This window comes from Aplidium turbinatum, chromosome 11 (assembly GCF_918807975.1).
Source record: "Aplidium turbinatum chromosome 11, kaAplTurb1.1, whole genome shotgun sequence".
Classification (NCBI taxonomy): Eukaryota; Metazoa; Chordata; class Ascidiacea; order Aplousobranchia; family Polyclinidae; genus Aplidium; species Aplidium turbinatum.
In genome coordinates this window covers 19,198,647-19,321,385 of record NC_137482.1, presented here as the reverse complement: position 1 = coordinate 19,321,385, position 122,739 = coordinate 19,198,647, and the positions used below count along the sequence as shown (strand labels likewise).

General features: G+C 37.5%; 2 protein-coding genes and 3 pseudogenes across 2 annotated transcripts; 4 read left to right on the top strand and 1 right to left on the bottom strand.

Annotated features, from left to right (window-relative positions):
* The first annotated feature begins 19,348 nt into the window (after positions 1-19,348).
* On the top strand, positions 19,349-20,323 carry LOC145780298 (guanine nucleotide-binding protein G(i) subunit alpha pseudogene; annotated as a pseudogene).
* Positions 20,324-38,303: 17,980 nt separating this feature from the next.
* On the top strand, positions 38,304-41,364 carry LOC145779259 (guanine nucleotide-binding protein G(i) subunit alpha pseudogene; annotated as a pseudogene).
* Positions 41,365-56,090: 14,726 nt separating this feature from the next.
* LOC145780297 (protein FAM200A-like) lies at positions 56,091-57,668 on the top strand. Its single transcript, XM_082591999.1, has one exon. It carries the CDS (start codon positions 56,091-56,093, stop codon positions 57,666-57,668), a length of 1,578 nt encoding a protein of 525 aa, XP_082448125.1.
* A 2,878-nt stretch (positions 57,669-60,546) lies between these two features.
* On the top strand, positions 60,547-77,984 carry LOC145780296 (TATA element modulatory factor-like). Its single transcript, XM_082591998.1, has 24 exons — positions 60,547-60,847; positions 61,144-61,324; positions 61,778-62,073; positions 62,724-62,800; positions 63,545-63,644; positions 63,872-64,008; positions 65,576-65,645; positions 66,192-66,542; positions 66,761-66,813; positions 67,133-67,272; positions 67,569-67,668; positions 67,791-67,929; positions 68,595-68,737; positions 69,064-69,230; positions 69,294-69,450; positions 69,960-70,052; positions 70,514-70,670; positions 71,200-71,392; positions 71,664-71,829; positions 73,978-74,082; positions 74,239-74,388; positions 74,630-74,755; positions 75,610-75,720; positions 76,091-77,984. Exons 1-24 carry the CDS (start codon positions 60,718-60,720, stop codon positions 76,115-76,117), a joined length of 3,369 nt encoding a protein of 1,122 aa, XP_082448124.1. The 5' UTR covers positions 60,547-60,717; the 3' UTR covers positions 76,118-77,984.
* LOC145779632 (uncharacterized) lies at positions 72,639-73,453 on the bottom strand (annotated as a pseudogene).
* Positions 77,985-122,739: the final 44,755 nt, after the last annotated feature.

Below are 122,739 nucleotides of genomic sequence, written 5' to 3'. Positions count from 1 at the left end.
TATTTTTTGCCCCAACAATGATAGTTGTAGCAAGATCCCGATACCAATTGAGCAATTGTGTTCAAACTGGAAAATGGTGTTTTCGTGTTTAAATTTTACAACAATTTACTACCAGATTGCTTTTCCAACCGTTTTAAATATGTCAAAGAGGTTCACAGCCTGTGTACAAAAAACCATGATAATGATTCTCTAAACATTCCTTACTTCTCAAAAACGCTTGTAACTCAGCATCCAATAGAATTCACAGGTGCAAAAGCATGGAACGAATTTCCTTCTTCAATTAGAAAGAGTGATACAAAGTCATTTTTTGTCCACAAACTAAAGCAATGTTCATTTAAGCAAACAAAACGGATCGGATACACAATAGAAAGACAACGTAGAAAGGCTGTTTTTGCATTCTTATGAAGATTCCAGTTGCAATCCGAAATACTTTACAAAAGATTAGACCTACCTAACAATAATGTTGACTGCTTGTGCTGTACTTTTATGTTTGTAGATATTAACAGCAAACGCAACACTCCATAACTAACACGACACCAAAGGAGATGAGAGCTGCATCAACACCATCAGGACATCATCATCTACCAGCTCATCCATTCCATCACCCACCAGGACAAGAAACAATAACTTAAACTGGATCTCAAACCTCAATCGTTGTAGGCTACTGTGTGGTGTGCAGTTTGACCATAGGAAGAGCTCAACATCTGCTCTCCTGGGCCATATCGAAACGGGCTTTTGCCTGAGGATGGGTTTCTTTTATGTCCGGTTTTCTTTCTCCATCTTATTATTATTATGATTAATGCTGAGTGCTCATCCACATCAATATTGGAACTGACAAATTCAATCCACAACACTTTTCATTAGGATGTCATTCATTACTACATTTGTGCTTGTTTATGTTTTATTGTTTACTGTTTGTTTTTTGGGTTTTGTGGCCGTGCTAACTAGACATAGCCTACTACATGATTTTCTATTCAGGCACGTTTTAAACATTTCAAGGTTTTGCCATCTTTTCCCATTCATTAACGTGCTGGTAGGCCTATAGGCTATCGACAATTGTAGTTAGTAGTATCTTTTTGGTGTCGGATGCGTTAATGACAAAAAATAAAATGATTTACTGATATTCATGTTATGAGCAAAATGTTCTCATCTATTACTTCAGATTTCCTATTTTGCACCAACCTTTAAGAAAAAGCAATTTTTTTATTTCAAAGTTCTAAAAGTCCACATTTTTAACTGCTCAAAATCTTTATTTTTTGTCCTGAAAACACCAGGAATGGCATTTTAGAGCATATAAAAGTGCAAAATTTTCTGGGGGGGGCATGCCCCCATACCCCCCTAGGAGGCTCGCGCCTTCGGCGCTCGTCTGTTCCTGTTGCATTGTGATGTCATACTTGCCATCTCAATTTGCAGCACCCCCACCACCAAAGGCCACGAGCCGCCACTGCTAATAAGCCAAGTTTTAAGACAAAAACTGGTTGGTTTTATTTATTATTTTGCACTGTATTCAAGTTTAAGTAACGATTGCGCAACTTGCCCCGATTGCGCAACTTGGCTATCTTCGCTTGTTTCCTTTTCAATTTGACAAGCTTTCTACAGCAGACAAGTCAAAACTGATCAAGTTAGTGTCCTACATCGTGTCTGTTTACGTTCCTTCATTTATAATGATTCATTTAAAACCAAAGACATGTGATGGACCATTCACTACTTTGTTTCAGCGAGATTTGCTTCTAGCATACCGGGACATTGAAGAAGAAGAAGTGGTTGATGTAGTTTACAGATATTTCGTGGAGCATGGTTCTCAGTAGCTGTCTCCAGAAAACGTAACTTTGAGTCTTTTTTCTGAATCTCCACCGTTTCTTCTTGAAATTGTGAAAACCCCTACTTTGCTTCCAGCAACTGTTGATATTCGAAATCTGTTGAAGAGCCGAGCAGCAAGATTGAAGAACTTTTTCACGGTCCAAAGTCAATTTGCAACATGCGTCATGTGCGCCCATGTACCTCCATCTTTCTGGAGGTCGATTGATAACAATAATCGTTCCACTGAGCGACAAATCGGAAAGCTCAAAAATGTTATAGGAGAGCAAATTAGTGATGAAAGCAACCGCCGTGCCGATTTGCGACTTCGTGCATTTTTGTGCAACATGGAATGATAGTGCTTATTATAGTAGCGTTGTTTGCTGTTAATTATTTTGTTATTGATTGAGTTTCGCTTTTAGCAGCATGATCGTTCCTTACTTCACAGTGTAGATTCTAACGATCTGTTTAAGCCTGATGCTGTGAGTTCATTGTGGTAATATCGAATTACACGAGCTTTCGGAACACAGTTCCCTAGTCATGTGCTATGACAAATGTCTGTCATGACTGTAACAGATATAATCGATGCTGCCTCCAGCGGCAAGTGTACGTCATATCCGCATCATGTTAACTTCAGTTCAGTTCAGTTGTTTTTTATTTCTGACCATTATATCAAAACAATACACGTCAACATAGCAAAGGTCGAGAAAAAGGTAGAAGCGACAAAACGCGAACGTTAAAAACGTGCTTGTGACCGAAGTAAGTTATTGAGCTGAAAAAAAAAAATTTGGCACGGTCGCAACACCTTCAGAAAAATTTAAGATATAAGAAAATAAAAAAAAAAGAAAATGTTAATAAACAAAAAAAAAAAAAATAAATTTAGGCTATAGCTTTATTAGCCCACATAGCTTTAGCTGATATATTTAAGATTTGTATGGACAGTTGCTATGAAGATCGGCCATGGTGCGTTATCAAGAGTGCTGATGGTCTTAAGGGGAACACGTCTTGATGCGTTTAGCTCAAGTAGTATCATGAAGAAGTAAGAAGTAGATTGTACTAATAGTTTTCTTGTTCTGTATTCATCGCAATCAACCAATAAAGACTAGACAAGCCATCCGTTGTCATACACAAGAGAAACTATCACATGGTGTCAGAACTGAGATTCCAAGTACTTGCCTAGATGACAGACTTTAAGCAGCCTCAGCCCATGAACTTTGCTAGCAGCAATCTAGCACAAGCATGGAAAAGTGGGAACTTGGCTTTTCTACTTATTATACAGCGGCAGAACTGTCGAAAAAATCCAATGCAACTCAAGTGGCAATTCTACTTCACTGTGCTGGGATGGAAGCACAGGAGATATTCCAGGACTTTGTATTTGTTAATGATCAAAGTGCAGACAATTATAAACATGTCTTGCAGAAATTTAGGCTTTACTGTGAACCTAAGAAAAATGAAATATTCCAAACTTATAAGTTTTGGAAAAGAGACCAAATGCCAGGTGAATCTATTGACAAATGGGTTCATGAGCTACGACTACTGGCAGATGGATGTAACTTTAGCAATGCAAATGAAAAAGAAAGGAACCTGAGAGACAAGATTGTTTGTGGAGTTCATGATATCAGAATCAGAGAAAGATTATTGCAAATGCAAGATTTGACCCTTGCCATGGTCATGGACACATGCCATGCTGCAGAAGCCAGTAAAGAGCAGATCAGAGTTATGAATGAATCTGCATCACAATCAGTGAGTGTAATTCATAAGACTGGTAAAGTAAAATCAAAATCTAAAAGTACATGCAAGTACTGTGGCACCACACATGCTCCACGTCAGTGTCCAGCATATGGAAAGACATGCAATAAATGTGGTGTACGCAACCATTTTGCAAATGCCTGTCGCAGCACCACAGGAACCTTGAAGAAAAGAATAAATGAACTTGAACCAAGGTCATCATCACAGATCACTGAAGGTGAAGAAAGCTTCCTGAAGATTTCCTCAATCAATTCGCAGGACGACAGCGGTAAAGAATACCAAACAAAAATGAGAAAGAAAATGACAATCATTGACGATAAGTTGCAAAAATTTTCAATTGTATTTAAATTAGATACTGGTGCTGAAGCTAATGTCATTCCTTGTCGTTATTTTAAGCAAATGAAGCAAAAGCTAAATGCATGTAACACTACGCTATGTGGTTTTGGAAATACGAAAGTAAAACCAATAGGGACAAGTGTTATCAAATGTGTTAACGAGGATAATATTTCATATGATATAAGATTTTACGTTGTAGATCTACCGTGCATGCCCATATTAGGTGAATATGCATGTGCTATGTTGAATCTTGTGAAGCGTGTAGATACCTGTGCAAACAAATCAACTCTCACATTGCATGATGTTAAGAGTGATTATGCTGATATTTTTACTGGCACTGGTACATATGAGAAAGAATATCACATAAAGCTCAAATCTGATGCTACAGGTGTAGTTCAACATCCTCGTAAAATTCCCTATGCAATACGCCCTGTGTTAAGAGAAACCTTAAACAACCTAGAATCCCAAAGCATAATAGCCAGTGTTGATAAACCAACTGACTGGGTTAGCAACCTTGTCATTGTAGAAAAAAAGAATAAATCACTGCGCATTTGTCTTGATCCTAAGCCCTTAAATGAAGTGATAATGCGTGAGCGATATAACATACCCACTCCTGCTGATGTTCAGTCTCAGCTATCAGGAAAAAAGTTATTCACTGTCATTGACATGAAGGATGGGTATTGGCATGTTAAGCTTTCTGATGAATCATCATACTTGACAACTTTTCACACCCCTTGGGGACGTAAAAGATTCTTGCGAATGCCATTTGGTATCTCATCAGCCAGCGAGATCATGCAGAAAAGAAATGAAGAAACCTTTGGAGATCTTCAAGGTGTATATGTCATAGCAGATGACATCATCATTGCAGCAGACAATGAAGTTCAACATAATGATACCCTCCTGAAAGTGCTAAGAAAAGCTAGGGAGAAAGGAGTAAAGATCAATGAAGACAAAATTCAATTCAAAGTGACCACTGTACAATACATGGGAAACATAGTTACTGAAAACGGTCTCAAGCCCGATGACAGCAAGATCAAAGCCATTGTCGAAATGCCCAAACCCTCAGACATTCAGTCTCTACAAAGGTTTTTGGGCATGACAAAGTACTTGTCACAATACATTCCAAATGAATCAACAATCACAGCTCCTCTGCGTGAACTATTGAAGAAAGGAGTTCCATGGGATTGGACAAACAAACATGATGATGCTTTGTCTAAACTGAAAGATCTACTATCCAGAAAACCTGTTTTATCATTTTTTGATGTAAAGAAACCTGTAATCATACAGTCAGATGCTTCGCAATGTGGTCTTGGAGCCTGTCTGATGCAAGAAGGCAAACCAATTGCTTATGCCTCTCGATCAATGACACCGGCAGAAGTAAACTATGCCCAGATTGAGAAAGAAATGCTCTCAATTGTCTTCGCGACAAAGAAATTCCACCAATATGTATATGGTAAAGAAGCTATCTCTGTGGAGTCCGATCACAAACCCATTGAGTCTATAATGAAGAAGCCGCTATGCAAAGCACCGCCGCGACTCCAACGCTTGATGCTTCAACTTCAACCATACGATCTGAAGATTAAATATGTTCCAGGAAAGCTCATGTATATGGCTGACACTTTGTCACGTGCATATCTTGAAGTTGAGTCAGATAATTCGTTAAACGATGAATTGGAACATGTGATTCATTCACTTATACAAAATCTTCCGGTTACAATACCAAAGTTCAAAGAAATCCAGCAGGCAACAGCCAATGACAATGTAATGCAAAGAGTTAAAGCCTACTGCAAAACTGGATGGCCAAAAGCGAGAAAAGATGTCCCGATAGAAGCTCGTAGCTATTGGAACAGACGCGATGATTTGTATGAAGCCGAAGGTGTACTATTTTTAGAGGATAGGATTGTAATGCCCCAAGCACTCAGACCTCAAATGCTCCGGCTCATTCATGAAAGCCACCTTGGCATGGAGAAGTGCAAGTCTCGTGCGAGAGAGTTACTTTATTGGCCACGCATGTCATTCGATATTGAAGAAGTTGTTGCTAGCTGTGATATTTGTAATAAATACCAAAATAACAATCAAAGAGAACCCCTCATACCACATGATATCCCTGATGGTAGGTTTTCAAAAATCGGTGTTGATATTATGACTCTTAGAGGTATTGATTACCTTGTTGCTGTTGATTACTATTCAAAATACCCAGAAATTGTGCAGCTTTATGATAAAACTGCTAAAACTGTTGTCACTGAACTTAAACAAATTTTTGCACGTCATGGCATCCCGAGTGAAATTGTTTCTGACAATATGCCCTTTTGCAGTAAAGATTTCTTAGAATTCACAACTGAGTGGTGTATTAAAACTACCACTTCAAGCCCTACATATAGTCAGAGCAATGGGCAAGCTGAAAGAATGGTTCAAACCCTAAAAAAGCTCTTTAAAAAAGCTTATGATGATCAAAATGATCCGTACATTGCTTTGCTTGAGTATCGCAATTCACCTGTTTCTGGATTACAGTATTCTCCTGCTCAAATGCTTATGAGTAGACGATTAAGAACCAAGTTGCCTGTTGTGACGAATCTGCTTGTGCCACAAGTTGTTGATGCCTACAGGGACTTGTGTGACAGACAAAGTCGTCAAAAACGTTATTATGATCGCGGCACCAAGCCTTTATCTTCGTTAAAAAAGGGAGATGTTGTGAATTATCGAAGTAAAAACAAGCAATGGAACAAAGCCATTGTAGCTAACAAAAAACATGAGCCTCGTTCATATGTCATCAAAACTGCTCATGGTCATGTCAGACGTAATCGCCGTCACTTGTATAAAACATGCAATGCTTCCCCGTGTTTCGAATATGATTATGACTACCTACCGGACGCAATGCCTTTTCAATATACAAGTAACCACAATGTTCGTCCACCGCAAAGCAATAGCAACATAGATGCTTCACCTGCAGAAACATTGTCTGATGCTAATGCTCACATTCGTACATCAAGATTTGGGAGACCCATAATTCCTCCCGTAAGATATGGTCACTAAATTGTATTTTATTTCAATTCAATATGTTGAAGTGCCGAGTAGTCAATGTGTGTTACGGTGCATTGAGCATGTGTCGATTATCATTGTTTTAGGACTTGCGACTTCACCACCGTTCAGATGCATCCGTACATTTATTATCCATTTGATATGATTGGTCAATGTGTATCTCAATTGATTTATTTTATGCATGATGCTTAAGAAGAAGAGGGATGTAACAGATATAATCGATGCTGCCTCCAGCGGCAAGTGTACGTCATATCCGCATCATGTTAACTCAAGTAGTTGTATCATGAAGAAGTAAGAAGTAGATTGTACTAATAGTTTTCTTGTTCTGTATTCATCGCAATCAACCAATAAAGACTAGACAAGCCATCCGTTGTCATACACAAGAGAAACTATCACAATGACTATTTTGCAGTCACGACTATGACTGTCGTCATAGCACATGACTAGGGAACTGTGTTCTGAAAGCTCGTGTAATTCGATATTATCACAATGAACTCACAGCATCAGGCTTAAACAGATCGTTAGAATCTACACTGTGAAGTTATGTTGTTATTAGAACAATCAGTTAATATAAGCAATAGCATGAGAAAAATGAGAACGTCGAGAAATGTGAGCCGGTTTTGCAGAACCTCTTTCAGATATAGGCCTACTGCAAGATTAACTGTAGACATCATTAGCAAGTTTAACAGTATTGATTTCTTACTAGTATCAATTTATCTCAGCAAATTCTCAGGTTTGCATTACGTATACAATTGCAAGTTTGCTACACAATAGTTACCTCGAGACCATTAAAGAAGGCGTTGCGACCGTGCCACATTTTAAACTTATTGTTCTGCTTTGGTATCATGCACGTTATAGCGTTCGCGTTTTGTCGCTTCTACCTTTTTCTAGACCTCTGCTATGTTTGACATATATTGTTTTTCTTTCGTTGTGATGGTCAGAAATAAAAACAAACTGAACTGAAAGAAATATTACGAAAAAGTACTTATTTAGAAACAAAACAAGTAGACTAGGCTACAGTGCATTATTAGTTGTAAAAAACGTTTTTTTCGATATAATTTGTTTTGCGAGGAAGATACAGCAATAAAGTCTCTTAGGAAGGTATAGGGAATTGGCCCTTCTACGCATTTTGACACCAATTTTGTCTCTCTATCATGTTCCGTTACCGAGTTACGGGAAATCCCCCATTTTTAGCCCCTCACGAGTTTCGACCACGCGGTGCCAATCTAAATGACGTCATAATGGAATAAAAATTACATTTTTTAAATCAGTGTCCAAAATCCCATCATACGCAAACCCGAACGTTTTTAATTTCGAAAGTGTGGAAAAAATGAAACACCCTATACTAGGTAGGCTATATCTTTCCAAGCTGGTAATCATTGGTTTTCGTGATACGTCACGAATTGGTGAATAGAATATAGATGCCAGTATGCATTTGACGTCATAGTTTTAAAATCGGATTTTAATTGCGTCCTCTTTAACAAATATAATCAAGAAATAAACTTATCAAGCCTTTCTTACTCGTTGAAGGCTAACTTAAATACTTTGATGACTCAACTGAAGAATAGCCTATAAATAGGCAGTTTAACACCGAAAATTCCAAGCACAAAATTCCCTGTTGGAAATTACCCAACTGTATGGAAAGACAATTATGTAAGGTATAAGAGCATTCAATTTTCAAAAAAGTATTCAAATAAAAAGTTTCCATCAAGCATAGCCTACACAAAGAAAAATAAATAAGAAAAAGTACAATGAAGATGTGCTTCTCCGACCACAACAGAATCACGAATGCTGTGAAAACAAATTTAATCAGCACTGCCGTGGCCTTAGTGTTTGACTTATTGCATCATAAGTGGTACAGTATATTTTTACGATGATAGTCTAACGATACTTTGAAAATGAGGAGTTAGCTTTTTATTTAAAATTTTAATACCGGCACCTTTGAACCTTTGCTGGTTTGTTCGATGGTGAGGGATTGAATTGAAAACCATGAATGGTCGGTAGCTTTTCATTAGGCTTATTGTTGGTTAGCCGACTTTGCTATTCGCAAAACTTCCCCATGCTAGGCTACCACAATTGTAGGCCTAATGTTTTTTTTTTGTTTTTTCAAATACGTTGTGCTTGCGTGGTTGCAGTATCGCTTTTCGGAAAAAAAAAACATTAACCTGCTTTCGGAACGAAGGTCGAGTGTTTATTGTTGATCAAAGGGTAAATAGTCTAGTGATTAGCCAATAGACGGACATGTCGGACACAAAATTTTTTTAAGTTTTAAGTAGTCTCCTAAATATGAAAAACTATAAGCTGTATTCAGTGGTGATTTGAGATATTTCTCAGAATTTCGTGATGCAAAGTTTTTCTTTTGTCAACGCAGCTTTCACTTGTATTGCATAAAATAAAAAAATATTTTTTAAATGATTTAGGAAGGGTAAACAGCAGTATCGCTGACAGGGATTCCAGGGGGTACTTTTGAACCCAAACCCAGGAGGATATTAGGGACCTTTAAATTCTCCAAGAGGTCCGGAATATTGAAGAAACTACCGTGTTGTCTTTGAATATAGTGCGTCTTTCTCAGAAGGTTCTTAATTTGTAGAACGAGAATCTCATTGGCACCGAGACCCGAATTATCCTCTCAACGGTTCTGTGGACAAACTGCTATTTTTAGAACATTGGGCTCCCTAAAACGTACCCAACTGTACAGTAGGTTGATTATTTTATAGATATAGGCCGCTTGAGCATAGCCTACAAGGTTCTTGCAGTTGAACGAAGCTTCTAATATGGGGGAAATGTTGGACCTATGAGCCACTTTTTGATTTTTTTTTTGCCATATTTTCTTTATCTTTGAAGCGTCAACGCTCTAAACTTGCAGGAACATTCCTTGATCATTGAGGTCTACAATGATTAAGTTTGAAGTGTAGCTGAATTCTGACTAGGAAACTGTTGCGTCGTAAATGAACCTTTCCGAAGTGGTTCATAGGTCAAACAGTGTGTGGTCCTATGAACCACCATGACAAGACCTGCGAGCCACCCTGCTGACCTATGAACCACTATACAAGAAACAAGCAGAAACCACATATAAGAAAACATTCAAACACAGCACGAAATGAAGGTGTTTGAAAAAAAAAAATACAGAACAGCAAAACGTTTTACCGTAAAACCAGATGAATAAGTTCATTAATCTTGTTTTTTTCGTTCGGTTCCAAGCTTGTCCGCTTAGCTTCTTTTACATATTTTGACAAAGTTGTTCTGTCCACATTGTTTTGTTTGGCTGCAGTGCGAACAGATAAGTTGTTGTGCAAGACATGCTGCACGGCCATTTGCATTTCAACATCAGTGAAAGACCCACTTGTCTTAACAACTTTATTTGACATATTTTTCGATTCGAGTATAGTCTACAACGTAAATTCTACACATGAATAGATTATGTTATGCCTTAATTTGACAGCCCAGCATGTTGTTTTTACTTTAATTCATCACCTATTATTCATTGTAATCATATTGCCAAAATGGATGTAGCATATAAACAGAATATATGCTGCACCTATCTGCTATGAACCATGGCTCACAGGTCATTGTTCAGAGTGGCTCATAGGTCAGTTACCCTAATGCAAGCACATTTTTGGATCTGAACAAAAAAGTTGAGACAGTGACCTGCTCTATGCTAGCTAAAATATAGCACAAATCTAACTTGCTTTAAATGGTACCTCCTGCAAATTTAATTGAATTATACTTAATCCATCAAAATAAAACATTTACCTGCCACAAATCTTACTTATAATAGTATAAAATACTATGTGATGCCTAAAACTGACTAGTCTTTCACCACGTTTATGAAGCTTTCTGAGAAACGTTCTTTGTCTCGAAGTCACGTGACAGTGAGGAATGTGGGCGCTAAAAACTTCTAGAAAAAAAAATAGCGGGGGTGGCTCATAGGATAACTATGGTCATAGGTCCAACATCTCCCCTGCTTTAATTGCCGAGATGTAGGCTAATCAAGCCTGAGGGCGAAGCTTCTAACCTTTAGCTCTTTTAAAAATCATTACAAAATTAAAAAACGTGTTTATTTAAATAAGATACTGAAGAAGCCGCTTTTATGATGGTGAAAGCTTTATAATACACGATACAAGTTTCCCAACCTGACTGATTTTATTTAACTTACCTATTTTATTATATAGCTGGCCTCATTTTTTGTTGCCATCATGTAAATTGATTGCTCCAATTTCGCTCACATTATAAGTTAATGGTCAGGTAAAGGACATTCTTGGACTGTATAGCTAAGCTTAGTGCCGTTGACTGCGAAGTCTACAATAGGCCTATCATATTTTCATCGCCTAAAAGCTAAAACGACGACATTTAGAATATGACGCCACACTTTGAACATTAAAACGAAGATACGTTTTGCAAACAAGTAAAATGCAAGTAAAAGTTTACGTTTAAAGAATCTTTTTGGGTAAATAGCCTATAGGTCTATGCAGCAAAAGTTAAAGCAAAAACAAACGCAATAAAAAAAAACAAGAACAAATTATTATTTCTCAGATTTGGATATTGGATAGGAGATTGCAGTTTCTTAAACAAGGGGTGTCCAAACTCTTTCCCAAGCGGGACAGCTTTGATAATGCAAAAGTGCCCGCGGGCCAACAGATAATTCTTTGGCCTCTGATAATCTTGTTTTGCGTAAAGAAAAATGCATATGAAGTACCTAATGTTGTGTTATTTAATGTCATTTTAATGCAACAAAGCAATATGCAGGTTTAAGTATTTTGTAAAACGCATCAAAATCAATCAGGCAACCAATAATACTTTATAGGATACTGCACGAGATAGAGAACGCTGGAAAAAATACGAACTGGGCATCTCGTTTATCAAAGGTCGCGTCTGCTATGATGCTGTAGTGGGCTAGCAGTAAAACATATCACGGGATATGATAAGTTGGGCTGTCTAAGCTATCTGCTTTTCCCAGTGATGTACGCGCATACAAAAAATATTGACGCCGTCAGCGTAAACGCAAACGTTCAAAAAACCATACGCCGTATGCGTCAACGTAACTTGTAAAAAAGTTGGCGGTGTCAGCGTCAGCGCATACATTAGCGTAAACTCATTTTGTTTGCTAGGTGCCAAACATTCACACGGTATAAACCACTCGAAACAAACAAGTTTATTTTGAATTTCCACGAAGAAACACAAGCATCTGAAAGTGTTCATCTGACATTTTGCTGCGTTTTGGTTTCAATATGTCTTTGCCTATTGAGAACATTCTTTTAACTTATTCAAAATTTGGAAAATTTTATTAAAAAAGAATGCAAACAACAGCTAAGACATTAAAAAGTATGCGTTGACGCTATGCGCTAAAAATCCGCGAAAACTTTACAGCGTAGCCTCAAGCGACAACTATCCAAAAAAATGTGGCCGCAAGCGTTAACGTAAACAAAAAGTCTACGCCGCAAGTCTACGGCGTAGAATTTGCGGCGTATACGTACATCTCTGGCTTTTCCATCATAAAGTAATTCCCAGGTCGCAGACAAGCATAAAAAATCAGGAGGCCGGAGTCGCTCAGTTTTGATAAGCGATTCTTGTTCAAGTTTATAACCGAGAACGTCTATTTACAAGAATATGTTGAATCGAACAAGCTCAACTTTTCTTTGCAAACTTTATTTGTATACAAATAACCATATTTCTATTTTTGTATTTTATTCTATTTTTGTATTAATCTTACAATTTTTTTCCCATTTTTGTAAAAAAAAAATTCGCTCGCTCAACCACATTTCGTTCATCTCCGTGATATTGAGCTAGCATAGTTGGGGATTGAGGGGCGCCACTCGGCAATCGACGGCATACTTTTGTGTGTCTTGCCAAAGACACAATCACATGTTCTTGAGCGGTGTCTAGCCGCGCCAATCAAACCGACCATGGATAGATCCGACAAAACAAACTAATCAAATAGAACTTTTTTTGACAATATAAAATTTTTTCCAGAGAAACGAAGATATTCGTTTGGGGATTGGCAACTGAACAAATTTAAAATAAGCTTAGTTTATGTCGTTTTACTTAATCTATAAGCTAACTTTCAATAGAAACTAAAATGAAAAGTTTTTGTTTAAAGTTAAATTTAAAACTATTTAATTGGGAAAAACTTTTCTCTCTCTCTCTTCGAATTGTTTGCCACATATGAGTCCTGTTGTAGGCAAACGATGCACTTTTCATTTTTTATTGCTTTGAATATTTACAGATATGGAAGCCTGCATTGACGCTCTTTTGGAACACAAAAAATATTTTTTGTTTGAAAGAATACCAGAAATTGAATAAACAAAAGCAAAGATATTCTGCAGGCAGCCTTATACGTACAAGAACAAACGATTGTGTAAAGTTAACAGTAAAATATTTGTTTTGTCAATTGTCATCACAATGGGTAGAGCGTTCTCTACTGAAGATGACTGGTCACAGCGGTAAACCATAATCTCTTCGTGGGAAAATTGTAACGTAAGATTCCCAAATCCGTTCGTCTGCATGCAATGACCCAAAAATAAACACACTTTCGAAACGTCTATTCAAACAGTGTATTCCAGTAAAATTAGCCCGAGGCTATCGAAAATAGGTGTAACGCCTACACCTCTAAAAAAAACTGTCACTACAATACAGATTAATTGGATAAAAGACGGAACCTTTGTCCAGCTAGCAAGCACTAAGCCAACAGTTAAATGAGCGGCCAACTTTCAAGCAATCATTTTACGAATGAATCAGAAAAGATATCAATATCTCAAATTCACGTAGAAAGTAACTGTGACGCAATAGTGAAATCAATTGTCACGCAATTCAAAACAGGTGTCCAAAGCTAGTGAACCAATGCATTCATGTTTAAACAGGCCCAAACAAGTCCTAACAAGTTTGACACAAGTCTATGAACGATGGTGCAATTTTGGCACATTTTCTAGCAACTTCCATGACGTAATATTCAGTAGACTTGAACGGTTTTATATGACGTTTGATTTGTACAGAGATTGGCCGTAACATAGCGGCCCCTAGTTATGACAGTCTAACATGGCATAACTAAAAAAGAATTGAAGGACAATCGTGAGCCAATGAATAAAACACACGATACACAAATTTTTTGAATCACTCACGTTTAAGTTAATACGCAAATACAAAGGGCATGCAAAGAATGAACAGCAATAAGAATAAACACGACGATACATGAAATTGGTACCATAGGTACACGCTAAATGACGCTATATACAATAGTTGCGATAATAACCGACTGTTCCGGGCTCAGACAAGTATCGGCCGCCGCAGACAAACCAGGCTCAAACCCTAACACTTAGGTGTTCTTTACGGGGGCGAGGCACAAAATATCCCTCAACACGTAGTCTACTTTCACTTTCCCCGTACTCTCATCATAGTTGCAGACGGCAACTTTGGCTCTACGAACCACAGGCTTCCCTTTCCTAATTTGTGGAACTACCTCATGCACCCTCCCAAGTTGATACTTCCCACGTTTACCAATGTCTTGGAGAGAACCTACCACTACAAGTTGACCAGGCTCCAAATTCTCGGCCATTTTTAGCCATTTTTTCCGGCCCTGAAGACCTGGCAAGTAAAAATCGATCCATTTATTCCAAAACTGCTGAGAAAGTGACAAATTGAACCGATAATCCCTTCTTAATTGGTCACGATCATGTGGTTGCCCAACAGCACAGTATGGGTCTAAGTATGGGGTCAAAAGTGAGGCAGGGGTGATGACAGTAAAATCCCTAGGGTCGTCACTCAAAGGTACCAAAGGGCGTTCGTTCACGATCCGAACGGCACTACTGGTGTACGTAAGCAGTTCAATGAAATTGGGCTTACGAATCGAAGAGTCCAAAATGTGAAAAAAGTATTTGGTCATATCGGCCACGAAACCAAGTCTACTCAGCCGAAATCTAGCCAAGAGATCTGCCAGAGGGTTTAACAAGTCAGGACCCGAAAACATTACATCATTAACACAAGTTCCTCGAAATTCAGACTTGCCATCGTAAACAATGCGCTTTTTTAATTGTGACGTCACAAAGTATGGTAAATACCATTCAAATCCCTTGACATTTCCTGCTTCACCCGCGCGCTCAATATAGCCATTAGATTTAAGATCTTTCATGGTGTCAGTAAGGAAATCACGAAGTTCAGGTTGTTTTAAAGCTTTCTTTCTTAAAGCAGCAGCTCTATCTGACGCCAACACAAAATTGTTAGGTAGATCAATATCTTCCTTCAACGGAACAGGTATCTCAAATCGACCATCTTTCAACTCAATATTCGGTTCGACAAGTTCTCTAGCCAAAATATCATTGCGAGACAATTCACAGGTTTCATTTTGCAAAGTCAAATCCTGAATGACTTTATTCAGGTCTGCTATTTCCATATCGCGAGACTCAATTTTACGCTGAAAGCCAGAGATGACATCCGACTCTGAAGACGTCTGCACTCTGCACACTTTAGCAACGCTTTCAACTAAGGGTGACTTACCACCACAAGCCAACCAACCGAGAGGAGTGAGTAAAGCATGCGGTTCACTACGATTTTCACCAACACGTTCTTCTTTTGCCCACATCAAATAAGCGTTGTCATTGCCAATCAGTACATCTACAGTACTACAATCATTCAAATGAAACATATTCACGTCATGAAAATGACGGAAACTACTTAAATCCTGCTTATGTGGTAAAGTCTTAACATCGTCAGCCCAAGCTGGGTTAACCACCGAGGTTATATCACAAAACAGTTCATCAGTCTCTAACGACTGGATGTTGAGTTTAACAAGGTCAGCACAAGTAGGTTTCTGACCAGCCAGAGTATCCATTTTAAACGACGCTTTATCATACGGTTTAAGACCAAGTTCGCACACCAAGTCACTCGAAACAAAGGTCAACTGCGAACCAGGATCATGCTGACAATACACCAACTTCGATTTGCCAGTCATTGGATTCAAAACACGAGCAGCAGTAACGCGGTTAAAGGCTGCTTTAACATTTCCAATCTTAACATTACGCACAGGAACTCTGGCACCAGCCTCATCTTTACCGACCAAATCCAGAGAATCACGTGACGTCACATAAAAATCATGCAGAAGAAAATAGTGTTTCCTATCGTTGGTGGGTCCACACTTACGACAGTTATTTGCATGATTACAGTCTCTAACCATATGCTGGCGCAAACAATTCAAGCATTTGCCAGCTTTCACAATGACATCTCTCCGATCTTTAGGTGTCAAGCGCAAAAATTCTTTACAATTAGACAAAAAATGATATTCAACTTGACCACGTGACGAACAACAAAAACATGCCGGTAGGTCTTTACGTCTAGCCTCACCACCGCGCGGTGCGCCAACAGCAGTCGAGTACTGCGAACTTCCTGACATGACAATATCATGGGGTTTTACAGACGTCTGCCTAACCGGACATGAAGGCAATTTTCCTTTGCCAAACTTTTTAAATTGCTGCGACTCCCCAGAATCGCCCATTAGCATAATGCTAAAATCAGTCGACTTGCGCGTTTCCTCCCGTACTACAAATTCAAACAAACTCTGAAAAGTAGGTTCCTCAGTGCTACCATACTGATCACCTAAAAAGTCAAGATAACGCTGCTTAGCGTCAAACGGGAGTCGCTTAGCCAAATCCAAAACAAAACGTCCTTCTAATTTATCACGCTGACCATAAGCTTTCGCGTAAAGCAAACACTGCGACAATTCATCTTTAAACTCTTTCAAATCACTGGAAGAGATAGAAGTCAATTTGCTACCATAGCGATACTTTCTAATTTCTGGTTCTGCAAAAAGACCTCCACGAACCCCAAAACGCTGGGACAAGCGAGCTAACGACATTTCTATCCTGTCTTCCTCTGACAAGCCAGGAGTGTCGGAAACCAAATTAGCAATCGTTTGTGCAGCTGTTCTAACACAAGCTGCTTGCAACAAAGTCAAACGAGTTCCCTTGAAGGGCGAAGCTGCCATCAAGGCCATAACACGATTTTTAAAGAAGACAAATGGCATATTATTACCATCGTAACCAATCAAGGCCGCCTTATCGAAGAACGTCCTACTATTTTGGTATTCAAAAAAGCAATCCTGCTGTTGAGAACTCGATTTAGCGGGAGAAGACAAGCTATATCCCTTAAGGGGCTGAGTGGGCTCAGTCACATGCACAGCCCGATCACGATCCTCAAACACGTTAAAATCAGGAGACACGATACGCCTCTCACAACCACCCAAATTACGTGTAGCTGGGCGATCAGCAACTAGCGGCGCAGAAAACTTTGAAGGGGGCAAAGCATTACTGCTAATGGCGGCCCCGTGACCTGTACGCTCTGGGGGAGGAGTTCGGTTGTAATTTGCAGACCTTGGCTCTACAGCCTTGGGAAGACCCTTAGCCGCGGCCCCGAGACCTCCTGAAACAGCTGGAAAACATGTGGATTGTACAGGTCCACTTACAGATTGAACAGGCGTCTGGAAAAGGTTAGGTAAATTAAACTGCGATTGATGTTCACTTCTGGAATGCCTAGAAGAGCCCTTCCTAGAGCTACGCCGGGAGCCCAACTCAGAACGGTATTCAGCTAAAACTACCTCTTTACGTTGTTCGGCCCTCAACTGAGCGTCTTTGAGTGCGAACTCAGCAGCTCTAGCTTCAGCTTTCGCGGCGGCCTCAGCAGCTCTCGCGGCAGCCTCTGCTCGTTCGGCCTCAGCTCTCGCGGCAGCCTCTGCTCGTTCGATCTCAGCTCTCGCGGCAGCCTCTGCTCGTATGGCCTCAGCTCGTATGGCCTCAGCTCTTGCGATGGCCTCAGCAGCTCTAGCTTCGGCCTCAGCTTGGATCTGGAGCTCCTCTCGTCTTAACTGTAGGTTAATTTGTGCAACTATCCGTGACGAGCTCTCAGACATCCTAGTGCTTACATTTGAGGCGCTATCCTCAGGATGTATGTCAGCATCCAACCTATCTGAGAACTCACTTTCTTTTTGTTCGAAGTTATTTTTTAACGAGTTAAATTCGGGATCTACCCTATCACGAAGTTCTGCCAAGATTGCAGAGTTAACAATTTTACTCAAAAGAGCATGGAAATGCCTTAATTCCTCTTCTAAAGTAGATAAGTTAGATCGAAAAATTAACAGTTCCTGCTTATCACTCAAAGAACCTAGGGCTACAGAAAGTTTCCCGATTTGAGTCAAAATATCCCGTCTAAGATGCCGGGCCTCTCGAACTGACTTAGCCTCATCGTTAATGGGTCCCTCCCCAGAATGGCCTGCCCGACCGCAAAGAACATCATCAGGCTTAAACTCAGTCGAGTCGACGGCGGTCGAGTCCCTGTCGCCACCGAGTGTAGACATATTAAATGTTAGGGCTAAATTTAACAATTAAAAAAAAAATTAAAAAATTAAGTTACACAAACACACAAATTAAGTTATAAAAAACTTAACTGTAAAGACCGTAAAAATACAAAAAAGAATTTAAATGCACGATACCGTAGCTGTACGAGTATGAAGTCCTAAAGTCCACAAAACTTGTTTGGATTCTTCCACTTGAATCTTCAAGCACAGATGGATTGCCTTTAATCTTCTTTCTTGCCAATGAATGTCAAAGTTATTTTTCTTCTGTACCAAACTGAGAAGAAATGTCTTTACTTTTTAGCTTAAAGTTCTTCAGTTGCCTACCGAGAAGAAATGTCTTTAATTTTCTTTGCTTCTTTAGACTACCAACCACTAAGATCTTCTTTTATTATTTCTTTGCTTCTAAGTGCTTCTTAGCCTACCAACTAACAAACTTCGTCTTTTATTTTTTATGGTCACAGCGGTAAACCATAATCTCTTCGTGGGAAAATTGTAACGTAAGATTCCCAAATCCGTTCGTCTGCATGCAATGACCCAAAAATAAACACACTTTCGAAACGTCTATTCAAACAGTGTATTCCAGTAAAATTAGCCCGAGGCTATCGAAAATAGGTGTAACGCCTACACCTCTAAAAAAAACTGTCACTACAATACAGATTAATTGGATAAAAGACGGAACCTTTGTCCAGCTAGCAAGCACTAAGCCAACAGTTAAATGAGCGGCCAACTTTCAAGCAATCATTTTACGAATGAATCAGAAAAGATATCAATATCTCAAATTCACGTAGAAAGTAACTGTGACGCAATAGTGAAATCAATTGTCACGCAATTCAAAACAGGTGTCCAAAGCTAGTGAACCAATGCATTCATGTTTAAACAGGCCCAAACAAGTCCTAACAAGTTTGACACAAGTCTATGAACGATGGTGCAATTTTGGCACATTTTCTAGCAACTTCCATGACGTAATATTCAGTAGACTTGAACGGTTTTATATGACGTTTGATTTGTACAGAGATTGGCCGTAACAATGACATCGCGACCAACTCTATGACAAAAAAGATAAACCGATTGCCAAGCAATGATAAAAAAAGAAGCGACAAAATAGCAAAACTGGTTTTACTTGGAATTGGGGAATCTGGAAAGAGCACAATAGCTAAGCAGATGAAAATTTTATTTAAAGATGGATATTCTGATGAAGAAAAAAGTCTGTTTAAGCCTGTTGTATTTGCCAACGTTATTCAGTCAATGGCAGCTATTGTGAAGGCTATGCCAAGTCTTCAAATTAATTTCTCAAACTCTGAAAGACAGAATGACGCCAAATTAGTGTCAGAAAACAAATACATGGAAGATTATGAGTTGAATGGAAAAATTGGAGAGGCGGTTATTCGCCTCTGGGCAGATTCTGGTGTTCAAGAAAGTTTTCAGCATTCCAGAGAATATCAATTGAACGACTCGGCGCAGTATTATCTTGATTCGTTGGACAGGCTTTGTATGCAAGACTACTTGCCCACGGAACAAGACGTTTTGAGAACCAGAGTAAAAACTACTGGCATCACTGAAACAAAGTTTAACTACAAAAATTTAGAATTCAAATTAATTGATGTTGGAGGTGCTAGATCAGAAAGGAAAAAATGGATTCATTGTTTTGAAGATGTCACTGCCATTATCTTTTGCGCTGCGTTATCATCTTATGACTTATTACTCGCTGAAGATGAAGAAACCAATAGGATGCACGAGAGTCTGAGACTGTTTGATTCGATTTGTAACAACAAATTTTTTAACAGTGTCCCGATTATCTTACTTTTAAGCAAAAGTGACCAGTTGAAGGACAAAGTTTTGAAATCTCCTTTGTCGCTTTGCTTTCCAGACTATACTGGCGAAAACTCTTATGATCAAGTTGCCAGTTTCATTCAGCAGAAGTTTGTCAATTTAACAAAAATGTCCGACAAAAACATTTCTACTTATATTGTATCAGCCACAGATACAACTAATTTTCAATCGGTGATGAACGCCGTGTTTAACATCAATCTTAAAAAACGCTTTGCTGACTTAGGATTAATCAAGTAGATGAATAAAACGCGAAACAACGTCAACCAAGTATTATCTCCTAATTGGTAGCCTATACCTGCAGCGGATAATGGCAGGCTTACGTTGTGCCGGGTTAGGGTTAAAGTATTTTTCTTGCATTTGTGTATTTCATGAATTTGCAATCAATTGACCACGTTTTCACTTCTCAAACCAGATAATAATTAAAATCACTCGTGCCCTAGCCAGTTTAACTAATCGCAATGTAGTTAAGCTAGTAAAGCGAGCAAAAACTTGGAAGAATGAGGAAAAAACTGAACATTTGCTTGTTTTGTTTGGGTTTGGGGGAACTGTCTCATAATTAAATTCAGACTGCTAGACGTAGACACATTAACAAGTCTGCGCGTTGTGTCGAGGGTAAATTCACATTATGGCTATAATAGATATCCAGTATTAGGGATAAAAACCGCAGACCAGACTTTTTCCGCTGTAGCACTTGCAAATTATAACTTGAGGCTACCTATGCAAGTAGGCCAATTAATGTAACTATAAAGAGCCGTATTTGGCACGGGGAAACTGCTCTTGAAATAAAAAAATAAATAAAAAATAAAAAAAAACTTGGTCCACTTTATTGTTGATGCTTTTTGTTACAAAATATGCCGCTTGCATCAAAAACTAGGCTGTAGAGTCTTATAATGTGCCCATCTCATATGTGATTTATAAACTAGACTAGATTACTATGAGTCTTTTTGGGCTGATTCATCATCGGCTCATGAATTATGCACTGCCTTGTTGATGAATTCATCATATTTCTTAGATACCGTACATAGAAATGAGTGTTTAGAGTTATTCAGAATTAAATAAAGTTTATATAATAGATTGAGTTTTGCTTTTTAAAGCATGATTAATGTTTTCTTCACAAATGAAGATACAAACGACTTGTGCTAGCCTGATGCTGCGGGTTTGCTGTTGTAGTAGGTGTGGTAGTACTGCTACTACCACAGAGAAGCCACAGCATCAGACTAAAACAGGTTATTTGTATCTACAGTACATTTGTAAAGTAAATTAGCTTGTTTTTTGAAGTTATTTTTGTTGGTGACTTGTGACTTTTGGAAATTTCAATTAACGTTTTTTTATTCTTTTGATTGTTATAGTTTTTTTGGTCAGTATAGCCTACAATCGATATAATGTTGGTAGCTATATCGCAAAATAAAAAAAAAAAACTATAGCCTGCATAGTGCATATACATTACTCAATCAAAGCTTGAGTACTTCCGTTCAATTTGCGATGTTGATTTTGAAGATCAATACCAGCAATGTGTAATCATTGCAACTTACTTTATGACTTCTATTGCTATGTAATATGGACATACCCAGGGTTGGAAGTTGTTAGTCAAAAAGCAGTGACTATTTCACTATTCGATAGTGCCCAAAAAAGCAATGACTTTCTGCTATCGATATTTAAAAAGAAGCATTGAATAGCAATTAGGCCTACTAAAAATTGACTGGCTAAAAAACAAGCCCAAAAACAAATAACCCGCAAACTAAACAAAAAAATACGAAAACTCACAAAAACAAACCCAAACTTGTCGGAAAACCGCAAGGTTAGCAACATTGTTAACAATTCTCACTGGCATGGTTTTTCCGTACTGTGTTGCAGCAAAATTTTCCTTAATCTTTTAAGGTTCGAAAACCGGAAGGGGACTAGGTCGAATAGTAATCCGAAAACTAAATCTCGTAAATTCGTTTTGACGACAAAGTAAGTGAACAACAAAAAATGATTCAGCAGTTCTCCTAAATATCGATTAGTGAAAAACGAATAATGATTTTGTTGCTTGCATGAAAAAGCAGCGAATAACGCGCATTCGATATTTACTTTTAGAAGGAATAAAAGGAATGGGTATAAGCATTCGATATTCAGAAAGCAACGAATAACGCTATCGAATCGTGACAACTAGTCATTACTTCCAACCCTGGACATACCAGATAAAAACCAGTCCTGTTTTCACATGAAAAAAAAAAAACGAAAACCTGGCTAGCAGTTTTAAGAGAAACATTAAACCACAGTGGAAAAGTAGAAAAGCGAAAGAAGAACGTTTAGTTACAAATGCTGCTGAACCTGCTGTTTCCAAGTTTGTGGCCTATTTACAATCACGTTGGAGTACACGGTCGATTTGTTGTACAGCACTCGCACAATTTGGATTTGTTTTGATCAAATAAAAATAAAATAAACATAGAAAAAGTCCGTTGGTTGTCGAAAAAAACTTTACTATACGGGAGCTAGTCAAACAGAAAAGAGGCTAAGCGATCAAGAGCTACCAAAGATAAAATAACTTTGCTTAATAACTTTGCTAAATAAGTAAGAGAAAATTTTTCGAAAAACGGCTTTTAAGGTTTTATGTGTTTGCTTTTGCAGAGTAACCTTTTTTATTTTATGTATACGGTATTGGAGATTAAATTCCTGATGAGGATACACGTACGTGTCGAAAACGTTTGAGTTAGCCTATTATTTTATATATTTTGTTTTGTGTGTAATACATTATGTTAAATCCGCTATGATTACTTTGTTTTGCTTGTCTATGGTTCAAAAAAGCAAACTCTCTACCAAAACTCAGGGATATCTATAACTACGGGATTGGAAACTCTTTTCAGTGCTATACCGCAGTAGGGTCAACGTATTACTATGACTACAGAAGAATTATTAAAATAAAACACTGTTTGTATCAACTAGAGAATGTACAAAACTCAATTTCGCAATAACAATGTAAAATGTACACTCACATCAAAATCTATTTGATGTATAAAAGTTTAAAACCACGAATCCAAAAAATCAAAAAATAAATGAATGCAAAGAATCCAAAAATTTCCTGTTGTTCTTTAGCATTTTGCGTAGGCTATTGCAAACCGGATCAGAAGTAAACAAGGATTGATTGATTGAATCTTTATCCTCGGACTGGGAAAGCTTCTTGCAGAGCTTAATCCTGGTAGTTTCGCATACTTGTAGAGGCTTTGAATCACTGACGTAGGCCCGGTCACCGAGATTGACAGAGTGAAGTTTCCGATTGTTGAAGTCTTGTTGCCGGGGAATTATTCCAACCATTAGATGCCGCTGAATGGAGAGCAATCCTTACCGTGCGTTGCTCAAGTAATCATTGAAATGTGTTGTTGTAGGCTTTTATGATAAACTTATTCACATCCCAACCTAGTACGAAATCAATACGTTTAAGATGTCATAAGAACTAAAACTAATACATAGGTTTTGAAATTATTTAACAGCAAACGAAATACAACAGGATTGCACAAATGGAACACAAACACATTAAACAGTACTTTACAGTTTACGGCAGATGCATTGATTGTTACGCTTTTCCTTGTCTGTTCACTACTTGCTATGTTTTAAGGTCAACATATGTAAACCTTTATCACAGCAACGAAAAGGAACAATGACCCTGCTAGTGTATAAAAGTGTTTTCAGATCCAGAGAGTTTCCAATCCTGTAGTTACAGATATCCCTGCCAAAACTTTATTAAACTTTTTTAATGGACTGCAGTAGCAAACATAAAACTTCATAAGGACATGGTTACGGTGACATACATTAAATCAGTGTAAAAATGGCAGATTTTGCTGTCTGGAAAAGTGCAGTATTCGGGGTGGTAATCTAGCTATAGATTATATCATAACTTTTGTGTTTGTCTTTCGTTAAAATTGAAGTTCTCAGAGTTTATACTCAAATAAGAATCGCATAAACTTTGCTTCAGAAAACTTCTCCAATAACTTATTAAAAATAAATGCAGAGTGAAACTGTTCACCAGACATTAATTATAAAATAACTTCTTGCGTTCTTCTCGTAACTGCAGACTGAAGGCTACTTCCTGCAAATTTCTTCATTTCGCCAATGCCTTTTTGTGTTGTGTCATTTTGTTGAAAAACAGGTAGTCTTGACATGCTTCATCCCCTTGATAAAGTCAGTTTTGCTGACTAACAAAAACGTCCGAAAAAAGCAACTGTAGTTACCCTTTTTAGCATCTTGTGGTAGCCCAGTCTGCAGTCATCTAAAGAAACCAAGAAATTATTGATAATCTTTTGATATAGTTTTCTCTTCGTGAATTACGAATTGCTGGTCCAATGGGATCTGTAGATTGCAGATGATTTGCCCATATTGACTAAAGTGTATGCTACACTATGTCTCCTTATCATACTATAGCTTGCTTTGAAATTCCTGTTCCATAATTTATCATATTACATGTTTAGACATTTCCGTTTACAAGTGGACATGTACACAAATGAAGTCAAGTAGCGGTGGATCTCAAAATAAAGATTTGTTCATTAAAAGCAGCGGTGTTGAAGTTTCATCACAATTCTTCAAGATTTTTATAAATAAACACCTTGTCTTCTTTATTGTTTCAACGTCCAAGAAAAAATAAATATTGCAAACGAGTAAAGCCAATTGCTGCTTTGCGTTTCCAAAACTACTTACCCTTTTTACCCTCAAAATGATTGAAAATGAGGGCCAAGATTATGTTGACGTTGTCAAGCCTTGTGCAAGGTTAAGATAATGAAAATGGAACTTGTACTGTAGATATGAGCTGAATAAAGTATGGTCTACAGCAACACAAGTGTGCAACAATTGTTTTCAGTAATAATTCAAGCTTCGTTTGTAAAATTGCAAGTGTATTGTGGTCATAATGAATTGTTAGAATTAATCTGAAAAAATCAAAGAGAACCAAGAAATTACAAACTCAATTCTTAATAAGCTTTTTTTTGCTTTCGCGCTTTCGTGGTGATCACACACTTTTTATTTCACTGTTGGCTGTTGCCATCTATTAAATTAACTATTTCAAATGGCTAAGTCGAGACAGCCTTGACCATCACCCATGCAGTAGCAGAACGAGAAATAGAAATTGGGGGCACCGAACTAGTTCAAAAAAAAATGTTGTAAGAAAAAATGGATAGTATACAAATTGACGTAAGAGGAGACATAAAATAGATTTGGATCGGGGGCTTTCTCCCAGACAGATATGACAAATTTTTACTTTATTTTGATCGTTTCTCGACTGTACTGATGCTCTTTGTTTAAGGCGCAAACTTTAATTGCATTTAAGTAGGTCTATAATTCAACAGATCACAGATAGCCTACTTTCTTTAAAAGGTAAATTGAAAACCTTAGTCTTAAGTTTGAAGTATTACAAGTGCAAAGAAATCAAATCAATTTGTGCCAAGACCATAAAGATCTTCGCAGAAGCACGCAGGCTTCATGCCTATTTTAGTACAGTTGGAAACGCTCATCATCATCATCGGCCATGCCTGAATGAGGTGTCGGCTATCGTGAGTCTCCACAACGATCGATTGTCCATAGTTCTTATTATGTTTTCAAAATTGTGGTATGTTTTCAAAATTTTGTTTTCAAACGTTATTGTAATTTAATTTCGTCTCCAATTTCTGTTGGTCTCCACTACTTCGAATTTATGTTTAATGTTAGAAGTTTTTACGTTATTTAACGGGGAAAGTATCCGCTCACACATGTTTGACCAATCTTTAAAATAATTCAACCTTCAACCGCACTGCAGTACAGTAGCGCACCCAGCATGGGGCTAAGGGGGCTCAAGCCCCCCCCCAAACCCGCCACCAAAAATAAAGTTTTTGTATGTTCTCCGTTTATACCTTTTGCTTACAGGTTAGATATGAATAAGACACAACATTACAACAGGGCTGAGCATTATAACAATATATTTTATATATTTACAAATAGTGTTGACAGTACAACGTTTTCGGCTTAACTTAAGCCCTCATCAGGAACCTGAAAATATTTATAAAAATGCAATGAGTTTCAACTTCTTGAAAGTAAAATTACATTAGAAAAAGGCAACTACGTAAATAACTACAAAAAAATTTGCACCACAGGGAACGTGATACATCAAGTAAATGTTGAGGAGAATGGACGCAGCTCCAGCAAATAATTGTTTGTTTAAATTTGGGTTGTAGCGTTTGATTAACACTGCTTCCTGAAATTTGGTATCAAATCGGGATTTGCCTTTGTGTAAATTTTAAATGAGTCAGCAGAGAATTTTCGATCTGTGCAAAGAGAACACTCCATGATATGGTCTTTGATGGTACTTTTCTTTAACTCCCTAAAGTTCAGATGCTCCCGTACTCTCGTGGTCAAATGTCTGGTGGACATACCAATGTACCATACGTCAATGCCGAATCACACGGACATGTAAAACTGTGTACGACACTTGAGCAGAGAGACGAAGGCGCCTGGGACTTTAGTTGAAAATACGAACTAATTTTGAATGTTTTGTAAGTAGGAAAAACGTCCAGATCAAATTTACTGTTTACAAAATTAGTGTTTTGTTTCAAGCTGTTTTCGTGCTGGTTGTTGTTTTTGCACTTACTGGTGTTGGCAAACAAAAAGCTAATTCTATTTTGTCATACATAACAAAAAAAAATCGAGATCTATAGACGATTGCGAGAGTAGACGTAGGGATGAGGATGCTGATGGTGCTATAGTAGCATGCATGTGAGTGTCTTTAAATATTAATCAAAGGAATGGGCATTGGCCGGTGGCGTAGCCAAGGGGGAGTTGGGAGTTTTAAACCCCCCCTTTGGCACGCGTGTGACGTCACGATATTGAGAATGATGTTTTCAGTCGCTTTACTTCCCTAAAACAAAGTTTGCCTAATTTTAAACGAAACTGCATTAAAAGAGCGAGTTTTGCCAATACCAAACATTCAAATATCTCAGCCAGGAATTAGCAACAAGAAAACATAGAGACTAAGCTTTATTTCCGAAAAATGCCAAAGAAAACATGATCTTATCCTTTTGCTATGCCACCGGACAGCACCATTTTACAGGAATGATTCATACCCACATTTTAGTGGAAAATGCTCTCAGAATGCACCAAATTTAAAGTAATTTTTCAAAAATTGTTGGGAGAGGCCCCCCAGACCCCCGTCGTTGGGTGTCGTTTTAGGCCAGGGGTCACCAAACTACGGCCCGCGAACTGATTTCATCCGGCCCGCCACGTGCTGTGGAAATAACAGCTGCACTACAACTGTTGCAAGGAAAAAATTCGTCACAACTGTTAAGGAAAAAATGTCACCACAAATGAGGACAGCCTAGGCCAAATTTGGAAAGATGTAATGTTTTTTCAAGAGCACGATGCCTTGTGGTGTATCACAGCAGGGGATAACTTTTCCAGCAACCTTTCGATTTTCATCACAACTTTGCTATTCCACCGCTGACTTTGTTATTTATTGTGCTCAATTCAAGTCAATGGGGATTCTAAATAGTTGTATATCTTTTCGCAATTTGCATCCGGCCCGCAGCTGTTAATCTCGCAGCAATCCGGCCCTCAGAGAAAAAAGTTTGGTGACCCCTGTTTTAGGCAAACACGCCGTCTGGCTTTGCCCGCCGACCGTTAAACCCCCCCCCCCCCCTTTCAAAATTCCTGGCTAGGCCACTGGCATTGGCCTATAATAATTGTTACTGTCACTGTTATCGCAAATCACTCGGCCGACATTTTTGAATTAGCCCCCCCCCTAATTTTTTTTCTGGGTGCGCTACTGCCTGTGGGTTGTGGGCCGTGAGTGCCTTTAAGTATTAGTCAAAGGGATGGGCATTAGCCTACTGTCACTATGGTCGCAAATCACTCGGCCGACATTTCTGAATTAGCCCCCCCCTAAATTTTATTCTGGGTGCGCTACTGCTGCAGTATATAACTTTGTAAATTTTATTTTGTGTGGTGTTCGCTCTGAGGATGCGCACTGTCATGGTGTGCGAAACGTCAGTAAAGCAATAAATCAACCTGTTTGTTGTTGCTTTTACTTTCAGTTTCATCTGATGAACGTTGAAACTAGTGCTAAAAATGATAATTGTCCTGATGAACACCCAAGCTTTTCAATATAGCCTACAACCTATTCTGACAGTTTTTATGCTCTTTGTGATTTTAATCAAGAAAAAACTCACACAAACGCTTAAAACAATGCATGCCGTCAAATATTTCACTTTATTCATTGCGGAAAATTTTATCGTTTGAAGTTGATTATTAATATTAATGAATAAGAATGATACCTTTTTTATACTATAAAGTGCCACATCCATAGTGCAAACTATGCTCTGAAGCACTGTACATGATGTGAGAAAATAATTAATTTTGTCATAATGTTAAGTGAAACAGAATGTTTCTAAGCGAGTTGAATTTATTAAAAATATTTTAGTTTCCTTTATAAGTTTGTACAAACGGGCTGTCAGCATCAACATGAGATGAACTTTTGCAACAAAGCGTATTTTGTTTTCCATCTGTTTGATAAAAATTGTAAGCAGATTAATCTTTTTTATTTCTATACCAGCAAAACGTTGAAGCGTCAAAAAACTATAAGCAAGATTATTAGGATTTTAATTATTGATTATTTGCGTCATATTTCACAGATACCTGGACTGAAGAGTTTTATTTGTCGTTTAACATTGTCGTACGTTTAAACATTGTCATATAAACAAATAAAAAACTATCATGTTGGTAAACAGACTTAAACGAAAGGCTAATGAGATTTGAGATTGAGAGATGTCCCTCTTTGCCATTGCAAAATAATTCCTGATTAGACTATCCGAACAGCAAAATCCGTCATTTTTAAGTTGATTGTAAAAAAATGAATGTAAAAATGACGGATTTTATTGTCTGGGTTATGATCCAGCTAGCAAACCCATCTTTTTACGTCGATTCAACGTCTGCAAACGTTAAATAAATATAAAAACAACGGATGTAGTTAGTTGGGGTTTCTCAAAAAGCATGTTGCTATCCCCAACCAATGATGGGATTACGCTGGAATTGGTATGACCAGTAAATCAATCAAAAAAGATTTGCAGACTGCAGAATTTGGCGGATTTAACAATGCAAGTTGATTTTTTGTTTGAAAAATTTTATGTTGCTCATTTTGACGTTTGTATTATTGGCATAACATAGCTTTGAAAATATTCTCACGTAGGCAAAAATAGTACTTTCTGTTTTGATTAAACTTCCGAAGATGTTTTTTGCAACAATGCCCTGTAGGTCTAGGTAAAACTAGGCAAATTTCTGTTTTAAACCTTGCAGATTCTTGAAGCTATGTTATAACAACAAACCAAATACCAAATGAAAATCAACGTCATTACCTATCGATTCGTTTGCAGGTATTGAAATGTTTAATCTATTCTATAATAACAAGGTTTTTTATTTTTAATTCTTACCTACCTTCTGGTTCTTGCGTGCGTCACATAAATAAACGACGCGGAAAAAGAAAAAAATATATGGCTGCTAAAAGGTAGAGCTTTCCCGGCATTGAAAAGCTAGCTTTACAGTAGCGACTGTAGGTTGAAGCTAGATATAATTAAGTCAAGTTTTTGATTTTATCAAGTAAATAAAATCCACCAAATTTGGAAACTTGTATAATTTATTGATAAAGCTTTCGCTCAGGCAAATCTTTCTTGGGAGTTTCGAATTTGATCCGTTTGAGGATCAAGCGTAAAGGAATCAAAAAAGAACAGTCAACGCGGTAAATGGCAAGGTGCATCAAGTAATCTGTCTTTTACAGTCACTGATTTTCAATGCCATTGTTCATTCAAAAGCTCTTTTGTACAAATTCTGCTTCTAGAGGAAAAAGTAGATTTTCCTGCCTTGAAAGCACAGTTTTATTGCTAGCTCAAACGTGTTATTTTTTATGTGGCTGATGTAAGCAGTGCATGGAATTATTGCTATACATGCGGAACCAGCGTTCGATGCTCATCAATAGGCTAGGGCGAGTAAGAAGCAAACTTGATTTCTTGGTGACATTTGGTAAACAGAAATGCTATCAAGCTTAACATAATGGCGCATTTTAGGATCAGCCTATCTCACTGTCAATCAAAGTGGTAGGCTATACCTGTACGCATCTATCCTTGTTATCACATTCAGGAAGAACGCAGTGGACAGTAAAGTAGAGAAAGTAAGGCGGTTACTTTAAAAATACTTTGTTTCTACACAAAACTTTCTGATCAAATTTTGTAGGATCAGGTGACTGTGTTATTGGGCTCGTATTTAGGCTACTGCCAGCGTTGAAATTACAAAAGTAAACGGAGTACACAAATATTCACAGGTTCGAAGAGTGTTGTATCAATTTTGTGTTCAGCAAACATTAAGTTCTGCTTGTTTTCTTTTTTTTTCTCATTTTTTTGTTTTAAACATTACCCATGGCTGTCATGACGTGGCCCAATCAGCAATTAGTTCTTTTTACAAAGTACTTGATTTGATGGCTGCACAAGCCTAACCATTGTTTTCCAAACATTGATTTTTTTAATTATTAGTTCTCCTTTTTGCGATTATTGAGCGACAGTATATTGTATTTCAGCTGCAGTGGATTCTAGATATTTTTTCATTTTTTTCAGCAATTACCGAATTTGGTAAACTCAGGAGCAAAACGGTTGAAACGCCTGGTTCATCTAATCAAAAAATAAAGATTGTCCAAAATAAGTAAAGATCAAGAGCCCATAATGTAGAATGTAGATACCAAACTCATGCTCAGCAAACGTTTCAAAAATTATATTGTCTTCATCTTCAGTGGTATAAATTTCATTTACATTATGTGGTCTTAATTATTGTTTTTTTATTAGTAAACTCAAACTTGATAAATTCGTTTTTAGAACGTGAGGTATAGAAACACGACGAAGTTCTTCAAGTTCAATACGCAGCCGAACAAAAAAAAACAAAAAAACATGCAAGATGCAACCAGAACTTTATGCTGTTGCAACGGTAGCCGAAATCGATTTCATCCATTTGGGGAAGAGAATTCTCCAATTGCTAAGTTTACGTCACAGCTTGGTTGAACAGCCATTGAACGTGCTTAAAACAAACAACCCTTCGATGTCATCGCTGAGAAGTGCTTGATGTGTTTGTTCCATTTTTTCTCTTATAACATCAAGTAAAGGTTCACAGACGTTGCATAAAGCTACGTAGCTTTTGCTTATTTCAGTAATGGGTCTGGAAGTTTTTAGAATTATTGTTGTTATTGCAATTCATTTTGCTACGATGAGTCTGAACAAAATTATCCAGCTATTGTTTCTAGCAGCTCTACAAAAGTTCGATTCTGCGAAAGATAACCAAAATTCACTTAGTTTACAAATGGTAAATCGGGTTTGAAGTTCAGCAGGCGTCGCCCTAAGAAGGGCCATAGGCATTTCTCTCTAGAGCAGCATTATCTTCATACAGAGCCTACTGTTTTTAGTAGAATAGCGTTAGTAGCCTACTGTTTTTAGTCATCACTGCGTTATCAATTAAACAGAGCGGTAACCTTGTTGTATTTTTAACTCTGATTCTTGCTACTTTATTCATTTCGTCAGAATGTTTTTATGTTGTGCCATTTGTTGCTGAACAAGTTGTGTTTACTTGTTGTATTTTTAACTCTGATTCTTGCTACTTTATTCATTTCGTCAGTATGTTTTTATGTTGTGCCATTTGTTGCTGAACAAGTTGTGTTTACTTGTTTCAGCCCCTTGATAAAGTTGAACGTGCTGACTGACGAAACGTGAGTAATAAAAGCTAGGTATCATCCTTAACATCAGGGGGTAACCAAGTAGCCTATAGTCACCAGAAGAACGCCAGTCACTTTATTTATCAAATGCCTGGTGAACAGTTTCACTCTGTTTTTTACAACAATTACAGTAAGTTAGTTGATTTTGTATTGGAACTCCATCATCATAAAAAAGTCTGCGTAGGCTAAGCCGCTGTACCATGACTAGATGCAAATGCGTTCTTTGTATGCAAGATAAAAAACTTCAACGCTCGTTTCTGAGCACAATTTGCAAAACAACCATCAGGATATTTTTGACATAAGTTAGTTATCTCATGCAAAAACTGAAAACATTTTTGTGGGCGTATTTTTTTCACTTTCCTCGTTTTGAGTAAAAATAAGTAAAGCCGTGCAAGATACAACTCTTTTGTAGCGATGGTATCAAAACCGAAAAAGCAATTCCTTATTATAGGTTTTTTGTAGGTTTCTGAAAATCCTTATTATTGAGTTTCTGAAAATCTTGGAAACACAGTATTTGTTTTCTTCTATCGAGTTTTTTTACTTTTGGCGGCAGTCCACACCTTGGTAGCTCGAGGGTTTTGTGAACTTCAAACTTTTTTTTTGAGATGTCCCAGACAACAAAATCCGTCATTTTTACATTGAATCAAAGTCTGCTGATGTTGATTCAATGTAAAAATTTGCTGTCTAGAGTGTGTGTCATCACGTTAATTGACTTAACGAAAAAATCAATTATGTTGCTGATATTCAGGTAGAAAGTGATGTTAGATAAAAACTCTTCGTAATCGCATTAAGCACTGAAATTCCCCACGTGGGGTGATAAGCTGGTTGCACTCAGATAGTCCTTTGTCTGTTTCCATATTTTTTCCAATCTAGTTAAATAACTTTTATTCCTCTGTTCAAATGAGAGAAAGAGATATTATGATGTAAATACGTTATTTTATTTTTCGTAGTTTGTGATTTGAACGAACATAGTAGTAGCCACTTCCAAGAGAGGAAAGTACAAACTCAAAATAAAAACATTAAATGTACCGATGTACACAGTGGAACACCCAAAACTTCTCTTTGGGTGGCAACAATGGCACAAGCTTCACATTCTGACAGGAGGCTACGGCTTCTATTCAAAATCACTCAAAACCAGATATTGAATTATTAAACAGAATTCCAAGAAAAACCGCTTAAAGATTAATGTGTGGCCGTCAAGCAACTTTTGGCTCCTGGCCTACGTCTGGGTGATGAATTAGATCTAGAGCGCTTTTTGTTTAGCTCCCAGAAACCGTGAACAAAAGGACAAAGGTAATTAGAGAAGTATTGTATAAGTAAGTGGAAATTAGCTCACAATGAGCCATTGTACTTTGTCTTTAGCGAATATACAGTAGTTGTGTTGTATTTAGGCTACTACACTGTAAGGAATTGTTGTAGTTTTAAGAGTATTAACTTCATTTACAAAAGTATTTTCTTGATAAAGCTTTATTTAGGCTGTTTGAAACGTAAATATCTTAAAAATATAAATTAACTTTTCAAACATTTTTGTCTCGTTTTGAAAGAAGAAATAAAAAATAGAGAAGAATTTTGTTTTAAACAAACAAAATCTTGTCAAAGATCCTTTGAACAATTCAACGTTCAAGGTATCCCAGAAAAGATGAGACAAACGAAGTGCTTTGTTTGATTAAGCTTGTGTTCTTCAAAAAGCGTTAAAAATCGACTAAACAACGTCTTTCTAAAAGAAAAAGTAAGCTACAGTTTCATTATAACTCGGACTATGGCAGCCTAGGTGAAAAGTTTCTGACACAATAGTGCGCTGTTTGATATATGGATATTTTTTATAGCCGGATAATAGGTTTTAATATGGTCGACAAATGAAAGTAGGTCTGCTATATTTGTAAGCTAAGCCCTTCACAACTCACGTCGATTGTATCGGCAACCTGTGTTGATTCAATGGCCAGATATAGAACTACCGACAAGCGAATGACTTTAATAGAAAATTGACACGAAACGTCAAGAGCCTACGGCAACAATTCTTCTTTTGTAGGTGCTTCGCTGACCGAGCCATCCATGCTCTATTGAAGAATATTGTTGTTAGTGGCGTACCCAGCTATTGACAGGCGAGTGGGGTAACTATGTAAAATAGGCTGATGTTAGTCTTCAAATCCGTTTTATGAAACAGGCAAAAAGGAACAGTTTAAGGTTATTGAATAATAAATCAAACTATTGATATGAATTTATTGAAGAGTTATTTGATATTTAGTCAATTTACGCCTAATGATGAAATTACCTCAAGTTAAAAGCCTATATCATCAAAGCAGTTTTCAAAGAAGAAAAGTACTTATACAGAAGTAGACACAATAATCCCTTGTATGTTGTAGTTTAGCAAGTCAAAGTGAAATTTAGTAACAACGAGAAAATAATGATATTTTGTTGTAGGCTGAAAATTGTTGTAACCTACAGCGAAACATTGTAGGCTAATGTTGTAGGCTGCCCGACTTTCAAACATGCTTTAAACCAGGGCTACTCAACTGGCGGACCGCAGTCCGAATCCGGACCTTCTGGGTGTTGAAGGTGGACCTCGGGCTTCTGGAAGAATAACCTCATTGCCACATTTTAGGGCCTTATTAAACATATTTCCATTAGGGAAAGCAATTTTTTGTGATTATCCAAGGAGCTGGAGGCTTAGCCCCCAGACCCCCCAACGCTTTGCCGTCTTCTCTGATGTGCGATCCACGCAGCTACAGTACAAAGAAACACAATACATTTTTTCTTTTTTATTTCTTTGTTTGTGTCAAACAAAAATCCAAGTCGTGTTACATACTACCTGAAAAGTGTTTCGGTGCTCGTAGGCCTACTGGTTGTTTAATTTTCGTGGTTGCATGTGAAATATTCACCGGACCGCAAAAATATTCAACTTGTCAAAATGGACCTTTTCTAACGGTAGTTGAGTAGCCCTGCTTTAAACCCTTCCCAAGTGCCGGATGACAGTGATCAAAGCTTGCATTGTTTCGAGTTAGGCTTATATACTGTACTTTTCATTTTTCTGCCAAAACCATCAAAACAAAGCAGCGTATGGTTTTGTTCGAGCTACTACAAGCTTTTTAGGCAGCCTACAAAGTTTGTTATAATGATTCAGTTTGTTACTTACACATTGATACAGGGCAATCATTTGTTGCTGTTTGCGAATACGATACTTTTCACGTAATTTTTTTTACTTTTGCTTACATAATTAAAATACTACAGTAGCCTATGTATTAAAATACTACGACCAGTTGAAAGCACCTGACTTGATGACAAAATGGTCTTTAGCTGCTCCTGGCTAATCAGATTGAATTGTTCAGCACTGTTCAAGCGTCTCTTTGCTTTTCTGAAGTGTATGTTGTTGTGATGTAAGCTTATTGTGTAGGTCTACTATGATAAGCTTACGTAGAATGTGATTAGCAAATGAAGTTATACCTCTCGCTGATACTACTTTTACTGCGAAAGCCTGTTCTTTTGGAGATGACTAAACGCTTGTTTTTTGATTTTTTCTTAGTGTTAATCTTTGAAATGCTTAAGTTGTTGTAATTATTTTATACCTTACGATTCTTTAAACACAAGCTTATTCTTTGATTTGAAAACCTAGAGTCCAATACACTTTTTTAAAGTAATAAATAAGTTAACTATTTTGTCAATTGGTTATGTGTTTTTGATATAAGATTTTCAAAAGCAATAATTGGAAAAAAATACATTTAAAATACTACAAATAGGCAGCGTAGACAAATACTACCTACTGTAATATCATGGGTTTAGCCGGGTAGGAAGTTTTAAAAAACGCAGCTTTAATGGACTTATAAATACGACTTAATGACACATGCATTCTTTTGATTCTATAATGTGTAGTTTTCATTGTTAAAAAAGTTATAATCCAATTAATCAATTTGTCTAAACAGTTTGGAAAGTAAATTACATCTTTACGTCAAACAATTAAAATAATTTTCTTTTTAACAAACCCCTGTCAACAAGCGTATATACGTAAATGACGATAATAAGTGCTGTTTAATAGCACAGTAGCTATGACTCTGAATTATTAAGCATAAGTTAATTTAAAGTTATACACATTTGCAGCAAGTCATTTTACTTTTAGCGTAAGTTAACAGCGCAAAGACTTATATAGTTACACCCAGGGCCATTGAGAGGATAATTTTGGCCTGGTACCAATGAGATCTTCGGACCCAAAATGAGGACACTTCCAAGAACAAAATGCACTGTATCCAAACAATACGCGGTGGTTTCTTCAAGTTCCCTTAGTCCTTGGACAGGTTACAGGCCCCTAAAATCATCTCAGGTCCTGGTCCAAAAGTACCCCTTGCACTCCTCTATAAATGCTACTAGATACACCATTTCTGGTCATACCAATGAAGGCAACTTAACCTGTGGTGCAAATACTTTTTAATAGCAGCCCATTTGACTAAAGCTAAAAATTGTATGCTTTGTGCAAGGTTTCATAACCCCATTGGGTATTTAGCTTTTTGCTACTCGAATGGTTTGCTTTCAGTAAAGTAAGAAGATCTTTCATGGCTCTCAGTGGCTAGTTTACTGTTCAGGTATTTTTCAGAGCAACTTCATTTCCAAGACTTTGGATCATACTGTAAACTCAAATTTAACAAATCTTAGCTGTATCAGTTTTGTGTGACGTAGGATACACACTACACAATGAACATTTAAGCTTCTCGTATTTAATTTCAATGTCATTGTAGTAGTTAAAGATTTTAATTTCATATTGTGTACGTGTTCTATGTAGGTCAAACGCCACCATAACACACTAACTCACTGTATTCTCGAAACGTGCTGTGTTTATATCGATCAAATTCCGTTGCTATTGCTTGTAAAAAACTTGAAATCGTTATTTGAAAATACACAGAGAAGTCTTTTTTTGTGTAAATCTCAATGGTTGGACTACCTGAAATTAGCATGCCAACATAACAAGGACCAAAAACACATGTTAAGACTATTTGGAATGTTTTTTTGGTCGAAATAAAATTTTACTTTTTAATGGTTCGAAATGAAACGAATCGAAGACAACATATTTTGCGTAGAGACGATTCAATGTAAAAAAAAGCAGTGACTTGTTGTCTGGGAAAATATAAATAAATCTGTAGCTTGGCATTTCTGAATCCATAATTTGTCTCAACCGTTCTATTCATCACATCACAGAAAGAGATTAAGCGCCTGTTTTTCAATTTGTTTGCACCATAATCTAACTTGCCACAAAAGTGACGTCGTTTTACATCAATTGTTCTCGATACTTTGGCGACAACTGCCATCACATTACGTCATACATCCGCTGTACGACAGCTACCTTGTATGATACGTCATCAAAGACAATGCTCTGCGCATCCTTTTCCAACTAGTCGTTCCCTGTCATGTTTCCATTGGTCTTATAACGTTATAACGCTCGTAATGTTGATTTAACCAATAGCAACGTTAAAGAAACGCATTTGAGATCAAATATTTCATTGCATGGAATAATTTTTGTATAAAATATCTAGGCGTATGTTCTAAAAAATCATTTCTAAACCTTTTCCTATCAGAATAACCCAGTTCGTAACACTGTATGTTCTACTAATGCATCATTTCTAAAGCATCAGCTTTGAGCATTTAAGACAAGTGCAGCCTATACCGACTTTTTTCAGCCAAGAACAGTTTTAGGCATCGTGAACTACTGTAATATTTCGCACAGGGCAGTGGACTTGGGCACTTAAATAATCAGCATTAGCTAATGAGTGAAGTTTTGTTTCAGATTTATAGTTTGTTTCACAGACTTCATCTAAACTTGCACGCCGACATATTATCTTCGCTAGGCTGATATTGCCGATGAAACCGTGAGTCTTTGCAGCTTAAAACTTGGTGATGTTAAAGAAATAGCAGATTTTCAAACCTTGCGTAAACCTTTGATTAACTAACGGATGAATGTGCCAATAAAGACGTAAACGCTATCTAGTGATATTTCAGTAGCAATTAATGACGCCGAAGTAATAGTCGCTTTGTGATTCATGTGACAAAGTAGCCAGAGGCCACTATTCTACTTTCATTTTGTCCAATGTCATCAAACGCTGTTTTGATACAGTCTACGTGACGCAGATGCGATTTGGCTTGACATAAATTACATTGTAAACTTTATTGAGATATTACACAAGAGTAAATCTAGTGTAGGAATTTTCTTGCCTGTGCAAATATAGAGAGGAGGTAAAAGATCAAGTAAAGTCAAGCTGGGTGAAAACTGCAATGTTAGATCATGTCCTATCGATGGTTATAACTGTTATCATTGAAGAAAAATATTTCGACAAGATTTGAGCTGATAAATGCAATGCTGCTTGCTCAACGCTCTTCAGTTTGCACAGGATAAAACTATCTTGTACAGTTGTAGGCCTACTATAGCTCAGGGCTGTAGATCGTCTGGTTATAAAAATAAATCTAAACGTTTGCCTAAACTTTCCTGCGTAACAAAAACTTTAAGTACACTATTGTTTATTTTCATTTTTAGCATGATTTTCTCTGCTAGTCTGCATTTTCCTACCTTGTATGTAGATCGTCAGAATTTCCCTTAACGCAAACTAGGTTACCGTTAACCCGACTACAAAAAATAGAGTTTTCTTGCTCATAGTCTGTTTTCAAGCACGTATAACTGCAAATGAATAGCTTGGTATTAATCAGAAATGTTGTAGGCTACTGATGATTGTCACATTGCAATAAAGTTGTACCTACAGACAGTTAGCTTTAAGAAAATCAAGTGATTACATTTTTATAATAACTTTTATAACGATTTTTCCATGTGGTGAAGTGTCTTTCGTCGCCCGACCAAAGCTGGAAAACGAAGAGAAACATCAATGCCTACATGTCTCTAAAAAAAGCACTGAAGTCTTTTCCGTAATTTGAATTTTACCACTGCACTTGGTTTTATTTCTCAATCAAATGGGTTGCGCTTTTTCAACCGGTAATGATGGCGTCGCCACTTCCAGATCACGTGACATTGACCGAACTATAAAAGAAGATGCCAAACACACTGACAAACAAGTAAAATTGCTTCTACTCGGAGCCGGGGAATCTGGAAAGAGCACAATAGCTAAGCAGATGAAAATTTTATTCAAAGATGGATATTCTGATAAAGAAAAAGTTCTTTTTAAGCCTGTTGTATTTGCCAACGTTATTCAGTCAATGGCTGCTATTGTGAAGGCTATGCCAAGTCTTCAAATTAATTTCTCAAACTCTGAAAGACAGAATGACGCCAAATTAGTGTCAGAAATCGAACACATGTTGGCAGATTTTGAGTTGAATGGAAAAATTGGAGAGGCGGTTATTCGCCTCTGGGCAGATTCTGGTGTTCAAGAAAGTTTTCAGCATTCCAGAGAATATCAATTGAACGACTCAGCGCAATATTATCTTGATTCGTTGGACAGACTTTGTATGCAAGACTACTTGCCCACGGAACAAGACGTTTTGAGAACCAGGGTAAAAACTACTGGCATCACTGAAACAAAGTTTAACTACAAAAACTTAGAATTCAGATTGATTGACGTCGGGGGTCAAAGGTCAGAAAGGAAGAAGTGGATTCATTGTTTTGAAGATGTCACTGCCATTATCTTTTGCGTTGCGTTGTCAGCCTATGACTTGTTACTTGCTGAAGATGAAGAAACCAATAGAATGCACGAGAGTCTGAGACTGTTTGATTCGATTTGTAACAACACGTGGTTCAAGAGTACCTCCATGATCCTGTTCTTAAACAAGACAGATCTGTTCAAAAGTAAAATTGAAAAATTTCCGTTGTCGCTTTGCTTTTCTGACTACACTGGAGAAAATTCATTCGAGCAAGCAGCCCCTTTCATTCAATTGCAGTTTGAACGGTTGAACAACCACCCTGAAAAAACTATTTATACCCATTTTACATGCGCCACAGATACGACTAATGTGCAATTTGTATTTGATGCTGTTTCAGACGTTATTTTGACCAAAGTTTTGGGAGATTTAGGTTTGATGACAGAATGAGAGAGTTTTTTAGCTCTTTTTGCTTACTAGCTTAGGAGGGGTCAAACTGGGAACATTCCAATAAATTTATGTTGCAGAGAGTAGTTTGAGTGATTATTGTAACGACAATTCAATTCATACTTCAAAAGCAGCTAACCTACTTCATCAACCATAGGAAAAATATGATAGTAGTTAATACTGGTTAGGCTGAGATACATTTCCACCAGTTCCACCATTGCCCCCCTTCAAACTTCAATTCAGCTTCAATTGAATTGAACTAAAACAAAGTGTAAAGTTGACCCATATCGTATCTGTCAAGAGCGGGAGGCTGTCTTTTGTAAGACACTTATTTACATGCTTGCATGTGGACACGAAGATTGGTTTCTTTACCTTTTACTTCATTAAACTCTTCATTCATCTGCCCACGCTTGTATATGAGTAACAACATGCATCTATTTAATGCCGTATCTTAACTATTTCAACATAGGCTATTTATTTTATCTTTGTAATGTAGCCTATAGGCTACACTGTACTATATAGCCACTTTCAATGAATAATAATAAACAGATAGGCTATGAAATATTGCAAATGACCTGTAGCGTAGTAAAATAAAAAGTGACCAGTTTTAAGTTCATTACACATCTACATAGATAAAAAAAAAGGTTATGATATTATCTAAAAATAAGTTGTGTGAACAGTTAATTAGTTTTGAGTTCCCTAGAAGAGTAATTTCCAAATTTTGGCACTCAGACTAATGGCTCTTTTCAAAACAATATTAAGCCTACGGATCTCAAAACTTATAAATATAGTGGCTCTGAGAAAATTAATTTTTAAATATCAGAATTTAAGAGCTTAAATGGAAATACTTTTTACAAAAACGAATGTATTTAGAGTTCCCCTTACAACTTCTACGTACAGTCGTACATCCCATTGGTTTGTTAATTGTTAACCCCAAGTTGGGAACCACTGCTTTTGATTATTTTTTTACGCAACAAATGTAATTTGTGCTTATCGTTGTGTCATTGTAAACGCCGGTACTAACGTATGTGCGGTTTGCCTGCGTAAAGCTTATGATCTTGCATCTGCGAACCTTGTAATTTATTCACAAATGCAGGAAAACGTAAGTAACTGAATAAATAATTGAAGATGTGAATACTCATAATTTTGATTTGAAGAAGTGCTCTATGTTTTGCGTATTTTTCAAATAAATTTCCAAACCAAAGGTTATAATTAAACTGATTTGTAATTTATTTCGAATTAGCCAAATCAAGGGTTCTTAAATTTGAAATATATTTACTTTTGGGAAAAAAACTGCATTATTAAAAGGGTAAATTCAGTGAAGCGTGAATAAAAGCTTGCATAATTAACAGTAAACACGCAGATTACAAGTAGAAAATAAGTTTCGTGAGGAAATGTGTCATTCAAACTAAACAAGTCGTCACAGGACAAGCATTGAGGAATCGTCGGTTTTCCGAAATTGTTGAGAGAAGGGAATTATACCTTCATAGGCTTCATAGAGATGAAAATGTGTAAAAACCCATATAGCCTACATTATACAGTAACTTACTGTAGGCCATAGGCCTACAGTATTTTCCATCTGGAGTAATTGCAGCAGTGGCCGAGTGGTTAGCGCGTTGAGCTCGCAGTCGAGAGCCTGCATGTTCGACTCCAGCCACCCGCACTTGCTGTTGTTTCTTTGGGCAAGAAAATTTACGATAATTGCCTCTTCCCAGTGATCGATTTCGAGTAATAAGTAGTAACTTACCAAATTTAATTCATAAGTAGAGTAGACAACCGGAAACAGACATTGCAGTCGGCTGCAGCGTGGGTCAGGTGTACGTCGGAAGGCGTACACCGATGTATAGCGCTCAAGTCCGCTTTCCCGCAATGCAGGATAAAGATAACAAAACAAACAATTTATTTTATTTGTCATATCAGCGTGACTTATGACGTTTGCATCTGAGAAATGATATTATTCTTTTATGAGTAAATGGCAGCATGCATTTTTTCTTTTCAATATATTTTTGTGGTAAAATCAACCTTCTTGAAAATAATTCAAATTTGACATTGTCGATAATTAAACCTTTAACAACTTCCATCCTGGATCACTGTAACAATATCTATAAATATGACAAGTTGCATTTCTATTGCAGATTCAAAGATCTTCTTTTCGTAAAAGGTTTTGTACAAGCAATCATTTTAATAGGTTTATCTAGTGTATTTTTTTATATCAAAATGAAATGCTCTGTATGTAAATTGAGCCTCGTGGATATTTGTGTATATTGTGATTATTTTTGCACTGTCACCAAAGGGCTGTTTTTTTTTGTTGCCTCAGTGTTTATTATTATGAATATTTTATACTTCGTTTATGGCTTTTCTGGACATTTGAATTTAAGCTTGTTTTTGAACAGAATAATTTCACCCCTTTTATGTTACATATTGTTTCACTTTGGTATTGAAGAAAATGATGAAGAGAGGACACATTCAGCACACGATAAGCATCATTTTGTCTTTAATATAAAAACGCATCAGTAAAAAAAGAAATCAGTAAGAAATACCTCCGCAAGAAGCTCAATCTAAGATAATAGGTTCTAGGAAGCATTATAGGAAGCTATGTAAAAAAAAAAAAAAAAAAAAGGAAGCTATGTAACAGGTATCATATTGCCAACAATTTTGCCAAAAAGCTAACCTACAGTAAACTCTGTCAAAGTACAGCCTGTATCTCAGTACAGACGTCATAAAGTATTTGCCAGCTGTGAATAAACAAATACAAATATAATTTGAGTTAATTTATTCACGATAAACTATTTGTTTGTTTTTAAAGACCTGACAAAAATTCAGTCGATTGTGATCACAAGCTGCGAAAGATTGCAGGAATTTAGGCTAAATAAATTTAACTATATTTTTGCTGTATTGAAGTCAAAGACGTACTTTTTGGTTGATTCTGAGAGTCTTTATCTTCTTTCGGAGGCAATTGGAGCTTAGTTTCGGAAATCCTACATAATTTAGAGTAAGAGCTCATAGCAGTTTTGCATACCATACTTGTAGAAGCTTTGAATCTCAGACGCAGTCCCGGTCGCGAAATTTTTTTTCCCACGAGATTTCTGTCTCATTGATTCTAGTCACTCTAAAAGTAAGGTTTTCCAAAAGTGTTTTGAGAGATTGGTTGATTCAGATTGCGAAATAACTATTTGCCAATGAAATTCTGCAATGATAATAAAATATAAGCTTTCCCCAACCCTACTTTTTTTGAAAAGCTCTTGTGCACCGCAAAATTAATTGAAAGAAAAAAAAAGCTCAAATTCGACGGGGGTCGAACCCTCGTTCTCACGATCGCTAGGCAGAGAATGATACCACTGAACCAATCGTGTCAACGAGACTTTCACCAAAATATGTAAATCAGACAGAAATCTCGCGAAAAAAAAATTTCGCGTCCCGGTCACCGAGATTGGCAGAGTGAAGTTTCTGATAGCTGAAGTGTTGTTGACAGGAAATTATTTCATCCATTGGTTGACGCTGAATGAAGAGCAGTCCTTATATTGCGGCGTTGCTCAAGCGCACACCCCAAGAGTCGAACCAGCGTCACCGATAGAGCCTAAACCACTGATACAGGCCGGGTCGTTAGTTGTCATTTATTACTTATTCCTTCATTCGATACTACTAACTGCAAAGTTGTCCTTGAAGTTCGTTGCTTAAGCGCACACCCAGAGAGTCGAACCAGAGATTGCTTGATCTTGTCGTTTATTAGCCTGCGATATTGTGCTTAATCCCTGAAGCGTCCAAACGGACCATTGGACTACTTATAAATATTATCATTGCTACTTCCATTTTATAGCCTTATTAGGCTATAGCAACAACAACCTATCCAGGGCCGTAGCCAGACCGCAGAGCAAGGGGGGGCCAACTTGTCGTTAGGGGGGGCCGAAATAATTTGAATGATTTTGGCATTTTAACCTCTTAAACACTGGTATCCACAAAAATTGCAATATGTCAGTTTAGTGTTAAGACCAGTAGCGTAGCCAGGAATTTTGAAAGGAGAGGTTTTGACGACCGGCGGGCGAAGCCCGACGGCGTGTTCGCCTAAGACGACACCCAGCGACGGGGGTCTGGGGGCCCTCCCTCAGAAAATTTTGAAAAATTACTTTGAATTTGGTGCATTCTGAGAGCATTTTCAACAAAAATGTGGGTATGAATATTCCTGTAAAATGATGCTGTCAGGTGGCATAGCAAAAGGATAAGATCATGTTTTCTTCAGCATTTTTCGGAAATAAAGCTAAGTCTCTATGTTTTCTTGTTGCTATAATTCCTGGCTGAGATGTTTGAATGTTAGGTATTGGCACAACTCGCTCTTTTAATGCAGTTTTGTTTAAAATTAGGCAAATTTTTTTAGACTGAAAGCATCATGCTCAAGCATAAAGAGACTGAAAGCATCATTCTCAATATCGTGACGTCACACGCGTGCCAAAGGGGGGGGGGGGGTTGTAACCCCCCCCCTTTGGCTACGCCACTGGTTAAGACCAACACTGGTCTCTTATCACGGCAACCATATTACAATGACCAACATAACAAAGCAATTGTTGACTTGTTGTATAAATAGCGGTACTTGTTACGAGCAAAAACTTTAACTGGCTCGAAGAAGCTAGTGCCGAGGATTTTGATATATATGATTACATTCCGCCTATACAACCGTGAGCTAGTCTATTGCAATTGCAGTCGCGGATGTTTGGATGCAAGCCGTCTCACAAACAAGTCTAAATCGATAGATTTCGATACAGAATGTTCAAAGGCCATAAACACTAAGTTTGCCTGTCTTGGTTGTAACATGCTCCGTCTAGTGGGAGCGTCAGCCCTTGTTAACACTGAGAATCCACACTCACAAACGGCAGTGCTAGATTCAAATGTAGCAATATCTGCTGCAAGGTTGAACACTTCACAGATCAGAAAACTAGAAACAAAATTTATTTACACTGATTGGATTGAAGAAAAAAAATAAACACTGCTTAACTGCACAAATTTGGTTTATCACTGCACAGATTGGTTATCACTGACCCTTAGAATTAAGTATGGTAAGTAATGGGTATGAATTAAGTATGAATTAAGTATGGTAAGTATTTAAGAATGGTAAGAATTAAGTATAGCCTAATTTGTACCGGTTTGTAGGCCTGCTGGAAATCCATTCCCTCTTTGTTAGGTTATCATTCTTTTCCAAAACATTTTTATTTTACACAGTTTCTGACAAATTTTTTTACCAACCTAACACGTGTTGGCCTTGGTTGAATTGAACCTGTTGAGGTTGCCAAAGGAGGAGTTAGGGGGGGGGGGGCGAAATTGTTTAATCATCATAGCTGTTAACTAAACAAAACAATTGTAGTTAATTGGGCCAGTTGGAGCTGTGCAACGGGAAAATGGGCAAAATCATTATAATTGCAGCTGTTGCTCAAGAATGTTGGGATTTTGCCAGGGGGGGCGAAATTTTTTTCAGGGGGGGCGAGGCCCCCCTGGCCCCCGGCTGGCTACGGGCCTGAACCTATCATTACCCAACTTTTAAGCAATCGCAATGAGGAAATAAATTGGCTGTAATGTTAGACATCTTTCAATTATTCATATAGGCCTAGCCTATCCTTTTTTCGTGGTTTAAAACAATTCTCTTGTCGGCTAAGCTCTGGAAAACCTTTAGCAACAAATAATTAAAATTCTGTATTCTACCTGTACTTGCAACTTAATAAGCTACATAAACTCAAATGTAAAGATTTCTTCCATGAAAGAATTTAGCAGTTTTTGCGAAAATATTTTCGTTCGATTTTCTCGTTGAATAACCCATTGTATTAACGATTAATTAACAACCGAGAAAGAAATAGCAGGGCTGTGGAGTCGGGCGAAAATACAGTAATATCCCCGATTCCTCGATTTATAACTGGCCGACTTGACTCCGGCTTCAGTGTTCTCAGATGTTTGATGGTTCCAGATTTTTTAAATTTTGTCCTTTTTCATTTAAAAAAAATTAAATTTCACTTAACTTGCGATCAAAATTGAAACAGTGACTTTTTCAAAAACTGGCAAAAACAAATACTTCTATTTTCTGGTAAAGTTTAAGGGCCCAATTTACAGAACAAGAAAAACCATTTTGAAAAAAGTTGCAAACAAAAATTGTAGGCTACAGCTTATTGCTTTGTGTCAAACCGGAGTCGAAGTCACTTTTTTAACGACTCCGGACATGCCAAAATCTTTCCGGCACCAACTCCATGACTCCACAACCCTGACAAATAGGCTAGCACCTGTGTTCTCAGTCACGGGCAAATTTAAGGAGAGAGAAAAAAGTTTGCTTACAATTTCTAACAAAGCTAAGAAATAATGCTAACTTACTTCCTCAAAAAAAAAAAACAATCATCATCAATCAGCTGCATTAAGTTAGAAAAAATGCCCGAGGTATTTCTTCCGCGAATGTTGTGTTCAAGTGCCTGCCAAGATCAAACGGCGCTGGTTCGACCCTTGCAGCTTGTGCTTGGGCAACGCATTTCAGGACAGCTCTCCATTCAGTGTGGCACCTTATGAAATAGATTAGTGGATGAAATAATTCACAGACAACAACACTTCAACAATCGGAAACTTTACTCTGTTAAACTCGGTGACCGGCCATGCGTCAGCCAAAGCCTCAACAAGCATGCAAAACTACCAGAATTAACTTATGAAAGAAGCTTTGAGAGTTTAATAGATTCGTGAGAATAAAGATTCTCTCAATCAATTAATAGAAAGATAGGAATAGACCTGAAACAAGTAGTTTCACTCGAGTCAAATTACTCGAGTCCACAAAGGCCTATACTTGACTCGCTTGAAAATAAAGTTGTTTGCAGCCTACCCATGACAAGACTATATGGCAACCGAGTCATAGGCCTAAGCGTAGGCCTATGAGCCAGGAAGCAATGACGCAGTTGTCCATATGTTGTAAAAAAAAGTGTCAAAATTTGAGGCAAAATCTACAATTATTTGATAAAACTACCATTCAACGTTTTATAGACAGAGAAAACTTTTTCTCAAACCGTTGAAAATTTCATGATTAGATCACCGCTTCCATGCGTGATGGAAATCTACAGGTAAATCTGCATCAGGCAATGCTACCACAGCAAATTTGTAAAAAGCACACGATTTAAGAAAAAAAAGCACAAGATTTGGATACAAAAGCACAAGATTGCAAAATTGAACCTTTGCGACCCATTTTGTGCCAATTTGAAGAATAACATGACTCTGAAATCAACAGTTTAGAGAAGATGCATGCTTACTAAATCACTGTTCTCTTTCAATTCGTGGTCTTTAATTTAATATCATAAATCTTACAAAAGGCTACATATCCATCAGTTTTGTCTTCTTGTATCGAACTTTTAAAATCAGGATCATTCAACCATTGACGATTAAAAGGCTGTTTATACCACTTTTTTGTTTTGAGACTTGGTGAATGATTGTCATTATTTGATGCTGGAGTTACAAGTGGAGGGTCGTAGAAAACAAGGAAGACCCAAGAAAATGTGGAAAAGGCAAGTTGAGGAGGAAAGAAACAAGGTGGGCTTGACAAGAGAGCACGCGTTAGGAAGATCGATGTGGAGGCGATTGCGGCACTTTGAGGTGAATCCGGCCACCCTCAGTAACGGGAACATCACCGGATTAAAACTGAACTACTACTATACTGATGCTGAACGCTGATGTAGGCCTACTCTTTTCGCTGCTCTTGTTATCTAGCAACACAACCTCTGAGTCTGGCGACGAGCACATATCATACTTTCTTCAGATCAAATTTTTAGCTAATCTTGTCGGCTTGATAACTCAATGTGTAAAATTGGTCAATATGCCTAAGTGCGGTTCCAGAAACCTAGTTACCGTACCAAAACTTTTAGTGCCAGTCCTTAATTGTCTACCAAACTCAAACCATGGTAGCAACGGTTAACTTGCCTTTGATTAAAAAACACAAGATTTAGCCAAAAATCGATCGGAAAGCACAAGAGCACAAGATCAAAAGTAAAAACACAAGATCTTGTGCTAAAATACAAGCCGTGGCACAACTGGCATCAGGCATTGCAGACTGCGGTAGGCACTTTAACGTAGTACACTCTTCGAATTCATAACGCAATCCATGCGTAACGTATATGACATTACTAGTGTTTTAGTCACAATTTTTCTCATAAACTCCATTGAATGCAGTCACTACGATCCTTCTTGCACTCAGTTCAATTGCAGAAGAAAAAATAGTATTAGCAGAGGGTGGAAATCGAACCCATGCAATCGAAATTACTACTCCTTTGCCCTAACCCATTAGGAAACGCTGGTGTGGCGATGCGCCGATGCATTCAGTTAAATTTCTTTGTATCAAAATCTTTCGATAAAGACGACCAGATAATCACTTTAACGCATTACACTTCTCGAAAAGGCAACTGCAACCATGCGTGACATACGACGTCGCTGATGTTGGTAGCGCTATCATGCGTGACATGACTCAGCACGTGATTATCTGGTCGTCTTTATCGAAAGATTTTGATACAAAGAAATTTAACTGAATGCATCGGCGCATCGCCACAACCAGCGTTTCCTAATGGGTTAGGGCAAAGGAGTAGTAAAGTCGATTGCATGGGTTCGATTCCCACCCTCTGCTAATACTATTTTTTCTTCTGCAACTGAACTGAGTGCAAGAAGGATCGTATTGACTGCAATCAATGGAGTTTATGAGAAATACGTTACGCATGGATTGCGTTATGAATTCGAAGAGTGTGCTACGTTAAAGTGCCTACCCAGCGATGTCGTACCGGTATCTCACGCATGGTTGCGGTTGCCCTTTCGAGAAGTGTAATACGTTAAAGTGCCTACCGCAGACTGCAGAGAGTGCAAAAACAGTGTTGCAGAATGCGTTTTCGAATATTAAATTCTCATCAGTGCAACTACGTTTATGAACGCATTAACAACGGTTAAATTTAAACTCAATTACAATTACAAAGATTATAAGGACATATTCTCAGTGTTCAATTGAATATTAATAAATCCAGAGACATTAGAAAATCACTTCCCGCATGCAATTCCAGACCGACATTACTCGCTTGAGTTTTTTTTTGTTAAAACAAACTTAATGTTTTTTTTGTTAAAACAGACTGGTCACAGCGGTAAACCATAATCTCTTCGTGGGAAAATTGTAACATAAGATTCCCGAATCCGTTCGTCTGTATGTATCGACCGAAAAAGAAACACTCCTTGAAACGTCTATTCAATAAGTGTATTCCTGTAAAATTAGCCCGCGGCTATCGAAATCGAGATGCAACGCCGTACACCTCTAAAAACTGTCACTACGATACAGATTACTTGGATAAAAGACGGAACTTTTGTCCAGTTAGCAAGCACTAAGCAAACAGTTAAATGTGCGGCCAACTTTCAAACAATCATTGTACGAATGACCAGAATAGATAGCAATATCTCAAACTCACATATGCAGTACTGTGACGCAATAATGAAAGACAATTATGAAGTCATTCAAACAGGTGTTTAAAGCTGATGTAATATTTCCTGTTTAAACAGGTTTCAAACTGAAACAGGCCCAAACAGGTCCAAACAGGTTTGACACAAGTCTTATGAACGATGGTGCAATTTTGGCACATTTTCTAGCAACTTCCATGACGTAATATTCAGTAGACTTGAACGGTTTTTTTATATGACGTTTGATTAGGTGAACAATTGTCTGGAACATAGCGGCCCCTAGTTATGACAGTCTGACATGGCATAACTAAAAAAGAATTGACGACAATTGTGAGCCAATGAATAAAAACACATGATACACAAATTGTTTGAATCACTCACGTGTTAATACGCAAATACAAAGGGCATGCAAAGAATGAACAGCAATAAGAATAAACACGACGATACATGAAATTGGTACCATAGGTACACACTAAAATGACGCTATATACAATGGTTGCGATAATAGCCGACTGTTCCGGGCTCAGACAAGTGTCGGCCACCGCAGACAAAACCAGGCTCAAACCCTAACACTTAGGTGTTCTTTACGGGGGCGAGGCACGAAATATCCCTCAACACATAGTCTACTTTCACTTTTCCCGCACTCTCATCATAGTTGCAGACGGCAACTTTAGCTCTACGAACCACAGGCTTCCCTTTCCTAATTTGTGGAACTACCTCATGCACCCTCCCAAGTTGATACTTCCCACGTTTACCAATGTCTTGGAGAGAACCTACCACTACAAGTTGACCAGGCTCCAAATTCTCGGCCATTTTTAACCATTTTTTCCGGCCCTGAAGCCCTGGCAAGTAAAAATCGATCCATTTACTCCAAAACTGCTGAGAAAGTGACAAATTGAACCGATAATCCCTTCTTAGTTGGTCACGATCATGTGGTTGCCCAACAGCACAGTATGGGTCTAAGAATGGGGTCAAAAGTGAGGCAGGGGTGATGACAGTAAAATCCCTAGGGTCATCACTCAAAGGTACCAAAGGGCGTTCGTTCACGATCCGAACAACACTGCTGGTGTACGTAAGCAGTTCAATAAAATTGGGCTTACGTATTGAAGAGTCTAAAATGTGAAAAAAGTATTTGGTCACATCAGCCATGAAACCAAATCTTTCAAGCCGAAATCTAGCCAAGACATCTACCAGAGGGTTCAACAAGTCAGACAAGTCAGGACAAGAAGACATAACATCATTAACACAAGTTCCTCGAAATTCAGACTTGCCATCGTAAACAATACGCTTTTTTAATTGTGACGTCACAAAGTATGGTAAATACCATTCAAATTCCTTGACATTTCCTGCTTCACCAGCACGCTCAATATAGCCATTAGATTTAAGATCTTTCATGGTGTCAGTAAGGAAATCACGAAGTTCAGGTTGTTTTAAAGCCTTCTTCCTTAAAGCAGCAGCTCTATCTGACGCCAACACAAAATTGTTAGGTAGATCAATATCTATAAACAGACATAACTAAGCAACAACACTACATTTAACATTATAAAAACAAAAAACAACAAGCGAACGTTTTCGGCTAGTCATATAGCCCTTTTCAAGCCTATAAGAAAAATACATTATTGAAAGAAATGCTAAAGAATCATATAGTATCACAGCAAAAATATGGTTAAATCTAAACATTTGAGAAACTGCCTCGCTCACACAAAATGATAACTGAAAATTACACAGCGCAACGGGTCAAGTATTTCAGAGGTAAAAATAATTGATTGTTCAGACAAGGACTCAGGCAGATTACGCAAGAAAGACAGAAGCACAAGAGATAGTGGCACAAAACAAAGTAATGCGAAAAGCACAAGACGTGATAATTTAATCAAAAAACTGTTAAAAGGTAAGAAGCTTCGCAAGCAAATGATTGCCTGTTGAGCCTTGGGTTTAAAGATTTGATGATCAATGCCTTATGAATTTTGGTTTCGAATTCGAAACCTATTCGAAGTGTAATTTTCAGTTATCATTTTGTGTGAGCGAGGCAGTTTCTCAAATGTTTAGATTTGACCATATTTTTGCTGTGATACTATATGATTCTTTAGCATTTCTTTCAATAATGTATTTTTCTTATAGGCTTGAAAAGGGCTATATGACTAGCCGAAAACGTTCGCTTGTTGTTTTTTGTTTTTATAATGTTAAATGTAGTGTTGTTGCTTAGTTATGTCTGTTTATGATTTAAAAGAGTTACCTCTCTACCCAAATTGTATTAGATCAATATCTTCCTTCAACGGAACAGGTATCTCAAATCGACCATCTTTCAACTCAATATTCGGTTCAACAAGTTCTCTAGCCAAAATGTCATTGCGAGACAATTCACAGGCTTCATTTTGCAAGGTCAAATCCTGAATGACTTTATTCAGGTCTGCTATTTCCATATCACGAGACTCAATTTTACGCTGAAAGCCAGAGATGACATCCGACTCTGAAGACGTCTGCACTCTGCACACGTTAGCAACGCTTTCATCTAAGGGTGACTTACCACCACAAGCCAACCAGCCGAGAGGAGTGAGTAAAGCATGCGGTTCACTACGATTTTCACCAACACGCTCCTCTTTGGCCCACATCAAATAAGCGTTGTCGTTGCCAATCAGTAGGCTACATCTACAGTACTACAATCATTCAAATGAAACATACTCACGTCATGAAAATGACGGAAACCATTTAAATCTTGTTTATGCGGTAAAGTTTTAACATCGTCAGCCCAAGCTGGGTTAACCACCGAAGTTATATCACAAAACAGTTCATCTGTCTCTAACGACTGGATGTTGAGTTTGACAAGGTTAGCACAAGTAGGTTTCTGACCAGCCAGGGTATCCATTTTAAACGACGCTTTATCGTACGGTTTAAGACCAAGTTCGCACACCAAATCACTCAAAACAAACGTCAACTGCGAACCAGGATCATGCTGACAATACACCAACTTCGATTTGCCAGTCATTGGATTCAAAACACGAGCAGCAGTAACGCGGTTAAAAGCTGCTTTAACATTTCCAATCTTAACATTACGCACAGGAACTCTGGCACCAGTATCATCTTTGCCGACCGAATCCAGAGAATCACGTGACGTCACATAAAAATCATGCAGAAGAAAATAGTGTTTCCTATCGTTGTTAGGGACACACTTACGACAGTTGTTTGCATGAACGCAATCCCTAACCATATGCTGGCGCAAACAATTCAAGCATTTGCCAGCTTTCACAATGACATCTCTCCGATCTTTAGGTGTCAAGCGCAAAAATTCTTTACAATTAGACAAAAAATGATATTCAACTTGACCACGTGACGAACAACAAATACATGCCGGCAGGTCTTTACGTCTAGCCTCACCACCGCGCGGTGCGCCAACAACAGTCGAGTACTGCGAACTCCCTGACATCACATCATCATGGGGTTTTACGGACGTCTGCCTAACCGGACATGAAGGCAATTTTCCTTTGCCAAACTTTTTAAAATGCTGCGACTCACCAGAATCGCCCATTAGCATAATGCTAAAATCAGTCGACTTACGCGTTTCTTCTCGAACTACAAATTCAAACAAACTCTGAAAAGTAGGCTCATCAGTGCTACCATACTGATCACCTAAAAAGTCAAGATAACGCTGCTTAGCGTCAAACGGGAGTCGCTTAGCCAAATCCAAAACAAAACGTCCTTCTAATTTATCACGCTGACCATAAGCTTGCGCGTAAAGCAGACACTGCGACAATTCATCTTTAAACTCTTTCAAATCACTGGAAGAGATTGAATTCAATTTGCTACCATAACGATACTCTTTCTAATTTCCGGTTCGGCGAAAAGACCTCCACGAACCCCAAAACGCTGGGACAAGCGAGCTAACGACATTTCTATCCTGTCTTCCTCTGACAAGCCAGGAGTGTCAGAAACCAAATTAGCAATCGTTTGTGCAGCTGTTCTAACACAAGCTGCTTGTAACAAAGTCAAACGTGTTCGTTTAAAGGGCGAAGCTGCCATTAAGGCCGTAACACGATTTTTAAAGAAGATAAATGGCATATTATTACCATCGTAACCAATCAAGGCTGCCTTATCGAAGAACGTCCTACTATTTTGGTATTCAAAAAAGCAATCCTGCTGTTGAGAACTCGATTTAGCGGGAGAAGACAAGCTATATCCCTTAAGGGGCTGAGTGGGCTCAGTCACATGCACAGCCCGATCACGATCCTCACACACGTTAAAATCAGGAGACACGATACGCCTCTCACAACCACCCAAATTACGTGTAGCTGGGCGATCAACAACTAGCGGCGCAGAAAACTTTGAAGGGGGCAAAGCATTACTGCTAATGGCGGCCCCGTGACCTGTACGCTCTGGGGGAGGAGTTCGGTTGTAATTCACAGACCTTGGCTCTACAGCATTCGGAAGACCCTTAGCCGCGGCCCCAAGACCTCTTGAAACAGCTGGAAAACGTGTGGATTGCCCTGGTCCACCCACAGATTGAACGGGCGTTTGGAAAAGGTTATGTAAATTAAACTGCGATTGATTTTCATTTCTGGAATGCCTAGAAGAGCCCTTCCTAGAGCTACGCCGGGAGCCCAACTCAGAACGATATTCAGCTAAAACTACCTCTTTTCGTTGTTCAGCCCTCAACTGAGCGTCTTTGAGTGCGAACTCAGCAGCTCTAGCTTCAGCTTTCGCGGCGGCCTCAGCAGCTCTCGCTTCGGCCTCAGCTCTCGCGATGGCCTCAGCTCGTGCGGCCTCAGCAGCTCTCGCAGCAGCCTCAGCAGCTCTCGTGTCGGCCTCAGCTCTCGCGGCAGCCTCAGCTCGTATGGCCTCAGCTCTCGCGATGGCCTCAGCAGCTCTTGCTTCGGCCTCAGCTTGTATCTGGAGCTCCTCTCGTTTTAACTGTAGGTTAATTTGTGTAACTATCCGTGACGAGCTCTCAGACATCCTAGTGCTTACATTTGAGGCGCTATCCTCAGGATGTATGTCAGCATCCAACCTATCTGAGAACTCACTTTCTTTTTGTTCGAAGTTATTTTTTAACGAGTTAAATTTGGGATTTACCCTATCACGAAGTTCTGCCAAGATCGCAGAGTTAAAAATTTTACTCAAAAGAGCATGGAAATGCCTTAATTCCTCTTCTAAAGTAGAGAACTTAGATCGAAAAATTAACAGTTCCTGCTTATCACTCAAAGAATCTAGGGCTACAGAAAGTTTCCCAATTTGAGTCAAAATATCCCGTCTAAGATGCCGGGCCTCTCGAACTGACTTAGCCTCATCGTTACTGGGTCCCTCCCCAGAATGGCCTGCCCGACCGCAAAGAACATCATCAGGCTTAAACTCAGTCGAGTCGACGGCGGTCGAGTCCTTGTCGCCACCGAGTGTAGACATATTAAATGTTGGGGCTAAATTTAACAATTAAAAAATTAAATTACACAAACACACAAATTTAAGTTATAAAAAACTTAACTGCAAAGACCGTAAAAAATACAAAAAAGAATTTAAATGCACGATACCGTAGCTGTACGGGTATGAAGTCCTAAAGTCCACAAAACTTGCTTGGATTCTTCCACTTGAATCTACAAGCACAGATGGATTGTCTTTAATCTTCTTTCTTGCCAATGAATGTCAAAGTTATTTTTCTTCAGTACCAAACTGAGAAGAAATGTCTTTACTTTTCCTTGCTTCTGTAAGAATGTAGACTACCAACCAACAAATCTTCTTTTATTATTTCTTGTACTTCTAAGTCAGGGTTTCCCAAAGTGGGGTCCGCGGACCCCTGGGGGTCCGCAAAGACTGCACAGGGGGTCCCTGACGATATGACAAAATGGCGAAAACAGGCTTGACATTGTACGGTACCGTACTTCCATTGTCGCAGATGAATGCCGCCGTGATTTGTAACTAAAATGAATTATTTAATGAATGTTAGGCCGTGTCAATCTTAAATATTTGAAATGAATTAGTACGTCTTGGTAATTGCTCTACCTTAAAAATTGCATGCGGCGTCTATGATGCAACAATTAAACGTACGGTGTATAGCAGTCGGGAATGTTTGCTATATAGCTAAAAGGCTAAACTGTTTTTCGGTTAGCTACCTGTAGGTCTATGCAGTCCGAGCATTAAAATAGATAACCTCATAGGTGGCCGTGGTAAGGTTATGAAGTTCTGAAGTTTCAATTTTTGTTCGAATTGGCCTTAGGCCTAGCTTAATAATTCAAAATAAAATAAAAATAATAGATAAAACATAGAAATAACTCAATGCGAAGGGGCGGTGTTTAGGTATAAGAGTAGCAGTAGCGAAGGGACGATAGAATAGTAACGAATCGAAGTTATCAGATAATTCATTTGTGTTAACTTTTAGTAGAATGGCAAAGGTGGCACTGCAGCTGACAACATATTTTACAAATATATTTCTGCGCAGCTTTTTCTCCGGTAGTCTACAAAGTCAGTAAGCCTACAACAATTGAGGCTAAGCGATAGCCTGTTGCAAAAGTTTGTGCAGAAATAAATTTGTCAAACATGTACCGGTAGTCAGCTGCAGTGCCACCTCTGCGATTTTTCTAATATCCTGACTGACACGGATATTTTTTTTCTGTTTTTAAATTTTAGTGTTATAGTTCAAATCTTATGGATAAATTTTTGAAGCGAAAGGATAAGTCGAATGATTCGGAATGTGAAGCCCAGCAATCTCAGGATGTTTCATCCCGAAAGACGAAGAGACAAAAAGTTTGAACATACGATGAGGAGTATCTTAAGCTCGGGTTTATTGAATGTCCTTCAGATGTTACTAAGCCTCAGTGTTTAATATGCTACAAAACATTGTCGAATGAATGTATGAAACCAGCCAAGTTAAAGCGGCATTTGATGGCTCAACATCCTGAGCTAGCTGGAAAGCCACAGGTTTTTTTTGACAGAAAGAAGAAAGAATATTTAAAGCAAAAAGAAACTTTTACACAATCTTTGGTGTCGAACGAAAAATTAATGAAAGCATCTTATTTAGTGGCGCTAAGGGTGGCTCGAGCCAAGAAAGCTCACACAATTGCGGAAAATTTAATTCTTCCGGCAGCAATTGACATGTGTGAAGTAGTTTTGGACGGCAAATGTGCAGCCAAGCTTAAAGAAATTCCATTGTCGAACAACACGATTTCAAGAAGAATCGATGAACTTTCGAATGACATAAAAGCACAGCTGCTTGAAAGACTGTATCAAACTAATTTTGCAATCCAATTGGATGAAAGTACGGACATTGCCAGCCAAGCACATCTCTTGGTTTATGTTAGATATTCATGGGGAGACGAAATGATAGAAGATTTCATGTTTTGTCATCAAATGCAATGCAGAACAACCGGTTTTGACGTTTTCAACGTACTTTGTGATTTCTTTTCACAATCAGAACTGTCGTGGGAACGATGTGTGGCTATATGTACCGATGGTGCAGCTTCAATGACCTGCAAGCACTCCGGGGCTATAGCTCGTATCAGAGAAAAAGTACTGAACATTATACGAACGCACTGCATGATTCATCGCGAAGCGCTTGTTGCGAAACATTTAGGAAAATCTTTGTCTGAAGTCTTATCTTTATGTGTCAAAGTTATCAACTCTACCAAAGCTCGCCCACTGCAGTCCCGAATGTTTTCGAAACTTTGCGATGAACTAGGCTCAGAACATTCAAGCCTTTTGCTCCATACGGAAGTTAGATGGCTGTCGCGAGGAAAGATTGTAGAACGCCTGTTTGAACTGCGAGAAGAGGTTTTAATTTTCTTGCGAGCGCACAATGCGGACTTAGCTTCACTACTAGCCGATGAAATTTGGCTTGGGAAACTTGCATATCTGGCAGATATTTTTAACCTTCTCAATCAACTGAACTTGTCACTTCAGGGAAGAGATGCGAACATTTTACTCAGTCAAAATGTTGTGGATATGTTTCCTGTTCTGTGTGACTACATTGCCAACAAACCTTTAATAAACACAGATTTGATTTTCTCTGACATTCAACAACATTTTGGAATAGCTTTCTGTACATTTTACGAAGTACTTTTTAAAGAGACATATGAGAATTTTGATTGGATTTTAAACCCTTTTGTTGTTGCACTGTCAGGACGCAAAGAAGAAGAATTGGCTGAATTGTCATCTGACCGAACTTTAATGATTAGTTTCAATCAAAAACCTCTTGCATCTTTCTGGTTGAGTGTTGAGAACGAATATCCACTGCTCTCACAAAAGGCTACCCAAATGTTATTACCTTTTGCCACTACCTACATGTGTGAGACAGCATTTTCAGCTCTTACAAATATGAAGACAAAATACCGGTTCAGACTTATCGTAGACTCTGAATTGCGAGTTTGCTTGTCACAAATTGCTCCAAGAATTGACAAGTTGTGCAGTAAGAAGCAATCACATCCATCCCATTGATGTTGTCATTTCGATTAATAAACATGATTCAGTGTTACTTATTTTTATTTGTATTAACATTTATCGCTGGTTAGGCGGAAAATTGATGCGACATAAGATTGGGGTCCGCGAAAAAACACTTTGACAAATAGGGGTCCATTGCCCAAAAAGTTTGGGAAACCCTGTTCTAAGTAGTTCTTCTGCACTAGCTGACAACAAACACGTCTTTTATTTTTTGTGTGCTTCTAGTGCTTCTTGGCCTACCAGCTAGCAAGAACTCGTCTTTTATTTTTTATGTCTTCAAGTGCTTCTTGGCCTACCAACTGACAAGAACTCGTCTTTTATTTTTTTGCCTTCAAGTGCTTCTTGGCCTACCAGCTAACAAAAACGTCTTTTATTTTTTATGTGCTTCTTGGCCTACCAACTAACAAGCCACGTCTCTTATTTTTTATGTCTTGCCTGTGCTTCCGTACAAACACTAGCCAGAGAATCGTCTTTTATTTTTATGCTGCCTGTGCTTCCGTACAAACACCAGCTAGACTAACGTCTTTTATTTTTTATGGTCACAGCGGTAAACCATAATCTCTTCGTGGGAAAATTGTAACATAAGATTCCCGAATCCGTTCGTCTGTATGTATCGACCGAAAAAGAAACACTCCTTGAAACGTCTATTCAATAAGTGTATTCCTGTAAAATTAGCCCGCGGCTATCGAAATCGAGATGCAACGCCGTACACCTCTAAAAACTGTCACTACGATACAGATTACTTGGATAAAAGACGGAACTTTTGTCCAGTTAGCAAGCACTAAGCAAACAGTTAAATGTGCGGCCAACTTTCAAACAATCATTGTACGAATGACCAGAATAGATAGCAATATCTCAAACTCACATATGCAGTACTGTGACGCAATAATGAAAGACAATTATGAAGTCATTCAAACAGGTGTTTAAAGCTGATGTAATATTTCCTGTTTAAACAGGTTTCAAACTGGAACAGGCCCAAACAGGTCCAAACAGGTTTGACACAAGTCTTATGAACGATGGTGCAATTTTGGCACATTTTCTAGCAACTTCCATGACGTAATATTCAGTAGACTTGAACGGTTTTTTTATATGACGTTTGATTAGGTGAACAATTGTCTGGAACACAGACAGCCATCACAATGAATTATATTAATTTACAGTAGCCTACATAGATAAGCAATGAAAATTAATAGACGGTATTGTTATTAATATCAATTCAATATGATTTAAGTGATTATATAACAATTTAATATAGTAGTGTATCTAATTAATTAGCGACGACTTTTTAAAGTAGGCCTACACGTTAATTCGAAAAGAAATAAGAATTTATCAAAAGTGTCAGTCATTTTAGAAGATTTCACCACCGGTTACAGGACCATCTATGATTGTTACCTTGACACAGTCAACTCTGATTGATCATATAGCCTACGCCTTGGAGAGAAGCTATACTAGTAGTTGAAAAAATTCAGATAAGCAAAGTAGGCCTATCTGTAGCCTATTTGGGCAAAGGTTGCGAAACAATTGAAAGCCTTTAAATTTCATCAATTAGGCCACCTGCAAAAATTAAGGTGCACAAAATATCTACTGTAGCCTAGAGTTTATATTTCCAACACTCACCTCACATTAATTTATCATTGATAACTTTTGAGCTGGTTTATTTAGATTAATTGATCCCGAGGCAACACACACTAACCTAGCAAAGTTTGCCCCGATAGCTTAGTGGTTACGCGCCCGGCTCAAGATCACTCGGCGTGTGTTGCGCTTGAGCAACGCATTTCAGGACTGCTCTCCATTCAATGGCACCTAGTAAATGGAATAATTCCCAGCCAACAACACTTCGTCTTCAACAATCGGAAAACTTTACTCTGCCGATCTCGGTAACCAGCTCTGCGTCAAAAGTCTCTACAAGTAGTTCGAGGATAAACATTCAACACCAAACCAAAGTTTAAAAAATAACTGAACTTGAAACAAAGAATTTTCGGACAAACTTTGAATCTTTTGAAGGAAGAGATCTAGATTGTGAAAATGAAGTATCTTCTGACAGATGTCAAACCCACAACAATGCTTGATATGAACGATTCGGTTACATATCTTGTAATGCAAAGAAATTTATTCTCACACGAGTCAGTTCAATCATAGAGACTGTGGTTCAATCATATACAGCTAAATATGATTGAACTGACTCGTGTGGGAATAAATTTCTTTGCAGATCTAGATTGTAAAATCAACAGGAATCTGAGAACACCAATATTCGAGACAGGGAACTCTTTTTTTAGAGAATACGTAAGAATTGGCAGAAAAACAATCTAGCACAAGTTTCGATGAAAAACTGCTTGCGAAATAAAATTGCAATTGCTAAATTTTGTAGTATTTGTTTGTGAATTAATTTAGCGGAATCTGGCAACACTGTTTCAAAACTTGTCATTTCTCTGTATTCTCTCAGTCTCATAGTCATTGACTCAATGACTCATTGTCATTCCCTGATTGATCGATTGATTTGAATCTTTATCCTCGGACTGGGAAAGCTTCTTGCTGAGCTTAATCCTGGCAGTTTCGCATACTTGTAGACTGTAGAGGCTTTCGTGATCCGGTGATTTCTGTATTTGATCCACTGCTTTTCAGTGCTGACTAAAAATACCAGCAGCAAAAAATAAATTGAATTGAATTGACTATTGTAGCCTACTGTACTTTGCTTTCTTTCTAGTCCAAATGCTTTTATTGATTTTGAATGTTTTGGCTGATGCTGGTTATCATCTTTTTACGGTTCTTCGGTACAGAAGCTAGTTTTTTCGACTCAAGCAGAAAGTACACAGCCTACTTGGCTCAATTCAGTTGTTATTATTTTTGACTAGGTTGATCACTGCAAACCGAAACCTATACTTATCAACACATCCATGCTTTGAATTGAGTTTTCACCATTTTTTTTTTAATTTTGGAGTTTTTTGAAGCTGAAACCTGTCAGATCAATGAGACAGACAAAGCAAAAAGGTTAAATTGCATAGGTGGCTCTACAATGTAAATCATCAAGTCAACTGCAGTGCACAGTATGAGTTGGTTTTCTGACTTTGCAAAGACTGCTTTTAATGAAGCACAAAAACGAATTGACAAAGTGTTAGACATTGATGACGAAATTCGTGATACAAAAACTGATGGGGGTATTGACTCCCAAAATGCAAGTAAGTTATTTTGTATATAATTAAGGATGCTAACATCTACGGTACCGTAGTTTGTCAAACGTGTTGCAATGACTAGCTAATAGTGTGTATTTGTTAGAATTATTTTAGTTTTCTAAGCTTGTATTGCTGTGTGATGATTTTTATTGTAATTTGATGTATTGTTTCATACAGTAGATTGAATTAGATAGAATTAGAGTAGATTTTCTTAATTACCTGTATTACAATTACATACCAATTACAGTAACATTTTTTGATCTCATATCATATGTTTTGTTTGAATATATTTCTTTTTGCAGTTTTTGACAATTCTTCTCATGCTAATGTTCAAGCTAATCCTCAGCAACAACTTAAGTCGTCAACTCTATCTACCCACAAATCAAGTACAAGTAGTCTCGCTTCAAAAAAGCGTGGAAAGCCAGTGAAGTTAGGAAGTTCACTGTCAAGAAAGCATCCAACAGGAAAGACATCTAATCAAAGGTAGAATAAATAAATAATTGGATATGGTATTGTGGTATGGTTGATAGCCGAATCAATAAATTTTGAATCACAAGTTTGACTTACTGTTTGGTTTTAACTTGTACAGTTACACAGTTCTGTGAATTCCAATTGTTTTGTTTTAGCTAATAGCTTATTAGGTTTTTATAAAGTGGTTGTGTGAAAACATTTGTAGGAAATTTTTTACTTTAAGTTTTGTGGTAGCATATGTGCATTATAGCCATTAGATGATATTTTGAGAGCCAAATTAAAAGTTGCAGTTTTATATAGATTGTCCAAAAATTTATTTTGGTATGGAGCACATGCTAAAAACGAATAAGTTTATTTTATGTAATTTTTTAAAGCTTTTTTACAGAAAATAATTTGGTTACAGAAGTTAAAACTTGACAGTTATGATAAGTTAAAATGACCAATTTAAAATAAATTTTATTTCAGTGCTGTTCAAGAAAAAATGTCAAAGACTGAGCCTACGCTTGTTCAGCAACCAAATGAGTTTGAAGAAATATCTCTGGACGATTCAGGAAATCAATCAAATAATATACTTTGTAGAAGTATTTCGAATTCTTCTGAAAACACTTATGAGCAGTCAGAAAACAAACATTTGATGTCAGATGAATCTTCATTTGTTCTTTCAAAGAAAAACACTAGTACTTCAACCTTGGTATCAAAGTCTTTAGAAGATTTGAACAATGAAACCATTTCATGTGAAACAAAGAATCAGAATAATTCAGGTGGTATGTTTTAAATGTTGCATTGGCTTATTTGTGTACCGTTTTCATTGAGAGGGTCAGGAAGAGTTTGTGCTAAACCAGTCTATTTCTTTCATATTCCTGCTGTAGTTACACTCAATGTTTTCAATCCACTTTTATCACATAAATCAGGTGAAACCTACCACTTTTTATGGCAACATAGGGTCACTTGTTTCTCTTTTTACCAAAGTTGCAATGCACACAATTCATGAGTGTGGTATATATATTAGTTTTTCATATATATAATGTTAAAAAATAACTTTAAACAGTCAACAATAAAATACACAAAGCTCAGTTTTAAATTTCATTCATATTGCAGTTATCACAGATATATTGTAGTTCTTGCACTTTGCCTGATCTTATATTTTCTAAGAGACCTCAACATCTGGTCATGTATTTCTAAATATTTCTAACTCCAGAAGCTTAAAAAGAAGGAAATACCCTCAATTTTTTAATGATTGTAGTATATAACAATGATGACCCATTAAGCTTTATTAGCTTTTTTCAAATCAAGCTGACAAACACATTTACTTGTTGAGTTGTAACATTTCCCTCTTATCGTTCATACATCTGGATTGTTTACTGTTATTTTGTGATAAAAAACACTTGTTTTCAATTTCAATAAATTACAGAGCGTCAGCAGGAGGAGAGCACATTAGTGTTACCTGTCCAGAATGTCGATCCAATTTCTTCCCATAGTCGTTATCAGGTTGAATTTTTTATTTTTATGTGTGGGTTAAATTGTACAATTATATAGCCTATTTTTACAAACCCTACCAGCCTGCCACTAGGATATAGAGATATCGGTATTTCATGTCATCTTAGTAAGCAGTAGAATTGGCAGATAGAGTTCAGTGTTTTGTTCTGACTCAACAGCTCAGTTGCGATTTATTTGCTTGTCAAAATGTTATTTTGTTATTTAACAAAAAGCTAAAACGAATGTCAGCTGGTGAATATATTGCATTTAGGCTACGAAGTATTTAGAAGGTCTTTTATTTTCTATCGCGGTGCTTGTACATTGTACAACAATTATGAATATACATTATATACTTGATTTTCCCTGGTGATTGTATACTGTATAGGCTATATCTTTTTGAATTTTTATTGTAATATTAAGTTTATCTTGTGTTTATTTCTGCGTCGAATATGTAATGTGTGCAAGAAATTAAACTATATATAATACATATAATATATACTAAAAGAAGTTGAATGTTTATCAGGATTTTTATCATTTCCAGCAATAAATTTAGTCGAGAAAACGTATAGACAACTCAAGAAAATGTTGATTGGGCAGAAGCATCACAAATGTAACATTCAAAGGCTATCTGCATACTGCATCATGGAAATGCATTTTCTTCATTAAATTGTTTAAGATTTTATGTGTATAGAATTTAGAAAGTATAGAAAAAACAGTAAATTTAAAATATAACTACTTCATTAAATCTGGTAAAAGGTTACATCAGAAAGATCTTACTCTCCTTGTGGTTCCACGACAACATCCAGTGAAATTGATATCCTCGACCATGAAAGCAACATCAGCGAAGCATCATCAGGTCAGCTGGTTGCTCTGTGACTTAATGGGATTAACAATGACTTTAGTTGCATTCTTTGGCCATACAAAGCTCGCGGTAGATGCAATTACTGCCAGAGTAGGCTACAGATTAAAACCTGGTTCAGGTCGTAATCCCTTATTTTGGTTTTACACTCAATGAAGCATGTTTTGGAAGATTGTTTTGTTTTGTATATCGGTTACCCAATGGTAATGTTTCTTTTTCTTCAGCTTACAAGCTCACTGAACTGGACTGCCGCCTTCACATGGTTGGAGGGGAGTTCCACTCAAGGGTCTCCCCTGATCCGGCCGACAGCGAAGCATCTGACATTGTACGAATCAGTGGATATTGCTCTTCTCCGCTTTCCGTAAGTCGATGAAATCAGTTTTGTTTTTGAAGCACTGGAAGTTGAGTGCCTTAAACGCACTCACATCGTACTGTGACAGTAAAAAGTAACGCAATTTCCAATCTGTCACTCTCTGCTTAAGGGGTCTGCTACTATTCGGTGAGTCCGATTCGGTGAGTTCCTAACCTCTAACCCCTAACCCCAAACCCCTAACCCTAAAACGGCAATGATAATTAGGCTACGGTACCCAATAATTAAAAAAAAAATTGAAAAACTCCCCCGTTAACTCTTTCGCAACCACCGAGGTCACGACGTTTTAATCTAAATAACCAGACATTTTTCACAAAAACCTGTTGGAATTACGCCTTAATAATATCTCATGTGATCGACGTAGACGCACAATCTTGACATCAAATGAAAGCATACATCTTCAGCTACCCGAAGATGAAAAGTTTTGCAATAAAATTTAAAACATTCAATGTACAACTAGCAACTTTCCAAACGGTATTTTTTCTAATTTCTAAAAAAAATAAAAATTGGCAGAAAAGTATACTTCATTATAATCTTTACTACCTAGGCATGATACAATAATATGAAAATATATGTAGTTTAATCGAATGCCAAAACAATTCTGCACATGAGAAAAATTTTGCTTCGTTTCTGCGCGCAATGTTTTAGGAGATACAGCAGAATGAATAAGGACAGGTAAAGACTATGGATGGATCTGCCATCATTTACATTTTTTTTGCTTGAAACACCTTTTAAACTTGGACGTATGGATACGTCCTTGGTCATCATGGTTAAAATCTCAAGACGTGTGTATACGCAGGGCCGGATTTAGCTGATGGGGGGCCCGGGGCACTTTTAGATCGGGGGGCCCCCGTGCAAAAAAAATTTTTGCGCCGTAGGCGTCTCTACGTCTATCTCTACGTCTACAGTAGCATCAGTCCAGTACTGCACAGCATTTTGCAGAAACTTTAAAGGCCAAAGGGAAAAAAATAACACAAAATCACATTTTTTACCACATAGGGGGGCCTGGGGCAACTGCCCCCTCTGCCCCCCCCTAAATCCGGGCCTGTGTATACGTCCGTGGTCGCGAAAGAGTTAAGGGATCGGACTCACCGAAGCGGGCCATTCCGCTGCTTAAGGACATAAAACTGGTGACCCGAAAACTGCTTCACGTCTATTGCAAGGGTTTTTGCTTTTTGAAAAATATGTTTAAAAATCTTTTTCTTTTGAAGAAGAAAATAGCAATTATATCTTAAAAGTATCTCAGCATTAAAAAAGGTCATGCGTTTGTCACTCTTGCCTGCAATAAATTTATGAGATAACTAGTAGCGTAGTGAACAACACACCGGCAAAGTTTACCTTGACAAGATAAACGTAAGTAGCTAGACCCCTTCGTTGTTCTTTTTTTTTTTTCTTCAAAAATATGACCAGTGGGCCTAATTTTGCTTTGTTATAATCTTAGCACCGTTGGTGCTTTGAAATCCATTAAGCAATGGCTCGGTAAATCTTACTAGTTTTACCGCAATCTTTGCTTGAAAGGTTATGAACTAATTGCAATCGGTGTAAAAATTCTTCACAGGTGTCAAGCTGTGATGGAGTGCCCGTATTTCCACGACCTAAATCTCCAATTCCGTTTAGTGATCATGGAGGTAAGAGTTGTAAGTAACGAACAAGAACGTTTGGTAGATAGACTGTGGGTTTTCAATGCCATGTACGTACATGTACATTAGTGCACTACTTTTAGCATTGCACGATTTTCACCCACAAATTCCATGTTTCTTTTGAACTGTTCTCTCGTTAAAATTGCATGGCACCTGGAAGGAGATGTTGTGAATTTTCTGTATGTTTTATCTTTTTTATTTGGGAAACGTTAGCCTAGAGTAGAAAGTTGCTAATTTTTTTAAACTTGCAATGAAGCAGTCCGACGCTCAATGTAAGAGATGGATGCTTCGGTGCATTGTCCTCATTCTGATCGAAAAACAAACTTGGCAGTAACAAACTGCTACGTAGAATATTCTTGAAATATAGCATTTCACCAAGTGGCAGCCCCAAATGGATGCTGCTGTGTCATTGCTATTGTTATGTGTCAATGTTATTTATTTTTGCTGTGTCATTGCCAAGCACTGGTAGACTTTTATAGCGTATCTTACTTTTTATTATACTGTATTATCATGTGTACTCAAAAATATTTTTAGAAATCTTGCCGATGAAGAACAACTGCGTCAAGCCAAGTAAAATTGCCAATTACGACGATCCAACACTGGACCAATCTACCTCAACTTCAATTGTCTTTGTGCCGGAGAAGAACACTGACTTCTTCGACTCGTCAGTTTCGCTTAAAGAAGAAACAACTGATCAAAATATTTTAAATTCTGTCGGAGCCAAACCCACCTTTCCAGAACAAGACAAAGAATCTGAAGCTTCGAGTCAAAGTGAAACTTTGTTGAAGAAAACGAATAGCAAAAATGATGTTGGTACTGATTTAGCAGAAGAGCGTGTACATGCAGCAGATATTGATGTAGTTGTAGAACCTTTACAGGCTCAAGGTGACGTTTTTGTAATTCATCTAATCGGCGTTTTAGTTTGTTGCGTCAATGGAATACTGTTGTTTTTTCTGTTACTATTTTACGAAAAAATATTCACGAACCAAAAGGCTAATGTCTCGGTTTCTGGCTTCAAAATCTCCAACCTTGTTTAGTCACAGCTTTCCCTCCTACAGTTGTTTTATTGATTTCAAAATGCTTATGCAATTGTTATTAAACAGTTGAAGTTCTTCGAACACCCGATGAAAAAAGTGCTCATGGTACAGAAATTAAGGTGAGCTTTTTACCGGCAAAAGACACCGTTTCTTGATTACAGTAAAACTATGTAAAGTAACACTGATTAGATTTTCTAGTCGTGCTTGCCGCAAGCATGTGTGCAGCCAGTAAATCAGCCGTTTTTTACATTGATTCATGTAAAAAACGCTGATTTTTCGTGTGGGATGGTCTCACAAACAATAGACATTATTTCTATTTTTTGTAGAAGAGCATTTCGTATTAATTGTGTGTAAGAGTACAGCAGTAATGACTTGAGCTGAACCTCAAATACTGCACAGCACTGAACCTGTTTGCCTCATTGACTTGTGTCTTTCCAGAGTGAGGACACAATCCCCCCCGATAAACCCGATGACGATTCGGTTGGTGGTTTGAAGGAAAGGTTTCAAGTTTACGAACAGCAGTTGGTCACATTGAGTTTGAACAACGCAAATCTCAACGAAGAAAATGACAATCTAAGGTGAAAATACGGAGACTATGACACGGCCTTCGAGTAGAAGAAAAAAAAACTTTAAATTCTTAGTTAATATTTATCTGTACTGATTAGAGTATACATTCATGAAGAAGTCATTTTATATATCTGGGTATTAATCTAGCAACATAAACCGTTTGACTTTTCAACTTCATCTCTTGTAAAAGCTAAATTTGTGTCAAAACTATTAAGCAATTGGATTTTCAGTTTAATTCTGTTCTGTGTGAAAAATTTTAAGTGAAGCTTCATTTTTTTGATGATATTTTATTTACTTTACGTGGCAGGAGCGAGTTGAGCAATTTGAAAGCGGAGAGTGATAAGCAATTTGAAGAGAAACAGCGAAATGTTTTGGACACTGTTGAGAAGCTCTCTATAAAAATACAGGTAAAACTTTCTTCCATGTTGAAGCATTGGATAGATTTTCCAATTTTTTCTGAAACGTTAATTTATTTCGACACATTAGTCTCAATTTTTGTACGTTGGTTTAATGAAAACATTCAACCCAGGACCTAGAATTGGAAAAGAGCGACTTACACGATGAACTTGTGTCTGTGGGTGGTCAGTTATCGGAGAGGTTGACCAATGAACAAGTTCAGAGCCTGTTGAAGGAGAAAGAAGATTCCATACAAGGATTGCTGCAAGAAGGTTGGTAACAAACGTTGCATTGTGTTGTTGACTTACTTCCATATGTAAGATTGTGTCTTCCGAGGAAATTGTTGTTGAGATTATCTTAGAAAGTGAAAACGTTAAATATGGATCGCTTTTATTATTTAATTTCAAATAATCATCATCAACTTGCTGTATATCTACGTGAACATGTATTGTCAAATATGCGATGAACGACCGTTTTGTAGTTTCACCCACCCACTGTGTTTATTGAACAAAACATAGGCTATACAAGAATACATGTCGTTTATTCTTGGCTTTATTTTTCTGGAACATTTTTGATTACCCATCTGCACAGATGATGAGGTTAGAAAAGTTGAGATTTTTTGCCTAAAAGTGCTTTGATTAATTTACGATTGTAAAATCTAAAACAGTCAGTTTGACCGTTTGGTATTTCGGTTTTAACTTTCTATTGCTGATATTACGTTTTATTGAAAAAGGTTATTACGTACGTATTGGTTATTATATGGTTATTACGCCAATGAGTTTAACATTGACATAATAAGTACGTATGCATGCCAGAAAGCTCGTTGTACCATTTTCTCCACTGGCAACCTCGCCTTTTGGAACTTTCTATTGGTTATCGGGTTCATTACTACCATTTCTTTTCTCAATTCAAGCATAAAATTGCATTGTATCTCTAGGCGAGGCCATGTCCAAGACCCATCTTCAGCAAAGCAACACCATAAAGAAGTTGCGATCGAAATTATCCGAACAAAACTCGGCGAACAAAGATCTGAAAGAGAAACTGGCCAAATACGAAGGAGAAAACAAATCACTGAAGCACGTAAGCCGTTAATTCAGATTGCAGCAATGATTTGCTGGCTGAGTTCTTTGCTTCTCTGCTTTCGTTGGCTTGAAACAGTCACTTCTTAATCAAGCCAGCCTTTGTTGCATGGATTCAACGTCCACAGACTGATATGCTGAGTGGGCCGCCTACAGACGTTGAGTCAATGGAAAAAAACGGCATGTTCTGGGAGAAAAGTTGCCCAATTGGAATAATTTGCATTATTAATCTGCAATGTGTAAGATTATTTGTAGGAACAAGTAGGTGAAAGTTTTCCTTTCAATTTTTTCTCAATTGTCTTCATTCTTTCTGCTGTTTTCATTCAGAAAGTCACCGAAATCCAAGGTCAAAGTTCGGAGGAACGCGGAGCAGTGGAAAGGCTCTCGGAGGCTTTCCAGGAACGTGAGATACAGCTGAGTGAGATGAGATACAAATTAGAAGAAGCGGAAGAAAAAAGAAGAGCGGCTCAGTCAACCCTGGATGCTGCTTATAAGTGAGTTACAGCTAACCAGGGTACTTGCAACCAAATCCAGTTCAAACCGCTTTTTTCTTGCAGAGACATAGCGGAGTTGAACAAAAAGCAAGCCGCAGTGCAAAGCGACAGAGACGCTGAGTTGAAAGAACGAGAGATGGTGCTTTCACAGAAAGTTCAAAAGGAAATGGATAAGCTCAAGCAAGACCACGACCATCAAGCGCACATGCGGTTGCTACAGGTAATGGTTCAATGCCAAGTGATACACCTCTTTCAAAAGTACTTTGACCTGTTTTCAGTGTTTTCTGACCGATTTTCAGAAGACTGTATTTAAAAATGCCAATTTTTGAAAGTTGTTCAAAACCATGAAATTCGATCGACAGTAGCACTTTATTTCAATGTATTGATAGGCGACTTGGAATATCGAATTGATCCTAATCCTAAATTATACGCATCCAAAAAGCGAGTAATAATATTCGGATTACATAATTGTCTTTGCATTTTTTTTCACGCCTATCGATCACCGCTGAAGTGCGCGCAAGCAGCGCAACAAATGTGTTATGCCAGCGTACACAGCGCACACACGCTGATTGGCATCGCGTTTGCCAGTTTCGATCAGGGTACTCGGGCGAAATCAAGAAGATTGCATATCTGGTATAATCCATATCTTCTTCTACACATTGTTCCCGATTATGAGGTCATCATTATTTTCATTGGTAGTTCAATCAAAATCGTTCATTGTTTTTCCAGCTTGGCGAGTTGAAAGACAGTCTGGAAAGAACTGAAGCAATTAGCGCCAGAAAGGAAGATCAACTCCGAAAAGAAATCAAAGACTTACAGCAGGTAGGAAGCGCTGTAAATTGGGTGAAGTGTTGTCGGAATACCTAGTGGCATGAAAACAATCACCGCATTTTTTCTAGACTAGACATGAAAACTTTTTTTTTGCGTCAACAATAGTAGAAAGAAAGATATGTTAAAGGTTAAACCCATTAACGCTACTCAGCTTTATATGTCTGTCATTCAAAAACCGGATAGAAGTATTAAATGCAATTTTCTTGATTCAAGGACTCTCAGAGCCGTTGAGATGATAATTTGGGCCCGGTACCAACCCAAGTCCCAGGCCTCATAAACAAGACGTTTCTAAACAACAATCCAGTACTGCGTTAAAAAATTGCCGTACTTTTTTGTTTCCAGTCTCATTGAAAAGATTTCTCACCCTTAAAATGAACTCCGCCGTCCTACCCCGGTTCAAAAGTACCCCTGGACCATCCCGTTGACGCATTTATTTTTCTTTCGCTTCTCAGCGTTTACAGGAATCGGAACTCCGGAACCAGGAGCTCAGCGAGAGCATCTCTGAGTCGACGCGGCCCATTCTGCGGCAGATGGAAAATCTCCAGTCGACGTATTCAGCTCAAACCAAGACCTGGGAAGCACTGGAGAAAAGTCTGACTACAAGACTAGGTAAAATTTTGTTGTGTACTCATTGTAGCTAAACGTGTTAAGTTGCTTTGTAATCAAGCAATTAGACAAAGCTTAAAATTATGATTTCAAGTGGGTTGAATTTTTGTCATTCGACACCTACTAGTTGGTTTTATCTTAGACCAGTAATTTCTGCAGATAATTCGACTAGTTTGTGCTATCAATAAATTAGGGTACTTAAATAGCTTTTTTTTTTTTTTTTATTATATTGATGGTACCCTGATCTAGAAATGATGAGCCAAAAATTTAAAAAAACATTTTGACACTGAACTGTTATCTTCATCACTCCTATTTATGTTATTGTTTCGTCATGTCAATCTCCAATGACGTAATTCAAACATATTCGGTCACCGTGATGTCATTTTTTCAAGTTTGTGATTGAATTTATCTTCATAGCTCTGCTCTGACAGATCCGTGTAAAATTCTTTAAATATAACTCACTGCGTTGGATTGCGTTGAATATCAAAGTAATATATCTAAAAAGAACACTTAAAACCGCTTTGTCGGTCAGGTGACGTCCAGGTCCAGTTGGTAGCCGCCCAGGATAAGGAGCGATCATTACAGATGACAACCGTGGACTTGAAGTCGCGCTTGGTCGCTCTCGAACGGCAGTTAACCGACGCCCGACGCGAAAGAAATTCTCTTGATACAGAGCTGGCGGAACTACGCGCCAACTCCTCCCAATACGACGATCAAATCGCCAAGTAAGTTTGCTGTGATAGATTTAGAGCTATGTTAACTCACTGTTCTATTGTGCATATGTAAACAAACTGCTAACAAACAAACATAGCAGACAAGCAGTGTATTGGAAACATACACAAAACATATATTTTTATCTACTTTTGTGTTACTTTTACGTTGTTCTGTGCCTTCTCACTAGTTACGTTATGTGTCATGCCTAGGCTCCCATGCATATTTGTTTATATTGATTACGCAGTTTTGTTAAGTTACTCCATAACTTATCCTGAATGCAAGGTTGAAGAAAGAACTTGAAATTTCCGAAGAGAACGGCGAAAAAGTGAAATCGAAAGCCCGCCGCGACAAAGTAACTTTGGAAAACCAACTTGAAATGGAAAAGATGCGCTCGGAAGTTGACAGAAAAAAATACCTGGCGCAGCTGGAAGTCACTCAAAAAGAAAAGGTGACCTCGACGACTTCTCATTTCTCCAACATTTGATTTTTTTGCGCAACATTTGAGCAAGTTAAAAGTGAAGTGCCTGTTTGCTTAGCTTAATAATTGCAGTTTGATCAAGTTGTAAAATGGAATTGTGATTAGGGAATTTTTTAAGCGACTTACTGGAAAATTCGTTCGGCGAGGTCTGGCACCAGTGTTTCATTTGTCTTGTAGATTCAACTTCATACAAACATCAAAATAGGTTGATGGTTTGTTGGTTCAATCGTCAATTTATAGTAACATCTTGCGGGTCGGATTTGGGTCGCATGCCGTAGTTTACCAATTTCTGCTATAGATGCAATCTTCAACGAAGGTAGACCTGCCTGCAGGATATACCTAGGTGGATTCTAGCTAAAGCTGTGATGTTGGGTCACTAAAAGTCTATTTCGTCGGCTAAAGAAATATATTAGTGATCAGATTTTAAGGTGTCCTTAGTCGGGATTGCAATTGCGTTTTGCAAAACCATTATCGGCACTGCCACCAGTTTACCGTTAGTCTGACCCAACGGCCAATCAGTAAACACGATCGCACTGCACAACCACAACATAAATGGGACACTAAACGGATGAGCACCCACATTATCATCATCCATTTTGTTTCAAAGAAGCCTGGTCTTCATCCCGAAAGGGTCGACCAGTTGTCTGCAGTGACTCCTCCATCTCTTTCTATTCTTGGAATCTTCAATTTTCAGGTTTCTTTTTGTCATGCCATCTTTCACGGTGTCATCCCACGTTTTCTTTGGTCTTTTCTCATTTTTCCTGCCACTACCTTACTCCCTACTCGCTTTTTAAATTGTTTTCATCCATTTGTTCAAGATGTCCAACCCATCTCAAACGATCACCACGCAAGTACTCTTCAATATTCTCAACATCAGTCCACTCTCTCAAGGCATCATTTTTGATTTTGCCGAAGTGTTTTGCCACACAACATACGAACCATTCTGATCTCTGTCGTTTGCATTTTCGTAATGTCTGCCTTCTTTATTACCCAGAATTCACTTCCATAACACATCACGCTTCTTACACACGCCTTGTACGTACAACCTTCCTTTCAATATGCAAGAAAGCATTCTGATACAAAGTGTGTCTGACAATTCTTTAAACTTATCCTTGCTATCTCTGTTCCTTGCCGTCACTATCTATTCCTAATATATCTCCAAGATAGCGGAACTCCGTATCAACTTCTATCTCATCTCATCCCAATGTCACATGCTTCTCGTACGTGTCATCAGCTACAATACCCTCATACCTTCTACACTTAAAACCCATCCCACTCGTAAATCTTCCATGAATGCATGAACATCTCTTGTGCACCCAATGATTGCATTTGATACACTGAACAGAATTGTTCATTACTCTCTTGCCACATATTGCACATGGATCCATAACAATACTTCATTAGTTCATTTTATTCTTGTTCTCATTGCTTTCGTTTTATTCACATGCAATTTTAAACCTTTGTTTTCCAATGCATTTTTCCATCTGACATACTTTTCTTCCACCTCTTTCCAACTGTCTCCCATAAACAAAAAATCGTCAGCGCACAAATATTCTTTCATTGGTTCATTTAGTTCATCTGTTAAACCACCCATAGCAACGACAAAAAGCAACGGACTGAGAACTGAATCTTGATGAACACCCACTTTCACTTCAAATCATTCTGACATTTTATTCTCCAGTTTCATTGCTGTCTCAGCTTCCTTGTACATTTCCATCACTGCTCTTACTTCCGATTCCATCACACCTTTCTTATTTAAAGCCCACCAAATCACTTCTCTCGGAACACGATCGAAAGCTTTCTCTAAATGAATGAAAACAAAATACTGTTCTTTTCCGACTCTATCATATTTTTCTAACATCCATCGTTTAGCAAATACAACATCTACTGTATCTTTCCCTTGCATAAAAGCCATTTGAATTTCACTTATGTCAGCCACCCAAATCGATGGCGGATATGGATCAATATACACAATACAAATGTACCCACCATATGATTCTACTACCATTCATCCGTCTGAAGCGTTTCAAGAAGTTTTTTGGAGCTTCTAAACACCTACGACTCTTCAAAAAGAACAGTTAGCTAATGTTGATCTTACCACATGCGTCTTTCATCCAGGAGCGGTTGACTTGGATCAACAGAGCTGACAGCGTGACGTCATCGGGCGCCATGTTCAACGCCGATGCTGAGTCAGTGGCAAGTTCCGTCGACACTTTCAACAACGTGAGTGCCACATAAGATTCAAATGCTCTGCTGTTTTGCGAATCTTACCGCCATCCAGCTAGAAAATGTTGCTAGTATTACACTGTTTCGACGTTAAGCGATGTTGAACTGATGTAAATAAATAGTTCTTACAATTGTCTTTAATTTTATTCCCAGTTTGATGTGTTCGAGCGACCAGTCAGTTCTTCAGCGCTACCCAGCGGTGTGTACGATAGCCTACGGGCGGCCGCCAGTAGTGAGTCGAGTTTATTAGAAAATCTGCAGTCCCAGCTGAAGATGCGAGATGGGGAGATCGCTCAATTGCAGGTGACAATGGTAGAACCCTGCATTAGTGACCTGTGCAATTTTTTTCTAACCGTCACATTCTTTCTAAACTTGCAGGCAAAATTTAAATATTACAAACTTTCTAGATTTTCATTTATACATCGTCTAACATTGAAACAATGTAAAAATGAAAACTTTTTTCGAAGTGATAACACTATTCAAGATTGCATTTGCAATCCCCCTTCTTCCAAAATACGACAATTCATTCTTTTTGTTTTCAAAGGGTGAAATTAACACCCTTGAGCGCACACGCTCCTCAATGGCTGAAGAGATTGTGAGATTGACCAATGACAACGAAGATCTCCAGGAGATAGCCAAGGACGTCGAAAACTTGAGAGCAAGTCTAAAGGTTGAAATTCAAGTCATTGCTTTATTGTTTCTGCATTCCCTTTAAACAATTAACATTTTGTTGCAAAACAGGCGGCTTATGTGGCGTTTGAAGCAGTGCTTCAACGTCGGTGTAACCAACAATTTTGTGATCGTTAAATTTAAAACTAGGTGCAGAGTTAGTTAGCTTCGGTTTTTCTTTCGTAAATGATGATTTGAAAAAGTTAATTACTTGGGGGTGTTGTCCACAGAATCAGAGATACACAACACACTTTTGCGTGGTATCAACGTTTTCCTCCTGTTTAATGTTTGATTAATTTAATGAAAGCTTATCTAAATTTTGTGTTCACTTTAAAGGTTCCAACTTATTTGTTTTTTAACACGTGTTAAAAACGTGTTAATCAACTTTTTCAAACATGGCTACCTAGAGATAAGGTCTGATTTGTCACATTCTGAAAACATTTCTAGATTTTGCCACCTTTTGGTAACGGAATAAAATCTTCTAAAACGTATTTTAACGTCTTCTTTACTGTCTTCTCCAAGTGACAAAATTGATTTTAACATCATCAGGCGTTGAAAAACAAAGATAATTTGATTCATAAAATTTCAGTCAGACTGTTCATCACTCACAAACAGTCTGATTGGACGTTTTAACTTTTTCTCTACTGCTTTCCCAAGGCAACAAAAATCTTTCATGTCATTACAAGTCAGCAAGAAGTAAAAAATCTTAAAAACCTTCAGTCAGACAGTAGCAGTGACGATAACAAAAATCTGCAAAATTTAACAAATTAGGCCGCATCTCCAGATAGCCATGGTTCAAAAAATGAACCCACAACTTTCATTCTTTCTCCCAAGTGACGTTATCTGTAATGACAGGACATGGAAGATCGACATGAGACAGCATTGACAATGTATGGCGAGAAGGCAGAAGAAGCTGAGGAGTTGAAATTGGACTTAGAAGATGTGAAGACCATGTACAGAAATCAAGTGCGTATGATCAGTTGAGACTGACCTCGCTAACGTAACAGTGGATTTAAAACTTTAGAAACAAGTTTGGTGGGATTCTTATTCAATCTTGTTATTCTGGGATCTTTACTTTTCACTCTGAATAAAAAAAATTTTGGACAGGATCCTCCGTCGTGTCCGAGTGGTGAAGTCGTCCGACCGGTGGTTTAGAGGTTATGGGTTCGATACTTGCCGCGTGTGCACACAGCGGTGTCTTGGCAAGACAATTGATGCACGTGCTGGCGTGTTGCCACAAAAATTGATTTTCTCCATTTGGTTTCTTCAAACATCTTCACCATTGCCGTAAAACGTAACTTTTAGCTTTCAATTTCATGTCTGTTTCTTCTTTCAGATCGACGTGTTATTGAGGTCGTCCTGACGTTCCTTGCATGCGCTCTACTCTACGGTGTTCACTGCTGATAGTTGCCTACGTTTAGTCGACGAAAAAGATGTAAAGATACCGGTACAGCTCGAACGCTCGAAGTCGTTAATAATCTTAATGCTGCTGACTGGAGCTTTCGAAAATAATCGATAATAATTAATCAGCATCATCTGAGATTAAATCGCCAAACTTCATTGTCTGTAATGTCTTTATTGCAACGAATGGTACTGCGGTGTGCGTTACAGTTGCTGTGTAATTTATGGAAAAAATAATGGTTCCATGGTTATCGTCATGTCGAAGGCGGCCCTAAAGGTTGAATAAGGGAAGTGGGTTTCACCGGAAAAGTAGTTGAGACCAACATCAAGTATCACAAACCTTTTCATGTTGGTTTTATTTCCAGGCAGTGTTGCATAGAAAAATATGAGTTTTAAGTTTGTATGAGCGGTTTAACAAGATTTTGCTAGATTAAAATTGCTTTTAGTGTTTCATTTTATTTGTTTTACTTGTTAGCCTACATTTTAACACCCTTTTTATTTTATCACTGCAGTCATCCGTAACGTTACAAAAATCACTTTTTTGCGTTGTTTTAAAGTCTCGAGGCGTTGAAGGAATGCAAAAACAACGGCTATTGATGGATTCCTCTACACATGGTTGCCTAGCTTGCAAAACTAAATCCGATCGCTGTAAATTTGATTTGTTGTAGCAATGGGCAAATGAAATGAAGAATTAAACGTAGTAACGCAGTGAAAGGGCATACAAATCGATAAAGACCCCAGTAAATAAATCAGTCTTTTTTTTACAATTGATTCAAAGCCCACACACTTTGAATCAATGTAGAAAAAGTCTAACTTGCTGTCTGGGTAGCTGCTTGTATGCAAATATTATTATTTCCATAAATTAGCCAAGAACAAAGTGACCAGGCTGCTACTGCGGTCTAATTTACCTCGCCTGATGAAAATAACGTGAAATGGATTTTGAACTCACTTTATCAATGCTACACTTGTTCGATGTATGGATTGGAAACCTTGTTTTAAGATACACTAATTATATAGCTTTTAAAGAATGGGTTTGTCCCAGATCGGTCGTTTTTAACGGTCGTTTTTAACGGTCGTTTTTATCGGTCGTTTTTAACGTTGATTCAACGTCTTCACACGTTAATTCAACGTCTTTACACGTTGAATCAATGTTAGAAACGGCCGATTTGCCGTCCCGGGTTAGTGGTGTCTAATCTCTGACCCCATGCAACAAGTGGGCAGTAACCATCCATTAGTGTTTTCGCTCTGTGTTGCTTTAATCCTCTGATTGTGCAATCTTGTTGAGAACATGATCGTGTTTTTTCTGCTGTCTGCTGAATGAAATGTCATTGTATTTGCCAACAAGTGTTATCAAACGGCAATTTCTCCCTTGAGTGGCTTCAAACAGATTTTCTGCAGCTTTCAAGCATTTCAGTTCGACCCCAATCGCTGCGCAGCAACTGAGTTTATTCATGAGATGCCTTGTTGCTGTTTTTCTTGTCGTACATTTGCACTTGATGTGTTTCTACTGAGGGACTGCTCGAGTCTGAATATGACTCCTTTCAGATTCGTTGTGTTGACGAAAGGCGACAAAATGGCTTATTCAATTATTTTCTCGGCTGGCTGCTTTAAATCTTGTGTTCTGCAGTGCGCCATGCATTTTTATCATCAATTGACAACTTTTGATCAATGATCTTGTCGATTTGATATTTTTTCGAATTCAAATCAGCTTCAAAATAAGCGCGTTTAGTGTTGGCCGAAGAATATCTGCTGGTGACAAAACTCTTAATTTATTTATGCGTTGCTTTATGCAGAAAGATATTTCGAATGTTCGAGAATATAAAGTCCCAAAACAAAGGTCTCGTTGTTTTCTGTGATTTTGTTGGAACAAAGAAAATAGCGCACCTCCAGCTAGCGAGTTTGCTCTACTTAGACATCAACAGTGGCGTACGCTGGGAGGCCATTGGGCCATGCCCCCCTTAGAAAATGTTCATTTTTTTAAGCGTTGTTGTGATTGTGTAAAGCAAACATGTTATTGTTCAAAAGTGGTCGTGGGTAGCAGAGCAGCTCCCCCAGTAAAAAATTCCTGCGTACGCCACTGAACATACTCTCAATACGCGTGGTTCGTCGGGTTGATTAGGCTAACTAGTAACTACGGTACGTCGTTTACGTAAAACATTTACGTCGTTTACGTAAAACATTATATGCAACGTCAAGAGTGTTATATCACTTTTTTTTTTCAATACAAAATCTATCCAATTGAGTAAACTAGTTGCTATAAATTAAAAAAAAAAATTTGTCAATTCAAGCTGAGTATGTATGGTAGGCTAATCTTACACAATATGACTTGGGCTACTGGTTATAAGCAAATGTATGTTTTTCAATCTTTTTCGTTTCGAAAAAAGTTTCAATTTCCCTCCCCCTTGAGAAAATCCTGCTTACACCACTGGACATTAACGTTTGATTGCATTGAATTGGATCGCTGTAGGGAGCCCAAAGGTTATTTCACAAGGAGCTGTGTAGGCGGCAGTAGACCAGCTGGTTGGAAGAAATGAAATGCCTTTACATGAAACCTAACGGAGTGGAAGGTCTGTACTCAGGCCTGGATTAACCATTGTGCTAAGGTGTGCTAAAGCACAGGGGCCCCGCAGACAGAGGGCCCCACTTTTCCTAAAAATGAAATAAATAAAAAAATTTTCAAGAAAAAAAATTAAGAAAAGTGGGGCCCCTCTGTCTAAAAAAAGTAACACATTTATCAATAGCCAGAAAAAAGTCGTTCGACTGAATTTCATGTTAGTTTTCTAAATCCTATTGGTAGTTAGTAGTGAATGAAAAAGCAGTTTAGAATAGAAATTCAGAATAACCTTTCATTGCAATGTGCAGTACTAACAGTGGTCCCTTGCACTGTTTCGTTGATTTAATGTGTGTGATTTTGCATCCATTATAACGTGAACATTGTTGACTTAATTTGCACATGCTTGTTTAATCATCGATCACGTGCTATTTGAAAGTTATCTAACTTACCTAAGCAAGGCTCGGTTTCCTCTGCAAGCGAAACCAGCTGACTTCCATTACGCTCCACGTAAGCTGGTAAGGGCCCCCATAAAATTCATTAGCACAGGGGCCCCATTTGACCTTAATCCGGGCCTGTCTGTACTTTGTATGATGAAATCAAAACTCGCTGCTCTTGTAGCCTTCCATTGTAGTTCGAGAACAACGAAAGCCTGGGGTCATTTCCATTTCGAGGTCCGCATGTTAAATAGGGCAGTGATAAATGATGTGTTGTGCGATCTGGCAGGCTGATCCACACACACAGCATGACGATTCGGCAAGACCTCATTCAAACATATTGCAATTAAAACAACCCACTCCTGTACGAACACGATTGAGCATTACCTAATCTTTGCAGGATTAATCTGATGAGAGTGAGATGTTTGAAGGTAGAAACTGTCAACTGCTCTGGTCTTGCAGTCTCATTCCAACGTTTACTCCAAACTGTTTAGAGGTGAAAATTTGAATCATGGAGATCAGTAGCATGGCGAAAGAAGGAATGGCGGACGTGCCTTCAAAATCAACTGATACTGATGGTCCTCATCCACAGCTATCAATAAAACCAGTTGTCCTTAGGCTACATTATTGAAAGAAGAAAAGAAATTTATCTGATAGCCTACTAACATATGGGCCAGGAGCAGCAGATAATGAGATCTATAGAAATGCGGCAGCTGAAGTTCTTGGGTCACATAATAAGGAAAGGCAAACTTGAAGATTCAATTCAATTTATTTTTTCAATTTTTTTTTTTTTTTTGCTGCTGGCGCAAACATGTACAAAACGGCAAAGTAAACATACGAATTTGACACCAACAAAAGGGAAAGATGGCAAAACCCAAAAGTTTAAAATATACATCGATAAAACAGTGTTACCACCATCTTAAAATTGCACAGCCACCAAACCTAGAAGCGAAATAGAAAAAAAAAACTTTATTTTTTGGGAAAATAGTCCTACAATTACAATTAACACTTACAAGTGCAAGGGCGATAGATTTATCTTATCGATAGATTTATCTTTAAGCGGAAAAATACTAGGAAAACGGTCAAGAAGAGCTCAAAGATTCACATTTTTGCACAATTTTCAACCACATATCGAAAACCCTACCGTACTAAAATTTGGCAAGACGCACGAGATCGATCAAACTGAAACATCATTGTAGGCTACATCGAGGGCTGTATCAGCCATGATACCTACAGAGAGAGAGAGACTTAGCCTACTTAGGCTACTTGTATCAAGATTAGCCTACTAGTTCAATAAAATTGAAAGGAAAATATGTTGGATATTTTGAATTTGCAAAAAAGCCAGTTTTTTTGTGTCCAACTGCTTTTGTTTGTTTTTGCGAAAAAATATGATGGGCGCTCTGTTATGATGTGAGTCGGGATGGTAACGCCTAGAACATCACACAACTAAGGCGAAAGAGCCATGTCCATTGAGTCCTGTCTTTGTTATGAGTTACCAAGGGGGGGTGGGGGGACTTGTATACCTGGGACTGGTATATAAGTCCCCTCCACCCCCCTTGGTAACTCATGACAAAGACAGGACTCAATTCAATTTTCTCTTTCGCCTTAGTTGTGTGATGTTCTAGGTTTTTCCAGTCGAGATTGCCAGTTCCTTGTTTTTCTCGCAGAGAGAAAGAGAGTAACCTTTTATTTCGTCTGGTGCGAGAATAGTAGGGCTGTACGGTACAATTATAAACAATACGAATAAAATAGCACTAACAATCTAGATTCCACAACACAAAGGAAGCCAGCGAATGACTATATTAATCATCGAGTCAGCTGCTTCCCGTGATGAGTTTTGTTTTGGAGTCGCATGTTTTAGGCGCTTTTTTATTCAATTTATTTTTCTTCGTTGAAACACAAAAGAAACGACATTGTAGCAATAAAATACAGTAACAAAAACAACAAAAGGAAAGATGGCAATACTGTAATTTTAAGACGTAGCCTACATGTAGCCTACAAGATCTAATGTTATTGTATTTCTGCGATGAATATGGTTTGGTCTTGATCTTTATCCTCGGACTGACAAAGCTTTGATGGGTTATTTCTAGGGTTGCCAGATTTTTTCCCTCAAAATATGGAGCATTTTGAAAGCGCGCCACCGCATCCTCAAAGTTCTCAAAGCAGTGGCGTAGCCAGGAATTGTGAAAGGGGAGGGGGGCGACGGCGTCTTCGCCAAAGGCGACACCCAGTGGCGGAGGTCTGGGGGCCTCCCCCAGAAAATTTTGAAAAATGACTTGAATTTGGTGCATTCTGAGAGCATTTTCAACAAAAATGTGGGTATAAATATTCCTGTAAAATGGTGCTGTCTGGTGGCATAGCAAAAGGATAAGATCATGTTTTCTTGGGCATTTTTAGGTAATAGAGCTATGTCTCTATGTTTTCTTGTTGCTAATTCCAGGCTGAGATATTTGAATGTTTGGTAATTGGCAAAACTCGCTCTTTTAATGCAGTTTCGTTTAAAATTAGGCAAACTTTGTTTTGAGGCATAGAGACTGAAAGCATCATTCTCAATATCATGACGTCACACGCGTGACAAAGGGGGGGGTTGTAACCCCCAACCCCCCCCCCCCCCCCCCTTGGCAACGCCACTGCGCTCATCTCTCCATATGTTACCCATAACCCTGAAAATTCTTTTATTCAGGCTAGTGGCTTTCAGTTTGTCAGCTACCTAGGCTGTACAGTGTACACTCCACTGTTGGACTTCGTGCTGGCCAAGCCTGGCTTTGGCGAAATTACACTGGGGTAGCATATTAGGGGTTTTCCTCAAAGCACCAGACTCATGTGCTTTTGCTCTCTAAGCAGCAGAAGTGTATAGTCACTGGTTAATCCATGGCTATTGGCTAAAATATATTGACAGAATTGTAGACAAAAATTAATTGTCAAAATAGTGAACATGTTCACTATCACTATTAGCAAAATAGTTTAGCCTACAGTGAACATTTTCTTAAAATAGTGATTTGTTCACTAAAATAGTGAACATCTGGCAACCCTAGTTATTTCTGGTAGTTTCGCATACTTGTCGCGAACACATAACATAACAAACACATCGAGAGGCTTTTGACGCAGGGCCGGTTAACGAAATTAACAAAGTGAAGTTTCCGATTATTGAAGATTTTTTTGCCTAAGAATTATTCAATTTCTCAGGTGCCGCTGAATGGAGAGCGGTCCTTGGAATGCGTTGCTCAAGCGCACACCTGGAGGGTCGAACCAGCGCCGCTTGATCTTGAAGCTTCTTCGTTCACGAAGAAACACGCTAACCAACTGAGCCATTGGGGCAGACGATATGGTTAAGTACGGCCACCAAATCTAATAGCTGAAACCTAGTAGCCCAAATAGATTAGTAGAAAGAATTAGTTGTCTCCTCGTTCCTAAACAACGAGTACCAAATGTTGAAGAAATCCGCCCCGATAGCTCAATTGGTTAGCCGCCCCGATAGCTCAATTGGTTAGTGCGTCACTTCTGGAACGAAGAAGCTTCAAGATCAAGCGGCGCTGGTTCGACTCTCGGGGTGTGCGCTTGAGCAACGCACGTTAAGGACTGCTCTCCATTCAGCGGCATCTAATGGATGGAATAGTTCCCCGGCAACAAGACTTCAACAATCGGAAACTTCACTCTGTCAATCTCGGTGACCGGGCCTGCGTCAGTGATTCAAAGCCTCTACAAGTATGCGAAACTGCCAGGATTAAGCTCTGCAAGAAGCTTTCCCAGTCCGAGGATAAAAATTCAATCAATCAATCATGTGAGGACGACTAAATCAAATTAATTTTAACTAAATGAACACCATTTCTGGCTAAAAATACCGTTGTTTGAATAACAGTAAATTTTTACAAACGTTACAGTACAGTAAAACTTACGTTACAGTAAATTTGTTACAGTAATTTTGTGCAAACGTAAAGATTTTGGGATACCGCTGTCCAGGGGGCTTATTTCAACTTCTAAATGATGTGGCAGTTTGGTTAGAAATATAAAAAATATCTGGCAACTTCGCTAAGTGTAACCAAGCAGATAGCCAATTAGCTATGCTTTCTTGAAAACAATTTATTTCCAAAACTCGAACTGTGTCAGGAGTAGCCTACATCTGACAGTGGAACGAACGGAAGTTGTTAAGATTAAATAACTTGCAGCTTATTGTATTGAATAGTCAAGTCTGTGGTTTATTTGTTTCAATTAGCCAATTATAATTATCATTGTTGAGTTTAAGGGTGGCTGTTTGACTTGAAGACCTTGAATGGTCACTTCGCTTTCTCCCGTTGCTGTGATGTTATTATTTTCTTTTTATTTAATTATGATCTTTTCAACAGTTTTACTGTACACTGTGTTTTGATTTATCGTACATCTTATATTGCAGCAGCCAATAAACATCTAACTTATTGCATAGAATTGTAAAAGTTCTTGCAAATGAGAATTAGTTTGATAGTTTCATCCTGAATTAGATTTACCATACCGGTAGTCTTTAGTATATCTTTGGTCGAGTCCTGTCTTTGTCATGAGTTACCAAGGGGGGGGGGGACTTGTATACCAGCTCCAAATATTTTATGGTGTATAAAATACAGTTTGGGTAGAGAGTTTGTCTTGTTGAACCATAGGCATGCGAAGCCGAGCAACGTTATCAAGTTTAACATATTAAAGATTATTATATTTACAAAAAACACAAAACTACGCAACAATTAAATATCGAACGTTTTCGACATCACAAGATGTCCTCTTCAGGAATAATATACAGTTGTATGTATATTATTCCTGAAGAGGACATCTTGTGTATAAAATCTGGAGGAAAGTTGTAACTGCATGTATGCAATTACGACATGAGCATGGTAAACATCATGTGAATAATAGAGGTTGAAAATAAACTGTTTGCTTTTCATACCATTATTGTTCTGTTACCTTTTGTGAATGGTATCTGAGTTTTCTGTTTGCTTAGTAGTGCATCACTTATAAATTGTAAGTGAAGCAATCATTCAAAGATATGTAGAACAAGTGAGCTTTTGTTTAGAAGTTTGAAGAGCTGTTACTTAAATCGAGTTAGCCTTATGCTTTGACAGTAGTGGGGGAGTTTATGTGTCATAAAAAGGCCTATTTTATCACGCACTAAATTAAATGACAAACAAGCTTTTTTGGGCATATCATGAGGATTGAGGAAGCAAAAGTTTGAATGCCTTTTTTGTAGGAAGATAAAAGAAAAATAAGCTCGTGGAAAACAGCGTCACACTTTTGTCAATAACCTCAAGGATCACTTACTTTTTTAGAAGCTTTTTTAGTCCGAGGATGAAAGTTCACACTATCAATCAACCATGTTATACTATTGTAAACTGTTTGCGATTTATGAATATTGATATAGGTTACTGTGTTGTTAGTGCATGGTTTTACGTCGTATTTTAAATGGGCATGGCTCGCTAACAATTTGCAAATAATAATGTGGCCCCAGATGAGGACAAACTTAAACCACTCTGACTTAGGAGAATGATTATAATCCAAAAGAGAATATTTCACACAATGTTTGTCATCATAACCACATTTTTATGAAAGTCAATACAGTACTATAATCCTAACAAAGGCTTAAAAGACGTAGGTAGTAAAGACGCATTACACATAAAGCAAAAGGCCTGTTCACTCAGGATTGCTACTGTATATATATTGTTCATTGAAATATCACTTGGTTACATAAAATTGGAGGTTTTAGACACATAGCTATAGACATGACTGATAAATTATTGATTTATGTATACTATACGGTATTCTAAGCCATTTTACCAATTGAGAAAAACATAACAAAATTCAAATTTCTTTGTCTTTCATTTTTCCCTTGATACGTAACTTCAACAACCCCTGCTGAGTGCCTTTTGTCTTTGAAACACTTTTTCAAGCATGTAAACTTTTTTCTCATTTATGAATGTATATATTACTTTGGTTTAATTTAGAAATATATATAAATGTCTTTAGAATTTATTCTTTTCATTCTGACTGTAGTTAAAATAATTTTTGCACTGAATGAAGTTTTGCACATGTTTCATTGTAATCAGACCTTGCAACATTGTTAAGATGGCTTTATCAGCAATCTTTGATGTAATAAAGAGAGCAAAAAAGCTTGATATAAATATCGGTCTAACTAATAGTTGCAAGTAAAACAAACCAACATCATCAGATGAATGATGTAAAAAAAAGTTTAAATAAATAAAGGCTTATTTTCTCAAATGGTTTTTAAAAGTTACTTTTTTGCTAATTCTACAGGTAGCCGAAACACTACATATTTTAATTTTATCTGTTTTCCATTGCATTACAGATTAGTGATGAAATCACTTCATGGTAATAACTTACACATCTTGTGGTCAAAGTTATATTTGTGTTCAAATGTGGCAAAAATTATACATGCAAACCTTAGGTCCCTACGTACAAACAAGGTCCCTATCATGGTTATATTTTGTATCAAAAATACTCGTGGTCATTTTTACGTTTTTTCCTCTTTGCAAAATCAAACGTTACGGCCCTGATCAAAGCTTATATTAGTCAAGAGACATGCCAAAGCATTGATTGCTTGAGATTGAGGAAATGTTTATCTTCGAACTAGAAAGTATGTATGGCGTGCTTGTAAAACTTGAAGTACTGATGTGGACTTGGTCACCATAACTAACAGGGGTAAGTTGAGATTTTGTAGTTGCTGATTGGTTGTAAACTGATGTATTCTCCAAGGTCTGATGAATGCAGAGTTGCCCTTGACTTGTGTAATGTAACTACACATGTCAAGAGTTGAACCATCATTGCTTTTCTTTGATCGTCATCGTGTGAGCCTCTGGGGCCGAGGGTCTATCCTTTTACCACCCCAGATTTACGATGTTCCCGGACTACACTGAAAGGCTACTAAAGAGCAGCTAGTCTTTGGTTCAATCATCTATGACACGCAGACCTTCCACTCCGTTAAGTTGCTTGAAGATGGTACAGTCATTGATGGTGTGTTCTGCGGTCTGTTCCTCGGCACCACTTTCACAGGAGGAGGAAGAGCCTTTGATCTTTTTTTATTATCAGATCCAGGTGTTTATTCATTAAGCTATCCGGTGGGTATAATGCTTGAAAAATAGTTCAATCATTGAGATTCATGAAAATACAATAATTTGTTTTATTATGCGATGAAAGCTTAAAAGTTAGCTAGAAGTGTGCTCATTGTTGATTGAAAATTGTCTTGTATCCTGCTGCCGTTTTGAAGTGTGAGATGATTTATGTCTTACCTGAAAGACCACTTGAACATCAACGGTGAAATGTCATGATGATTTCTGGTGATTTTCGATTCTTTAATATGGTACATTAAGGTTCTAATGGCTGCAAGTGGTTCTTTTTTAGTATCAAAATTGGCTTTGTATTCACCAAGTTTACAAATTCGTAATTATCGTTTCCCTTAACACGTTTGCTATTTTCCTTTTTACGCTTGTGGTGATGTGGTCAAATCGTTTTTTAATATCTTGGTTCTCTGGACGAGAAAACCAGAAAGTTTTCAAATATTTTTTGTGACGATTTATCTCATTACTACAGCTTTAATGTCAGCATTTCTGCATCATAAAGATTGGGTCAACCGCATGTAGCCTACTATGTAATAAAGGAAGCATCTATAAACTTGTGGTTTGCAAAGTAAAATCTATTTCCAAAACATCGACTTCCTCAAATTAAATCGAGACCAAGATTTCACAACTAGAAATAGTTTTAAATGCTTTCTTCTGAGCTATCGGCTCACCTTGCATGAGTGCAAGATGAACATGTAACTCAACCTCCCGCCGTTGTGCCCTGAGGTTGTTTATTAATCTTGTTCTAAGTATATTTGCACTTTGCACGCTGACTACCAAAATCCTAGACCGTTTCATTGATCCCAATTTTCTCTGTATTAAACTTGCTGTGTGTGATGAGGCAAATTTAATTTGGGATTTGACAAGTTACAGTATATGTAATGGGCAATCGAGTGTGATCAAAAAACGTAAGGTGTCTCAAAAGTTCATATGTATTTCAGACGTTTTAAAACATCTCCATGTTCATATTAGAAACAATTGTAAATTATGTTATAATGAAGAAATTTCCTTTTAATTGTTCTGCGGTCATCAAACTTTTTGATTTTTATCATTAACACTCAAATTAGTCGAAGAATGTGACTCAATTTTGTAATTTTTCGAAAGTACTTTCCATGTGATTTCCATTTTGCTTGAGAAGCATGACAGGAAATCGGTTTTTGTAGTTTTCAAGTTAGAAATATTGATAAATACTGTGTTTTGCTATTATTTTCATTGATTTTTTTAAGGAAAGAAGAACACTCGCCATAGAAAAAAAATCTCTAAGGTAAAACAAAAAGTATAATCCACACCCACGGTCAAACAGTTTGTTGCCAGTGGTGCTGCAAACGCTCAAGCGATATCACAATGAAATTGATTTTAAATAAAATGCTCTTGCATCACGTGTTGAGTTAAACGTTGTGTTGTACGTCCTTGGCAAAAAATGGTTCATTTAAATGTGTCCTTATTTAAGCCTCTAACACAGCAAACGCATTGCTCTTTATGCCTTTGTTAGACGATCTTGCTGTTTGTCGGTCACTTGCGTTTTGCGTAAAGTACCAATTCGTATTGGCCTATTTGACAGTGCGCAGTTTAGATGCATTTGATCACCACCGGCGTAATTGAGTTGTGAAGTTTTTGAGCCACACAGGCTTCTAAAACACCTTGCAATTATTTTAGATTGTAGCCTAGCTAATCTAAAAATATATTGTCAGGTCTTATGTTGGTCTGTTGTTGTAAAACTTCTGTTTTAAGATGACATGCTGTTGTATAATACTTTAAAAAGCAACTACAAAACCAAAACAAGGTTTAGCTTTCGTTGGAAAAAGTGGGTTCTCCCAATGAATTGATGTATTAGTCTGCAAATTCATAAATAAATTATATGATACTAATGAAAGCTGTGTTACAGCTGTCATGGGTTTTGCAAATGATAACAAGAATGCAAGAACTTTTCTAATTACTGTATATACATAAAAAAATACACTGTAGTTTTTACAAATTTATTTTGAAAAGGCTTTGTAATAGAGTAATAGACCATTGTAAAACAGTTATATGTGTATCTTACGACATATTAACTCAGCCAGCAAATCCGTCACTGTTACCGCAATTTAATATCTGCTGAAGTAAATTATTTGTTTCAGTTCTGTTACATTTCATGTTTTTTTATGGAACTAGCACAAATGCCGCTTGTCTTGTTGTTTATTGCATACATTAATCACGCTTCCACAAAATCTATTCTTTAAGAAGTCTATCTTTTAATTTATGATTTCGTTGAACGTTTGTCAATGACAAAAAGAAACTTGTATCATTTAGGGGTAGGTTATTATATATTATCATTATATAATATAGATATAACTACTATTAAATATCATTTGATAAAGATCGTAACCGGACGTTGAAACGATGTAAAGAGTGGAACCTGTGTCTGTGTGACCTGTCTGGTTGCTGGGATTAAGATGAAAACTGTAGCAGTCGAGTGCGGATTTTTGTAACAATTGTTCGGTTGTCATCTACAGTAGGTTTTGCACTGTTAGATAGCAGATGTTTGGTATTATCAAAACAAATACGGTCTTTATACCATGCCAGTGCAGCAGGTTGATCTGCAGCAATTTATTCATCTGCTCAAGTGACATTTTATATGCAATTTGACGTAACTTTGATGATCTTTACGTACTCCAATGAAGTTATTGACTCGTAACGTAATTTTTATCTCTCTTAAGCTTCTGAAGTATTTTTAAAGAAAACAAATGTCTGGTGCGATTTTCGAGTTTGTTAAAACTTTTGTTGCTGCAGCGGTTGTTCTTTTCATCAGGTAATTTTGTAGTGTTAGTTGGCAGGATAGCAACCTGTTTAGCAAAGACATCTAACGAAGTTTAGTTCTTGGGAAGAAATTATTTTGTGAGTTGTTTGCAGTTTCGAAACGGTACTGCCAAGCATTGCCCCAGCTAGACTGCGTAGAAAAAATTACTTACGTAGTCTGGTTTTACAAGCTATGTCAAGGGATGACCACCTCCTCAACCAGATAGTTCTAAACTCTCACTTCCAAAGACCCCAGCGCTTGAAATCTCGACGCCCTTTTCCCGTCATGCTGCAGCTATCTACAACTCCAACTTCTACATTTCCGAAGTTTGGAACAGTGAATGGAAAGAAGTCGCGAGGCCAAGTCAATTCACAGTCCTTCCCGATACTAATACACCACCTGAAGCAGAACCACCTTGGAAGGAATGGGTGAAGCTCAATCGCTTGCGAACTAGAGTGGGCTGTTTTAACAGCAACATGTTTCGATGGGGCCTCGTCGACTCACCATCTTGTGCACGTGGCTCAGATTTTCGAACAGCATACCACATTATCTACCAATGTTTTGTATACCGACCCAAGGATAGGTATGTGGACCTGACAACGCTTGATGAACACACAATCCATTGGCTGTTGTACCTGCGGGGGGGCCTCAAACGCAAAAAAGAAGTTTCGGAACGTAGATATCCGTTTTAGAGCTGTGTCACCTATATAACGGTATGCAGAGTCAGAAGTTATAGTGGTGCTTTAATGAGGCAGTATAGCTGTCAAATTTTTTGCGAATATACAACCGAATACTTAGAATGCCAAGCCTGAAGCTATACATCTGAGAATTAATTAGTCTTCCCATTGCAGTTAACCTCTGCACATATCGTTGACTGAAGTTTATCCACATCTGTTGCTCTAACGTTGGCTTTAATTAATTTTTGTTGTTCTCGAACATTGTCTAGCTGTTATTTCAAATGGAAATCATAGAAGTTCGATTTTTCTCAAACATGGTGGATGTTGTTTCAACGCTGATAGATCCAATTTTCAGAGTGAGTTAAAGCGTCCAATATATCTTGTAATGCTTTTCAACGATCGGATGTCAAGGTCGCAGGCACAAACTGATTTGTTCAATGCATGTTAAAAACGTTTCGTGTAATAATAAAACATTACACAATAGGAAAAATGGATATTAGCTTTGGTGTGATGCCGGGGTTGGGTCGATCTTAGTCTGGCAGCTCATCTGTGTTCAAATCAAGTATGGTAGTATCACGACCTTGCTTGATTGATAGGTTCTTTGGTGCTCAAGAGCCTCCATATGACCACAACGTGATAACGCGGGTCATGGATATGTGTTCATAATAATGCATTGACAATAAATATTGTACTAGTAACAGGCTGGTATTTATCATTTACCATCACAGGTTAAATTTGTAGTTGTATGTATATACTATAGCTATGTCGTTTTTCAAAAGGCGATCACAGAAGCGTATAACATACTAAAATATGAGAGCAATTCCACCGGTAGGATAAAGCATTGGGTAGGGAGTTGGATTTGTTCACTACAAGCAGTAACATTACTAACTTCATCGTTAATTAAAAATGAACGTGTATCTGATCACACATTTTAGGGATGTTCAAATATCATATGATGCGATGATGTCAGAAAATGTCATATCGCTTTGTACAATTTGACGCAGAACGTGAGTTTAGCGCCGTGAGATAGGCACATATGGACTCCCAAAACATATCATTTTATGTGTTAAATTATGAATATTGCAAAACTCCGCAGAGTTGCTTTAGTTTATATGTCAGGTGTATAAATCCGATTTGATAAGGTGAAATTAAGTTCACATGAGAACACTTTTCGTGTTGAATTGACGCACTTTGACACAACTTGTGCGGATAACGTGTTTAATCCATCAGCGTGCCACAGCACTGCCACACTTACTGCCATTGCAATGACCTAAAGTTGTATGTTTATGCGTATCGGTCTTCATGTTTGACTGAAGTCATTTCCACGGTATCACATCTTTACTTCTTTATCAGTTCATGTTTACCGTTACATTTTGCGCTTTGGTGCTTGTGCGCCATGCCAACGATGAAATACAGATATCGAGGTGTCTACAGTTAATGCAATATAAAACAAGTTTTCTTAATTTGGGGCTTGCGGCTTATTAAGAAACGACTGTAAATTCGAGTACCGTAGATCAACAGGTCTTGCTTTATCCAGAAGTCTTTTTAAACACGTCAACGACACGTTTTGAATGTTTTCTTTGCTGTGTCTCAACTAGAAAAATTTGGTCCTTTTTGCATTGATTTAGGGCCTCCATAGTCAATATATGTACTGACTGGAACTTTATAAAGGAGAGTTGCCCGTGACGCATGGTTGTTCAGTTCGGACCAATTTACAAAAGTTGTTTTTTGTAAAAAAGGATCTTTTCCTAGCTACCAACTGTTGGTCATCGTCTTACTTTTTCGATGGCTGTTTGTAGTGATATCCGATATGCTTTTCATACTAGTATCCTGATGTTGTTTTAACCATACCTCCGTGATCCTCACTCATCATTGGTCAAAAGGTGGCTAAGTGTCCTTGTTTCAACAGCATTTTGTTTACCACGATCAAGTGTAGTTGCCGCGTACTTGACTATGGTCTTGTGTTGTTTTTTATTGAGTTGTAAAAGCTACAACTGAAAGCAGTTACAAAAAGTAAATTACTTTTAAGTTTCACATTGTTACCTACATAAAGCATTTCAGATGGATGGCCATTGATTGACAGGTCGATTTAAGTGTTTGCCCGTGTTTATTTTTCATGCCCACATCAGGAGTTACGTCAGCTTACCTCGAAATTTAACCGTTTTGTGTTTATTGAATAGGTGATCTTGTAAACAAGTTTTCTCTATGCTTGTAACCATCAATTACTATGGACGACTGTATTTCGGCTAAACGTTGCTAATTCTATTAGCATTACACACAACAACCACAACTCATAAATTACAGCTTACTTTTAATTGTGAAATAACATTCTTATTCCCTTAAAAAGATAACAAATAATTTACTAAAAATGCTAACAATGTCTTTTCTTTCTAAAACCTAGTTTCAAAGAAGAATTTAACCAACCGAGCTCGAGTGTAACCTTTTTACAGTCGGTAAGGCACAAGTGAAGGGTTTATGGCGAAACAATTCAATAAAGAATCAATTTGTAGCGCAACAAAAAGTGATTTGCCGTTGCCGTCGAACGCAATACAAAAAAGTTGGAGACGCGACGTCTTTTCGCCTAAGTTCGAGCAAGTGTGTTTGAAAATTGGATTTATTAAGCTGGTCTTCTGTTTCATAAAGTGGATTTTTGTTGATACAAAACAACTATCGCTTTTTGCTTAACTGTCACGCTAGAAAGGCCACAATTTTTCCGGTTTAGAAACTGTTGTACTTTTACTTGTTAGACCAAGTTAGAGGCTGCAGTGCATAAGAGCAGTGGTGTTGCTTTAAAAACAAATTAAGGCTTCTTGTGGAGTGCAAGCTTGTTATCAGCTCAATCAAATTGTTGAAATAAGAACGGACCCTTCTAATTTGGCCTGAAAAGCGAAATTTCGCATCCCGTAATATTATGTTCCAAGTTTGTATCACAAGAAAAGATGGAGTAACTCCAGTTGGGACCAAATTGGCCTTAGAGTGGCAACTAGTGTATCACATCGACATCGTTGCCTTGACCTACACTTCAAAATCAAAAAGGTTAAAATTATGTCACTGACACAAGCGTTTATTTGATCCATAGCGACGTGTGATCATACTGTACATGACTGGAACAAAATGTCAACTGTTTATAACTTCAAATTAAAGAAATAAAAATTGCATCAAGTTGAGTTACAGAAAGATTTTGTGTAACAGAACTTTGCTCTTGCTAGGCCTAATGTGCACAAATTTTTCAAAATAAGACAATCTACTTGAATTTCAATAATTGTACTCTTCGTTTGGTGAAAGAAATCATCTTAATTCAAGTAAAACACCGTTAAATTAAGACACTTTTATCGTGCCATTTTCCAAACCGAAAAATGTATGCTGTACGACAAGGCGAATGACGGACAAATAAGATATCGAATTTCCGTCATTGAAATTTCAGACAGCGTATTCTTAAGTGCTGTCATTTCGTCCAAATGCTTCGATATTGATTTTGTGTTTTAAAAATTTTATATAACTGTGAGAGAGGTTGACACACGGTCATGGTTGATATTTATCCTGCTGATTTTTTTATAAATCGATCAGATTACGACAGTAGCGTCTCTATTAAAAGTAGCTCTTTTCCCTTCTCTGTTTGAGAAAGATTGATGATGCGAGTTTGATGAAGTAAAACTGGAGGTAGAGAACTAGAGATCTATAAAACTCTCCTCATTTTTTACATAAACTCTTGGGCTTACGCAATTGTGGTTGCGATTTTGTGAGCTCTGCTGTCAATGCTTCTATTTATGTTAGTGCATGTCGGATGTTATTGACGGCGAATCATTATCGCTAATGAAGCTCGGCTCATTAATTTGACTATATTATGTCGATGATGAACGGCTTCATTTCAACATAACCACCCGGACAGCAAAATTTGCTATTTTACATTGATTCAACGTCTGTAGACATTGATTCAACGTCTACGCAAAAATGACGGATTTTGCTATCCAGGCAGGCTATACGTCAATTTGAAAAAGGATTTTATGTTTTTGCACAGCAAAATTCTTTTCATAAAAAAACTAATTTTGTTGATTAGGTTTAAATGCATGCGGTATTGCGGTAGGTAGCAGTATCAATCTTCTCACGGCGTTTGTCTTCGATCGGAAGGACGTCTTAAGGTTAATTAAACTGATCTTTCGGTAAGACCATGTCTCCAGAGAATCATATTGTATCAGCAACGTCATGTCTAATTAACGGACGACAGATTGTCTATGGGATTTCTGTCACCCAAAACCTTTCCTGAAAACGCACACTTCATCCGCGTGGTTACGCTCGCGAGCGCCAAGTCTTCAGAAACCATGAGTGACAGTTCCTATCTGATGAGATGATGTAAGTCGCTTTGTTCCAATTTTACACTTGAACTGAAAAAATCTTTACTGAAACTTAAATAACAGCTACGCGAGTAACTGGTAGCGTTCAGTCAAGGAAAAATTTGCTTTACTTTTTTGTTGAAGATTTATAATAGTAGTGACAATTAGTCACGTAGCTTTTTGAGAGACTATTTCATGCTGTCATACCCCTATGACTCCTGCTTGTTTTCTTGGTACGTGTAATTGTTAAGTCCAGTACTTTTCCAGTCAGAAAATCAGAAGAACAAAAAAATGATTTGCTGGCTGGAAAAATACTCTAGCCCAGGGTTCTTCAACCTTTTTTCTCGTGGTATATCTGGAATTATTTTTCAAAAACTTTGTATACCTCACGAATGGAAATGTTCAATTGCGCTTAGAAAATAAATTACTAAAATGAAAACTAGCAGGAGATGGTTTGTTGATTTATGAAAAATGATTAATTATTTTCTGAGTTATTGATGGGCACACTCAAAACTCTTTGTTTATATGTCACTGCTGAAAGCGCAAGGTCCTCATGCAACCACTAAAGTTGATGAAATATGATTGAGCGAGCGAAAAAAAAAAGTGAAAATAACAAAACTTTACGTTGTTTATTAGATCTAAGGATGCACGTGACCAAGTGCTCCCCATGGATCTGCCACTGTATACAAGGATAAGCTACAATTCATATTATGAAAAAAATATCATTAGAAACCCAGAAGTAACATGTAAACTTTTCGTATACCCTTTCTCAGTTGTACACTCCATTTGTGATCTGGTATACCCGGTTAAAGAGCACTGCTCTAGTGTACACCGTGCTGCCGTCAATAGAACGCACTTTACTCGAAACAGTTATCGCCGGGTGCCGATATACTTATAACACAAAGTAAACACATTAATCTGACACGCTGAAATCTATATTTCTTCGAAAAATACGCCTCAAATTCGTCTACTTTAAATTGTAACATGTTTTTTGTTGGAGATTTTTGAGCATTTCATGTTAACAACGAAACGAAATATTTCTGTTTCAGATTTAGGAGACATCATTATCAGCTTTATTGTGAGCAAACTTTACTCCGAAAATTTTTCTCTAGGTTTTTATTTGAGCTGTGACTGTGTTAATTTCTTGCAAACTGCTCGTGCGAAAACTTGAATCATATTCACTGAACCGTGTTTTCTTGCAAACGAAATTTGCATTTTGAGATTTTGCGATGAAATTTTACTACGCGTTTCTATTAACTTTTTATGTGAGATATGTTACTGAAAAAAATCAGAACATTTTGCCTGTGTTAAGTATAATGAACAATTGGCAATGGTATTATTATTACAAAGCTTTTGAAAAACGTTAGACCACTTGTAATTATGCATTAGTCTTTTTGATTTCACGCGGGATTGCCTCGCGGTCTCATGAATTTTCTAGTTTTGTTCTGAAGGCAAACCTATCTTTTTGTACATTTCTTCACGTTAAAAGTTTTTAGTCTTAACTTAAACAGGAGTACTTTATGAAACGATGTGCAGTATTTCAACTTGGCATCTTTATGATATTTTTTGTGCTAATATTATTGTTTTTAACATATATTTACTACTCGTTTTGTTTTTGCCACGAATATGTGAAAAGAAAAGACAAAGGCTGTGATAGAAGCCGAAAAAATAGTTCGATCTATTTTTTGTTGTAGTGTTGGATAACTACAACGTTTAACCATGTGATGGTAGCCGACTTAACTCGGCCAAAGCCCTATAATTCCAAAAACTATACCAAGAAATCTGCTTTCAAGGTGCAAATTTTGTGGTTGTGTTGTAAAAAGGTATATATATATTAGCTATTTTGCTTCTTCTAACAAAATAAGAGAGCTGAAACAGCAAATAGATTTTTACATCAACCTAATCCGCATATATTCAGTCAAAATACTCGGCGTTATCGAGAGATTTGTTTTACTACGTCAAGACCAGAAAAAGCATTTGCTCAAATTTAACTTAACTTATTTATTTTTGTAAATAAAATTAGATCTATCATCTCAAATTTCTTGGGCAGAAACACATAACTTTTCATTTCAAGAATTTCATGTTATATCGTAGTTTTGTCACAGTTGCCGTAGCGAGTGCAAAGTGAACACAACTACCCATACAGCAAAATCCGTTATTTTTACATTGATTCAACGTCTGCAGACCTTGAATCAATGTAAAAATGACGGATTTTGCTGTCTGGGTAGAAGTTTGTCAAACATTCGACTCTGAGTGATTTTCTCTGTATCCAACCAGTTTACGATCTCAAACATCTATTGCACTATAAACCAACAAAATTGCCTGTAACTAAATATATCGTAGGCTGTATTTGGATTGTTCGTGTACAATTTCATTTCAAATCTATTAAAAAAAGATAGGATTTAAGGACTCTAGTTCGACAGATGTTGCTTTTATAAATATCAGTGTGACAGTTTTACAGTCATCAGCTAAGTTGAGAAAGAGGCAGTTTTTTTTTAGCTATCACATTTTGCGGAAATCGCCCAATTCACGTACAGAGTCTTACGTGTCGTAAATGTGTAAATAGTGACAGATATCCGAGTGCTGTTCGTCCTCTATGTCCATGTGATATTGTGCACTTGAGTCATAAAAATAAATTAAATATTATGTTTGCATATTCTCTATTGTCTTTGCTCTTTGCACTACTTTATCTAAGGGTAGCGTCAAAGCACACTGCAAAGCTAACGGCCATCTAGTTTTTTTGTTTTGTTATTTCTCGTTGCTGTTACAACATAGGACGCAACTTCAGCGTTAGATTAATTAGTTTAAGGTAGCTTAAGCTCACGAATTGTAGGCACACAGCACACTCAAAGTTGGAGTGCTACACCAAAGAAACTCTTTTATAGTTTTATTAGTTTTTATTCTTGAGCACATAGCACACAATCCCAACTAGCAAAAATTGCTTGTTTCGCATCGTTTTAACGGTGCTACCCGTTAAAATGATGTAAAAATAACAGTTTGGCTAGCTCGAGATGGATCGAATTAAATTTGAAGTTGCATGAGGTCAAGTTTGCTTGGCAGTTGGCACTTTTTCCCATATTTGTAAGTTAGAACTTTCAAAAACTGTATTTGTTTTACGGTAGCATTTTAATGCTAGGTAAACAGAAATTATATTTAACCCACGGCAACCGGCATACACAGGCCATGCCAACGTGCAGCCTTCTAGACTGGAGTCCGTTCTGCTATGCTTAATAGTAGTCAAAATAAGTTTATGGGTTAAGTAATAGTTGATAAATATAGTCTTTGAGTATATTTTTTGTGATTTTGGCTTTGTGCTAATTGCTACCGTACAAATAATAAACTAGATTTTAGTTCTTGTTCTGGAAATCCGAAGAGGATCTAGCAACACTGGTCACAGAAAAAAAATGTATTTTTTTTAGCGTGAAACTAAGATTTCTGCAGTGATTTGAGATTCAGTGGTCAAACTTTGGCAATCTTGATTCTCAAAACTATCATTTCAAAGAGATATAAAGCACATTTAGCCTAGGAGTTTAAAATAAGAATTATATCTGCCTCCAGTCATTTATATAGCTTTGAAAGCGTTGACAAGGCTTGTGTATGTAAGTCGCCATGTTAGACGTTCTTGCTTAGACCACTTTGATGATAAAAACTGGTGGGTGTTTGGCTTGTTCGCTGCTTGACCTCAACGTTGAATATGTTTCATGGGCAACTGAAGTAGCAGTGGCGTAGTCAGGGACTTTTGCGCCCCCTGTCGAGTGTGAGCAATAGCTTGATGCGGTTCCGGATATTTTATATTTTTAGATCGAATTTGGCACCTCCTAACTGCATCGGGGAGTCAGGTTCCCCTAAGTTACGCCACTGGACTCTGGGTTTTTTTTCGGTCATTTATCGGTCATTGACCGTTTTTTTTAGCAAAATATTCAAAAAAAAATATAGTCAATTCGGTCAAAATGTCCAAAAAAACAACGTTTCTCAGCGAAACTTGATGTTGTAGCTAGTCAGGAAGTGCAAATTTTGGTTTGTATTAGCTACTTGAAAGGAAATATTTTCATCAGAAAAAATGACCGAATTTTTTCAAGTCATTTCGGACAAATGACCGAAAAGTCTCAGCGAAAAAAATCCTGCACTGGACATGTGTATTTCGTCTGTTGCATTGGGATTTGTATGATGTTGGTTGGCAGAACTCGGCAGACATTTACAGTTATTCCACATTTGATAAATTGAATTTATTATAATTGGTTAGGCCCATCTGGGTTGCGTTTTATCTTGTCACAATTTGAGTTCGATTCAACAAATTTGTTTAACTAACCCTTCACCGCTGTATGTTTTCTGCCATGTGTTGTGAAGACACTGTCAAAATACTGCATTACATAGTTCACGTCCTTCTCGAAAAGCCTTGGCGTGTTTGGTTGCTTTGAGACAGCTATTTGGACAATTTACAAACTGCTTTGCAATTTTATTCATTTTACTGCTCGTTGCTTTGTGAAATGTTTTAAGTTAGACGATAAGGTATCGACGAACTGTGTCATCGACGCTGCCCAGACTACAAAGTCGTTTTTTACATTGATTCAACGTCTGCAGACTGTTGAATACTGATTCTGCAAACGTTGAATCAATGTAAAAAATGACTGATTTGCTGTCTGGGTAGTTGCATCAACCTGGCCTATGAACTTTGAAGTGATGTCAGTTGCAAGTTGTCAGCGTCAAGTATCCATAAGGCGATATTCAACAGAAAAGTACATCCCGGATTCGAGGTTAGAGCAGCTAAAAAAAGAGTTACCCAAAGTCTAAGCATGGCCATGGTCTGTGTACTCTATAACTGTGTAATTGATCCACGATCAAATTTTACCGCTTCTTTTGTCTATTTTAGATAAACAATTATGCTTTTTGTTAGAATTTATTTATTTTTTGGAACATGGTTTAGAAACTAATTAAAGAATAAACCGTTTGGCCTATTGTTTGATTATGTTTGAATGACCATCTAGTGCTGGCAATGATCATGCAATAACATGAAAACTTCTGGTTGAAGGTTGTGCTAAATTTTATATTGCTTCCGCACTTCCTCATGCTGTTTGACTTGTAAACGCTGTTTAAAAATTACTTTTTCAGCAGGCAAAATACAAATAGCTGCCGATGGAAAAGTCAGCGATTTGCAGTGCGCCCGTTTGATGCAGTTTCCAGTCAGCTAATTAGTTTTTTTTTATACATTGATTCAACGTTTACTAGCTGGATTTGCATCGCAGTTGCGAATGATTTTTGTGTTGTTAACAGACTTTGGTAACCTTTTCTTCTTTCTAGATTATTATTAAAGAACACGTGGTTGATATTTTATTTTCTATACATAATTTTTTCTACCCTTTGCTTCCCCGAATAGCGTGTCTGAGATAAGGGCTGACGGTGAATTGAGTTTGGGTGAACAAAGTAGCCTTACAAATGCTGCCGGTAGCAGTTGAATATAATATACTGTTGTCAAGAACGTATTAGTAACATCAAACGTCTTTTGTAAATTCTGCTTCAACCAACACCACCCAGAGACAGCAAAATCCGTCATTTGATATTGACGTCTGCAGACGTTAAATCAATGTAAAAATGACGGATTTTGTTGTCTGGGGCAGCTTCATCACAAAGCGTTGTGCAATGAGAAAAAAATGCCACCTTTCTGCAAAAAAAATGTAAAAAAATCAGGTTCTGCTGAATTGGTAATGGATAAGTTTTCTTCTCAGATTCCCGAAAATTGAAACTGTTGCAAACTTGACAGATAAATTCCCACCAACGGTGCCATCCATTTATTCGTTCAATAAGTACCTTTCGAAAGCCACTTACGTGTTGGCAGCCGTGCCCGACGGTCAATACTGCAGCGGAGAAAGCCTGACTTTGATTACATTCGTTGTACTGTTTCGTTGACTTTGCTTTTCATTTCAACGTGAAGTTTAGCCTGTGCTGTGTGGTTTCCCAGCAATTTAGTTTATGTGGTTTGTAGCTTTCCTTTTGTTAGGCTTTGTCACACAGCATCATAAAGTTAAAATATTCCATTATCGTGAGGCGTTTTTAGTTTTAAATGCAGTGATTTCGACATTTGCCAGAACGGAAAAGGTCAGGTCTTGTTTTCGTTTTCCAAATTCGTTTTACAATGCTGTTGCCCAAATATTTTCAAATTCATATTTGGAAGAAAGGTTTTAGCAAAGCAATTTGAACGTCAGAAATAAATGCTGAATAGCGTATTCAGGTTCGAAATAGAAAAACAATTTTGTGCAAAAGTCTAATGTCTCACAGCAGAACGCAGCATATAAACATCAGTATTATTCATCTAATTTTACTCACATTAACGTCACAAAATATCGAAGCAATGGAAAAAATTCAAAACGACATAGAATTTCAAATTGTCGTTAAGGTTTACAAGTGTCAGGAAAAGTCCAAACGCAACTTTATCTTTATATGCTTTATGAACATGTTTTCCAGCGATGCGTCATGTCGTGTTTACCGTAGACTTGTCTCTGCTTCACTCTATTAAGATGAGGTCAATCTCACAAGAGATCCTTCAAATTCTTCTGTTTGTTTTAGACTTGTTCATCTTCTTTGGAAAATACCAGTAATTCCGTCACTTTGTCACACGGTTTAAGCTAGCTGTCAACTGATCCAGGATCACATTTACCTGCGGTTAGAATGATCGTTGATAGTTCAGGTTGGCCTTTGCAATTGCAACTGTAGCTGATCGTAGACAAATTAAAGCCTTTGGGTCGGATTTCAAAGGATTGTCTCGGAAATGATATCAAGCTGTTTTTCTCCATCTGGAACGGCTGAGCTCACGTAGCAATGCAGCCAGCAGATCAATATTTCACATTGATTTTACGTCTGCAAACGTGGAATCAGTGTTGGAAACGACATTTTCTGGCTGATAACTTCCAGCTTGTTTTGCTTGTGGTTGAACTTGTTGTTCACGAGAAATGTCTTCAAACTTATGCAAATCCTTAATAGTGAGTGGCATTTGATTGCAGGTGAGGAAGATTGTTGATTCGTTTTCTGAAATCCAGCCGTAGTTTTCCATTAAAAAAACGTTAAAGCAATTCACTGTAAATTTTCTTTGGAGTTTTTTGTACGATAAAAGTTAAATTATTATTGCGTTACCGGCGGCATTAGATCGTCACTTAACATGAAGAATGATTCAACGATATTTGGAAATATTTACTGAAATTCTGTAACGTTATTGATCTCAACTCAGGTTCATGTCCAGCGTCATTCTAAATCACACGTTGTTCAATTGTGGTCAAACTTACAAAAACTAGCCATATGAATCATATCCTATTAGCTAAGAAACGTGCGACTGTTATGAAAACTGCTTTCAAATGAATTGTTTTATTGGTCGAGTTTCAATCATTTTTGAGAAAATCTTTCAGGTAGTTTTTCGTGCTCCAGTAGATGTGAAGCACTTAGCTAGGTATTTCTTATTTCGTCACAGGGTTGAGTAGTTACTAAATTTTTCTTTTTGACGTCTTGTTCTTGCAACCAGAAAGTTACGACTAACCATCTACCCCAGCTGTCAAGTTTTATTGAATGAAGCTGTCGTCAAAATGTCGCCCATGTGCGCACATAAAGACTTTAATTAGCCACCAAACTTGCTTTACCTTTCCATCCCTTGGCTCAGGCTCCTGTTAACCTGTCAGGCTGGATAACAGTTTTATATGAAGTTTAAGTTGAGAAGTATTTGCTAGACTTGCTAAATTCTAGCCTCAATAACAATCTTGGTATAGCTGAGCAATCGTCCAAGTTTGATTTGTCTGAAATTCTTAGAGCAATTTGTTATTAAATGATAGGCAGTTCAGTGATTTATGCATAATTTATTGGCGGCACTTCGTCGGCTTTTACCTTCTTTTCAACAATCATTGTGCATCGGTCATTGCATTTCTGTCTCGTATCAGAGAAAAGATCAGCTAACAATGTCTGGCAACGATGAAACCATGTAAAAATCGCAATGTTCAGCAAGAATTAAGGTTAGTTGTTTCAGGGATTATATAATAGTGAAGCTCACGATCAAAAGTGAACATCATGCTTCTTAATTCTTTATATTTTAGTGATTGAGCAATGAGCATAAGTGTTGCTATATGTAAGATTGTAAGTTGTACCTTTTAGTTTTCTGCGTCGTGTAAGCTAGTGAAAGAAACCGAGCAGCAGTTACGCGTCATTTTGATACTGCCTCCGTCATTTTTACATTGATTCAACGTCTGCAGATCTCTTCTCAAATCAATGTAAAAATGACGGATTTTGTTGTCTAGGGCAAGGACCCACTCAGCAAAATCGGTGCATTGCTTCAATGTGTGCAAATCACTGTGAGTGGGACAGATTTTGCTCTCTGGGAATGTGCACTTGTGAAAGCCATTTGGGAACTTATTTCCAAACTTGTGTTTGTTTGAGTGGGCCAGGTAATTCACTATGTCGCTTCTACTTTTTTCTAGACCTCTGCTGTTTAGCATATATTGTTTTTCGTTGTGATGGTCACTGGTCAGAAATAAAAACAAACTGAACTGAACTATGCACAGAAGCACCTTGATGTTATGAATATAAGTGGTTGTTTGAAATGGAATATGTCTGGATTGCTTTGTTGATTCAAAAGAGTTTTGACAAGAAAGTTTATTGTTGAAAACATAGTTTTGTTATTGAGAAGCTTAACAGTCGATTTGTATAGAGAGACTGAATATTTTAGACTTTAGTTTGATTTGACTCGCTGTTTTGCAAGCAAGCTTTGGTGAATAGACAAATGCTGTCACTCATCAAGTCCATTTTAGATACCCACGCCATCTGTAACGTTTTTCGAACTATCAACAACGTTGAATCTGCGCAGAGTGTAATGTTTTTTCCTTAAGTTTGGTTTTTGCTACAATGGACTCAGGCAAAAATCTATTTGTGTATATGACTCTGTTGGCTTTGGAATAAGACAGATATCACGAACAATAGCTGTGGTATAGCTTTGTTTATCTTTTTTTGTTTTCACAGTTATTCGCTGTGTAAGCTCACTGTAAGGCCATTGGAAACTATCCACTTGTGACAAAAACATACTATTCCTATTTGCCCACTGACTATTTTAGAGGCGTGCTGTTTTAAGGTCAGGAGTTGCTTAATAAAGCTGACAGTCAATACAACAGATGCAAGCTATCGTGATCTATTTTTATTTATAAACGTATGGAAATGTAGTAGTTTTAGTCTATTTTTATAACGGTACCTCAAAAGGTATATTTGCTTCTATTGAATATTTTAGGTATTTTTTGCAAACAAAGCACTGTAGTTAAGTTAAGAGGTAACACCATCATAGCTAACAAACGTTGTCCTTGTGTAGTTTGAGACTTTCCCTTATTAACAATTCCTAGAACGTAATAATAATATTAGTAATAGCATGGTAGACAAGATCAGTCAGGTTGGGTTTTTTTTTTATTTTTTTTTGGCGACAGTACTCTCTATATCGGGTAGCCGGTGGCCCATCGGATGAGACGTTCGCTTATCACAATACAAACCTGGTTCGACACCCGAGTTATGCAGGTTGTTATAAACACCGCCCTACTCTACCCAGGGTGTAATAAATTGGGTGGGCGTAGTTGCTGAAGAAAAGGCGACCGAGAATAAGGAGCCGACTACCTTACTTTCATTAGTGACAGAGGCTCGGAACCTTACCTTATCATTTCGTAAAGCTTGCCAACTGAGTGGGGACCACCGAGTATGGAATCTTTTACTCTTTTTCTATTGCGTATCATTACCACATCACCCGACGTAATGCAAAAAAGAACACAATTTTCTGTTTTTTTATGACTTGACCTGGAATCGAACCCGGACCTTCCAACACTAGAATCGAAGACGACAACCACTCGGCCACTGAGCTGTGAGCTGGTCACATCAAATGGAAGGACAATATTTGCAAACGCGATGAAAACGTTTACAAAGATTTTCGTCGCTGCTTGTATTTGTCTTGCCAGCAAATCAGTCCTTTCTACCTTGGTTTGATTTGCTGACTGGGTGTAGAAGCCAGATTTTTTATCAGGACTTTCTTTGTGGTGATTGCCCGCAGGCTTCAATCTTACATTTGTTGGTTGTTGTCGGTAGTTTCAAACCACTGCATATACAACATGGGTATTCACTGGAGTCTTCCGACCAGCATATCGGACCTTTTTTACATTGATTTAACGTCTGAACAGGTTGAGTCAATGTAAAAAAATTGGCAAATTTACAGGCTCGTCCCAGACAGCAAATCAACCGTTTTTTACGTTGAATCAACGTAGGTCGTAGGTGTAAGTGAAATACGCTTGAAATTCAGCCTTTTCCGTTTCTTTGAGATCTCAGATTAGATTCACTACACAGGAAAGGGTTTAAAAATACTGTTGCACGTTTGTCCCACATTTTGAAAAAAGTGTCTAAGTGGTTAGAACGTCTGGTATCTACATTTTGGATTCTTTATTATTTTTTTATTTGTCGGAGTAGTCATACACAAAAGCACGGTAGAATGGTAAAATTGCAAAAGAAGTGCTATTTTGTGTATTTTTAATCTACCTTGCAGTTTTATGTACCGGTAATGATATGATGAACTTACAGCAACAGTCGCAAACATCTGCAAAATGTGACAAATCAGGCCAGGTAACCATACACTTGTTGTAAGAGTGAGTCTGAACGAAAATTTTAGTAATTTTTGCTGAAATCAATGCAGTCACGGACCCCAGGTTGGAGATTCAATATTGATTGCTTGTATACATACTTCACTATCTAGGATCCAGCAATGTTACCTGATGACGCGCATTTAAGTAACTTTCAAGTCGCTAGCGTATGTGTGCTTTTGAAAAGGATGTTTTACAAGACCACTTACCTTAAGCCACAAAGCTATTTTAATGACGGAATTGTTGCTTTTAAGAAGGCTTGTTCCTTACTTGTTAAAATACGTACCGAGGTCGGGTTAAAACATTGTTCTTTACGTTGATACAACATTGCTTGTTGTCAACTTCAATATGTACTATTAACATAAGCACATAACGACCATACCTGTCCTTCCGAAGAACCAAATGACACCTAGTTGGCAAATATTCTTTGGTAAACAAGGTCACAAACCTCAAACAATTACAGCGGCTTTTCTTCTGTCTCGGAAATTGAAACCTATATTGGTCATTCAGTTCAAGGCAATAAATTTGTTTTCCCCTTTTCATGGATTTGTCGTTCGTTTTCATTTTGAAGCCAGTCGTAAATAACGCTTGCTACGAAGTTTGTATTGATTCAATGCTGTGGATTGTAGAAATCGTAAAGCAGTTTTTGATTTTTTTCTGTCATCCGCTTGATTCAATTTTCCTTTTCTTTGATTGAATCTTAATGTTGGTGACGTAAAGCTGTAGACACTCACACATCCTACCATGTTGTTTACATGCTATGCAAGATTAAAAGATTTAAGGTAGGTAACAGCAGTTTTCGAATTGTTTTCGTGATCAGAAATAGAAGCGATCGATTACAAATCAGCTTAATTTAGCTTGAAACTGCGAATCGCTTGATATTTTGTTAGATTTCTTGGCATTTTGTATTAATTTTTTGTGCAGACTGACAACTGTTTTTGTCATGTTGCATAATATAGAAGTGTGCAGGTCACACAAAACAAACGTTGTATGCAGAATTACATTTTTGATTCCTTATTTAGATTGATTCAGTATCATCGCTTTTTTTATGCAGATAAACGAGCTTCATTTATGCTTTTCACTTCTATCAGATTCTTCAGTTACAGTGTAATTTTTATTTAGGTGAGTGGGCGAAAATATCGTAATGAAATTTGAGAATAGCTTTAGTTCTGCGAATGACATTTATTGGAATGACGTTTTGAAACATCACAATTTGAGGGCATCCGTTAAACGATTTGTTTTAGATGTCTCATTCAGTAAAAATAGTGTAGTAAAATTAATGAAAAGTTTGAAGTTAGAAAACGTTTAATATGACGTTTAGTTGAGTCTTATCCACCTTAGAGCAAGTGGATTTGTAGCAATTGTGGTTCACATCAAGGTAATAGAGTGGTCGCGTTCAAATTAATATGAAGAAGGTTCACATTCTGCAGTCAACTGGTTGACCGTGGACGTCGCTGTAATAGCATCTGGACTGGAAGTCAAACCTTAGGCTTCATCTTGCACGACAAACAGGATTGCCACATTGACGGTTTTAACGCCAAATTTTAGAAACTTTCAGTTTTTCTTAATACATTTTCAGATTAAAATATGGCACGGTCGCAACACCTTAGGCCATGGTAGTAATCATGCTGTTGACAAATCAGCCCAAAATACAATGTTATGAAAAGCATCATCAAGATTCAGGAAAAAGTTGCCTTTTCAAACCTGATGTTTTGTAAATAGGCTACTGCGCATTGATAAAACAGAATATTTTAAACTGGTTACAATACTAAAAAAAAAATATAAAACAATATAGAATTTATCAAAATGTTAAAGTAGTCTGCCCAACGCATTAAAAAAACGCTCAAATTTCTAAAATTTGACTAGCGTTTGGCTTCCAGTCCAGATGCTATAATAGCGACGTCCACGGGTTGACCTATGATGTTTTGGGATGAAGACCAAGTTTCTTTGAAGCAAAGTGGAGTGAGAGACACGGTCCATTTGCTAGATCGGATCAGAACACTATGTGACTAAGAGAGCTCAGGTTCAAGGGAACTTATAGGGCAGTGGTTCTCAACCTTTTTGTTTTGGCGGACCCCTTTTGGTACCTTCGAAGCGGTCGCGGACCCCCAAAAAAATTTTATCTGAAATTTTGGTATATCGCTTTTCTATAATTATAATGGAATCAAATGTTTTGTGAGTTTCGAAACGACTTAAAAGAATTTGGTGAACTCGCGACACACTTATGACTATTGATGACATTAGAGAAATTATGTTATGAGCTTTATGTTGGCACATCAAAAATCAGTAGGCTATAGTTGATTTGATGTTTTTCTATAAATTTTATCAAAAACCAATAGAATTTTGCGACCGTTACAAACAATTTCTTCCTTTTTCGTTTCTAATCAATATTATAAACAGACATAACTCAGCAACAACACTACATTTAACATTATAAAAACAAAAAACAAAAAGCGAACGTTTTCGGCTAGTCATATAGCCCTTTTCAAGCCTATAAGAAAATACATTATTAAAAGAAATGCTAAAGAATCATATAGTATCACAGCAAAAATATGGTCAAAGCTAAACATTTGAGAAACTGCCTCGCTCACACAAAATGATAACTGAAAATTACACAGCACAGATCATCAAATCTTTAAACCCAGGGCTCAACAGGCAATTATTTGCTTGCGGAGCTTCTTACCTTTTAGCAGTTTTTTGATTGAATTATCACGTCTTGTGTTTCTCGCATTTACTTTGTTTTGTGCCACTATCTCTTGTGCTTCTGTCTTTCTTGCGTAATTTGCCTGAGTCCTTGTCTGAACAATCAATTAATTTTACCTCTGAAATACTTGACCCGTTGTGCTGTGTAATTTTCAGTTATCATTTTGTGTGAGCGAGGCAGTTTCTCAAATGTTTAGCTTTGACCATATTTTTGCTGTGATACTATATGATTCTTTAGCATTTCTTTTAATAATGTATTTTCTTATAGGCTTGAAAAGGGCTATATGACTAGCCGAAAACGTTCGCTTTTTGTTTTTTGTTTTTATAATGTTAAATGTAGTGTTGTTGCTGAGTTATGTCTGTTTATGGTTTAAAAGAGTTACCTCTCTACCCAAATTGTATTAATCAATATTAATTCGTTATAATCTTTGTCATCGCAAAACTGTGAGTGGTGATAGACTGCTGACCAACGTTTGTATTTCTAAGTTAAGCATTGACCAATAGACTACTGTCTCAAAAAAATTAAGTTGAACATAGCCTTATTAAAAAATTAATTCATTTATATGATATTTTTTTAGTTAGAAACCAAACCTTTGAACTTTCAAAGGACATCGCACCGGTTCGTTGGGAAGTACAGTTTGAAAATCACGGTAGCCTAATACACAAATAAAGCACAGCCAACCAATTTTTACATTTCGTAATTTATCAATCATGTTGCAAACTCGCAAGCTTTCACGGACCCCCTGAAATCGCTTCGCGGACCCCAAGGGGTCCGTGGACCCCCAGTTGAGAACCACTGTTATAGGGTGTTAGAACATCAAGTTTTCTCAATTTACAGTTACGGTACTTACTTCGCGTACTCGATCAGTGAATGCATAAAAATCATTATGCTATTTGAAATAATCTCACTCAAGCATTTCTTAACTTTTGTAGACGTAAACAAATGTCATTATGCCTTCTACGTGACTGTGTCTAGAACAGCGGTTCTCTACCGGTGGGCCATGGCTCACTAATGGGCCATGGAAAAATTTTGAAGTGGGCCACAGACCTATTTGAAAATTTGCCAGAGTTAAAGAAAAATTTAGTTTCATTTGCTGAAAGTGGTAGCCTACTGAAACTTTTGCAGATCTGTGTTTAGTATTTTTTTGTGAATTTTTGTGGGGAGAAATTGACAATACTTGTGTCTTTCAAAGGAGGTATACGGCATAAATGTTGAGAACCACTGTAACTACAAGTTGGTCAATAACGTTCAGGAGCACGCATCTCATTGATGCACGGTTCAATAAATAATCTGTTTTGAAATATTTTCTGCTGTTTTTTGTTTTTAAACCTATTTTACAGTTTTTCCTGCATAAACAATTAATGGGCCACAAGAATTTTTGTGCAACAAAAATGGGCCACGAAAGAAAAATGGTTGAGAACCACTGGTCTAGAATAAGTACTTGCGACGAGTTTCAGCAGCCTTGACATGGCTTTCTTAGGGGAGCAACCGGCTTAGCAATGTTTTGAGATATTGTTTATCTTTGGTAATCGTAAGATGCTTTGGTAATCAAATTGTGACTGCAGTAGCGTTGTGATCACTTGATCACATAAAATAGCTCTGAGCCGAAAGGGGGGCTATTAATTGCGTCTGTTCTTTTACAATATTGCCGCTTCCTGACATTGCTGAGCAATCAGCATTACCACTATCACCTATCTACGCCGACCTGTGGGTTGTTTGCAAGCAAAGCATTCACATCCATTCAGTCATTATTGCTTTCATTCAACATCTGCAGAATTTCGTTGACCGCGGCAATTGTGGATGCCAACCTCAGTGCTTTTGATATGTGAGAAGTCTGATTGGCAACAAAGCGCTTTTAGACAATGCAATGAACTGTCGGAATTAGAAATAGTTTGATTCTATTATACGTAATCACACTTTTTATCTTTGATATACCATAATCACTGCTTATTTTTATTCAATTTTTATCAGAATGCTTATATTGCACTCAGGTCATAATTTTCTGTTATGATTTACAGATCTTGTGACGTTAGGGATTTTGTTTTTTTAAAGCTGTAGACTTCCTTGAAGTTTTTCGATAAAAATAAAGGTTAGAAAAACTTGATAATTTAGGAAGAAAATTTGCACTGCAAGCGCAAAAATTGTTGAAGAAGCAAATCAAAAATGAGTCACAGGATTATTCGGCGCCACGGAGGAGAAGAGTGTGGTCCATTCAGGGAATTGAAAGGTTTGATTTTTAGAATTTACAAAACAAAAATGCTTGATTTAGTGAAATGCCCAAAAAAGAGTTTCTCAGTTTTACTCGATCGAATGCTACTGAACAGTGAACAGCTGAATGAAATGTGAAAAAGTTTTTCTTGCATCAAATCATAAGTTCTGTTTTCAATTGGCATTTGCGTTGTATTGACTAAGTATGTATTGTATTTGAAAAAAAAGTACACCTGTTTGCTATTTATAACAATATTTTTATTTTTTTCGGGTACTTTATTTTTAGGCTTGTTTGATATTAAGGTTTGTAGTTTCATTTTGGTCTGTCCAAACCTTTACAGAAATTAGTCTGAGAGTTATGAAAGCACGTGAATTTTAGTACAACTTGTAGCGTAGTAAATGCCCTCCTCAGAATCGGTGTGCGTGGGTTCAATATTCTGTTGGGTTATATAAAAAGTATTGCAACTATCCAATTGAATGTTATGGTGGTTGCTTGGAAGGGCAATGACTTGTTATCATGGGTAGGAATCTGGCTGTTGAAACGATATAATGAAAGGATGTTTTCCTGGCTTTGTAATCGTGGAAGCGTCAAATTCCCGCCAGCAAAAGTAGCTGTTTTCACGTCGTTTCAACGCTTGTCGTCTATCTGACTGGTTCAGATTGCGCTTTGGTGCTTTAACCTTTCACGTGTATTTCACACATATCCAGCATTGGAACAAGATGAAATTTGAACAAGATGAAAAAAGTTTTTCAATTTTCCGTGGCGTGTAACAAAGTTCAAAATAAATTCCTTTGCTTTAATTGAAATCAAGTTGTCATTCTTTCAACGATTTTAATGTCGTAACTCGAAAATGACCCTTGTTAAAAGGTTTTGTTTCTGTGAGTTTATTGAGTCCATTGCCTTTATAAATGTACGTTACGAGTTAATATTAAAATTTTAAAACTTTCCAAATTACCTCCTTCATGCTGACAAGTTGCCTTGTCCCATTTACGTTGTGGGATTTCAGTGAGATTTCAAAACTATTTTGATGAGCTATTTGACTTGGTAACAAAATTAATCCCACACAGCAAAATCCGACATTTCAACGTATAATAACGGATTTTGCTGTCTGAGTAGTACATTCCTCTTCCGCGAGGCTAGTAGCCCATAAACTACGAGTTTACTTGGACAAAAGTGAACACAATTTAATTAAAGTCACTTTGCGACGTCTTTTTCTACAAATTAAATTCTTGTATTTTATGTAGGCATGAACATTGAACAATGAACATAGGCAAACTTTGAAGCGATGTCGAAAGATTAAATTTTAACTCCGGAGTTATTCCCATTGAGACTTTCAAGTTATTCTTAAGAAAAACAATTTGTAAAACACTTTCTGGTTTTCACTAATTTTATAAAGTAGTTGTTGCTTGATTTAACCTATGCAATTGCAGACGTTGAATCATAAAATGGACTTATTTTGCTGACTGGGCAGCCTACACTAAACCTTGACTTGAAAAATTATAACCTTAGATTGAACGAAATATCCTGTAGGAATAGAGTATTTTTTTCTATTGTTAGGTAGCCAAAAGCATTTATATACCTTGGATTATACATATATATATTGCTGGATTGTAAATCTCATGACAAAAGTTCTAGCTGAGTTGTGAGCTAGTGTCGGTCGGAAAAACTTGGCTTGCACTTTATCTTAAACTACCGCTTTGCGGGCATCAGATTCTGCTTCATTTTGACACGCTTTTAATGTCATTATCTGAATATATTTTGCGGTCTAAAGCATCGCTGCGTGGTTACTAGTTCGTTGTATAATTGGAGGTATTTGACCAGAAATGTGCAATTGATGTACCAGATGTGAAAGTCATGAAACCAGCTGTCCACGAAAAAGGTTATGAAAATGATGCAACATAATCGAATGAGATTGACAGATCTTTCACCGAGTTAAATTTTATCTTCCAAATTGCCCAGTTCAAGCCAAGAGAAATAATTGCCTCTACTGCAGGACGTGTATTTTGCACAAAAATCTGTGACTTCAGTTTGTGACTTAAGTTAGTTGAAAAATGTTTTGTTTGATTCTTAAAGGTAAACGGTGTGTAGTTTGACAGGGTGGACTTCGCCAAAACTTGCGTTTGTATATATACGAAGCGTTACAACTGATGCGCAATAATAAAATGAGCTACGTAAAAGAATGCATTCATCATCTTCGTTTTGGCTTCTAGTGCCGACGAGGGTGTATGCTTTCATCACCCCAGACTGGTGATGTTTTCCGAAGTACACTACTAGAGGCTGCTGTAGAGCAGTTAGTCTTTGGCCACGTAATCCCAGACCTTCTGCTTTATTTGGTGGACGAAGAGTAGTTCAACTGTTGATGATATGGTCTATGGTTTGGTTCTGAGCATCACACTTTCAACATAATACTCTTCTCTCTTGGTGCTTAGTTGAATCTAACTTAATTTGCGAGATGAAGGCAACTTTTGCAAAACGACTGATCGATTTCATTGTGTTGAAAAACGTTAAGTAGGTACTGTAATATTGCATGCCTGAAATTACAGGTTAAAACATAGATAAGTTGTCACAAGCGTGAGGGAACCGCACTTCCTGGAATTGTGGTGAGATTGAAGCAAATCTTGCAGCACTTTTGATGGCAATCACTAATTTGTGGTTTGTCGCAACCTGTCACCTGCTGAAAATCCTTTCCTTATCTAAAGTCATCTGATCTGTGTGTCGTCACGATTGGGAGATCTGAAGACCGTGAAATATCATTCTTTTATAATTGCGTTATTTTGCTTTTTAGCGTTAATATCTTGTTTCATTTTCCTTATATATCAAAACGTCATATCTTATCGTTTTTATGGCTTTCGTCTGAAAGTTTACCGGTATGTGATGATGGAGTCAGATAACAATCATGCAGTTTGCATGCATCAATTTATCATCTTGCTGCAAGTCTGAAGTGCAGTGGGACATGGTACAATTTCTGCAACTTACCATTTTAATAGGCAGATAGCCAAACGAATATTAAGTGAGAGTCGTTCTTAACAGAAATGAGATGTAGCAATGTAATTTACAATTTCACATGCTATTACGAGCACTTAAGGACTATTTTCATAAAAAAAACACCTTAATATATTTTTAAGGCTAAATGTGTAAAGGGTTTCCCATTCTGCCAACAGACAAGCTTTTGGAAACAATTTATGAGCGTGAAAAAAGTTATGCAGTTTATGTAATTATTTTCTTGTTTTGGTCCAGTCAGTTGAGAACAACTCTTTGCATGGCGTTGAGTTATCTGGTTTATGGACGGGTTCAGTGGCGTACGCAGGGGGGGGGGCATTGGGCCATGGTTTCCCCCCCCCCTTAAAATGGTTTAGTAGTTAACGACGTAGGTTAAGGCATTTAATATGTTTTGCATTGCTCTGTCAAAGCAATCACTGTAACAATGTTGTTTTAAGGCTAAGCCAATACGAAATACATGGCCCAATCCACCTACCCCACCCCAGGTATGCCAATGTAGCATAGTGTTCTGTAAGCCTATTATAGTGATTAGTGAGAGAGAAATGGATAAAGTCTAAACTAAAACCATACTGGGATATCATGAAGACGTCTGGCATGTCAATGGCCAGTGGCGTAGCCAAAGGGGGGGGGAGAGGTTGGGAGTTACAACCTCACTTTGGCACACGTGTGACGTCACGATATTGAGAATGATGCTTTTAGTCTCTTTATGCTTGGGAATGATGCTTTCAGTCTAAAAAAAACTTGCCTAATTTTAAACAAAACTGCATTAAAAGAGCGAGTTTTGCCAATACCAAACATTCAAACATCTCAGCCAGGAATTAACAACAAGAAAACATAGAAACTTAGCTTTATTTCCGAAAAATGCCGAAGAAAACATGATCTTATCCTTTTTCTATGCCACCTGACAGCACCATTTTACAGGAATATTCATACCCACATTTTTGTTGAAAATGCTCTCAGAATGCACCAAATTCAAAATAATTTTTCAAAATTTTCTGGGGGAGGACCCCCAGACCCCCCACCGCTGGGTGTCGTTTTAAGCGAAAACGCGGTCGTCAAAACCCCCCTTTTCAAAATTCCTGGCTACGCTACTCTCAATGCCCCCCCCCCCCCCTTGAGAAAATCCTGCGTACGCCACTGGACGGGTTGTACGGTACGTACCATTGATTTGTAAGTTTATTTTGGGCCATTCACCGCATCAAAAAGGAAAGTTTTCTGTAAATTTAAAATGATTTGCCAATCATTACAGGCTATCCAAACTTATAAGGCTACAAAGCACACAAATGAAAAGTCAATTAATTTCAAACAGTTTGTTTCGAAAAACAAAAACTTTAAATAACTGAGGTGAAATAACTTGATTTTAGGGCGTATCCGTTCAGATCTTCGAGCCCAAGAATTCTGCATGAAGCGATGGTTAATGTGAAGTTTCTTAACTTGCCTAGCTTACATCAATTGGTTTTTTGGCTTGTTTCACCTTTTTTCTGCATAATACATGGCTACCTAAAGGTAGGCCTGATTTGTCACATTTTGTTTTCCCAGAGATTTCCAGAGTTTGCTAACTTTGGGCGACTGTTTAAATGAATTTTTCTAAAAATTATATTTTTACGCTTTCTTTACTGTTTTCCCCAGATGACACAATAGGTTTTAGCATCCTCAGATGTTGAAAAACAAAGACAATTTGATTTCGAAGATTTCAGTCAGACTGTTAATTTTTCAATAACAGTCTGATTGAGCGTTTTATTTTTTTTCATTTGTTACTGCTTCCCCAAGGCAACAAAAAGCTTTTATATCATTAAGAGACAGCAAAAAGTAAAAAATCTCAGAAAATGTCAGTCAGACACTAGCAGTAGCGGTAATCAAAATCTGCAAAATGTGACAAATCAGGCTGCATCTCCAGGTGACCATAGTTCAGTTTTAGAGTAGATTGATGAAACATTTTTGATAGAAAAAAAATTGCACAAGTTTCAATTACTTTGTCAAACCCCTCTGTTCTCACTCTTCACAAGGCGGCTGTGTAGCGACACGCAACAATGATGTTCATTGTGTTTTTGATTGTAAATCCCTTCTCCTTGAAGAGCAGTATACCACCGTGCACTGCATGCTGTCTATTTTGTTAACTTTGTATAAAGTGAAAGATCATTTCACTTTAAAGCTTTTGTAAAGTTAGATGTTTTTTCCACTCAATTGGTGCGCTTGAATTTTTCTGAGAGTGCTGCCTTTTATTAATGTCGATCCTTGCAAATGCCACAAATGCAAGAAGAGAATATTTGATAAGGTTTTGGATTTTTTCCGAGTATCTATTTTGTTGTGATATATCGATTTTGTTGTGTGGAGGGACCGCCATTACGGAATGAAAATCAGCCAATTCTGCATGAAACTGGTCATAGATAGCAGTAGCCGTGGATAACCCAAGAGTGAGCACGAATCCATAGATTTTGCCTATGGCATCAATAAAATGAATCAATATGGCCAGATGCTTTTAAATCTGATACGAATGTATTTTTCAAGATTTGTAAGCTATATTTGTTTCGGTTTTACTCATTAATTTTAATATATCATCAGTCGTCAGAATGCAACTGAATGATTTTCTCACATTGGTCGACATTAACTCACTTACACTTTTATGTGGTTGGCATCCCTGGGAAATAACCAAACACCTCTTGGAAAATAAATAAATAAAAAGTTTAAACCGTTATCATGGCGATCTATATTATACACTAGCTGTGTTATCACTTAAGCTTCAAACTTGACTGGAGGCCGACCTACAACGCATGATAGCAGTCAGAACCACTAGCATAAGTTGCTAGTCGTAGTAGTACAGTAGTTGATAAATATAGTTTTGTGTGTATTTTGTATGACTTTAGACCACTTTTGTGCTACTGTTACCATGCAAATATTGGACTAGATCAGGGGTTCTTAACCAAGGGTACGTGTACCCCTTGGGGGTACGAAGCACCAAAGCAGGGGGTACGACACGCAGTGTGAAATTATTCGATATTTAGGCATATTTGTAAAGAATGCGTAACAAGTCACTTGTCTAGTATATGTCTAGTTTTTTGTAAAACGAACTTGGAGCTAAGCACAACGTACTTCTTTACCACACCGAGGTGCGGTGGCTTTCCCGTGGCCGAGTGCTAACTCGTGTTTTCGAACTGCACAAAGAGTTGAAAGAAATTGAGCTGTTTCTTGGACAGAAGGGTTGAAGCATAGTAGAGCACTTTAAAAATAAAAGTTTCATTTTGTCCCTGGCCTACTTGACAGACATATTCAGCCACTTAAACGACTTGAACACTTCCATTCAGGGTACAGGGATAATAAACATGGGCACTGCCAGAGAAAAGGTATCTGCCTTTGCTGACAAACTTTCAATCTGGAAACATCGCATTACCTGTGGAAACTATGCAAATTTTCCAAATCTTGATGAAGTTTTCAATTCAACAAATTCATTTCCGAAACATTTTGTGACTGAAATAGAAAACTACTTGTAGGGGCTCAGACAGTCTTTTCAGGGATACTTTCATCATGGAGAGGTTTATATTTCTCAGGGATGGATGCAAGACGCATTTATTTTCTACCTACATTCTATGGATGATAATGACCAAATGAAAGACTATCTTATTGAAATAATTCAGTGCAGTTGGATGCCTTCTGGTGTGCACAACACATTTCCCTAGTTAGCAAAAAAGCTTTAGAAATATTGCGACAACCTACCTATGTGAAACTGGGTTCTCAACTCTTGTAAACATCAAAACTAAGTCGAGAAATCATTTGGTTCCAAGAGATGGTAGGCTATGCGTGTGTCTATCTCAAAGAAAGAACCTCGTTTCAACATCATTGACGAAAAGCAGCAACAAAAAAGCCATTAAGCTTAGTAAATTGAATGATTGTTGATGTGCTGTAAATATTGTTGAACTTACAAGACTGTTTTTAATGCACACGTATAAATCCACTGAGTTTCATTCCTACTATTACAATTTTATTTACTTCCGTCGGTCATTGTAGACAGGGGGTACAAGAAAATTTCATGAAAGCTCAAAGGGTACGAGCGCTAAAAAGGTTAAGAAACACTGGACTAGATATTGACGCTTGTGCTGAAAATCCGAAGAGCATCTGGCAACACAGGTAACAGAGAAACGTTTTCATTTTTTTCAAAGTGTACCGGCTCGGTGGCTTAGTGGTTAGTGCGCCAGCCTCTGAAGCGGTAGGCATGGGTTCGATACCTTGTCGGGTCATACCAAAGACTTTTTAAAAATGGTACTGAATCTAATTTCTGCTTGGCACTGAGCAATGGAGTGGATTCGGGTAATAATGTACTCAGTTGCGCCTCTACACGGCTGCATTGACACTGTCTGCTTTGTAAAGCGCTGTGGAGCAACGCATTCTGCGATGGTTACAGCGCTATATAAAAACTAACATTATTATTATTACATTATTAAAGTGAAATCAGGGGTTTTGCAGTGATTTGATAACTGAAATTCAGCAATTACATTTTGGCAATTTGTTTCTTATAGTTTATTTTAAAAAGATACGCTATAAAATACATTTAGTCCTGAGTTCAACATCAAAATTACTTCAGCCTACAGTACATTACCTAAGTTCGCACTTTGGCCAGGCCTGTGTATATAGATTGCTGTGAACGCCATGCAAGCTTCATATGTTAAAGTTGTCCTTTTTGCTATGATTTGAAGGAGAGAAGAAACGAGGTTATTTTTTTTTTTGATTTGCGGTTGGCCTGTTATGTCACGTCAATTAAAATTGGTTTAAAAATTCAAGCTACTTTCATTTTTGTGGTAACTTATTCATCAAAGAAGATTGACCACCTGTAGTCCTGTACCATTGGAAGTTGAGTGGATTTTCATTGTGCGTTATGTGACTTAAAACATGGCCTCCATCAATCAGACTACTCAGGTGTTTCTCGGCAGTCGAGTATAGCAAGAAATGACAGCGATAGACACGTGTTTCACCCATCTGGCTGGTAGAGTAGTCGGGTAGTGCTGACGCCAGGAAGATCGCACCTTCTCAACAATCTACTCATATTACCTATGTCTGAGTTTAACAAAAGTGCTGAAGCTCACTTACGTTTAACCCTCGACGCTAGGTGACACTCCGGAGACGTAAATCGCACATTTTGTGGCCCTGCGTTGTTTTCAACACAACCTTCATGTTACAGACCTTGCATGTGCAATATTGAGCCCCTTAAGTCTTGCCTATTCACAGATGATTAACCACCTTTTTAAGGTAATGCAGTCCAGCTGCAAAGGCTTATAAATCTGTTTTCTTAGGCATGAATGTACGTCGTATCTCGATGTTTTAACACCCCGTTAAATACAAAGATGGCTGTTTTTTTATTTGCGGTTAAATTCCTGGATTGCGTTTTCCTTTTTGTCTCATGCTTATTGCTTATAATATTACAGTATTTCACTACTAATAGCTTCGTAAACGTCTGTGTCAATCTAACACTTTTCTTATTTGAAGCTAAAATTTTGCATATTTGCATCCAACAACTGTGTCACGCAATGCATCGCATGGAGATAAATGCGCTGGCGTTCAAGTTGCTGCAATCAATTTCATCTCACAAATGCTTTGGTAACACAGTTGAAAGACACTTAAGTTGCAGCGCGATATGTTTGAGCTTCTGACTGTGATAAACGTTCTGTAAACGCTGCTTTAAGCATGGGCGATTATGATGTAGGTTGCGTACAGTAATGAATTGGCAGATAAACGTTTTGCCTACGTTTTCGTATTAGATTGCTTCAGTAAACACGGTCCAAGAGAAGGAGTTAACTTGAAGAAGAAAATTTGACTATTTTATTTGAATTGCATGCAAAGAAAAAAAGATCTTTTGAAAGGCTTAATAATTTGTCTTCCTTTCAGCCCGAAAAAAAAACTCTCCATATGTGCAACAGATATTACATGGACGGTTGCAATGAAGGCTACTGCGTTTAAACAAAGTCAGAAAGTGAAATGATTGGGATCTATTTGAGCACAAGAGATCTGCGAAATCTAACTTATTTCTGCTTTGATGATTTGCGAATTTCCCACGATTCAAGAATTTGTGCACGCTTCGCTTGTCGATTTTCTTCTGTTTGTCTTTCTTGGAGGTCTATTTCTAGTTCAGAACAAGAGTGCTTTTTGCAACGCTGTGAAACGTTGAAGTAACATAAAAAATGGCTGCTGTGAACATGGTTGAACAGGCTAATTCAAAGTGTCATCTAACGCCGTGACATTGCTAACGTTTGCTGAGGTACCAATGGTGATAGCCTTCAAAATAAGCAAAGAGTCTTCAAATAAATCTTGAAGTAAGTGGTGAAACTGTCGGCGACACTCTTCTGATTTGCTAGACGGACATCTGCTTCAAGGGAGAACGACGTTTGAAGGGTTTTTAGCTATTGTTTAGGAAAAACTAAATCAGAATCGCAGCTCAATGCCAGCGAAACTTCATTTTTGTATTGATTTCTTTAAAATGGGCGGATTTTGCTAACTTAACAGCGGTTTCGATAAATTTTGTTGTGTTTAAATGTAGCGCAGTAGATTATGCAGCCACTCGAGAATTTCTAAAACTTCGTTTTCACTTCAGTGTTATTTTATGAAGAAAAATGATAAAAAACGTTACTTTTTGTGCTAGGATCAGCGGTGAGCTCTTAATTTTGGGCTCATAGGAAAAGCACTATATTGCAAGCTACTATTTTTAAGTCGGTTTTTTAAATCTTTTATGTTTCAAGTTGAATTAACACTGAAAAAAACAATGACTTTGTTGTTCTTTAATCTTTATGCAATATTCAGCATCTACCAATTGATTTACCACAATAGATGAAATCAAACCGGCTATTTAACCCATCAAGTTAGGATTCTTAAATTACTCTTAAGACTAAGCACACCAAGCGTAGTAATTGCCTGTCACAGTTTTTCCACAATAACACTACTAATATTATGGAAATTTTAAGACACACCAGTGCTTTTGAAGTAGTTAAAGGGTGACGAGGCATTGATTTTATTGAGTAACATTTGCAATTACAACTCATGCATTTTACGCTTGTATGCAGAGTTTATTGGTGGTACAGAACTTAAAGATTGCTAGTAGAAGGTTGCTCATGATCGCCCGAAGCTGCAACTCAATCCAATCTTATGTCGCCAAATATAATTCGTTTATGTCTTAAAACTTCGTTAATTTTGAATTATTCTGATCAGCCAAATTTATATTTCGTTTTTCTTCTACTATAAATACCTCACCGCTTTTAGGCTCAGTTTATTCTGACGATTGCTCCTGAAAAGAGTCAGACGAAAACCTGCAGCTTCGAGCTGCCATGAGCAACCTTCTACTCGCACTCTTGCATGCACAATGCACAGTGCAGACAAACAGAGATTTCTTATGTCACAAAAAAACGTAAAATTTCCTCAGATTTATTTCTAACGGAATTGAAATCAAACCATGAAAAGCCCCAATCAGTAAAAGCTACGTTTTTAAGGTCTAACAACGTTGAAACGACGCGAAAAAGGCAATTTTTGCTAGTTGGAGCTCAAAGCTTTGTTCATAAACTCGTAGTTTTGTTTTTTCAGCATCTAAAAGATTTGCAAAACCTGCAATCGTTGCTTGCGAAGTCTAAAATTGATCGATTCAGTCAACATCAAGTAAATGTAATTAATCATCAAACTACAACGGGGGGGGGGGGGGGGTGTTTTTGTGCTTGAACTTGACTCCACTGTTTGCTTACTCGTGACTACCTTAAATCGTGCTCCGGACAGCAAATCCGCCATTTTTACATTGATTCAACGTTTTCAGACGTTGAATCAATGTATAAATGACGGATTTTGCTGTCTTGGACAATTGGACATTTCATAAAAATGTTAAGATGCAGTGGGATCTATATATGAATGATGAACTTCTGCAGAAAATTTGTTGTATATAATGCATGTCAAGTTGTTTTGTTGAATTGTGTTGCCACTGTAAAATATACAATTAAAACTCATCTTCAAAAATGTGCCGTTCTATAAATAATTCGTATTATTGTCAACGTTTAAAATATCACAGGAAATACGCTCTTAGTCAATGACAATCACATTAGACCGGTTATCTATACAAGGACCAGGTAGTGTTTGTGTTGTCATTAATATGTTATCTTCTGGTATAGAGTGGATGCTTTTTTTAGAGATTGTGTTAACTCATTCTTGAACGAAAGTTAATGCCTGTGAAAGCCAGTCGTTGATTTTCAAGTACCGGTACTGGTAATTCGATAAACAGGAATTCTTTGTTAAATTTTCATGTTGCCGTTGTCACCTGGGGACGTACAGTAAAGACTTAGAGCTAATAAAATTTTCAAATCTTGGCTGTTTTGATATTTTTTCACTGATGTTTTTCTCAGGTAGTAGTTTGTTTAAATCCAACGATTTCTTGCAAATTTTTTTTTTGAAATTGGAACAACCTCGTTAAAGAAAACGACAGAAAAATCTTCCTTAGAAATAAATTTGTAATTATTGTATGTGAGAATAAGTGTCTGAATATAAAAACGTCGCAAAATTTAAGATTACTTTTCAATTTGAATTTAAAGTTACCTGAATGCTCGACACAGCCTAAGGATGGAAGTGACCCACTTGTTGTTTAACTGCATTTATCGTGTAACATCTGTCATTGTCAAGGCCTTTCAAAGTTTGCTCTTTGGCTACCGTCAGTCATTGTTGAGGATACGATATTGACACAGCTGATAGAAGCTCGGAACTTTGAGCCTGCATCTCAAAAAGGATAATCCTGTTCAAAATTTTCTGTAGTGTTTTCATTTTATTTTTTGCTCTGCCTGATTGGTGCATCAAAAGTTTTCAAGTTTGGTTTTTGAAGCACGTGAGAGATCTGTAGACCCTTTACAAAGCGACTGGTGAGAAAGAAATTTAACAGCAAATTTGTTTTTATTTATTTCGTTTATGTATTTTGATATAAAATATTTCATCTTCATGAACAACTTATTGTTTTTGGGGGGTTTGGGTTGAGTAGAGCGCTAGCTGTCTTGAAACCAAACAGCAAAATCTGTCAATTTTACATTGATTTAACTTCTGCAGACGTAATGTAGAATTGACGGATTCTGCACTCTGGGTATCTCGAAACAATTTAAACGTTTAATTGTCAACGTCTGCAGATGCTGAATCAACGTAAAAATGAGGAATTTCTTGTCTGGGGGGAGCAGTAAGTCCAAGCAATGAAAGTATACTCGCCAGTTGGCGCCATTGAAGCAGCGGACTATTTTACTTGCTCAAAGTCTACCACGAGTTTTAGTTTGGTTCACAAAATACAATTAATCTAACCATTCTAAACGTTGTTTCTACTGCATAACGAGAATGTCAGAGATTCGTCTGAGTAATCTTCAAACAGGATTGCTAATTGCTATTCGTCAGTGCTGATGGGATTTTATGTGAAAGAAATGGGGTATATATTAAAACTAGCTTGACTATGATATAGCAAATCTGCATAAAATATCAAGGTGTACCGTATGTCTTAAGTTATATATATTTATTAGTTCAGTCTAACTGGCTGTGATTCTTTTGTACGGTTGTGGTGATTCAGCAAAGCAAAAATGCATTGAGACAAATGTCATTGGGAATTACTATATCCTCTTTAACGTTGTAGGAGTTATTTTAAGCCTGAGACCTTTTGCCATATAGTGTAGTGTATATATGCCATACGTTGAGTTGATTGCATCTTTAAAGTTTGATTTAGGCGCATTCAAAGATGTATATAATGTAGAATTTGTAGAATATAATGTTACGAAATAACCTTTCTGTATTTATTGCAAATGACACACCGGTTGTTCAAGCGTAAAATCAAGGTTGCCAGTTCCGCCTGTTTTCCCGCGGATTTGGATTTGTTTTGGAGTCGCAGATTTTTTCGTCCGGTTTCGTTCCATTTTAACTATACAGTATTTTGCGCGAATTTGCTATATTTTGGGCTTGTTTCACTATTCGTGACGATTGAGCTACTTTTCAGTAGCCATTAGGCTGGAAATTTTAAAAATATCTGGCAATCTTGCTAAAAATCACCACAAGCTTAGTTGAAGTGACTAACTTATGGACGTCACATTGATACTTTTTTGAGCTGAAAATTGAAGACGGTCTACCTCAAAATTATGTGACGAATTACTTGAAGTCTGCGTTCTGTCATAGTGTTCTGTAAAAGGTTGTTAATGAATATCAA

Bases quoted from the DNA above. Each gene is read 5' to 3' on its own strand.
- LOC145780296 (XM_082591998.1), top strand. From the start codon at position 60,718: ATGAGTTGGTTTTCTGACTTTGCAAAGACTGCTTTTAATGAAGCACAA. The intron at 62,074-62,723 runs GTGGTATGTTTT...AATAAATTACAG, and splicing joins AAAGAATCAGAATAATTCAG to AGCGTCAGCAGGAGGAGAGC. The intron at 68,738-69,063 runs GTAAGCCGTTAA...GTTTTCATTCAG, and splicing joins AAAACAAATCACTGAAGCAC to AAAGTCACCGAAATCCAAGG.
- LOC145780297 (XM_082591999.1), top strand. From the start codon at position 56,091: ATGAAACCAGCCAAGTTAAAGCGGCATTTGATGGCTCAACATCCTGAG.